This window comes from Calonectris borealis, chromosome 1 (genome assembly GCF_964195595.1).
Source record: "Calonectris borealis chromosome 1, bCalBor7.hap1.2, whole genome shotgun sequence".
Classification (NCBI taxonomy): Eukaryota; Metazoa; Chordata; class Aves; order Procellariiformes; family Procellariidae; genus Calonectris; species Calonectris borealis.
The window spans coordinates 198,954,219-199,076,114 of record NC_134312.1 but is presented as its reverse complement, the minus strand read 5'-3'; the positions used below and the strand labels follow the sequence as shown (position 1 = coordinate 199,076,114).

General features: G+C 42.4%; 1 protein-coding gene across 2 annotated transcripts; it reads right to left on the bottom strand.

The window, feature by feature from the left end:
• Positions 1-810: 810 nt before the first annotated feature.
• SPATA13 (spermatogenesis associated 13) lies at positions 811-78,352 on the bottom strand. 2 transcript variants are annotated; one of them, XM_075139913.1, is made up of 13 exons: positions 78,290-78,352; positions 46,984-48,780; positions 33,108-33,470; positions 29,814-29,958; positions 19,226-19,362; positions 18,633-18,812; positions 17,380-17,565; positions 14,535-14,714; positions 13,662-13,894; positions 11,109-11,238; positions 10,176-10,548; positions 6,129-6,203; positions 811-4,885 (listed from the first exon to the last, which is right to left on the bottom strand). In XM_075139913.1, the coding sequence occupies exons 2-13, from the start codon at positions 48,619-48,621 to the stop codon at positions 4,704-4,706; spliced, it is 3,822 nt and encodes a 1,273-aa protein (XP_074996014.1). In that variant the 5' UTR covers positions 48,622-48,780; positions 78,290-78,352; the 3' UTR covers positions 811-4,703. The 2 variants fall into 2 exon arrangements, with proteins under 2 accessions (XP_074996014.1, XP_074996015.1); XM_075139914.1 differs by lacking the exon at positions 78,290-78,352 and adding an exon at positions 50,644-50,678.
• Between the last annotated feature and the right edge of the window lie 43,544 nt (positions 78,353-121,896).

The window sequence follows — 121,896 nt, the reverse complement described above, 5'->3', positions numbered from 1 at the left end:
TGAGTTTCCCAGGCCTCCCAAGTGCTGCTGCTGCAGCAGGATGTGTGCTGAGCGCTCCAATATCAAAGTGAAAGGCACAGCCCGAGCACTTAGCGAGGTGGATCGGATGACTGAAAAACATACCCCTGAGCAAACACCAGTAGGACGCTGTGATCAACAGGCTTTCTAAGGAGCCTGCAGTTCAGCTGGCCATGGTGAGCTCGTTTGTGCATTTTATTTCATGCTTTGGCAGTCAGGCTAAATCCTGCACATTGTTCCATACTGTCAGCTTTTAAGTTCTTCGAGAGCTGATCTATCAGGTGAAGCTTTTCGTTCGCACAGAAATAGCACTGCTTGGGGTTTTTTTGTTTTTTCTTTTTTTTTGAGAGGCCAAACCCTTTCAAAAGGTTTTACTTTTGTTGCAAAGAAAATAAAATTTAATCCTCCTTACCTAAACTACAGTACTTAAATCACCATCCTCTGTTAGCAGGAGCTTTATTAATACAGAAGCTGCATTTGCGTTTACTTCCAAGGGGTACCGTGGGAGCTGTCTGCCAGGACAAGGTAAAGCACAGTGACTGCAGGTGCATGTGGCTGGGACAGTAACAAGGATGGGTTTTGCCTGAACAATGAAGACTTCAATCCCAGAATCAGGTTTAGTAGTTGTTAAAATGAGCTTGTGCTGGGAAGTACTATAGCTGTTACTGGAAAACCAAAAGAGGAGGGTGTGACATTTTTTGCTTTAGAATAATAAAATAAATGTGACACTTGATACATTTTTGCATCACAGAGGATATTTTGTAGACAATTAAAAAAACCACAATAATTTTAAAACTGCACAATAAAGTTTTATAAGACACAGCTGAGGAACTTCAGCTTTGTACATTATTTAATTCAAACACGTACAATAAGAGAAAAATAATGGGAATGTAAGTTTGTACTTATTTCCAGAAAATAGATTCATTTGACAAACAATGTTCCAAGAGTAAATAAATCTTGTAATGCAATTACTTCAGAACAAATGCACATCAAGCTACTGCAGTCCTATACATTGTACTTCAGCCGTCAACAGCCAATTCATCTGCTCTGTAGCCAGGACACTTCATTTACAACATGTGTAACAGCACACAGATGGTTAAGATGCACAAAGCAATGTACGTAAGACAAAATGTTACAAAACACTTGTCAAAATAAAATATATATGCAAGTCATCCCTAGTATTTACAACAGATAGTTTTAAATTAACGATCGTTCAGAAGGCATTTCCTACATACAAATGCCACACATATAGAAAAAAAGCAGAAAGGCAGTCAAAGAAAGGTACTGTGTTAGTTATGGCTAAAGACCTTTGGCTCCAAAACTCTGTTATAATTATTTTCAAAAGACAACTAAAATGTGGAACATTTGAGTAGTCGGTCTTTGAACTCCGTTATTACACTGACCACTAAAACTCAATGTGAAATTTACCATGGCAAGAGCCACTTGTAAAACGATCTTATTATCTTATACATCAAATGCTCTGAGTTAGATGCAATTATGGTTTGGCATTTTCCTAACTCAGTGGGAACACATTTGAGGACAATTATATTTTACTGCATCTCATGCATGAAGTCTGAGGTTATCTGCTCAGCAGGCCATCGGGAGGGCTCTGGCTGTGCTTTACCTAAACGAGGCACAAATGTGCTTAGTAGTCGCCCTAGAACTTTTTACAGTAACTTAAAGCATGCAAAAGCAAGAGGAAAAGAACAGATGTTGCGGTCACACCTTTCTGATCATATATAAGTTTTGTCATCAGAAGGAAGATCAGGGCACGAGTTGCTAGAACACAAACTTTTACATTTTAGTTCCAACTCTTTTTTCCCACAGACTCTGAAGTCAGGCTGAACCCCAAGTAAATATTTGTCTTAATTGTTGAATAATGTAATTGTGTGTTTTCATTTAACTATAATTTGTTTAAAAGATTATGGTGTAGTCTAAATTTGGCCTGTCTTCTTATATTCTATCTTACTCAGTTGCAAGGTCAGATTGCAAAGAAAGAGAGAGTATTACAGAACAACCATGTCTATATGTAGGGTACTATATGTAAAACTGTCCTGAGTAATCTGCACCATGAAACATTTGCTTTTCATATCTCTGAAATTCACTTCTTGAGAAAAAAACTGCTGCATCCAAAACCATATGCAAACATTTCTGTTCATTTTTAGGGCTAAGGCACCAGCACTACTACATGGGAAGAGCCTTCGCAGGCACTGACACGTCAGAAGATACATCCCAAAACCTCTTTTTTTTCCAGCACTCCACAGAACCGAGCCCTGGAAGGAAGTAGGTTTTAGCAAAGACACATATGCAAGTAAGTGTGGATCTCATAACGTCTTCAGGTCTAGCTGGGAAAGCTTCTGGGTGAGCACTGCAATCCAACTTCAGACATTTTTTTTGCATCCAGAACAAGTCTTTCAAAATGTGATTATGAAAAACATCATCTCCACTTCCACAGTATGTGCATCACTTTGGTTTGCAGGCGTGAATGTGGCAAGTACCCACAAAAATGGGTATGTAAGAAACACAAAAGGGTTACTCATTTAAGGGGAAGGGCAGGCATCCATGCCTGCATTTGGAAGTCTGCTCCTTGTGTTTAAATTGAGCATTTAGAATTATCTTTTAAAAAAATCTGAACAGAAATGGCTTGTTTTAAATATCAGAAGAAAAATACAACCCAGCCAGCTTTTTTCACTAACTCTCCCGTGCATTTTCTTTAAGCTGGATTGTTGAAAATGTCAGTGCATATTTCCAGTTCTTAACTGTTTCAGGTCATCTTTCATTGCTATGGGAAAGCACAAGCAATGAAGTTGCAGTGAACAATTCGGCTGAGCGTCACCAGACTTTGCATTATTGCTGAGCTATATACACAAGGCATTTGAAATGTACAGTTGTCAAAAGACGTCATTTAAAATCAAAACCACAAACCTAGGCTTTGCAGAAGCTGCCACAAAGTTATCAAATCACAAAATCTAGCAACTAGTGGGCTTCACAACACTGACGATAAATAAAAATATAGAGGTAACAATAGTAGTAGGAACAAATACACGTTTAAAATAAGGCTTTTTTACATTGTTGTTAAGATGCCTGGCCTCTAGCCCCTTGTTTGTTCTTCATATATTACAGATCCATGACAAAGCTGATTGTGTCCATTGTTAAAGAAGACCCTTAGATCTATCCTTATCATCAAATAATGCCCCTAATCAGCAGCATAGGATAAAGTATTGTGAAGACATTCATAGCAAATCGGTTCTGAAACATGGAGTCTTTCTTTCCTTCCATATTACCAGCAGTCTTGTCATCCTTAATGAGAGCTATCAAGCAGAAATGATCAGTGCTGCAAATATCAAGATCCTGTTTCTTCCTGGTCGCTTTTTAAAAGTTATTCTCCCAAATCAACTTCATGTCATAGGTAAGTCGTAGCAATGCAAATCACCTATTGCATATGCTGGCCAGAACTGACCTTAATCGAGAGGTTCTTCCCCTTCCAATACAGACTGATGACTCTGAGACAAAAATCCATCTCCAGTCCACACAATTTCTCTGTCCCTTCCAGTAAGGATTTCTCTTTATTTGTGAAGAAATAATTGGTCAAAACCCATTGTCAATTGACTGTGTATAAGAAGCATGGATCCAGACTGCTTCAATATCTTTACATTACCATTCATCCATTTTCTAAGTCAAGCTGTATGAATACAAAGTGTGAGAACTATGTAACATAGCCAGCAGTCAGCATGTACTGTCTCAACTCTGACTTTGTACATTCACATTATTTCCGTTAGAAAATAAAAAAATACTTTTTACACAGAGAAATAAGCATATTGGAAATATAAAGAAGCATCTCCCAGGCAAAGAAGCGCGCAAAAAGTGATATCAAAGCTCCATCCTGAAGAGCATACATGCATGCAGTGTATTGCTGTGGCTGAAAGTAATCAATCTGAGATGCCCTGGGCTCCTCTTGTTTCCACTTGTGTGCAATAAATGCACACTGATCCGTGCTGAGTACAGAGATCCCAGACATCTTTATAGTCCATTTCACACTCTGTTCATGTTTCTATATGACAGAATAAAATTTCCCTGTTCCAATCTGGAATATGGTAAGGCCTTGCGGGACGTTCTCCTGCCATTTGGCAATTTAATAGAAAAAGACAGGAAGGATTAAGGTCCACTAAATTCTGCAACAGCTGGTTAATCACATGGGATGTCTACACCTGATTTTAATGGGTGGTCTCTGCTCAGTGCTCCAAAAGGAAGGAGAAACTCGCCTAAGATTCCTTGTTGATATACCCCTAAGGAAAAATTCCTCCCTATCCTAAATTTGGCCATCAATATAAGGTTAAGAAAAATGAAATGTTACAATGACCTGCATGATTCCATCACTACTTCAGCATAACTAAGAAACAGAGATCAAATACTGCTGCTTCAGAGTAACAGCAAGTTGTCTTTGTCAGAAGGGAGACTGCTCTTCATCAGCAATGCTGACACTTGGCAACATTGACTTCAGAGCAGTCTTGAGGAACTTCATTCTTCTTCTAGACAAAGGCTGTATTTCTGGCTCAAGGGAGCCCAAGGTTTTCCCTCCAAAACTGGAGATTCACTGAGCTCAAACAAGCTTAACCATGCCTCCAAGGCCCTTCTCTGGAACAAGTCTCCTTCTGTGCTGATGTCCTTCCCAGGTCCTTGGCCTCTCACTTTTTAAAGGGGGTGAGTTTGTTGAAGGTATGCCAGAAGAGGGATGGCTTCCGCTTGGGTTCTGCCAGGGCAAAAACCTGCTGCTGCGGGATGCTGGTAGGCACAGTGATGTGGCGCTGATGAATAGGATGCAGGCTTTGGTGTGGAGGAGGCACAGGACACCCGTTATAGCTTACACCTGCAAAAGGAACCATTTAAGAAAGCATAATGAGTCAGCTAGCAGAGCAACCAACACTGGGAAAATTTAAGCACAGGACCATGGAACAAATTCAATGGTCAATAAAGCCAGTACGAATTTTGCCATGATCTTGAATGGAAGCACTTCTAAAGGTTATCTTTTCTGATGTCAGACTTTTTAACTGCTGCATTAATTTGGCTTAAGAAGAGAATAATACCAGTAAAAATAACATTACAGAATTACCAAAAATGAGCAGGAGTTTCACATAGCCTGGCTATATTGTTTCCACAAGTAAATTCTGGTATTTCAAAGGAATGACTTAACACAGTAGATACTCGTATTTTAGTCAACTCTCAGAATAAGGCTGGGTAAAATACTGCTACCAACAAAAATGTTATTTCTTCAATTTGGTAAATATTTTTCCAGGCTAATGTTCTCAGACTTTGACCTTTGTGCATTCAGAACGGATTCTCCTGATAACAATTTTCAGCCACTCCCCTGAAAATCCAGACAGGTTTTATAGGTATCTAGTGATTGATAAAGAAAAAATGCTTTAATAATATGAATCCCAGGGAGCAGAGGACTACCTAACATCAACTCCTTCACTCCTAAATTCAGACTTAATCTGGTCCCACTTGCTCAATTTATTCTCTCAACACACTTGACTTTAAGATGAAAAAGGACAAAATCACAACACATTTTCTGAGAGGGAAAAGGAATAAAAAAGCTGTTTCCAGAGAAACACGTTTCTAGTCCATCCTTCCTTCTAGTCTAGGACAGAAGGAAGCCATTTGGAGTGTGTTATCATAAATACAGCAACACGTGGCTTGCAAAAAGAACTTTAGGATAGTTTAAACAAAGCACAGAATTACTAAAGAAGAACAAGCTGTTTGAGTAAAAGCAAAGGAAGGAATCAGTAACCCACATTTCTAATTTAATCTCTGCATGCACTTTCTTACACCCTTAAATAAACAGCTTGCCTTACCTCTTGAGAATCTTCTCTAATAAAGAGAATACTGACTTGCCTGTCTGAAGGAGACTAGGCAGCTGATTTAGTAGTCAGTTTACAAAGGCATTGGAATTTGATATTAAAATACAGGTTAATGGAAATTATTTGAACTCCATGTAAACCATGAAAATTTTCTAAAAGATTGAAGAACTCAACCATAGCCAGATTATGCTATTTCCTAACATAAAGAACACTGGAACACAGTAAGAATGTAAAGCAATTCTAAACACTCACCTTTAATTTTTCCATGCCTTGACTTACGGGCATTCTGCATGGCTTGTTTCTTCTGGTTTTCTGAGATTTCCATTCCTATGTCAAAGTGTAAATTAGGGCACTGGTGTAAAAATACTGTATCTAATACTTGATTACATTAAATTAAAAGAAATAAGTAAACTATATTTTAAACAATTTTTAGTAAAACTTAATAGTAATATGCCTGAAGTTTTTAGAAGTATGTTTTACTTTGTCATATAAATTTAAAGATAGTTTTTCACTGGGATAACAATAAGAACATTCATTTGCCTGTAGATTACTGGGAAAAGCTGCTTTCCAGTTCCTGCAAATGGCAATCCCTGGGGAACTAACGACAGAAAAAGTTCTTTTTATAGGTAAGTCCAGATAAGAAGAGATTTTAAAAAAATGTAAATTAACACTTCTGAAAGCTACAAGCTACCAAGTAATAGATCACAAATGCAGAATCTGTTTCTTTTTTCACTCACTCAGAGCTAACTTGGGGTAACAAATTGAAGTCGCTGGTATCGCAGTAGTACAAAATTGGGTATCTTTCCCTCTACTCGGAGGAGACAATATCACATAATCTGCCAGACACCAAAGCAGGCTGTGATGTGGTTGTGGCTGCATCAGACTGGGGCTGGATCCCTCACTCCGGTTTCTCACGTACTTGTTTGCATACTTGTATGACTTACATGATGCTATAATATGTGGTCAACCCTATGCTATTTAGTATCTTGTGATAGGTGTACGACTGATCCGTGCTGAGTACAGAGATCCCAGACATCTGCTATGAAAGGTGACACCAGTGACTGGTGTCGTCTGGAGCCTACGTACAAGCACTCCAGTCTCCTCTCCCTGTGTGCAAGACAGTTGAGATACACGGATATGTTATGTTTGCACAAGGAGACAACAGGGCGCACATGCTGTCACTCATTTCGCTCATATGCACATAAAGAGCACAGAAGTTGCAATTCAAAGTCAGAATGAAGTGTCTGCTTTGGGTCCATTTTGCATCTTCCTGCACTTCTCTGTACTTTTAAAATTTCTTTTACTTTTTTAGCCTGAACTTATGAAGAAGTTATTATACATCAGCCTATTAACTTGCAATACAACAGCAGTTAGCCATAATTTTGGGGTAGCAGATGTTTATTTTATTCTGCGGGGTTTTTTTCCTTTATAGAAACAAGGAAACACGTTAAAAAAAATGAAAGCAATTTCATCAACAGAGATCAGACCACTTTCTTAGGGTTACTATTAGTGGTTTGGAGAAGGATTTTCTGGCTATGGCCTTTTCTTCCCATATATTCATAAAAGCTAAGAAAAGCTATATGGTTTGGGAGACAGTGACTCGCACCAAAGTGTCTTTGAAAATAGAAGTAAAATGCCATTTGCAGTTCTGAATTGGAAGAGTATGTATTTGTTCTCTGAGTGGTTAGATTAGAGGCTTTGTGTGAAGTCCAGCAAGATAGCTTACAAAATCAACAAGATAAATTTAAACCTGAGGTTGAGGATACTGGCGCCTTTCCACTGGTTTTGGCTAAAGGAAATGTTCAATTATGCCAAAAAAATGAAAAGAAGCAGTCTTCTGGGTAATGGAGAAAACATCCAAGCCACTGTGACTCGCAAGACCAGATGGACATTAGCTATTACAATCAACTATCTTTCCTCTGGTTCATGATACCTGTGCCAAAACAGGTACATCAGAATAATGAGTTGCGACATTTGAAAAGCAAGTTTCCAGAAAGCTGAATTTTACATGGATTTTACATTTGATAATGCGCCTATGTGCCATTATCAAAAATACAGTTTCTCGTTATACTGAATTTCCTTCACTATATTGCACAGTGACTGAAGAGCAGCAAGCACGATGGACCCTCCCTTGCAATCCTTGCGCTCAGCACCATGGGAAGTTGTGGCCCAGCCCTAAATAAGGGTTAGCGCTATTGCAACAAATCTCAAAGTTATCACTGCCACTGCTGCCACGGTTGAATGGTTACCCTTTTGAATATCGTATGTTGATTTTCGTGAGGTCCCAGTAGAATAAATAATGACATTTAGGGCTGTAGCTGCTACACCTTTGCAGTTTCCTCATGCTTGGGGATTTCTGCAGCAGTGTGGGGATTTCTGCAGCAGTGTCACTTAGAGGGAATGGTAATACCCCACTGCCTGCAAAGACAGACATGCTGCTGCCCAGGGCAAGCACTAGTGTGAACCTCAGAAGCATCCTGACATACAGCATTTAGCCCACTCAACATACCCTTTCAGTGCTCCATAAAGCAACCACTGCAGGAGGAAGAGTAGATGCAGATTTGAAGAGCTCAAGAATGCTCTTCAGAAAGGATGGGAATGGAAAATGTTCACATTTTATCTTCTTTTGCTCAGTCCTGCTCACAAAAGTGCAGGAGCTGTGATTTATTCCATATTGTCCTTCCATATGACTGTACTACTGTTCTCGTATGCTGGAGTGGAGGCTTTCTGTAACTGTTTTAAGAGGGATTGTATGGAAACTCATCATCAGGTCCTCTGCATTGCTTTATTACCTTCTGATCACCTTCACCCTTTTGCAATATCCACTTTATCTCAGAGTTCTGTTTAGGTGAATTAGGAAAGGCAGCCACCACCCTTCCCCGTAAGCACAAGATAATTGAACAAGCTCTACACAGAGCAACTCGTGAAAGATATCAGTGTTGTGCCCAACAGAGTCATAATGTCACACCGTGATGTTCAGCACAGGAGAAGAGTTGGTTTTGAACAGTTTGGAAAGTTTGAGGAAAGTTTGGCTGTGGCTGCGTCCTTGTTTACTCTAAACCTGAGACAACGGGGGTTAATTGCAACAGTTGGTGCAATGGGGAAGAGTTAAAACTGGTTTTAGAGTATGAATCGGTAAACTTGAAAGTATTTTCTTCAGCTTATGGACTATCTACAATATATATGGAGGAAGCCTTATTTTTGTCATATTTACAACAGTATCAAAGAAGAGAAAGCCACTGAGATCAAAAGGTTTACATTTGTAATCTAAGGGTTATTCCTGTCTTCATATTCTTCTGACCAGCTGTTTTAAGTGAACATGGAATATGAAATTTGGCATCTTGTTTAAGTTTTAATAATTTGTGAGTTATATCGTCCACTTCACTGCACTTCCAATTTTAACCTGCTGTCATCCAAAGCCTAAGCCTGAAGAGTGTTATAAAAAGGAGAAGTTCTCATGCAGTCAACACACACAGATGCACTAATATTTTCATTACTTCTTTAGGAATATTAAAAAGAGTTTTATTTTTCTTATTAGTATAGCTGTCTTCTTTGTGTATGTTTTGCCAGTGAAATTTTGCTGGAGCTTCTGTCACTGATTTTAAAGGAAGCATGAGACTATGCAAAAAAAAAAAAAAATTTAAATTACAATCCTAAACATACATTCACACAGAAGACACTGTCCTTAGAGTGTCCCACAGGCTGTGGATTTAAAGCTGATCCTGGATTTGCTACCTTTTTCCCTGCTCACTCAAGGTTAGGCTTCATTTCTCTGAAAACTGTCCAGTGGTGCGCTTGTTGGGTCTCTACCTAACGATACCATGCAGCTGAACAGGTCTCCTGGACACAGGAGGTGCCATTATATGACATGGACAGTATAAACCTACAATTATTGCTGCTTGGCTTTATAATAAAGTGTCCTTTATGAGCAAATGTTTTGGGCCAATGATTCATACAAAAGTGCTAGGATTTTGGATGGATTTTTATTATTGATTGGTCTTTGTGAATTGCATCTTGTCATATCTCATATCTCATTCTGCTCCATAATGCGCCAGAATCACATGGGTTATGCTGTGACACGGATGTCATAGCAAACTGACCTGGACCTTTGGCCCACAAGGACAGGGCAAACACACCTGCACAGGCTTCGCTTACACAGCTAAAGCTCATGTCAGGTAAGAAAGACACACCAGTCCCAGAAGGCAGAGTGCACATCTGCACAAAGTATAAAGAAGTGTAAAAGCAAGAACATTCCCCTTTGTTTTTACTACCTTTTAGAGAGGAAATCCTTCCACTCACCCATTTCCTTGTCTTCCTGAACTCTTCTCCTTTCACTTTCACACGCCTCCATCCATCTCTTTTTATCCTCCTGTTTTTTTGCACAGAACAAATGAATCTCTTCTGTTGCTCTGTTTATTATCTTAAAAGCATTCTTGACATTGACGTTAAAGTCTTTATCTCTGCCATCTTCAGTGTCCACAATTTCCATCTCATCCATGTCAATACGATCCTTATAATACAAGATGTCCCTTCTCAGTAAGTCCTTCTTACAGAACACAAGCTGATGGTCAAAAAGGAAGAAAGTCCTCTGCTGGCTTTTGCCTTGCTTTGATATTTTGGTCAGTTCTCCTGAGTGGATCAGTTCTGAGCTTCTGGCTAACACATCTGGTCCCTAAGAAGAGAGATATATATGTGTAGTAAGTAAATAATATTTTAAGATCTTCCTGTGTGCCTAACCAGTCTCATTTTATAATCAAGTCTTGACTTCATTCATTTTTCTTGTACTTTTATTATTAGATTTGAAAATGTCATAGAATGTAGATAATCTCATACAGGCAAACTCAATGAACATGGTTCTGCTCTACTTTTTTTCAGCTAAAATCAGGAGGAAACTCATTAAAGTAAGTGAAGCAGGTTCAAGTTCTCACAGAACTACCAAAAATCCAAAGGAGATTCTATAGGTGTAGAATTTTTAAAAAATCCACTTTGTCATCTCAATCCAATGCCATCTCAACGTGTCCATGTTAATACATGCTGCTCTTCCTGATTTATAAACAAGGTAATCAGTAACAGATTCACTGCAAATGAAGCAACTGGACTTTTAACTGAGCAATGACCAGTTGAAAAGTAGACACCAGAAACTACCCACTACGCAGAAAGACATATCCTGTAGAGGACATGAAGTACTGTACACAGTACCTTTGCTCAGGAAAGGGACAGGCTGACACTTACCTCCCAGTCTACGATAGAGACTTGCCAACGTGCAATCTTGTCTATGCTTTCTAGTCTTCGTTTTCGCTCATTGATCAGGCACGCTACATTCTTCATAGCCTCATATGCAGCTTTTATGTTGTTATAATCACTGTGAAATGTAGGCATGTTTCAAAGATCACTTATGCAATGGCGATATGATGCAATCACAAACTGTGACACAGTGCTTGAAGTATTAGCCGACATTACTAGTTTATCCCTGTACTCAGGGTACTGAAATAAGAGAAACCTGATTCTCAGCTATCCTGAACCTCACATAGTAGTCTGTACAATTCAGTGCTGCTGTACTGCTAGGCTTTGTCCAGGAACAAATTATTAAACTGGTGGAAGAAGGCAGAAGAGGTAGATTAATGAACTGAAATACTATCTCTACTGAAAACAATGGTAGAACTCCCATTGACCTCAGTGATACCTACATGTCACGAAAGGAATTTGTTTTTAAGCAAGATTTTAGTGGGATTTTGTTGGGAAGGGCAGTGCTTTAATCGTGTTTAACAACTGTATTTTCTCCTTCTTGTTCCCAATGGCTGGGTCAACGAATGCAAATGGAGAATGTTATGTGGGCAGAAAAAATACCGAAAGCAACCTCAAACAGGGCGAGCGAGGGACCCAAGAACATGGGCACCAAAGAGAGGAATTAAAGTAGACAATGCTGACAAAGTGGCCTGTTTTCATGCAACAAGTGTGTGATGGCCAAGACAGTCACCTTCCCCTGCCTGCTCCAGGTCAAATGCAAGCCTCCTGTCCTTCTTCCATTGCTCTGCTCCCCTCCTTCTTTCCCTGAGCTCCCCACATGCTTATGAATCTCCCCAACCTGTAGGCAGGTTTTCGTTCCCCTTTGAATAGCATCCATCACTCCTTCACCTTCCTCAAATGGAGTCTCTGAGAAGAGAGAAGGAAAGAGATGTATTTCTTGCCTTAAAGTCCCAGCAGAGCAGCTGCCTTCCCTCCTTTATCAGAACACCTCATGCAGAAAAGGCAGCCAGAGGTAGAAAACAGCACGAGCCAGAAATAAATCCTGCAAAGGGGTCAGCCTCGCTGTCCTTTTTATCTGCTTCTGTCTCAGTTCCTATTTTCATCGGCTGCTGCTGATGGATGCTCTTCCCTTCTAAATCTGCATGTTACTCTCCTCTCTCTATTTATATCTATGGAAACTCTTTTCTGCCATACTATATACAAAAAGTGAGATTAACAATACAGGATCCTACTAACTTCGGGGAGATGTCCCACAGGGTGACTGCATGATATCCATGCTGCTACTCTTGTCCTTCCTTATCTCAGTTCCTCCTTCTCCATTGGTGTGTATGTTATCCCACACTTGCTGCATAACCTGTAGCCTTCATGGCAGGCTGTGCACATCAGATCTTCAAACTTCTTATGAGAACAAAACAAAAAGCTACCAAAAAAAACCAGTTGGCTGGAGCTTTACCAGGGCTCCGTGTGAGTGCAGGCCTGCCTGTTTGTGAGCATCTCTGTACACTGGGCACCTTCTGTGCTTGTAGGCATCTCTGGATGCTGTGCCACAGAAGAGGAAACAGGTACTATGGGTGGAAGGTGGCAAGACCTTGCTGTCACTTCATCTGCAGGTTTAATAGCTCACAGAATAATCTTTCTAAAATTAGTAGCAGTGAAAGAGATACCTATGTTAGTAATTGTTATTGCAGGACTTCCCAGGTAGCCACAGAACTGAATGGAGGCATTTCACACCTAAATGTCAGTACTTCACATCGCTTATATTTTGCCCCTGGCAAAAATCCTGTGGTCTCCAAGGAGAGTTTTCTCAAGGTTAAAGAAGTGCAGACTTTGGCCAAGGAAGCATTGCCTCAAGCTGCATTTGGACTTTGAGCACAGGAGTCACAATGGAACATTTTTCTTGCAGTAAAAAGGTAAAAAGGCAGATATTTAAAGATAAAATCTTAATTTAGTCAAAGATTTAATCAGCTCAGGGGTATACTAGAAAGGCTAATAACCTGCAACTTCAATTCTTATTTATCCCAGCTGAAAATCTAACATCTGGACTTTACTGCAAACAAAGGCAATGTTTATTACTAATAAGTTTCTAAAAAACATTACCTCCAAACTTGCTCAGCTTGTATTTTTTTCTAAGGTCCTCTTTACCTTTTCTTGTGTCCACATTTATGCAGCTTCCCCCTTTCTTCTGTGAATTTCCTTCTCCTTCATTTCTTTGACACAGTTTCTTTTTCACTCTGATTTACACATCCCTCCCTGCATCCTATTTCAGCACCTTCTTCCTTTCCTTCTCCCTCTTTCACTTACTCCTCATTCTGTCTTGCATCCTGTCAGTCCCCTGTGCTGCATTTTCAGATACTGTTTTTCTTAGTATTTGTGATGGTTCCAAGATGCCCATCTAGTAAGGAGCTCCTGTCTTCCTGTCTGTAGTGATCAATGGGAGTTTTGTTCCTGATCTCTAAAGCCTCAGTGTTGTGTCACCCAGAAAGCTGGAGTAATTAGGTGTTATTACTATTATAAGATTTGTTTTTTTCATTCTCTCACCTGTGCTCCTGAGTGGTGTATTTAAGCAATTCTGCAAGCTGCAGAGGGTATTTGCAGATTTTCTGAACGGGCGTGAGAAGAAAACCATCAATGGCAATGTCAATCATCTGCTGAAGCAAGCGACAGGCCTCAAAGAAGTGACGGTATTTGCCTTGTTTCATTAGTTTGGCAAGTTCAATGCAGGCACTGGGATGATTGTTACAATACTCTGAATAAATAGCAAAGCCTTCTTGCTATTAAAAAAAAAAAAGTCAAAGCTTTAACTAAAGTATTTGTTTATAAAGGAGGAAAGAAGTTTTTGTATCATCTATTATATCTAATTAGATGAACTAATCCATTTTCTGTATTATTTCCAGGCTGATCAGCCTTGAAACTATGCAGAAATCTGCTTTGTAACTGTCAAAACTTCTTTGTAAGAACACAGAAATAGAAGCCTCCATTGAGTCAGGATAATCAAACCCACTTTAAGAAGTGCTTTTCTTTGGGGAAGACAGCTATAGGCTTAGCAAGTGTCTATCATGACACACCACAGCCTCTTTCCCCACCACGTTCTTTCCTTGTTTTCTTCAGGAAGTTTTTGCATGTCCGGTATGAGATCACTGCAAATAGTCCAGCTCATCTGTGATCATTACAGTTTTGAAAAGGAAACTTAAACTTGTGTACTATGTTACACGCTTGCTAAAGATGAGGAAAAATCTAAAACGTTTAAATAATTCTTTAATTGTAAATTATTTTAAATTCTAAAATGCTATCTATACATAGTTTAGTATTTGATAAGCACTTGTTACTAAAATCCCCTCCTAACATGGTAACTTAGCATTTTCTTATCATATTTTGTTAATTTCAAAAATAAAATCGACTTTTGCAACGTACATGTTGAAGAAAACATGAACCTATTTCACTTAGATGAGGTTCCTCTTTGTTGTACTGTTTCTCAAGATCCTTCAGAAACTTCCTTTGGAACTTGTAAATATCTTCAATATTTCCAAAAATGGTGCTTAACTGAGCTGTGGTGAACATTCCTGTATGTTTGCGACACTGCCGAATATAACCCTGGAAATGAAATAAAAAAACTCTTTAGGTTGAAGATGTGAAAACAGGTTCTAACCTAAACAAGCCCATTTGAGCTGGCAAAAGCCAGCATCTGAATCTGATTTGCATCTGAAATGTTTACACATTGATTCTTGCAGTCCAACTTCTGTCTCACAGTACCATAAATGAATCGGGGAACCAGAAACCTGCCGAGTGCATAAAGCCCATTCGCATCTCCTTGTTACAACTACCCGCCAAGCTGGAGGCGAGCCCGGTGTAAGGCCCCATGCATGCATGCTACTACTTTAGCTGCCGCGCTTTTTCGCAGCAATTTCTCTGTGCCATAACGGTTCCTCTCTATGCAGATAAGAATAAACCCTAAAACAATTAATATAAAGACAATTTCTACCAGGGCTAAAGTACTGGTTCCTTAACCAGTAGGTAAGTAGGGCACAGTCTAAGCCAGAGAAGCAAAATGAAGAACATACTATAACGCATTCAGAATGCTGCTGTTTGGTAAAATCCACACGGTATTGGCAGGAAGTAATAGTATTGGCAAAAATGCAATCACTTTTCCAGTTTTTTTCTCTTGTAAGAACATTACAGGGGTCCAGTTCACTTTATTTGTATCCAGCGTTAAGTACATACACAACTGAGTCCTCTAGTTTTAAAACATCCTCGGAGCAAATTCTGCTCTGCCATCAGTAACCGACATTAGATCACATCGGCATTTGCATAGCTAAGAAGCAAAGGTACGACCGGGGGCCTCTTAGGGCTGAAACACACAGCAGCAGCTGCCACGCACAGCCGGCACATCCTCGGGTACCTGTTCCACAAAGCTGAGGATGGTGAGGAGGATACAGTGCACGGGCTGAATATCCAGGAATAGCTGCTGTGCTCATACTCTCGTATCAGTTATGGCGCCAGGGTACAGATGAGTGCGAAGGTTAACTGGTATGATAGGGGTTACCTGCCAGGCTCCTCAGTTGGGCTGCTTTCAGACAGGTTTCCCCCAAATCGCTTTGGGAACAGACAGCTGTAAAAAGCCTTGCAATTGCTCCAGTGAGGTTTACCAGGAAGCAACCCTGAATACTGCTGGCACGGTTATGAATATTCCTGTCTCCTCCACAGCCTGAGAGCTGTGCAGTGGCTACGCTGCAAGCCAGCTACCACATTTACAACTGTTAGGAGGATAACTCCAACAAGGAAAACTAATTCCTGTGCAGGTCTTGTAATGTGGACTACAGACACTTCTTGAATGTAAAATGTTTTTCTGGGTATACTCCAGCTTCATGATCCTGACTGAACCAGCCCTAGTGATTCATTCTAGTGCAGAGCTTGCTAATTTGGATTAGTATCTGCAGTAGCTTTTCTGGCTTAGTCTTACTTGAGTGTATTTTCAGCCTTATGTCCTGCTTGCGCCACCCTACAGGTTCACTCTGAGGAAAGCAGCCCATCTCTACCCTACATGTTGAACATGGAGCATCACTTTTCTACTTGGAAAATGTGTGTTTGCTGTCTTGCACTAAACTCAGAGGCATGTCAGATTTTTAAAAAAGAGGTATAAAATATATGTATTAGAGAAAATTAATTATTAATATCAGTCAAAGAATTAATAGGTCAGTAAAATATGTAAGTCATGTCCTAGAACTCAGTTAACCATGGCAGCGACTCAGCTGTGTGTACAAATTCCTCCCTGATCTTTTAGGCACACAGTCAAATCTACTAGCTTAAGTAAATAGTGAATCTCAATGACAAAACTTACATTTCATGTTTTAAAATTAGCCAATTAGCAACCAATTTTTGCCTTTTTGTTTTCCCTTTCTCTTTCTTCAAAATGCATAAAAAAGGCCTGATCTACAAAAAAAAAATATCAAAAAATACTGCTGTCTTGTGTACTTTGTTGTCCATGAAAGAATCTAATGATGAGTGGTGGACTAAAGGATGACAACATGACAAATACAGAGGGAGACCTAGCAAACTAAGGGTACAAAGAATATTTTGGTAGGTTGCTTAGCACCCTTCCAAATGCTAACCACAAATACAAGCCAAATACAGGTCAAATGCGTCACAGTTCATGTCAGAAGAGGCAAACTTCAGTGAAAAGTATTAAGAAGCTTCTTGTCCAAGTGTGTGCCTCCAACAAAATTTAAACAAAAAGCAGAAACCCCCCCACATTTTATGGTTCAAACGAGCAAGGTAGTTCTAAAACACCTTTTCAGACTTCTTCACAGCTTCTAAGCATCCAGCAAAAATCTCTTTGTTGGAGAAAACAAAAAAAATCTCACCCAGCAAACATTCTCTTCGCAAGTGACTTTCAAAAAGTTTTGTCCCTGAACTGTAATTGATTTTATTAAAGTTACTGAAAGTTTTCTATCTAAACCAAGCGGTAAAAAGTTCTAAATAAACTGGACTTCCTTCTCTCATTATTATGGAAATAGTGGTCAGATAAGCAAAGCACTTTTTCCCTGTCAAAAGTGGAATGTTTTTTTTAAAAAATAGGAAGCGGTATCTTGTGGCAGTCGGCAGAGAGGAAAGCCGTAAGAGGACACAAGAAGGGTCTGACTGACAGCCTCAGAAGTGCAATTGAGAATATGTTGATATGAGAAACCACTCGGTTCTCAGCTTATATGGGATGTTTTGTTCACATTAGGTAAGCAGAATGCCCTCAGGTTAAAGCATGTACCTCACAGATGTCCTTGAGATGCTTGATATAAACCCGTTCTGTGTTCATAATTTCCTGTATAACGTTGGTTCTCATCTGATCCTTGTTTTCAGCTATTTTTTGACGATGCTTGCTAATATCTGCATCTTGTTCTTCATCCCGGATACTACTACAATTTTCTGGCACTTCTTCCTGATTAACTCGCAGCTGCAGCCAGAACAAACAAAGCAAACTAGAGTAAAGCAGCAAACTTTTACAAAATGTGATAAAACTGTTACAAACTTCTTACAATTAAGAGAGGACTTGCTACAGAAATGTTCCCATTCTTACCTTATAGAGAGGGTTCCACAACAGGAACAAACAGGATTTATCTCATTGTAACCCACTGCATATTCAAATAAAGTGTTGAGATTTCTGCTTGGTGAAATACATGGCTTTCTACTCAGTATCTGAGAGATACCTTGTTGTGTTGCCTGGGTATTTTTCAGGCTTAAGCTTATTTCCGACCTTTACTAATAGTTTATGTGTTGTTCTGGCGAAGCCAGCATATGGGTAAAAATCACAAAAGTAGACAACTCAAACACTTTTAAATAGTTTCCCTCTGCCCCAGTTCCCCACCTGTACGATATGGATAACAGCTTTTTCGACTTCTGTCTGATTGCCCATGTTGGCTGGAGATCTAGGAAGGGCAAAGGAACCATCTTTTGCACTTTGTGTAGTATTTCATACAGTGTGGCCCAAGCTTCATTACAGGCTCTCAAAAAGTACTTCGAATTAATTTCTAAAACATAGTTCAATTTTATACCATTTGAGAGTTATACTGTCATTAATCTGGCTGAGTTCTGCCTGGGGAGTTCAGACTGTGAACCAGATTCCTACACAATGTTGTGATAATAAATTAAGCCCTATTTTACCAAGAAATCCCTGCAGCATAGCTTTCCCCAGGCCCTCATGCGTCCTCTCCGTATACCCTGATTGCTTCTGGTTGAGCTTTCTGCTGCCCTCATTTCCACTTGAGAAATTCCTTTGGTTACAAAAGGGCCACATAAAGGAAGAAGCCAGAGTAAAAGGTGTCAGAGGAGCTATGGGATCTTGGGGTGTGATTCTCTATTGCTTTCTTCCTTGTGAAGTCGTTAGGAGTTACACCACTGATGTTCAGATACAAAGATGGTGAGGATCAGGCCCTTCACTTAAATGTAATGCCATGACCACTGCTGTTGCAGTCTCCTAGGAATCTCGCGTGACAATGGTGCAAAAGCAAGACAGTTACTCACCCTGACAAAGCTAGCTGGAAACCAGGCTTCCTTGTCCTCGTTTCTTCCCCACCACCAGTCTTTGTTGGAAGCTTCTAGAACTCTAATGACATCTCCAGCTTTGAAGCCCAGCTCTTGATCATCCATAGTCACATGGTCCCAGAGAGCTTCTGCATAGACAATGCTGCCATCGCTTATCAGCTGAGATGGGAAGAAAATGAGGTTGTGAAAGACAAAAGATAAACAATGAACTGTTCATAAATTACTAAAAGATCAAAATACCTCACTAGAGTGCCCATGATTACTCCTATTACAGGATAAAACTTAAATTTTGGATTTTCAGAAATCTATGTGTATATTTATTACTGAGAGCAATTACAGTCCTACTCCAGAGCAGTTACATAGGCTAACGAGTTGCACTCCCAGTGAAGTACTAGTCACTGTGCTCTTCCCTTGGCATCTGCTCATGGGCCCTGCCAGAGACAGGACACCATGGCTGCTGGATTCTTTGCTATGCCAGCTGCTGCCATGGCACTTTTCATTAATATGAAACCTCAGACCTGTGGAAAACACATCCCCCCGTCGTTACAGCAATGCAAAGCCCAGGACGTTACCTCATTAATTGCTAGCTGTTCCCCTCCGGGCTGCAGGTACCTGGGAGTGGCTTGGCAGAGCTCCTCGTAACTGTAATCTTCCTCACTGCCATTGTCGTCCACTAAGGCTGAAGATTCAGTCCCACCATCTGCAGCAACTAAAACAAAGGTGCAACAGCTGTTTGCTTCATCATTTTTATTGTTCCCCCCAAAAAACAATGCAAGAGGAATCGCTGAGAAGTTGCCTTTGTTGTCACGAATATAACAATAACAGAAGTGGAGAGCAGCAGAGCTCTCAGGAAAACCGCTTTTCCGCCATTAAATACTTTTTACTCTTCTTTGGAATTTTCTCATTTAGCAGCTGATGAAATCGAAAATTCTCCTTTTTGTGTGCAAAAAATAGAACTACAACTATTATTTATTTGTTTTTTACCCAGAGGAAATCTCAAATGACCTGAATCAGAAGGGAGGTCTCAATGCCGCTTCCCACGTGGCAGATGAGAGGGCTCCAATGGGCCCCCGGCAGTCAGAGGGGGCCGCTGCCAGCCCCAGGCTGGGTGCCGTCACATCGTCACATCCCCTGCAGGCATGTAACGACCCAACAGCTCCGTGCCCACCCACCCGTGAGAGGGGTGGGCAGCCCACGCCGCCGCCCCTGCCCTGAGCCGGCCGCCGCCACCTCTCCCACGTGCCGGGGGAGGCTCCGGCAGCACTGGGATACCTACGGGGAGGCCCGAGGGACAGGGAGCCTGGACGGAGCACGGTGTAACTGCCTGAGAAAAAACTTGTTCTAATTGCCCCAAATCACAAAAAATTCTTGGTTTGACAACTGTACATTTTCTGACCAAAGAGGCAGTTTTGTAAAGAAACAGAGGCCAGAACTAAGATGGGCTTCATCTTATTACACAGCCACATAAACCAAGAGAAACGTCATGTAAGTGCCTGTCACTACGCACATGTAAATCTGCAGTTACTGTATAAAACTGCAAAACCCATTTGGGGTGCATCACTGGGTGGTAAATCCTTTTGGCGATCACCTCCGTACTGGCAGATGAAGAGGACTGGGGACTGATCTCCGGACCAAGTAATACTGACTGCTCAGGGCCAGGCCCTTTCAGCGTAGGTTCGCCTCTGAAAGCCAGCTGTAACGTCCAAACCCATCGGGGATGAGCTAGTAACCAAGAAGCGCTCATGACCCGTGGCCCGGTGCCTGAGTGCACTCTCTGGTCCTTGTTAATTTATCCCTAAAGATTTATTCCTATGGCAGGCCCAAGCTGTGAATAACTAGAGAGTCTGAAGATCATACAATGCTCAAAAACCCAGTAAAAAATAAAAAGTAAAAAATAAAAGAAATAAAAATTCAGAATGGGCTGCTAGCACTGAACTCCTTTTCTAATGGTTACTGTGTCCCCGGTAAGTTGCCACGCAGCCTGCAGAGCACCTCTCTCACTCCCGCCTGCCTGGGAAGGGACCTTTAAGCGGAGTTATTGAACCTGCCACTTCCACCTGGCAGCAAGGCCGAGCAGCCGGGCCCTGACCCTGCCTCTTCTCTGCCCTGCTTCAGGCCTGGGTACCGCCTGCCCGCCGAGCTCTGGGCTCCGGATGGGTGAGAGTCGCAAAGAGATGACTCCTGGCTTTACTCCACGCACCTACACAACTAACAGGCACGCCGTCGCCTATCTGCTATTTACCTTATAGGGAGAAACACTTCAACCCCCTCCTTATGGGTGCTCATATCATCACTAGCATCTTTGGTCATTTGAGTGTTCATTTGCAAGAGAGATCAAAGCTGAATACTGCACAGATTCACTATAAAACTTGGAAGATTTTTCCTTCCTTTAGAAGTGGAAAAATATGGCATAGTCTTGATGTAACAGAACATGGCTATTCAACCGTTCTCTTCTACTCCCCAGCATTTTAAATACACACTCATATTAATGGTATAATCTGCCTAACCAGGGAGGATGCAGAATCCCTATTTAAAAAAACAAGATTTTTTTTCCCTACAGACTCATAAATCTGAGCACCGATAAACTTTTAAAATACATCTTGTGAAACTTCTGCAACTGCTTTATTAAAAAAATCTGCAAATAAATAATTCATTAAATCAAAAAAATTAATCCCAGTGATCCTTTATACATCTCCACTGTACTATCAGTACTGCCTGTTGGTTTGTTCCAGTAACAACGGCACATCAAAATAACCTAATTCATTTGGCTCCAGATGAAAAATGACTGCAATTTTGCGACTAATAACTGTTCATTATTCTGTACCAAATCAACAAGCTTACATTGTCTTCGTAGTTAGACTCAAACGAAAATCAGTCGCTTGCATTCTACATCTATTCCTCTATTGTTTACAGACAGAAATATCAGAGGTAGGGGTGAGCTTTCCCGATCGCACCAACGGGGTGCAAAAACTTAAAAGACAGCCTGGGAGTGATTCTGATCTCCTAGCAGCTTTGTCACCAGCGCAAGGCTGCAGGCTCCCGTGAATGACACGGTATAAGCGTGATCAGAATCAGGCCCCCCGACTGCCACAGTTTATCAGTTCAATCTAAAAACACTGCAAAAAACAGCGAGAGAGAGAGAGCATGTTCTACTCACACGTACCCATCTGAAGGCTCTCCAGACTCCAAAACCGTGCCATTCCCCCCCTGGCTACCATGCTGCCGACAGACTCGACCCCAGGGCAAGGGTTTGACCTCTGACAGGTGATGCTCGGTCCTAAAGGGCTGGCGGAGGATCACAAAAGGCTCTGAGCTACCGACGGCGCAGAGAAACAGCCTTCAGCTGCCTTCAGCTCCCAGCTGTGCCTCCGAGGCCGAGCCCGGCTGGGAACTGCCAGCGGCGCGCTCAGCCTGGCCGCTGCGAGCTCACAGCTTGCTGACATCATGGGGTGCCCTTAGGGAGGAAGTTCCAGAAAAGAAACAAAAACCTGGCTGCCTGGCCCCGGCCGCGCCGTGCCTGCAGCCGCCCGCACCACCCGGACCGCTCTCAAAGTGCCTGAACGTCTCGAACGCAGCAAGCCAAGGAGTACATTTGTTTTTCATTACAGCAGCTTAATGTGGTTTCAATCTATATTCAAATGATTGCAATTCAAAGGCAAAGACTATTTGGATGGGAGCTGGGAGTTCCTTGTATTACAACACTGTTCGGAGTATCAGTCTATCTTGGTTATATTATACCGGTTAAAATTCCAGTAGAAGTAAACAATGAAGGTATTTTTTGCACAGCTGTTAAAACTTCTCTTGCTTCAAAGGCAAATGCTGTAGCATTATTTAGGGCACAAGCAGCTGAAGTGTTAAGGCTGCAGCAGACTGCTCCCAGGAAAAGAGGGGAGGATGGAGACATTTTCTCACTCAAACTACAAACTTAATTCAGCTGCTCCAGAAAATAGGGAATGAAGCAGGAAAGCACCCAAACAGCCCAGCTTTCACTGGGACTGACCCAGCCAGAGCACAACCTCATTCATTCACCATGGGCCAGCATTTACCAGCCTTACAACTGCGTTGTTCTGCAGTGAAACTGGATCAGTTCAGGCACTGGCAGCAAAGGCAGAGTGCAAAGCCTACATCAGCAGAGTGCAAAGCCTGCTGCAACCTGCGCTTGTACACAGCACTACATTTACGGTTTGGAAAGCCATAATCTTTATGGCTCATTCTTTACCTCCAAACTGCGTTGCTCAGCTGAGCCTGTCCTTTAACTGGGGACTGCCTCCACCAGGGACGTGTTCACAAAACCCTGGAGGCATTTCTGCACACAGCAGCGTCTCAACACCCACTGAAATCACATGGCTTCCCCTAGCGTTGCCTCAGACGGAGAAGGAAAGGCCAAACATCGCCCTGCAATATTAATGCCATCTTCCTACAAAAATCCAGACTGTGCTGCACTGCACAGGAGACTGACAGGAATTCTCTTCTGAATCCCCAAACTTCCCTATTATTTCTTGCTGCAAGGACCCTTGTTGGATAGCATAGTAAGAACAAGCTGCTACATATTATAAGATGTTTATACACAGCCCCACAGATTTTTCTCAGCACAAATCATTAAAAAAAAACCAACCCAGCAAACAGAAGTGACACTGAAGTGCTGATGATCCTGGGACCTGCAAGTGAAGGCTTCACGCTTTTAATCAGGCAGAGCACAAGCTCTCTGCCATGTCAAACCCCTACCCACAGGGAAAAAACAGCTGAACTGCCAAAGAAAAACAAGATCAAACCCCACACAGCTCTTCTAGAAAGTACATTAAAAACGATCTCTGAAAAACAGTCATTTTGATTTGATTTTTGCAGAACGGAACGGACCGTGTGCTTTTGCCAGATGACTAACCCAGTGCCACCGAGGGATGCTGCCGGTGGGGGGGGTCTGTTCTCCCTCCTCTGCATGGACATGTTTAGCAACTGTGCAGCCACAAACTGAACCACCACAAAAGTACTCGTTTGGGGCGAGCTGGTGGCGGGTTCATTTCCTCGCAGGATCAGCCAGGGACAGGAGGAGGCACAGGCTGTCCTTTGTAGAGGCAGTCCACAGTGACACTGTCCAAATGCATGCCGAGCTGGCTTACCCACTGCGCAGGGCTCTCTGAAAAGCCTGTGGGTAGCACATACTAAAATACTAAAACTAAAAGCTAGTTTACCCACCTCAAGAAAATCCAGTTCTAGATACCCCTCTGGTATCATACGACCCTCCACCCTGGGGCAGACCAAAGGTCCCCCCCACCCACTGCTCTGACAGCAGCCAGTAGCAGATGCCCGGGGAAGAACATAAAAACAGATGAGGCATGTAATGGCATTTTTCTGATGTACTTTCCTAAATTCCAGCTATCTGCAGATCAGAGTCAAACCGCTCCTGGGGTAGAAGTGATATCTTTGTGTTTAATGAACTGAATTTTTCAAACCACTTCCTGAATTTCTGTAAACTTTTGGGATGTGAAATATCATGTGTAGCAATTAGCTTCATAGTTTAATTTTATAGAGTGTGAAAACTATCTTCTATTTTGAACTTGCTATCTGATGATTTCATTTGGTGCCCTTTAGTTCTTACATTATCGGAAACAATAACTATTATCTGTTCATTTTTCCTATGCCAAGCAGACTTTTATTCCCCTATTGTCCTTTTTTCCAAGTCGCAGAGCCCTAGCCGCATTAATCATTCCTCACACAGGGACACTGAGTAGGTTGTCTTGTCCTTTTGCCTCTCTTTGTATCGTCCCCTGTAAAAAATGCCTCTTGAGGTGGAAAGGAACAGGGAGATGGCCCCCACACGCCACACCAGTGGCACAATTGGGCTTTCTGTTTTGTTCTCTATTCCCTTCCTACAAATTCCTGCCCTTTTATTTACTGTTTTGACTGTTACTATGCACTGAACTGACTCTTTAATTATCTGTTTAGGATTGCAAGATCTCTTCCTGAATGGCAATATCCAGCTCAAAGTCCATTCTTCTGCAAGCATACCAGGCTCGTGTTCTTCCATGTGCACTACTTTGCCTTTATCAACACCAAATTCACCTGCTGCCAGTGCAGTACATTGTGTCTCAGTATTGCGAAATCCTTCTGCAACTCTGTTCAAGCAGCTTGTGCTTTTACTACCGTGAATAATTTAGCACACAAGCAAGAATTATAATTTCATTCTGTACCTCCCTTCCCACATTATTTGTGAAGACACTGAACATCTGACTCCACTCGTGAGCTCTCTCCTTAAGAAAACCGACCACTTTCCTCCTCTCCGTTACTTAGTGCTTACTCACTTGTTAAAGCATGGGAGGATTTTCGCTCTTATCCCAGGCCTCTATTACGAGACATTTGTAAGAGATCTTGTCAGAGGCCTTTTGGATAACCAAGTAGCCTATACCTACTGAATCCCCTTGGTCACATCCTCAGTGATTTTTTTCAGAAAACCTAATCCATTTGTGGGGCACAGCTTTCCTCTACATAGGGAACATGGGACTCTTCTTCATCACAAGGGTCTACCAGTCTGTTGATGTTACTCTCTGTTACAGTTTCTAAGTCCTAAATACATTCTTTACATATTCTACGTACTATTATGTCAGACTCACTGGTCTACTGCTCACTGCATCCCTCCTGGTACTTCTTTATAAATGGTTATCCCATCACTGCCTTCTTCCTTGTACTGAGGCAATTTTTGAGGAACGAATTCCATGCTGAGGCAGTAGTTCAGCAATGTCATTCTTAAACCCCTTTAGAAGTCTTGGTTCTGGCAATTTGTTAATATTCATTTAGTTACTCTAAAACTTTTACTGGCATTTTGAGATAGATCCTTATCTAATTTGAGCTCAGGTTTTATTTCTCAGTCACTTACAAGGCCTACAAACTGTCTGGTAGTCAACTGGGTTCTCCTATTTTTTAAAAAGGACGTAGTTTTTCGATCTTTAGCAAATTGTTTCTACGTTCCTGTAGCTTTACATCAAAATTGCTAGAGGTTTTTTTCTTCTATTTGGATACAATTCAACAACCTGAAGGATGCCTTTTTTCTTTTTTCTTTTGATATATTCTTTTCCCCTGTGTTTAATGACAGAACCCTTTTCTGGTGTTTCCAAATTCTGTTTTGACAGGTAACATGAATTTGCTGTAAGCATCTAATATGCTGTCCTTGAACACTCTCCATGCTGCCTGCAAGCATTCAACACCTTTTTCTGCTCCTTTAAATTCCTTTGTTACATTAATGACTTCTCACTTTTATTTACTTTCCCTCTTTTAAATTAAAACACACACTGTATTGGGTTTTTTTACTCTTCTCGCCCCTGCAAGGATATTGGTTCAGAGTCCGTTATGGACACAGAGGGCAAGATTCATTATCTGTCTGTATTTGGTCAATGAACAGTACCCTAAATTACCTGTTTCTTCCAGTCAAGGTCACTTAGCTTAGGTTAGAAGTCTATAGGATGAGGCACATCCCACCCTTGCAGAGTAGCTCCTATGTGTAATCCTGCACACACCTCAGGAACGGTTCAAGAATTGTTTCCCTTCCCTAATCAGGTCTCCTGATTAGCTGCACCGAGGAGTTATTTATGGTACACCTAAAAACGTAGCACTGTGCCCCATTACAACGCTTAACCCACACGACAGCAATTTAAGCCTCCTTTTATGACTGTGCGTGCTGCCCTTGAAACTTCTCTGGTTTCCTTGGTTTGTCACCTTTACTGTCACCGTCCTGGTGATCTCAGGTGGTTCATAATTTAATCCTGTCACTATAGTTTTTCCCGTTTAGGCATGGCATTCCAGTCTACGGATCCTGTGACACTTGATGATACAGCCAATTTGTTTATCTGATTTGGCTCTTTAATACATTAGAGACCCTCTTTCACTGACACAATCTTTTCTGTTATTCCTATATAGCTTGCACAATGGTGATATGCTGGTTATTCTCCACTGGTTATCTTCCTTTGACCAAGTTTCTGACATATGCCATCTAGCTTCTTTAAAAATATGTTTATTTCTCCATCTTACTTTTTAAACTTTCACTATTACTGGCAGGGTTGCCTGTTTTTCTAAATCCTCTTTAAACAACATTTGTTGAACTGTTCCTGGCTACTTCTTGCTGGAGCTTTGTCAGCTTCTGCCCCACCCTTCATTTGAGGATGCAGTGATCATTGACATCGCCTGTAAAGGATTTGCTGTCCTATATTGTGTATTATTCACCTTGCCAGCTTTCCCCTAATTCTTTGTTTAGAAACTACTCCATAATCTCGATTTGCATGTCAGCAGCCTGCTTTTGTTTTGGTTTAGAAAACAAAGGATCTTTTTATTTCGAATGATCCTCGGTTCATAAATAATCCACATCTCCCTCTTTTTAATACAACTTTCTGCATGAAGGTGCCTGGAGGTAAAAAGGCCTCTCGGTCTGACACTGAGTGTGGTACCATTGAGCTCCTGGTCTTTTAGCTTCTACCTGACAGCTTCAATTTTGCCTCCAGTGCTTGCCTCCTGTCCATCACGCTCTCCCTGGCACCCACCTGCCCCACAGCTATCGCCTCCGCTCCGGAGTCCCTAGGACTGCCTAGGTGCTTCACCTGATGCACCAGCTGCTCCCAACACACTGCTAGGTCCTGTTTGCATCATCAAGCCCAGCGATCTATGCGACTAACAATCCCATTACCCACCAGCGAAGTTTTTATCTTTTCCCATCAGTTAAGAGTCCCATCCTTCAAAGCATCACATAGCCATCATCCTCCGTAGGTACCTACATTTAGACTAAATTTAGGTGACTTAAACTTGAGCTGAATCCCAGCCTACTCAGAGCTGAGCTTATCTAAAGGAGCTCACAAATTAATTTACCCAAATTCAAGTCCCAGACCACAATACGCAAAAAAGATGGGTTAGTTTTTAAAATACTTACAAAAATTGCTCTACTGTGATAAATAAGTAACCTCTTTAATATAATTTAAAACTTGTAACCCTTTAAGCACAAGAGCAGCAATATAAGTCTCAAGGGAAGTTTCCCTTACATGTTGGCTGGTTGTTATTCTGTCTCCTACAGTATGATGATTTACTGTCTTGTAACAGCTGTTTTTCTAAATTTTTACATCTCCAGTTCTATCCCCCATTGTTATAAAACTAGACATGCAATGTATTAGGCTTTAGCAAGTAACTAAAATAAGATACCACCGGTTTTCAGTGCTTGGGTTTAGAATTTCTTTCTATAATAAAGGGCTTTTGTGCTATCGAATTTCACTGTACATGAGCAAACAAAAAACTCTCACATGTTCAAAGACAAGGAAATGCCTTGTGAATTTAAGAGAAAAAGGAAAGAGATCAGAATGTGTGACACTAGTCACTTTATTATTTTCTGCTGGAGCTACTTAACAGATCTTTGCAACTGCTATCATGCGAAGTCCATGACATTCCCCACTTGCCTTCAGGGCTTTCATTTCAGAAGCTTCTCCTGCTCAACTGCTATGTTTATTGTAATGAGTCATAAAAGTGACATCTAACATAATCAATATTGCTTTGGCTTCATTGTCTTGAAAAGTGGCAGAAACCTTGCTTTATGTATTTGTCATCCTGATGCTTATGTTTAGGAGACATAAGCTACCTTATTCGAAAGCTAAATACCTGGACAGATACTACTCTCAGACAGTTGTCTAGGTAACTAGTATTATTTCACGTGTTTCCAAACATGAAATAACTAAAATTAAAAAAGGAATCCCTACTCTGTGATGCGTAAAGAGTCTCTTTTTTCGAAACTAGCTCATGGCAAACCTGTTGTTCTGTGAGTGGTCCTTCTGCAATCAGGAACTGAGATACCATGTAATCTCAGCAAGGGTTACAGCATTAGATGTCGAATTTACTTCAATGTCTAATCTGGATCATTAAGTATATTCAGATACATACAGCAAGGACGCACTCCAGACATGGGTTTAAAGTAGTTCCCAATATTTTACTACAACATAAATTAAAAGGAGAATATTAATATAGTATATATAATGCATCTCATTGCTACAGCTAGAAATTCTCAACTCTGTTCCTCGGAGAGCAGCTTCTGAAGAAAACTGTCATGCTCTATTGAAGACTGGAAAATGCAGTTTTAAAATGTTCTTATATAAATTAATTTGTAGTTGAGGGATTTTTTGAGCAGAATTGGATATCATTGCAGCTAAAATTTAGGTTAGAACCATAAAAGCCAAGTACTGACTAGTAAACATATGTATAATTTTAATAAAGAAACATTGAAAATGCTATTTGTTAACTTTCCTACTTCAGTCATGGCAAGCCCTGATCCAGACACCTTTACTTATTCTCTCCACAGAGAGGCAGAAAATAGTGTTTTGTTCACTATTAACTGTGAAGAATATGAAGTGAAAATTTTGCTTTTATGTCTGACCCTTGCCAGTGAAACATGAATAACTGTTTAGATTATGCTCACGGTGGTCTAAAAGAACACAAATGGTATAAACCCAGGTTCTTCTGGTCCCACCTGCCAAGAAATGTTCCACTAACACTAGATACAACTTCCTATTAACTCAAGATAACATTGCATGCTAGTAGTAAACGATTACAGAAAAAATACACAGGGCACATCAGAGAGTCTGATAAAGGGTACTGCTTCAGAAAAGGCAATCTTTTCCAAGAATCTGTCCATCATGTCCCAGAACCCTGGTTGGGCTACACTCACCACTGAGTAAGCAACTGCAACCGCATACAGTTCTCTGAAACAAGCTGCTCAATTATTTAAGGCTTGCCTATCTAGGTAGTTAAGCTGAATGCATGGCAAACAGAAAACTAAAAATACATGTGTGGTGTGGCTATGGTTCAGGTATGAACTCAAGCATATTAGACCTTACTTCCGTCATATTCTATTATTATCTTCAGGCAAGTGTGTGAATAGAGAGTGGAAAACAGAGGAGTGTAACTGGTACAGAAGAAAAAACCACAGCAATGTCAAACAGTAGATGCGAAAAACAACTCTTACCTGTACACAGCAGGAAAAGCTACGAATGAGAAAGTCATAAACCACAACAACTTAGCTGGGTACTACTTTGTCACTGAGCTGGTTTGCACCCTTTTGTGTTCCACACTATAATCTGCTTCCTGACCAAGCTGGGGTATGAAGTTGAGATCTAGAAAGCTAAAAAGACTTGCCCATCTTACCATTAGATGTTCTCATCTGCCGCCTTCGTCCAACCCGGTCCAGGCCGATGGGGGTACTTTGTGAAAAGGTGAGCGGCCGGAACCTGGCTGAAACACCTTTGTAAGGGGGTACCTGGTGCGCGGGAACAGGCGGCCGTGTTACAGGCTACAGACAAAACAGGAAAATCCAGTATTAGCAAAGCTACCAGCAAGTCCAACTGAGCAAAACTCAGGTATGAAGTAAGGTCTCTTCACATAGTCCAGCTAATTACAGGGCCAGTAAAATCCCTATTTTGAAGTTACATTGCTTAAACACTGCATACCATATCCAACAGCATTGCAGAAAATATTTTATTACGTTACAGTTCTCTGTTACATTAAAAACTCCTTAGCCTTCTGTTATGATCAGACATGCTCTGTAATCTTCCTCTTGTAATACTCCGTGCCCAAACGCTCTGGGATCTAACTGCTTTGAGAACAACCTGTGCAATGCCGGCTGGCGTTGTAAACACACGTCTGAAGGGAAACCCAAAGTGAAAGGATGACCAGAAATGCTATGGTTGGAAGTTGTGTTCATTTCCTGGGAAGCTTGCTTTCTTCAAATAAATGTATTGCTTTTAGGTAAAATAAACATAGTTTACAAGACAAAAACAATTGTCTAAATGATCCTCTGCTCTGAAGATCCCAGGAGTCTCATTAAAAAGAGGTAATATTAAGTTTACTCGTAACTTTATCTAGAAGCCATTTTCTTTAGTTAAATCATTCATTTGCTTAATTATGATTAGAGAACCTACTCCTGTTTTATTTGCAAATTGAGTCTAATTTTATGTCGTCCCTGAACAATTCCATATTAGCCAGGGTGAATGACCTTGCATAAACATGCAACATTAAACAGCCAGACCTCAGCATATGAACTTCAGAGAAACTCATCTTTACATCTTCTCTTATCTTTCAGTTGTTACTGTTCACAGGCCCTTCTGTCAAGTAATCTGAAAGATCAAGGTTGGTTTTTTTATGATCTCTTGACACTCTATTATGAAACCAAGGATTTAGTATTGTTTGAAAATATTTTCTCCTGACACCTAAGCTGTCAGACCAAAACCAAACACAACAAAGAAGGAATTAGCATTACACTTTTCAAATATTCCCGTGGGTTTTCAAAGCTTTTAAGAAAAAAAAATCAGCAAGGTGAAGATCAGCCTTTGAAAGCCCCACATAAAATACTTCTAGCACATGTATTCCTGCTTCATTAGTCCTTTTTTACATTCCAGCTATCAATTTACTTTCTAATATGACTGCCAAAAACCTCTGTGTGTATTGAATATGATTTAACTACAACCTCATCTTTAAATGTCATTTCTTCAGTGCTTTAGCAATATACCAGGATCCTATCACTGAGTAACACCACAAAGATTAAGTCCGATATATTGCATCAAACAGCTAATAGAAGTGATGGCAATTACTATATGCAAATCACTGGCTGATAAAGCAACAAAGCTATTTATTTCTGGGCAACTAAAATTTTCTTGTAAAGCTTCAGTCCAGATCCCTTCCCTGGACAGAGAAGGATGTGCTGTTACTCAGTGGCAGGCCTGGGAAGGCCATCATTTGGGTTAAAAATGTGTCCCCTTTGGGAATGCTCCATAGTTTTGGTCCTGACCACAGTGATCCAGCAATGTGCTCGTTTAACCCCAGCCAGCCCTCATGGCAGCATTGGAGCATGGAAAGAGTCAACTCAAATAGCTGCCTTGATGCATGTTCCTTCGTTAATAAACTGATGCGAGCAAGGTTTGAAGAGAGAGCAATTTGTTTTCAGCAGTAAATGAAGGGCTTGGAGAGTGTTAAATCACTTCCATGGTACAGCAAGGATTATTTGGGTTGCCAATACTTACTATCCCTTGAAATCCATCTATTATTCTTGACTAAGATGGCCTAGAATTTATAACAATAATTTTCCTCTTTTTTTTTCCTCCAATCTAAGTAGTGATAAAATTAATTTTAAAATATCCCAATTATGTAGGGTTTGAAACTATGGTCTCTGCCTGGGTAAAAGTTTCACTGGCTTCAGTTGGAGTTTTGCTTCAAGATGCATTTTTTCGTCAGGGAATTATAAAGAAAAAATGTGCAATATACAATAACAATGTTTAAAATTGCTTTTCACGGGAGACTGAAAATCCTGCCATTGTTTCAGCATGTGATTTCAGTCGGGTGAGTACCGTACTCATGAATGAATCTGCATTGAACTTCCCAGCAGGAAATCAAGCAGCATGAGAAAGATTAAGATGATTCAAATTCCATTAATAACCACTGGAATCACATTTTTTGAGGATGTAAATACTATTCCTTTTTTCTGTTGCTTTATCAGCTTGACAATTGCTTTAGGTGGGAGTCCTCCAGCTTTCCTGGAAAGTGGAAAACACCTGATCAGTGCAGTATTACAAAAGCCCATGAGCCTGAAGCTCTGTAATCAACTACAAGATGGGGCCACCAGTACCATCAGAACAGTAAGTTCCTCTACACATTGTACCCGCTCAGGACTACCTCCAGGAAAAAAGGAGCTTTTTTATCTTTCAGAAGTTTTTTGTTTCTCAGTGTCTTACCTAAGCCAACAGAGATGGCAAATAAGTATATAGGTACTGCTCAAGTACTAACTCAACCACTCGCTATTTTCTTACAGGCTTCCTACGTTCCATCAGGTCAATTTAGTAGTACATAAACAGGATGGGGGTTTTTTTCATATTCACAGTTTTCTTAGACTCTTTCTTTATTTCATTAATTCCTTAATTTATTACCAAGTTTCTAAAGCTACTTCCTTATTAGTTCTAAGTATCGTTGCTATGCCAATACCAAGATTTTGAATACCACAGCTAATGCCACAGGTTTTGAACAGGCCCGCTTTTGGAGAATTTGAAATGATCAATAAATAATGTGTTACTATCATATTGTTTGTACTCCTCTGTTTCTCAGGCCCTACACCCTGTAAGGTGACTAAACACACAGCTCTATTACATACAGATCAGCTCTTATACACCAATACGAGACGTAACAACCATTCCAAGAAAGAAATAAGGTTAATTTCCAATATGAAAAAGATTATCCCAAAGTCAGTATCAGTTTTATTCCATGCTGTTTTGTTTTTTAACAACAAGACAAAGTAATTAGTGACCAGGAAAGCAGAATTGTAAGTACCCGATGTCAGCTTGCCAAAAGGGAAGGAAGAAAAGGAAGCATCCATTCTATTTTCTAGGCTGAAGATAGAGACAAGGAAGTGAAAGGGCCTTTCGCAGTTTGCAGAGAGCACATCTCTTATCTTACTTGTGTCAGCAGACCTTCTATCTCTTCTGCTGGATCGCTTCCATAGAAATTGACCCCACCTATTACGGAGATGGGTCTTCTTTTTCGCCCTCTGTGGTAGCCTACTGTATTGCTTTGGTTCACAGACCCGACGGAAGCCAGTCCTGGCTGATTTTCTCCATCCATGCTGTCTGTCTTCTGAGACTCCACCGCAACTGCATCTTCTGGTATAGAGAAACTTCTGATCGACATTTGGCCATAGTCTGAGAGAGGTCTGGGACGAGATCTTTTTCCAGAGCCCCATCTCCTGGGTGTGACCTTTTGTGTGTCTGTCTTTTCTTCGTCCTGGGATGGGGACCTCTTCCAGTGGTCATCAGAAACAACCTTTTTAAATGTGAACAAGTCAAATAAGCCACAGAATTTTCTGACACTTAATCATTTGTGAGTTTTTCATATGGCAGATCAACTTAACATTGCTAAAAAGAAAGCATTACCACAATAAATACAATAAATGCAACTGACAATTCAGGAAGAGAGTAACTTTGCAAAGGAAAGACATCGTGATGCTTGTGCTGAGTAACGTTAACAGCCAACCATCAGCACCTCTTAGGCAAACATGACTAATAACACTAAAATCTCACCTATTACCTCAGCAGTACAGACAGGCTTTATGATAAACACTGAATTCACTGAATGATGTCTTGGAAAGACAGCTCTGGCACTCACAGGACTTGTTCCTGTGCACTAGTAGGATGCTACATGTAACACCGGCAAAAATAATTCAACCAGCACACTGTGTTTCCGGACTTTCTACCAAGGCCTGTAGTGACAGGACAAGGGGCAATGGTTTCAAACTGTAAGAAGGCAGATTTTCATCAGATATAAGGAAGAAATTCTTTACAATGAAGGGGGTGAGACACTGGAACAGGTCTCTTGCCCAGAGAAGTTGTGGATTCCCCATCACTGGAAGCGTTCAAGGTCAGGCTGGACAGGGCTCTGAGTGACCTGATCTAGTGAAAGATGTCCCTGACCATGCCAGGGGGGTTGGACTAGATGATCCTCAAAGGTCCCTTCCAACCCAGACCATTCTATGACTCTATGATATTCCTCTGCTTTACCTCTCTTCAGTGATGAAAATAAACAGTAGGGCTGCAGCTTGACTGCTTGCCAATCCCACGTAACTGTAAGCCGATACCAAAACGGGCAGTCGCACCCGCTCCTACCACTCACTCCCACGCTCTCACTTGGGTCAGATCTAGAGATTGTGCAGACACGTGCGAATTGGGCGAGTGAGCTCATCCAGTTTGGAAGGGAGAAGCTCATTTTCTATAGGCTCAGAGAGGTTCTAGTCATAGGGAGTAGGACCAGAGATACATTATAACACAAATACAGGAAAAACTGATGGTTTTAGAGAGGAAGCTTGGAAAATGCGCATATTGTTCCTATTTAACAACACATCTGGCTCATGGAGGTTAATGCCTACAGGTAGCATAACTGCACTGGTACTGCAAGTTTGGAAATAAAATAACCTCAACTGAAGTGCTTGTTAGAGGGAACATTTTTCAGGATTTAAATGCATTTGGAGTAATACTGCCATAAACTTTTCTACCCCTGCAGTTTTTATTTTGAGAAAAAATACTGCACATAAAAATTTATATTCCCTTTTCCCTCAAATTTCCAAATTTTCAACGTTTCCTTGGCTTCTCCTGGGACCTCTATAAAGAACAGAAGAGAAACAGAGAGAGGAAGATGGGTGTTTCTGGGCTAGGTGGTAGTTTGCATGAACGCCTGACGAAGTGAATGGCAAACTCCAAAGCACTGCTGAGCAAGTGAACCCTGCCCCAAGTTCTCATACAAATTATGAACTAATTCTGACTTTTTTTTTGTAAAAAAATCAGCCTACTTCTTTATTAGGATATCTTTAGACTACCCAAGAGTGTTTCTGACGATGTTCAAAGCTAGTAAGTATTCCAAAAAAGAGCGGCATCATTTTGTCTGTCTCTGGCTACATTTTGTTCATCTGTTTCAGATCAGATGAAGGCATTTCAGGTACTGCATATTCAAAGCAAACATGCAGCCTAGAATCAGCCTTTTACAATGATGCCTGTGAAAGAGGACTTATCTTCTGTCACCTTCTTCTCCACTTACTATTTTCAACCAGGCCAGTACAACTCTGATGAGCCTTTTTTAGAAGGCCACCTGATACAGTGCGCAGCTTTTGCTTTTTATTTGAAAGACAGCTTAAGACAAATTTCACTCTATGAAACCACTTCAGCTAGTAGGCAGAGTTATTATTTCACATGATTATTGCAATTAAGATATGAAAAATGATCAGTGTCATACATTGCTCTACATTCAATTATTTCACTTACAGCATGAAATTTATTCTAAATAGAGCGCTTGCATAAATTCTGATTTCTATGGCGTTACACCTGTCACTCAAGCATGCTTCAGCTTCTCTGCAGATTTTAGCTCAGGACCAGTTTTAATAGTATAAGCGATTCAGTAGAGAGTGACTCCTTGACTGGAGCACCGACACAGCTTCAGCAAAGCTGTCCCTTAAACCAGCCCCTCCAAGGTCACAGCAGCAAAATCACAGGTTAAATAAGCTTCTTACCTCAGAATCAGACACAGGTAAAGGGTCTCCACATATGCAGTGACTGAGAAAGGAGCTCATGAGAGTCATTTTATGTTTTTGTTTTGCAGGCTTGTCCGTAAGAGCTACAAATGTGAGCACACTCTCTGCATAACCAGTCAGGCAAAGTTCATCCCATGATCCTGTACTTTCAGACTGAGGGAAGGACACGTCACATGTCATCTCCTAATCTGCTTTTTACACCCTTATCTTGAGCAATAACCTTTGCAAAGAGACGACTGCTCTCCTTCTGCAGCACTCCACCTACAGTAGTGATCCAAATGAGAGCAAGATTAATCTCTGCTGTGCAATAAACAATGCTGAAGGACGTGTATTTTTAGGCTCAGATCTATAAACTGCATTGAAGAATACTAATAAAACAGAAAACATAATCCTCTCATAGCAAAAACCAGAGGAAACCAAACTGATGATAACCTCACATTCCTCTAAGTGACCTACACAAGCAGGACCTGATCAAGTGACCACTTACTAGTAGGAATAAAATATCCAGCACACAACTCGTAGGCTCCAGTATTGCAGTCACTTAAGCGTAAGTGTGATTCTTGACACCAATGAAAAAATTCTGAGGAAACAATTTTGTTCCACTTGTCGTTGGCTTATACTGGTGCAGCACCACTGACCTCAAATGACCTTCTCTTGATTAATCCCTTATAAGTGAAATCAGGTTTATGTTCTACAATTATTATCAGTAACATCTACGTGAGTAGAGATATACACAGCACTTCATATAGGATGAAAATCAAAATGTCATGCACTGACTCATGCGTTGTAAGTGTTGGTCAAAAATTTCAAAGAGTTTCAAGATTTCTGAGAAGTAAAGGTCTAAACTGAATCCACATTGGATTATCTGAAATTCACACCTGCTAGTCTAGCAACAGCACAGGATCACCAATGCTGGCAATCAAGATTATTCATCTTGTCTTTTAAGCTACATCCTAGGTTAGGTTTCCTCTGCGACTGCAGACACAAACAGCTCCACTTATTTATACTGATGCAAATGAATTAATTTTATCTGGACAGCTAAATTCCTACAACAGCGTATTAGTTACATCGTTGTATTTCAATCGTTTTCCTTTTTCCTGACAGCAGTACATCTACAAATACAATAATTTAAAATAAACATTTACTTCGATCCAGGCTACACTTTTATTTGCTATTGTTCCCATGTAATATGTCACTCTGAGGGTGGGATTCAGCTCCAGATTCCCACATCTAAATTTTGACATCTGCAATGGAGGTGTCTTGTATGTTAGCTAGATGTTAAAGTTGTCATCGTAGCCTGCAGAAATCTGGGGTGAGATTTTGTTGCCTGAACATAGGCACCCGGGGCCATTTCAAATGTCCCAAGGGATCTAGAATATCTCCACGTACCATCATGCAAGTATGACAGAGGACCTACGGGAGGCGTGGGCCATCCAGAAGCAGCCCCTGGAGGCAAGGGGGAACCAGGGCACCTCCAGCAGCGCTGGATACTTATGTTCAGGCAATCCAGTTGAGTCCCCAAACAAGAGTGTCAGCCAAACCTACAAAGCACTACGGGCAGGAATCAGGTGCCAAACCTGATTGCAGGTAGATGTAGATGGCACTACAACCATGCTCCCCAACGCTGTGGGGAACCGTCCCCATCTCCCTCTCCAGCAAGGTGCAGCTTCCCTACAAGGTGCTTTCCAGCTGTGCGCAGCTGTCTTGGATACCTGCCCCTCATTGCACTTGACAGCTATTTTTAGGTAACTCGGCTCAGCTCTAGGTGCCACTTTCCGGTGTGCTGTTTAGGGTGTGCTCCCCAGGGTCCCCTGACCGCACCGACCAGGCTACAGCAGGAGCTCTCTCAGGCTGCTCCCAGGTAGACAACTACTGCGGAGTCTGAGCCCGGCCAGATCAAATCTCTCCTTTGCCTGGGCCCAGACTGATTTCCCAATCCAGCTTCAAGGACTTGATCATGATCTCACTCAATTCGACCTGGCACTGATACAACCCTGTTGCAATTAACAGCACATGGCTGCTGTTGGCATTCCCTGTTACTCATTAATACCAATGTAAGCAACATCAGCATCAGGTGTTTAACCACTGAAATCTTAGCTTAGCCTTTATAGCCAGATGAGAGCCAGGTTCTGCAACGATTACTCAGACTACAGTGTATATTTGATAAATTCAGCACTCAAAATTTTCTTCAGAGGAAGCAGTGCCCAAGGAACATGAGATCTGATCTGTACAGTACCCATAAAGTGTTGCTTATATGGATGCAACTTTTATCAGTGAAATGGCAAAAAATCGCCAGTACCTGAAATTGCATGGCAGGACTTTTGCTGGCACAGTTATACCAACCAGGAATAACCCTTCATCCTATACCTGACCACACTCTCCACTGCCAAAAAAGCCCAAACTATAAGTCTAACCCAACACAGCCCGCTGCTGGTCAGCTTGCTGCTGTTGGCACGCTTGTGAGGGCTGACATACAGCTGCCATCATGATGGCAGAGGAAAAACAATCCCTGGGTGATTTTTTGTTAATGTGTTATGCCAATAAACTCCCTAATGAAAATATAATCACCACTCTATAAACGTGTTGATGCCTGTGTACATTGCTGAGGCTCCCTGCTCACTAATCTGCATTTCTACCCCTACCATTACCTATTTGGATTTTTTAAATTTTATTTTTATGTTCTAAATGTACTGATACAATCAATGCTTCATAATGTATACATATAGACAAGCATGGCAGTTTAAGGGGGAACTTAAATCTCCCGAAAGTTTTTTCTCTACCTGGCAATCTGCTGGGAAGTCACAGGTAGGTGCCTCCTGGACAAGGACCTCCAGCCTTGGTGGTCTGCAGGGGAAAGAGCATCCCCCTCCCCTCCCTCTGCCAAAGCAGCAGCTGTGCCGCAGGGCCGCACAGACACGCTGCTGCTGCCGCTGCCCACGAACCCCCGGGGGAGCTCATGCTCAAGGGTATTTCATAGCTGTTTTTCACTACAGCAGCTGGCCCCCTTCTGCCTTGGTTTTTTTTATTTAGCTCCACAATAAGTTGCATTGCTTCTTGTTTTGGTATCTCTGTATTTTTGAGCTGCCTGGCTGAAACATAACCCTGCTAACTACAGCTGCCTTTTTCTAATCCAGAGAAAGGAGATAATAAAAATCTAATCATGTCTTTGCAAGAAATGCATATTCATTTCCCAATGCAATTTATAAAAAGGTGTGAGAAATTAAACATCATAATTCTGGCTGAGAATAAATTACAAAGAAAACCTGAGTAAGCTGAGAAGCATCAGAACACGATTACTACATATTTTCAGTGAAAACTTGTGATGGATAATCAGTCATGTTCTTTGCAAATGACAAGGCTTAAAAGCAGAAACTGGAATATTTATAGGGAAAAATCACAGCATTTGTGCTATTTCATGTAGATATCTCTGTGTTTTGATCACATGAGTACACATTTCTGTGTGCGTTTAGGAGTCTATATAAAAATGTACAAACTTCTTATGCTAGCATTGACAGCTATATGTCAGTATTATAATTGCTTATTATTATTAGCTAGTATTTCTGTATAACACATTAAATGCCAAATGCTAGGAACTCAGTAGAAATATTAGAATTGATTTTTCAATTCATATAAGCTAGCAAAACTATAAAGGACCAAGTGATCATGACCTAGTGGTCATAAATTATTTTATCACCTTCACTTAACAGAGTAAAAGTCCAGATAACGTGTCTCCACCCAGGTACATGATAAAAGGCAACCTCTGCACTTTTTCTTGTTGCTAAATAGCGGTGGGGGAGCATTAGTTGAAGTTCATTTCTCATCACTACTAACTGAGGTCAAAAGCTTGTTTTATGTTTCATGGACATGATCAATATTTTTATTTGCAAACTGTTGTGACAGACACAGAGATTATGAGACTGCAGATACAATACAGCCTCCCAGAGAAAATACATTTATTGCTTTCTTTCCAGATTTCATAAAAAGATCCTGAAGTGTTATGAGAGCCCAGTGATTCCCTCTTGATCCAACAGGTTGACAATTTCCAACAGTGATACCATCACAGCAATAGTTACCATGGAAATGATTGCTTTTACTGTAGAAGAAAGCACCCATTCAGTCCACATTTGCGTCTTCTACCGCAAACTAACCAGCATTATTAAACCAGTCCGATTCACTTACAGGAAGAAAATTTTCATCTATTCCTTTCTAATTAAATGCAAATTGCGCTATATCCTTTTTCTTTACAGGCCTGTGCCTCCTCTGCTACTAGCATCTTTTCTTTTTAATCAGCCTTTGAGAAGACCCCAAATAAATGCATTGATTATCTGTCCCTAGAATACACAGTGCTATTCGACCTGTAGTCTGCAAGACAGGAGAATACGATCTGTGAAACAACTGGAAAAAAACTGTTTAAGAACATATGCATTTACATCTATACAAAGAAGCAAAGCAGAAGAAATCAAAGTAATACAACCATATTAAAAATTTAGCATAACTTTTAGCTGCTTGGAAGTTATAAACATTATACCAAGATAATCTGCCTTTTCTTCCTTCCCCCTCTGTCCCCGCAAAATTGCATGGACCCACAGTTTAAAAATTTGAAGAACACTGCTTCAAAGGGGACCCCCTAAAGGAACACCACTGCACTGTACTAGTATGAGCTCCTAGAAGGGATGCAGGAAAAACTATGCATTGTCGTAAAGAAAAATTACATTACTGTGCCTTGTAATATGGTAAAATCAATCCCCATTAGCAACACAAACTACTGTGGTAACACTCATTTTGGAAGTTTTAGAAATTGGAAAAAATTTATATAATTCTACTCTTGGGATTTGTTGACACCAAAGCAATTGTGGTGTTTTAACTAACAAATACACCTATAAAACCACATTAAAAGATCAGGCTATATACATATATAACCACAAACAAAATTTGTATTTCATGCATTTCTAAGGCATTGTTAATGCAGGTTTGCTTCATTTAACCTGATCCTTGAAAGCCTGCTTATCGTAATCAACAAGCATAATGCTTTCCCTCTCAGCAACATGCCTTACCAAGATGAGTGAGTTCATCTTCGTAATACCCACATTTCACAGATAAGGAGCAGACTCAAAGCAGTTAAGTCATGTAAGTCACAGAGGAAGCATAGGGCTGAACGGGAAATGACAAGCAGATCTCATGACTCTCAAATCTGTTCTTCAGCCTCAAGGATTTCCTTCGTCCCCTCCTCTAACTCATTTCCAAAACCAAATCAGCTAACATTTCCGACTGGCATAGGGGAGTTTGCAGGGAAATGTATTTGCTTTGCAGAAATAATGTCATCAGTCATATAAAAATGCAAGCGTGCTAAAACCAGAAAACTGTTTCCGCTAGTTTTCCGGTGACTGATACTTGGGGATGGCTGGGTGATGCTCTAATGCTGTCCCTTCTCTACTTCAGTATCTGGACTGGAACAGCAAGCATCTAGTGTATAGTAAAGGAGTATTCACATCCTCCACCTCTTTTTAGAAGATGTATAGGCATTAATAATCCCTAAATAAATCTCCAAGTAATTTCTAAATCGACTCAGAACACTTCAGATCAAGTAACAGGACTAAAAAAATCCATTTTCCTTTTATTCAGCAAAACAAGCAACTTTTTCCAGGCTGTCTTTGTAACATCCGCTGGCGAACCTCAAAAGCCAGATGATAACTACAGGTTGAAAGTGGAACTTTATGCTAACAAAGCAAAACATAAAAAGCCATAAGCCTTCACGTCTCTTCAGTGTCTCTCCAGGCGGAGGTCCTCTGGTTCCCCCCTCTCTCCACCCTTCCAGAGCAAAGACTCATCGTCCCTGCCCAGGCCCCAGCCCAGCCACCGGCAGGTCCCAGCAGCAGTCACAAACCAGCTTGCATGGGGTGGAGCCCCTTGGGCAACTCCACGTCTGCAAACCATTACTTCCTAGAGCGTGGAGTACGGGCGAGGCTGCTGTGGTTGAGCTCAGAGCAGGAAGAGTGGAGGCTGCTGTGCTCGGTCTCCTCAGCGCTCGGCCGGTCTCCCACCCTGCCGCAGCGTCCCGCTACCAGGACCAGCACAGCAGCCTCCGGATGCCAGAAAGGGGAAACGCAGGTGGCTCAGAGGAAGCTTTGCAGCTGCCTGCGCTCAACTGGGACATCGCAACCTCCTAGCGTCGAGATGGATTTTCAATGCTGACAACTCAACATCATGCTCGATGTAAAAACCAAATTACGTGGCCAGAAGTGCCGTTCCACTCTCTGGGGTACTGTTACTCCTGATGCCAGGGTAAGAAGTGCCTGGGTATTACTGAGGTGTCTGAGGAGAGCTACAACAGACTCAAATATCAGATGCTCCAGAAAGGCAGAGGAGCACTTATGCACTTATGCCCCTTTCCCCCTAACTGCAGTGGAGTCCGTTTGAACTCCCCCTTTCAGCATCCACAGACCCTTTCGCAGGGATGACAATAACCCCTGGATTACTCTACCAGTTTTCAGGAATGGCCAGTTTTATTCAGCGCTGCAGTTACTCGGTCTAAAATTTAACCTGATCCAGAATTCAGATTACTGTCACCACTGTCTTGTTTTTCTTCTTCCTAGCAGAGGATACAGCAACAAATGATTACAGGCTGTACTGAATGGCAGACAGCTCTGCTGCAGCGAGTTGGAAGAGTTTTTGCTGCGACAGGAAGATACACGTGTCTTTTGAGGGCTCCCTTCTGCATCATTTCAGTGATCGGTTCTGCAGTTCGGGTTTGTAGCAATGCACAGTGGTTTCTGGTTTAGCTCTGGGCAAGCACTCTTGGAAGTCGCTTTTTGAGCAACTGTGAAGGGTGGAGACATTGTGTGAACGTATCCTGACTCGTGCAGAGCAGCTCAGAGGGTTTAGTGTAAATCCAATGTCACTCGGTCTAATTGAAACCTCAGCTTGCTGTCAGAGATGCTGTTGAGAGCCTGCTGCAGTGCTCTGCTGCTCTGTCCCCAGGCCCTGCGGCCAGCAAGACCAGAGTGCCACTGGAGTCTGGGTCCTCACTGCAAATTACAAGCCCCACAGGAGTAAACCTAGTTTAAAAAGTTCTCACCTTTATTTACTTTATCTAATCATCCTTCACAGTTTAGTACATTTTCAGTTATACATATTAAGCTGATTAAGCCACACTCTAAATCGCATGTGGATGAACCGGAGGTGAATAAATCCAAAAAGAAGAGTTCAGAGAGCTGAAACCAGCTCACTCCCAGCGGGTGTGCTCATGCCCAGCCCCACAGCGCTCAGGAGCTTGCGGTAGCTACCAGAGATGCCCATCCTCAGCTCCTGGCTGCTGCATGCTCCTTGTAGATACTGAACATGACCACATCCAGCCACACCACCCTTTGGTCCTTCACTGTGAGGACACGTTTTGAAGCAAGAAATCAGGAGGATGAGGACAGAGCTGAATCCTCTCTGTATTCTCACCCATACAGCCTCTTCTTCCTCTTCTCCTCCGTAAGCGGTCACCCAAGTTAAGCCATCTGTGCTTGAGAGCCCAGAGACCTGTACGGGAAAGACCAGCTCAACTCTGCCAGCGGCTGAGCGCTGGGGGACTGCACGATGTAGGTTAGTTGGGAACACTGACTTTCGCATGGCACTAACATAAATGAGTCAACAGACAGGTCTTAGAGCACTTAAAATACAGTCTGCAAACAAAATGTGACTCAACCCTAATTACAGCAGAGTTACCTCTTCACTATCATTTATCATTCACTTATAGTCATGCAGATAAGGTATTTAAGTAACAAAAAGTCTGGTGTGCTGTGAAGCCAGATGCCAGCAAGGCAACTTAAATAGCAGGTGCTCTAAGAGCTTGTGAAAGACTAGGTGAAATGCCAGATAACTTTATTTGTCTTTTTTGTAACAAATTCAGAACAGTGTTTTGTTTAGGCAGCCTTAGTGGCTGACATGTGCCAGTCCAAAGCAAAGGGTTTAAGTTTGTGTTATTTACAGTGACATGGGGCTCTTCTTCAGGAAAGTAAAGATTGTGCGAAACAGTCCACATACAAACTTGTACTTAATCATCTCCTGATGCTATTTGAAAGCAACATATTGAACGTAAGTGACAGTGGTGTAAAGCAGAGACTGGAAAAGCATGGGCTGCCACAGGCGAGCTTTGGTGACTCATGCCTTTGTAGCTTAAGAAGTGCTGAGGCATGGATCCAGGCTGCACTTAATTAGCTCTTCCCTGGGAAACAACCTCTGGCAGGACCAACAACTGAGAAGGCCAAACACGTCCCCTGCTCCAGTCCAAATCTTGCATTTCAGTGAAACCAACAACGTGACAGATCTCAAGGATCTCGAGACTGAATCACATCATAGGAAAAAAATCCCCAAAACATCGATTTGGGTAAATGGATAGACACCCTTGTGTGAATACTGCAAAATCAGCTTTACAGCATTGGGGAAACGCAAGGTAGCAATATTTACTTTCCACATTTGGGGAAATACAGAGATGGACCAAGTTCCACAGACTTCATTTGCCAACTAATCTACTAGATGAGTCGGTAAGGGAATAAAATAGATACGCTTCCAGCTACGGCAGCCAGTCCTGAAAGAAGAACACGTTTGAGCCTGACCCTTTAGTACCTTGTAAGCTTTGTACTGAAATGTGTCTCCAAGCCACAGAGATCTTAGTGGCTGTACTTGAATACATACTGGCTTTCACATGAAATCCATGCAGAAAAGAAGATGCATGAAACAGAGAAACAGTGCAGATTTGTCCGTCAACACAGTGTATTTAAGGTTCAGACAAAGTCTTAAAAATTTGGGATTTGCATGGCTCAGCTTTACATCTCAAACAATTGTTGAGAATGAACCAAGGGCTTGACTGTCACAGGAATAACTTGCTGGGTGGGTACAGTTTGGTAACATGGAGGTGTAAGGTAGACTTAAAAACGAATTGTAGTCAAAAGTTCAAACCCCAATGACTTCATTGTTTGAGTATGTGGCATTCATAAAAGTGCCTGCGGGCTGAATAAACTCCAATTAAAAAATAACCTGGCATAAGTATCTTTGGTACCAAGCTACCTCCACGCTGAGGGAAGCATGCTGTAAAGGAGGAGGAAATGAGCAATGAAACCCTCCAAAGAAATGGCAGGGAGAAACCATACCACTCTCCCTGTTCTGTAGTCACTATGAGTGCCACAGCTTTAGGGCTGTGTATGGGATGAGGAGCAGGCGTGGAAAAAAGAGAGGACAGAGTTTACACCCGTTGCATAGTAAGACAGAAGTAAACCCTGTCCTGCACAGCTCCTGCTTCCAATCCACAGCTACCACCTCCAAAAACTTTGCTTTTTTGGATCAGAAGAGAGCTCTGGATCAGCTGCACCATTTGGGTGGCAGCAGTTGTTTTGCCATACACAGAGGGCTCCAGGCAGTGCTCACAGCAGAGGGAGGGGGCTACAGCCCCTCGCTGCTGCCCTAGCAGCCAAGGAGTCCATCCCCTGGCCACCATTTCCTTCATCCTATGCAGGGCTCCATCCCACACCGCCTGCCCACTACACAAACCCAGAGCTGCCGCCAGTGCACGCCCTGTATTTTAGACAACTGAAGCGAGCACTAAAAGGCACTCACAATTAACTTAAAATATGTTATAATATAAAGAGAAAGTTTAAATTGCATGCTAGATAATAACAGAATGTGGTGTTAAAACTAAAACTGCAGTAACTTTTATCCACCCAATGCACACATTCATTTAAAAACGGTACTGGTTTGTTGGGAGCCAAGGGGAGGGACAAGAGGAATTTCTCTTGGGTCGTGATCACAGATCACCACTAGATGGTAGATGAGTAGCATTAATTCTGCTTCCGTATTATTCCCGAGAAATACAACTGACGTACATCCACACTAGGGCTCTTGCCTCTTCTGGCAGTATGAAAGCATCTCCTTGCATATGCTCTTAAGTGAGAGTTTTGGAAAAGATGGATGGCTGTGGCAACTCTGAGACTCCAGAAGAGGAATAACCTCAGAGCCCCAACATTTATACACATTGGGTTTATTTTTCCAATCTTACCATAGCTGCAAGCACTGCAGTAAACAAACTCACCTTTCCCCAGCAAAAGGACGATACTGATAAGCTCTGTAACCATTTACATTAGTTTGCAAAAACCATGCCAGGCTTTTAAAAGTAAGATGGCTTCACAGACATTGTAAGACTTTACAGCACCAAAGGCTGAAGTTTGTGCAGCTGCAACTGCCTTTGTGTATCTCATACTTAAGGTATAAGATACTTTCAGTCAAACTAAGGTGGCTTAAAAGATATGTCAGCTTTATTTTGTAAATGGTTTCCATATTCATGCAGATCCAGAGGGATTTTTGCCCCAGTATTTTTTTCCCAATGAGTAGCAAACCTTTCTCTGCTGCCTCACCCTGAGCAGCTCAAAACCACATTACTGTACCTTGCCAGGGCTGAGGTGAGCCACACGATCTCAAACGGGTGCAGGATACATATGACAGCTATTCACCAACACTGCCAAATCACTGCAACTGCTCCAGTGCCAACTCACACAGTGCTTTAGGTAAGGGCACAGGGTTATTACGTGAACTTACCTCAGAGGTGCTGCAGCACATCCACCCATCTACTGAGTATGAAATCATGCATTAGGTGCAGTGAAACGCTGGTCTCTTCACCAAAACATTAGCAGCAACACAGGCAGCCCAGCGTGTAAAGTACTGCTGTTCGCAATTTGCAGGCAAATAGTTTACCCTCAGCACGGCCATCCTTGCACAGTGAAAACATCAGATACAACTGAATGCTTAAACCTCTCTACTGTATGTTTCACGCCACACTGCTCTAGAAGCACTACCATGTTCTGCAAGGCTTCCACAGGCAAAGTGTTTTACACTGAATCAACACTACTTTAAAACACACAGACTCTTTAGAGACCTCTCTGCTTGGAAGGAAACACACCCAGACCCTGCTTAGGCTGGTAAAATCTGACAAGACCACATGACAAGGCGGTGTATTTGCAGGGTGCAATAAGCTGCCCTTGAAAACGTACATGAGTAGCTCTGCTGCCAAAACTTTCTTTGATATTAATGCACAAAGAAAAAATAATTTGATGTTAGCATCCGAAGAGAATATATTAAAGGAAATAATTGCTGTCAGCATATTTTAGCAATAACAAGCTGCAATAGCCATTAGTATTCAGGTTATTTTGCATTGTTTTGCATTAATAAAGACAAAACCTGATAGATATATATACAGTTTCTAAAGGATTTTGCTTTCTTTCTTACCTCTTCCTTTCTCTCTTCAGTACCAGAGGCTAAATTGAGGCTCAGCTGAGAGTGGCTGCTTATGCCACTGTCTTCATTTCCATCATCATAGTACACAGTTTGCACCGAGTCCTGGAAGCAAACAGGATTCCTGCCCAGCTTCAGCCCTGGTACCTCGACTCTCTCCTCACTCTCCGATGAGCTCAGTGACAACGTGCTGTGATGATTCGGGCACTGGAAATTCATATTGCACTTGACCTTTTCTGCAGTGGGACTTTGAGGCTTTGGAGTAGTTGGCCTGACGGGAACATGAGGGTTTTCAGCTTCGTATGTAAACTGCTGGGGAGCTTTTGGTTCATCCGAGTCCAAATAAAACACTTCATTGGGAAATGGACTAATGTCATTCAGCGTGGGTGATAAGCTATCAGAGTCTGGGATACCTGATGATGTCCTGAGGCTTTTGTCTTCAGCAACAGCTACATTCATTTCAGCCTCTTTATCCTGAGCAACTGTGGGGCTTTGCAGACAAGGTGTTCCCGGCAAGGAAGAGTCTGGACTAGATACTGGGGAGGTGCATCTCTTTCTGTCATGATCCGTGCTGCTGGAAACCCTGCGGGAGTAGTCATCGTGCAGTCTGCTGTTTGACCTTGTTCTCTGGGACTGCTCACTGGGAGAAGGAGCGGCACTCTTAGGGCCATCCTTCTTCCATGCAACGTCTGTAACGTTACTGACAAGTTTCAAAACTCGGTCAAAATCCTTTGCCCTGATAGGGCTCTTCCATCGCTTGGATCTCCTCTCGGAGTTCCCACCGGTTTTGTCTGAGTCAGCAGAAGCAACACTCACAGTCCTTGCTGGCATCTGTTTTTCATTCGCAACCTTGAGGTCGGTGAGGTTTGAGGTGGACTTCCGTTTGAATGAGCTTTTTTTCAGAAAGTTCAAGTTATCCGAACTTTTGCTTCTCCGATAAATGATCCTGTTGTTTTCAGAGTCTTTCACCAAAATTTCACAGATCTTTGGCTCTGTGATCACAGGTGAGGTTGGCCTAGTACAGTTGTGATAACTCTGAACTTTATCTGTGTCTAGCAAGTTTATGCGGCCAGCACCATAAGCCCGCCTGATGCTGCGTGAGCGATGAGTATTCCTCAGGAAAGACTCATCGCTCTCTTCTGCATCAGAGCAGTCAGAAGCTAAGCCATCCACTGCATTCTGGAAATCATGTAGAGGCCCCGAATAGGAATACCTGTTAGTCTGAACTCTCACCACTGCCCCGTTTGAACCATGTTTGCCTACGCCGTTCTCATTTACGATGTCTGAGCATTCCCTTGTTTGAATTCCTTGGAGAACTGAAGATTTCAACTTCTTGAAAGATCCCATTTTTCTGATGGAAGACAAAGCATTCCACGTGGACGAGTTGCCCATCAAAACCAGAGAACGAGGCCTGTCGGAGCTGGAATTAGCTCGTTTCCGAGGGGTGGTGAAAAAGCGCATGATTTTGGAAGGGCTGAGCTTATCCTCTTGAGTTTCCTCCTCATGACTGTTGCTTGTGCTGTATCCCCCATTATGACTGACACAGGTAGTCTGGTTTTGGGGCTCTTTATTATCCATAACTATACAAGCAACAGTGGTGCCATTTCCACAGCCATTTGGAAATGTTGTCATGCTCTCGATGCTGCATGCATGGAGATGGAGGCCGGGGTAGCTCAAAGCGACGCTGCTGTCTCCACCAGCTGACCTCGCTGCCTCTCCTTCATCTGCTGCACCTTGGTTTGTCTTGCTTTCACATCGACTAGATGAGCTGAGCTCCTCAGGCTGCACTGCCTGCATCAGGAAAACAAAAGCAACAGTTAGAGAAATTTCCTTATAAAGTCCCCAACTAAAAGAAGTTTGAGCCCCAGCGTAGGAGATAAAGGCATGCACAAAACACGGAGTTCTTTTTTGCCGAACAAAGGTGTGTCGCAGTGGTGAGAAGACATTCATAACTCCCTCAAAGTATAATTGCATTCACTAGCAATTTAAGAGACCAGAATAATTTCAATATGTACTTGTTTCTCTAATGCTTAATAAGCTAATAAATTCAGTATGACTACCACACCTACCTTACAACACTAAATATAATCCACATACACACTTAGAGAGAGAAACCCCCAACAACAGCAATCCAGTCTTTCTCCTCACAGCGCTCAGCACTGAGCCCCAAGACACACGAGAAGTTTTCATCCAAAAAACCGAGCACGTCCATCAAGTGTCACCTCAAACAATAGGCAAAGAAGAGGAAAACATACGTATTTCTTCCTACACTTGCTGCTGTTGGAAGGCTGCATGACACTCGACTGTCTCATCTGTCTCCTAGCAGGTAAACCTAAGAGTTACATCAAGTGCACAGCAAAGTATTTTTCCCTAGCCAAAGAAAACAAGATTCAGAAGTACCTAAAGCCAGAAGCCGGCCTATGCTGTCATGACAGCGCAATGAAAACTTGAATTTGGAAGTGACCCGAGTCTCTGTGACCGGGATGTGCTGTATACGGGATCTCTCCAAGCTGAGCGTGGGAGATCCAGCAGCCCAAACCACACTCTGGTGCTTGGGATAGCTGCGTGGGGACCACCAGCCATGCATCCACTACCCCAGCCCGAGGGTCTTTGCCGGGTGGGCAGGTGCTTGCACCACCATGCTACACAATGCCCAGAAACCACTGGGATGCCTAGTCCGAAGCTGGCACCATCTTAAAAACAAAGGTCATGGCACATTTCTCTCCGCAAGGGCCAGTGGCATCTTCACAAAGCTGCTACTGCCTGGGGGGATTCCCCCCGACCCCCCCCCCCCCCCGAAATGAGGACAGAAAACATAGAGCTGTGCTTGCGGGAGTGAGGGAGCCCCGGCCCCTTCTTTGTCTCCTTCCCACCCAAGTGGCCGCGGGGGCTCCGAGGGCCAGCGGGGATAGGGGGGTGGTCCCTGGCAAGCGGAGGGGGCCGGGCGAGGCGGGGGACCGGCGGCAGAGCCCCCCGGGCCTTCAGGGGATGCAAAACCCTGTCGGGGCTTTAATCACTGCGGCGAGCGGGCCCGGGGAGCAGCAGCAGGACCCGCACAGGCAAACCCCAACCACCTCGTGAAACGCGGGAGTTCTGGAGCTCATATCCGCTGGTTTTAAGGCTGCCCCCTCCAGAGTGCACTTTAAGAGGAGTTTTGCGAGCCTCCGAGCCTCCGTCCCTCTGGGGATAAAAGGATTTTCTTGTGTTTCAGCGAGACGCCTGAAATCTCCCTCGCCGCTGCTTTTAATCCCCCTCATTCACAGGGTCGCGGCGGGAGCCTGCCGGGCTGCGAGGCAGAGCCGAGCCGAGCCGAGCCTGGCCCCGCCGCCCGGCACCCGGGGCCGGACAAAAGCCCGCCGGGCACCGAAACCTCGGCCTGCACTTGTGCTCTCGTACCGCTCGCAAATTTCCACGCGGAAAAAAAAAAATATGTAACTATAATGAGAACAAGACGCTGCTCTCGGCAGAGAAGTTCCCAGAGAAAGCGGGTTTGGGAGAAACTGCACCTGAGCAGGCGGGAAGGGAGCGGGAGAGGAGCAGGAGAACAAACACAACGAGATGAAATTAAAAAATCGGCTCACAGCGCGGAGTCTACGACAACTTCCCCGCGATGCTGCCGCTGCCGGGACGCGACTCGCGGAGCAGCGCCCTTACCTGGGGGGAGCCGGGGGACCCCGCCGCCGCAGCCCGTCCCCGCCGCAGCCCGCTCCCGCATCGCTATGGCAGCGGCCGCCGCAGCGGGGCGGAGGGGGCGGGCGGGCGCGCAGCGCCGCGCACACGGGCAGCGCCGGCCGGGGGCGGTGGCCCGGCGGGGCGGGCCGGGGCGGGGCGGCCCGGGAACCCCCGGCTCCTCCGGCCGCCCCCGCGCCGAGCCTGCAGCGGACCTCGGCCTCGGTCCTCCCCCCGGGAAGGGTCTGCTCCGCGCCGCCCGACCCGACGGGGGGTCCCGCCGGGTCTCCAGCGCTGCCGCTTGCTGGAAGGAGCCTCCTTTCCATTCGCCGTGTGCGACGGCGATGCCCGAGCAGCAGGCAGCCGGCCATAGAAGGATGATCACGTTTGGTACCTTCACAATGTCGTGCCTGCTGTCCCAGCCTCACCACTCGCTTTGCCTTTCTGGCTGCGTGTGCGCCGCTCACCCTTGTTTTTTGTCACGGGCACAGGCCTTGCGCAGGCTTCTGCTAGGTAGCACGGCCGATTGGCCAGCACGTGTACCAGTTCTTACCCCTTCTCAAACATTAGTTTATTTTCCCAGCTATAATCTGCGGCTTAAATAGTCCACTTCCTTACACGATATAAATGATCCTCCTAATAAGCCCAAAGGAAGTGAAAAAAGCCTCAGATCATCTGTCACTCTTTTTCACCCCAGCAAAGTACATTTAGTAGCTAGTTGTATATTTTATAACAAAACAATCCACAACATAGAAATACATTTTCATTTAGCATTTAAATTGGACTGGGGCCCCATTGTGTTTGTGGTGCCAAACACAAATTTCTTACTGGAGAACAAATCAGCATATTTTTCTAAGCGTGGTTTCCTTTATTAAGCTTAAAGACATAAATGCTGGAAAAGAAGTTCTTGCCATCAGCAAGCTCTTTCAGATATCCATGCTTGGTTCCCAGGCTGTCTTTCAGTCCCAAATCTGGACAACTTTCTGGTTTGCCACTCAGAGCTAACAGCAAGAACAAGATTTTCTGCACAATCTGAACAGTGTTCATATATTACAAGGAAAATTCTGTGAGACAATGTCTTACAGCCCCACGTCATGACTCCTGACAAAGACCCTTAACAACAGGTAGTCCTTGCTCAAATAGTTTATTGTCTAAAAATATTTCTACACTTGGACTGGAGCTGTAGACATAACTAAAACTGTTTTAATGTACATCAGGTAAGAGGCAAAATGAAAACGGCACAACACAGAACAGACACCCTAAAGAAGTAATGAAGGCCATCAGCCCCACTGCCTCTCCTCTGAGACTGGTGTGACTGTACACGCTGTAATTACTTCTCTGGAGAGCAGTGTAGACATACTCTCAAAGGCAAGGTGTAGTTAGGGGATGAGGCAAACAAATGGGCTTAAGGGATGTAGGTCAAATGAGGTAGCAAATAACTCTGGGAGTGACCACAGGATTCTCCGGCAGTCAGCAGCAGCAGGCACAGCCTGCCACCAGCCCAAGTCTTGCTGGCCTCAGCTTTATGAAAGGAGTGAGTTTTGAAGAATGACTCAAATGAGAGGATAAAGTGGTTGCTTTACAGTGTTGGGCATGGGAAGCAAAGGGGAAATGGAGATTAGGACTGGAAACGCTGACACAGTATGGAGTCGGTCATATGGACCTTTGCTGGTGATCTATGTTAGCTTGGGACTACCGGGGGAAGCTCTCAAGTCAGTGCAGACAAGAATTATCTGCTTCAGACCGTGGGAAAAGGAAGTCTCCGAAGGGGACTGAAGGCGCTGAAATGGCCGAGAGAATGACTTTAGCAGCACCATTAAGGGAAATATTATTTCATTTATATGAGACAAGAAATGTATGAGAAGTTAACTATAAAAACACTTTCAACAGGTCTTGTAAACTTATCTCACAGCCTCCCTGGTATCTCTGGGAGTCTGTGCTCATCGCTTAAAAACTTCTAACAGCAGTATTTAAACCTGAATTTCAATGGATTTATGTTCCTATGTTCCTGCACGTTCCTTTCCATAAATATCCCAGCTATATCCATCACATTAATTTTGAATATCCTTTTTAATCCACAAGTCCCCTCACAGAAGGGAACCCCCAGTTCCTCCTGTGTCTTCTACCAACCGGACAAAAAGACAAAGCAGAAAAAACTATTGAGCTAAACTGAGCCACCAATTTGGGTCTCTCCTTTACCCAGCCAACAGTGTTTCTGAAACTTAAGAAATTCTGATAACTTTGAGATCTGAACCCTTCTTTTAAAGCTTTCTTTTGAAGCTCATCAGCAGGTTAAAAACTGCTTGAGGAGACAGAAATGACGTGAGAAGGTATTGACAGAACAACAACATGCTTGCAAGAACTTAATTTTCTTAGAAAGCCACGCTAAAAAGCTCACTTTGCATAATTAGGTAAGAATATCATTGTATGTTATATTTCCTAAATGTCATTACATTTAATAAAGGAAATACCTAGAAAATCGCAATCACAGAGATAACAGTATTTAGTCAATTAGACATTTGTCAAGTTTCTAAAAGTAAATACTGTAGTTTTAATCTTCCAGACTTGTTTGTCATAGATTTTCTACAGGTAGTATGCTAAAACCCTATTCGAACTCCTGCAGCTTCATTGAGTCAGTCTGTCCTTCCACATCCGTGTACTATTTAGCGAAGCACGGCTGCAGCACACTAAAGAGTGTGTCTGAGAACAGGATTAACTTCCTGTACTAGAGACCAATAATTGCCCAAATCTTTTCTTAATCTGAATTATTATTTTTTTAAAAGCTGGCAAGTGTGTGTTATATTCAGGTGCCTTCACACCAAAGTTTAGTAAAATGGTGCAAAGCAAAATTTGTCAACAGGACTGCCATGAGAAAGAAGGCAAATCACTCTTCTGACTATAAACTTGAACGCTTTCCAGTTTCTTACAATATTTGAAGAAAAACAAGCCATAGTGTTTCGTCAAAGTTACACACCAAAGTTTCAGTAAATTAGTCCTTCATATAGAAAGGTTTTCCTACAATCCTAAAAAAGCAAAATGTCATCCAAATTTCTGATGAAAAAAAGGTGCTTTTGAAGTGGCATTCCTGGCTGTTTTTCCAGATTTTTTGTTTCTTGAGAGGATTAATACTATTTGCCACTGAGAATGCTTGAAAAGGTGTAAATAAGAACAAATTCATAGCACTTTCTTAGGTTTTTCTGAAAAACTGAACTATATACTCTGTTATTTACAGGCTAATAATTTGACTCCAGGCGAGTAACAAAGGCTGCAGCGAACTGAGAGGCAGCACCAGCATTACATGTTATGGTTGACCAAGTACAGTAATTTATGCAGAGAAGAACTCCAGGAATAAATTCCAGATTGGTATATGCATGAGATTTTTAATAGTGATTTGACAATGGTCATCACACTTACCGCAACAAAAATTAAATGCTTGTTTTAGAAGCTCTAATTCTGTAATTTAAAAGAGGTTTAATGCGCATGTGACAAGGAAGGAGTAGGATTATTCCAAGTGTAATACAGGTGGGAAAGGATTACAAAAATGTGACACGGGAGAAAGAATATAAAGTTTTAATAATGAAGGAATAACTCAACTTTTAATAGGTAGTGATGCATGTCTTAGCTTTCTTGGAATAGCAAAAGGCACATTTATGTAATAAGAAACTCACTCACTTAAATCTGAAAAGTCTAAATGAGAATGATTCTTTCTACTTAGTTTAGGAATCCTCTCTTCCACTCCCCCAACTCTATTTCTTTCATGGTTCTTTTATAAATACTTTCTAAAAGTCTATTTTAAAGTGGTGATTTTTTTAAAAAGGTGCTCTTAAAAGAGAGTACAAAAAAAGTGCCAAAAGGAATAACTTTAGGAAAACATAAAAGCATTTGTCCTACTTCAACAGCTATTGGGCAAGATGGCAAAAGAAGTGACTCTCTAAGACATACTCTAAATTAATGAGTGATGAAATTTAATTACTAAGATGCAGGATTACTGAAATAAGAGATCCCTGTGCTTTAAATGACAGTGTCTTTTCCAGGCTGCAGTATATAGCTAATGGTCCAGTTCTGCAATTTGCACCTTCCTTTTACATCCCAGGCAAAGACTCTCCTGCAAGCAATTAACCTCCAAGGAATCTTTACACATTGACAGGTCCCACAGGGGGAATTAAGCTGAGTCATATATCTATTGAAGTTAAATGCAACTCCCCCACCGACTTCATTGGGAGGAGGATCAAGATCTCAATTTGTTCAGTTTAGAAATGAGAGAAAAGTAGTATGTTTGTGTATGCAAGCTCAGACTAACATAGGTTGCTAATTTTTTTAATCTGTTTTATATATAAACTGTGTGAAATTAATGTAGGATTTTTGCACTTGTGTTTATCTGCAACCAAATTAGTAATAATAAATTGTAAGGGATTTTCCAAATTCAAGACCTTTGTTGTCTTGGCACTGAAAAAATCCGTTCCAGAAAATGAATCATGTTGCTAAGGAAAACACTCAAAGGACAGCTTGGGTTAAACTGCTGTATTAACTTCTTAATTTGCCCAGTGAAAGTCATCATTGCCCTTACGTAGGAAGCTGGTATGCTACTTCCAAAAGGCCAGTTCCTGTTGCTGCTGATAAAGGCAATTACTGACCCAAGTGAGAAAAGTTTATCACAATTTGGTCTAAATCACAACACACAACAAACGGTTTTTCCCTCTAATCTTCTTTTAAGTGTGCTTTGCTGAGGCTGTTTTGCTGAGCTTGCTCAGCTCTGTTAAACACAGAGACCTAATTTAGGGAGAACACAATAGCCCGATGGAGTGACGCCATCAATGAAAAATGACCCTTGTGTACCAGGTTACCATTATCCCATCTCTGAGTTGCTCTTGCTCACCCACCTACACCACTACAGCTGCATGCAACTTAATGATGGCTTCAGCCTTTCAGGCTGCTAGAATGCTATTTATAACCCCACGGGGTCCGACTGTGATGCTATTCTTTCTCCTCATCCTCAAGAGGCATTATTCAGACAGCATGACATGAAGAGATGGCTAGTACTACAGAACAACAGTTTCCAATAAACAGATCATTGTGTTTAAACATAAAGAAGACTTCCTGTTACCAATTAGGAAGGCTGAATTCCACCTTTATTTTGTGTCTCACAAAGTAAGATGTAGGAAGGAAAAGGACCATGGAGATGTAAAGTAGACAGAAATAAGAAGAAAAAGAGATTAGTCAAAAATTATTTTTTCTATACCATATTTCTTTTTCTTTTTTCCTTGAAAAAAGTTGTATTAGATTTTCTGTTAGATGGATGTACATTAAAGTGAGATGGACTAGTTGGGAGGAAAGGGTGCGATCTCAGAAAAAGAGTTGGGATTGCCACACTCTGCAGCCATTTGCTTTCTCTTCCTTCTCTGCTCTACCTGCCATCCCTTCCTTTGTCACACCCCTCGCTGCAGGGTCTGATGGCCCTACAGCTATTCTGTATTTATTTTCCTTGCCGAAATAATAGCATGTAAAAGTGACTATTAAGAGTTCTTTATCAGCCTTCTTCCCCACCCACTTAATTACCCTGCCGTCCTGTCCTCTCTGTTCAGAACTGCGGCCTTCCAAAATTACCTGAGGATATCAAGGTGCCTTGTCATGCAACCAGGAGGCCAAAATAAGTCAATGGAAGAATAAATACATAGAGAAAGGGCCTTGAAGAGGTTGAGGGCTGAGGACCACCTGCAGCAGGTGTTTGTGCTGCTCAGGCCAGGGGCTGAGGAGCTGGCGCACTTCATTCATTTTTGCGTGTGAGCCGTAGCGAGGGGCAGTGCGTGGGTTTGTATGATTTTTGAGCGATGGTGCTTCTCCCTGGGCTCGAGGAGGAAGCACAAGCAGCACCCAAGCCTCGCTTAAATCATTCAGCTGTGCTGAAGGGAGCAGGGATACATCAACACCGCAGACAGACGGTGTCCATCAGATATTAGAAAAGATGGAAATGCTTTAAAAGTGAAGCAGGTGGTGGACTTCATTAGGAATGATGCCACATCAGTAGAAATTATGCGAAGTTATATAAGATCATCTTGCTTCTGATGCTTATTATAATAAAATAACAGGTCTCAGTAGAATAATTGGCCCAGAGTGATGCAACAGAAATACCCAACTGGTGATAGTGCAGCTGCGCACCTTAGTTAACTCCAGGGCAAAAAGCCCTGAACAATTACAGCTTTTGATACATTCATGAGGTCAGAACAGCGAATATCTCACTAAGATTAAAAAAAGGAGAAACAGGAACCTTTTGGGGGAAGCATAAGGGTTTGTTGTTGCTGTCAATCAGTGGAGGCTTCTAGGCGGTCTTGGTTCATGTGCTTCAAGAACCACACAGGGTTTTTTTTTCAATTAGTATCAATACTTTTCTTTGTTTAGTCTCTTTTTACAATGACAAACTTGCTGCCTTTGTTACAGTCTGAACTAAATTAACATTCACAGGCACATTTCTTGTGCCAGAAGATTGAATTACCATCTCCACCATGTTTCTCTTTCTTTTTCAGGAAAAAAAAATGTCTTGCTAATTCTACCTCTAGTTTGTCAATAACTTCTACTTCTTGTAATTTACTCTATTAAAAATCCTGTGGAATGGAAAAGCTAGAACAAAACAATTTGAACAAAGTGGATACCAATGAAGTGCTACAACAACATTTATATACTGGGCCTTTTCAATAAAACACGTGCTCTGAATTTAGTCTGCCTCAAAACTTCAAAGCAATGATAAGCCTTTAACTAATAGTCATCCCTCTCTTTCTCTGGTGTTGTAGTAACTAACTACCTTCTTCTTTATTAACACTAAAATCAAGAGTACTTTTTTAAAACATGGATCATCAAATTTAAGCAAACTGACTGTCTATTTTGGCAGGAAAAGAAGTTACCTGATTTTAAAGATGCAGAAGACACACAATGCTGCGCACTCAAAAACTTTTTTGTCTGGACATGCAATCAGACACATACAAATTTATAAATTTTGGGCTAGCTTACTGGACCTGTTAAAAACAGCCATACATACTAAATTAGATCTTTTATCAGCAGGACGGTCAAGGAAATCTCTTGCAGCCGGATGTTGTTTGTAATATTATAAATGTTTCTAGGAAGCAATACAAAAAATACATACTGACTGCCTCTATAAGATATTGCAATTGTACAAGTTAGTGAGATTTTAGTGGGAAATCAGAAGAAGATTGTTTAAGATCAGAACATTGGAATCGTGCAACTGTCTTCCTATTAGAACAGTGTGGAAGAAAACCTAACTTAATTAGCCTGAGATGGAGTTAGTTATGTATATGTAAGGTACCAAATGGCATAATTGTCTGAAATAGGGGGAACTGGAACCAGTGCCCCAAGAGACCTTTATGGCTCATACACCCATATTCCTATGAGTAGAGGTTAAACAATTCTCGATTTTACCAACCCTGGAAGTAATGGTAAATCATCTGAAAAAAATAAAACCCCCATCTAAGGCAGGAAAGATGTCTTTATGACTGAGGCTGGTGAAGAGGGATTCTGGATTTTGTTTCTCTCTGATCTTGGCTGTTCAACATACTTTTCTCGGCTTAAGTGCCATATGTGTAAAATAAGTGATGATAGGAGTAGTACCTTATAACCTATGGGCCTGCAAGGACAAATCCATCACTGCTTCTCTGACACTTTGATGCTTACGGTGATGAGAGCTATGAAAAGTGTACACACGAGAAAATAATCCGTTATCTACCCATGCAGAGGACAAACCCTGAAGTCCAGTTTTTTTGAAAGGAGTTCAGACTGAAGTGCCCGTTTCAAGACTGAATTGCCTATTTTGATGATGGTCCATTAATCTTCTAAACTAGAGTTTGCAGATCTGACTAATAATTTATGTCTTGTAAGAGCACAGGGTAGCTCTGAACCTGAAAGATTTCACATATCCTTACTACAAAAGTTAATTAACATTGGTGAGCTGTCTTTGCCTAAACATTGCAAACAGCAAAACGGACACTTCAGTTTGTCTCAGTCACACTGTCCTTTTTAAAAAGACCTTGTTAAACTTCAGATTAAGAAAATCTAATGAGAAAAACTTCAGCAGCCATTTCCTCAACACGCTGGGGTACGTAATTAAAATACTAAGCTGGAGATGTGAGCCATGTTTCCAGCTCCAGTATGAAAGGGAGGCAGTTTGCACCAATTCTGCCCCAGGGTTGTCTTTTGTCTAAGCAATACTGAATACCTGAGTCAGATGTCTTCCCACCTCTCACTTTTCATGACGTAACTCAACAAACTTTCTGTTTCTGTGCCAGGACTGGAACAGATGCTTTGCTCTCTCCTGTTACCACACGCTGACCCAGAGATGCTGTCGCTCCCCATAGACCACCTGCTGCTGTTGACATCATCTCCTTCATCTACCTGGTCTCTATGGATGAAGGTAGAAGCGATGGCTCGGGCCAACCTAAGAGCATGCCACCACCTAAAGGGAGAGATGCTGGACCTCTTTTTTGCTTTCTCCTGCCAAGCCGTGAGTTGAACCAGCTCCCCCGGCTGCACCCGAGCTGTTGCAGGGCAGGAGGTGGAAGTAAGTGTCCAAGGGCGGGAGGAAAGAGCAGGAAGGCGAGTGGAAACCCCTCCTTCCGCAAGCAACAGGACTCCTGAAATGGCTCCAGACTTGAAATTTGTCTCAGGAGCTGCCCAGGAGTGCTGTGAATTGGAAAGTGCTGGGGGGAACGTGGAAATGCCCTCAGCTTATGCCCCGTATGTTGTGTTTCAAAGCCGTAGGGTGCCAGGACGTGTGGGTGTGAGGTGGGTGTGCGGGTGGTGGTGCTGGGTGGGTGTCTGTAGCGGGTTCGCAAAAGAGACACAAAGAATTACAAATTCTGTGGCAACACTCCAAACAGGAAATATTTTTAAGCATGTTCGCTGGAAAAGCAGGAAAACACTTCTCCAGAAAACGGTTAATTGAATTTCTTATGAAGTGCTGTTGTGTCAAATTCAGAGATTAAAATCAATCATTAAGGTAAATAGAGATTTTAGTCTGCTTTACGTTCAATTTCTGATTCAGCTTCAATTCCAGCTTCACCAAAAAAATTATGCAATATAGTCCCAGTGCAAGGACATCGGGATTGCTCTATACCTCAGAAAATACCGTTTGTAAAATAACTCAGTAAAGATGCCATCTAACTCCTTTTTGATGCAGCGAAAATTTTGGCAGGCCAGTCTATGCTTGATTAGTTATTCAGTCTCATTGGTAGGACAAACACTGTGTAGAGGCTAACCTTTAGTATTATGCTGAAATCAGTTGGTTTAAAACCTGTCTTCACCAGTCTCTGCGGCAGCAGGGAACAGGGCCTCCCCGTCCAGCGCTTGCAGCCAAGCCATATGCAACATATGTTCAGCTGAGCCACTGGTGACACCCCCTGTCAGCATCTGGTAATTTTCCTAGCAGGGACAAGATTTACATGAAAGCTTTAACTCTGAAAGTCCTGAAGAGCCACAGACAAATACATTCCAGAATAATTGTTTTAACCAAAGAGTCAGAGGTGCACCTTTGTAACAAGCCAATTTCAGCTGACTGTAGTATCAGCTTTATACTTCACCATACCAGGCCAAGAGAAGATGCTTAATTTATCGGAAATCCTGGTATCGTTTAGCTGACAAACAGCTCCCGTTCAGTGTTCAGAGATACTGCTGAGTATCAGATACTGCTCAGAGTCACAGGCACTGCTGCCTGAGCAATGCTGAAATAACAGCCATCCTGCTCCATGCACAATAGTCTACGTCTTGATTTTCCAACACTTAAGCAAAGTGCATCATACAAACACTTGGAAATTATTCAAAATAGACTATTACATTTTTCATTGTCATGAAGTCTAAGAAAAGGGGGGACTGAAAGGGAGTTCAGGCTCTCTGGAAAAGGAAATCCTTCCTGAGATTTGCAACTTCTACTAAATGATTCAATATCCTAATGAAGCATAGTCTCTTTTCTCACCAGTCTTGCTTCTCTCGTTGCTCAGGGCACCAAAGCTACAACACTGTTACTAGCAGAAACCAACATGTAATTTTTAGCCAAATCTCATTTTGCTGGAACCTCTAAGCTTTTGAGAGCTTATTATTCCAGATTTAACCTGGTATTAAATGAGAGGAGAGTGAAATCCAGGCTTTACAGCAAGTATTAAACAGCTTTGCTAACACATAGTAATGAAAGGGAATTAGCATACAACCAACCCCAGCCTCATTTCCCCTAAACCAGGAGCTGTTTTCCCAGGGAGGATATTGAGTACTTGTGACTACTTTCTGCTGCAATATTCTTACATGGGATCATGTGGTGCCTTCATCCTACGCTGAAGGTTTGGAAAATACTTCACTGGCATCAGCAGTCCACTTTTGTTCCCATAAACTTCTACCTATTTCCCCACTTTCTTTTAAAGGGTAAACAACTCTTAACTTCTTCGTGTTGCTAGCTTAGCTAATTGTGCTTAAAGTTACACAGAAACCTCTCTAATTTACTAAAGACTCCTAAAAGCTCAGTTTTGTTTGGCTTTTTTGCTTACTCCCCAGAAAAGCACAGCAGCCAACTTGACGGCCATGACTCTGAGAAAACTGGCAGTCAGCAAGTTGCTTAATCCTCAGTTTACTTACGTACTGATTTCATACCCCGATTTCAGTTAGAGTACATTGCCAGAGCTGTGATCTTGCAAACATTTTACGTATGTGATTCTCTGCTACTGCACGCTTAAAATCACACTGATCTCAAGAGATAACCCACACGTAAATGTGTGCGCAACTGATAGTTAGCTTGTGGGAGTGAGGGCTAAGGCCAACAGTGTGATTGCTTATTTTGAAAAGATACGGTTATTAACATACAGGTGTATTTGAATTAAAGTAAGATTCCTCCAACAGTCCCTCGAACAGAACTGTGCCTTGCTCTCTGGCCAACCTTAGGTATAAATCTGAAAGCAAAATTCAGGTTTAGTTTTTAGTTCCTAATTACCACTATTTGCAGGTGATACCAAAATCAAAGAGCATCTCCTTGCTTGCCTAGCATGGCAGGGTGTTGAACAGGGAAGGCAGGGGCTGCCTTTTTTAAGTAATTTTCCTTGCTTGTAGATGGAATTAAACCCCATTACTTAAAGGTTTCAGGTCCTGTCTTTTTCCTTGCAAACAATGGAAGATTATGGTCTTCATCTGCATATAAAACAGCAAAAGTAAGTTTTTAGAAACAGTATGTTACAGCAATTTTTTTGTGCCAAATACATCTGAATTTACCACACAGATCAATGCCACGCTCTTCTCCCGAGACGAGTTTTAGAGTAAGAGTAATAATTATTACTGTAGTTTTCACAGACTACACCACGTCTTGGTCTCACTAAGATACATTTGCCCACTAAATATTTCTCCTGGCTTCCCAAAATGTAAGGAACGGATCGGCTTAGTGCCCTTTGGTAAAGCCCACAGCAGAGGACAGCGCTCCAGCCCAGTGCCCCTGGTGCCAGTGCACCGACGCAGGCAGCGCCCGTGGCTCGGCTCTAAGGCTGGGTGGGCTTCTGCCCAAAGGGGCTCCAGAAAGCTGGGGCAATGCCAGGGAATCTGGCCCCCGCTGCCACTGCCAGTGGGATCCCCTTGAAGTCGCAGTGCACAAAGCGCCCCGTTGTGCAGTGCGTGAGCGCAGCCATGAATAATGCCCAGATGGCTTTGCTAGGTGAACTGCACAGATTATCTGCAACTCTGAGAAACCACATACATTTTAACAGAGGGGCAAAGCACACTGCAGCCAGCACACAAAAGATTAAATATTAGTCTCAGTCATGGTTTTGCACTTAACTGGAATGACTAATAAAGCCATAATTGTAAAATGTAATTAATTACCACCATACATACCTAAATGTTTATGTCTTCCAGCAGCCATTAACTATGAGATCTGTTGTTCTGGATAAGATTTTATCTAAATGTATGAAAATCCATTGCACAAAATATTGCCCAGTTACAGTATGAACCTTGTTCCAGAAAACCTGTTTGGTTTTTGAAAGAGCTTGTTGTTGCCCGGATTCAGGGCTCAGTCCTGCGAGGTGCTGAGCACCCTGTAAGCCCTTAAATGCTGCTGGGAGGGAAAGGGACTCAGCACGATCCAGAAGCAGTCAGTACCTTGTGGGATTGAGTCTTAAGTTAATATATAACAAGGGGCTGCGCAGTGGTGTGTGAAATCAGCAAGTTAAACATACACTTAAAATAACTGTAACAACGGAGAAGCAAGCATATTTACAGGCGCGTTTCATTAAAATCTTTGTGCTGAATAGTCTCATATGCAGCATTCCTACATATTTACCGTATGAAAGCAAAAGTTTGGGGAGTGTTCTGGTGAAAGTAAAATAAAGCAGTCAAGGCAGAAATAACCTAAAGTTGCAACCAAAGACTTCTAGTTAAATATTGTGCAAACTGTGAGTTGGTTATTATCAGCTGGAATCCACCCCGAGCAAGCTGCACCTGACAGCGTGGACAAAATGGATGACCCAGAATGGCACACGCTAAAAACACATCCGCAAAAATGAAAATAACAGCGAACCTCAAAACTTTACCACCCAGCTCTAGTATTTGCAGGTGTCAGCAGCAGAACCAAATGCCCAAATCATACCTGGTCACACCTGGTCATTTACTGTAACAAATGAAAGAGGCAGGAATCAAAGGTATAATTATGTCTTTGAGAGCTGCAAAGCACCACAGGAAAGTCAGCGGGTGTGCAGAAGGCACTGCAGGTGGGAGCCGAGTTATCCCAGCGGCAGAACAGCACAGTGGGGAAAACCAGATACACGCCTGCCAGAAAGATGGGACCTGCGCTTCCCGGCTTTTGCTGCCTGGTGTACAGGGGGAGCAACTACACTCTCCTAGAGACCCACATTTATCCCAAGAGCCTGGCATCACGTACAGAAATGTACATACAATGCCCCTGGCTTTGTGCTCTCCAGTCAGAAGAACCTGTACAGCTCCCTCCTATATATCCCCATACAGAACACAAAGCAATATATAACAGAAGATCTGCTAGAATGTGATTCGATCTTCTCTTTTCCTCCCCAGAAGAAATAGCAACTTCCAACTGCATTTTTTTCTGAATTAGAGTAGCAAGATGTGGAGAATAACTGCAATCGTGAATGCAAGAGAACACTAATTCAAAGAGAAATTAATTTCTGTCTTACATTTCTTGGAGTTATTCTGGAGAATTTTTAATGGCAATATTACATTCATTTCTTAAAAGTAGAAATGCCAACAGATTTCCTTAATAATATATTTACATATCCAAGATAATTTTCAAAACCTAATTAATAATTTATAATGAAGTATGAGATGTCATATATGTCTCATACAATAATTTGAAATTCAGGTATTATTGAATTCCCAATTATTGGTTACATTCATTTTAGCTGAAAGCTAAAAAGCTCTGCCGGAATCTCAGTACCAAGAAAATTAACTATATAAGAGTATAAAGACAGAACTATAACTCCACAATGTTTGATTTATGCTCAAAGCCTTCAGTGAAAAGGAGGAAGCAAGCTCCTCACAGCCATACTCTTCTCATGCAAGGCTGGGCTTTTACCATTTTAAGCCTTCTGACTCAGATACAAGGTCCACTAAAGTTAAGGGGACTTTCCTCTGCTTCTGTAAAGCTTTAAGGAAAGATTATCATAAAGGCTAAGTCCAAGTAGTTTTCTTAGTCTCAAATCACTCACCAGGGTGCTCATCTAGGATGTTGGGGGGGCGGGGGGAGGAAGTGAAGAAAATAGCACATCTTGCTTTGTGGTTTGAAATTTTAGGAGAAACTGAAATGCAAATAATACTACATGGCACAAGTTGATCTCCAGGCGCTTCACAAGTGCAAAGAGAAGGATCGGGATTCAGATCACACAGGGAAAATAAAAATAATGAACAACAGAGACACAAATGTGATAAATGCCTTTTCTTGCAGTTCCGGGTATTCCTGCCCATGAAACTTTGCTTATGCTTAGGATATCAAATGCTGTTATAGAAGGCAGACTGAAGCTTAGAGAGCTGTATGACGCTTAACTTTCTGATAAGACTAGCAGCAAAGTCCAGTCCAGTTTTGGCAACTCAGTAACTGAAATATCTTGATGAGGGTCCTGCTTAGAGGACAATAGGTCATTATATTTGTACCTGAATTGTACCTGCAATCTCAGAATCTCCAAGTACTTTACAAACTTGAGTAAGTTAAACCTTTCGTGTGTATGAAGCCTGTTATAACATTTTCAAATTTTTTTCAGAAATTTCCTTTAAATTTTGAGCATTTCAGATTTTGATCTGATGATTTGAGATGCTGACATCAAAATGTGAAGTAGTCAAAATACAAAAGGAGTGTTCGGTTTTTGGTGAAGAATATTATGGAGAATAATCTCCAGAACAAAGAACAATCAACAGAGCGAACTTGTATAAAAAATTTATTTAATGCAAATCTTAAAAGTTGATTAGGACAGAAGCAACCAAAACAGCAAGAGGAACCTGCAGAAGGCCAGTCAGAATTATAAGGAAATCAGAACTATCCAGGCCTAATGACCTCATTTTTAGAAGTGCAATACTGCACTGCACTGTACTACTTCCATTCTATACTGTTGTACCCAGGTTTGTACATTTTAAACTACGAAAGCATATTTTTTTTCAAAATCAGTGGGATTAGGGGCTTATGTTACCTACACAAGTCAAAGCAGAAATAGGGCAAATACATCTCAGTGGAAAATAACGTCCTTGTCCCCAAACAATTTTTACTGTCTGAAGTTGTGACAAAGAGGTTTCAAATCACTACCAAGAGAAATATAAATATCTGACTTATTGAGATCTAAGCACAGAAACGGAACAATGTCCAATTGGGTGGAGTCTAGCAAACTGGTATGTTAGATGTGAGTATCTGCTATTCACAGAATAGCAGGTTGAGTTGAGGTTGGAAGGCACCTCTGGAGATCATCTAGTCTAACCCCCCCTGCTCAGAGTAGGGTCAGCTAGAGCAGGTTGCTCAGAGCCGAGTCCTGTCAGGTTTTAAATAGTTTTTTGGAGTCTCCAGGATGGAGACTACACAGCCTCTCTGGGCAGCCTGTTCCAGTGTTTGACCACTCTCACCATAAAAACCATTTCTTCTGCTGCTTAAATGAAATTTCCTGTCTTTCAGTTTGTGCCCATTGCCTCTTGTCTTTTTACTGGCTACCACTGAGAAGAGTCTGCCTCCATCCTCTTTATTCTCTTTATCCCTTCACTTGCATCAGATATTTATACACATTAATAAGATCCTCCTGAGCATTCTCTTCTCCAGGATGAACAGTACCAGCTCTCTCAGCCTCTCGTCATATGTCAGATGTTCTAGTTGGTGTATCAGGTACTCCTCCCAGTTTTGTATCCTCTGCAAACTGCTGAGGGTGCACTCTGTCCCACCATCCAGGTCATTAATGAAGATGTTAAACAGTATTGGCCCCAGTACTGATGTCTGAGGTACATCACTAGTGACTGGCTTCCAGATGGACATCATACCATTGATCACAAATCTTAGAACCCAGCAGTTCAGCCAGTTTCAAATCCACCTGACTATCCACTTATCTAGTCCATACCTCATCAGTTTGTCTATAAGCATGTTATCAGAGACAGTGTCAAAAGTCTTGCTAAAATCTACTGCTCTCCCCTTGTCCAGTGAGCTGGTCATTTTGTTGTAGAAGGCTATCAAGTTGATCAGGCATGATTTCCCTTTCATAAATCCATGTTGACTACTCTCAATCACTTTCTTGTCCTTCATATGTTTGGAAATGGCCTCCAGGAATATTTGATCCATCTCCTTCCTGGGGACTGAGCTGAGGCTGATGAGCCTGTACTTCCCCAGATCTTCCTTGTTGCCCTTCTTGAAGACAGGAGTGACATTTACTTTCTTCCAGTCTTCAGAAACTTCCCCCAGTCACCACAGCCTTTCAAAGATCATCATGACTGGCCTTGCAATGACATCAGCTGGCTCCCTCAGCCCTCATAGGTGCATCCCATCAACTCCCATGGACTTGTGCATTCAGCCTTATTTAAATGTTCCCTGAACTGATCCTTACTGAGGATAAGTCTTCCTTTCTCCGTGTGTTCCCACTCAGGGCCTGGGATTGCTGAAGGCTGGTATTACTGGCAAAGACTGAGGTGAAGAAAGCACTGAGTACCTCAGCCTTCTCCATGTTGTTTGTCTCCAGGTCCCCTGCCACATTCAGCAGTAGGCCCACATTTTCTCTAGTCTTCCTTTTACTGATGATACACTTGTTGAAGCCTTCTTTGTTGTCCTTTAGGTCCCTCACCAGATTCAATTCCCAGTGGGCTTTGCCTTTCCTAACCCCATCCCTGCATGCTTGGACAGTGTCTCTGCATTCCTCCCAGGTCACCTGCCCCTGCTTCTACCTCTTGGTGGTGGGTTGACCTTGGCTGGCTGCCAGATGCAGCAAAAGCAACCAAAGCAAAGAAGGCTTGGACACTAAATACACTGCTAGGAGTAATATGTTCATACTGGTGATCTGAGTGTGGGCTGCCAAATGCCCACCCAGCCACTCTCTCACTACCTCTCCTTAACAGGACAGGGGGAGAAAATAAGATGGAAAAGCTCGTAGGTCAAGATAAAGACAGGGAGATCACTTACCAATTACTGTAATGGGCAAAACAGGCTCCACTTGGGGAAAATTAATTCAATTTATTCCAATTAAAATAGGTTTGGATAGTGAGAAACAAAGACAAATTAAAAGAACACCTTCCCGCCATCCCTCCCTTTCTTCCAGACTCAGCTTCATTCCTTCATTCCCCACTCTTCTACCCTACCCTGCCCAAGTGACACAGGTGAATGGGGGATTGTGGTCACTTCTGCTCAGTCCATTGCAGTTCGTCTCTGCTGCTTCTTCCTTCTCACACTTTTCCCCTGCTCCAGCATGGGTTCTTTCCATGGCCTGCAGTCCTTCAAGAACTGTTCCAGCATGGGTCCTCTTCATGGGCTTCAGTTCTTCAGGATCAACCTGCTCCAGCATGGTTCCTCCATGGGCTGCAGTTCCTCTAGGGAGAACCTGCTCCTATGTGGGCTCTCAAAGGGATGCAGTTCCTTCAGAAAATATCCACTTGCTCCAGGGTGGTCCTCACCATGGCCTGCAGTGTGGATACCTGCTCCACCATAGTGTCTCCACGGGCTGCAGGGGAATGTCTGCTCTGACACCTGGAGCACCGCCTCCCCTTCCTTCTTCTCTGACCTTGGTGCTCACAGGGCTGTTTCTCACACTTTTTTCCTCATTCCTCACTGTCTGTGCAGTGTTTTGCCCCTCTCTTAAATACGTTTTCCCAGGGGCATCACCAGCTTCCCTGATGGGCTCAGCTGTGTCCTGCAGTGGGTCCATTGTGGAGCCGGCTGGAACTATCTGTGTCTGGCATGGGGCAGCCCCAGCCTCTCCTCACAGAGCCCACCCTGCAGCCCGCCACTGCCAAAACCCTGCCATGTAAACCAAATACACTCTTGTATGCTTCCATTTGATGTTTGAGTTCTGTCAGGAGCTCCTTGTTCATTCATGCAGGCCTCCTGCCATCTTTGCTTGATTTCCTGCTTGTTGGACTGGACCATTCTTGAGCTTGGAGGAAGAGGTGATTCTTGAAAGTCATCCAGCTCTCTTCTCTCCAGGATGTTCTCCCATGGGATTCTTCCAAGTAGATTCCTGAAGAGGCCTAAGTCTGCTCTCTTGAAGCCCAGGACTGTGATCCTGCTATTTGTCCTGTTTCCTCCTCTCAGGATCTTGTACTCTGTCACTATTGGTGACTGCAGCCCAAGCTGCTCCCAGCCTTCACATCCTCAACCAGATCTTTCTTGTTTGTAAGTGTAGGGACGTCCAGCAGAGTGCCTTTCCTCATTGGCTCTCAGTCACCAGTGTTAGGAAGTTATCCTCAATGCACTCCAGAAACCTCCTGGATTGCTTGTGCCCTGCTGTGTTGTCCTTCTGGCAGATATGGGAATGGTTTAAGTTCCCCATGACAAGCAGGATTTCAATCATGTGATGGTAAAATTCAAGGTGGCTGCAGAACTTCTGCCCTTGATTGCTACTAGTTGGAAATCTGTTACATTTTCAGAGGACCATTCCCCCTCTGGAAACTACTATTACTTTTAACAACCACTGCCAGCAGTCTCAACCAAAGCAAAGAAGGCTTGGACACTAAACACACTGCTAGGAGTAACATGTTCATACTGGTGATCTGACTGTGGGCATGTTAATAAAACAACACAAGGAATACTTGCTCATGTTTCCCATGCTGTATATGTCCTGTAAATAAAAGAGTTGGCTTTCAGGGATGTTCATCCACTACTTTTTGTTAGCTTGAAATTGAATTGAAAATCTAGACAAACGGAATAACAGTTCACTTACCATCAGTTCATGCCAAATCTTTTACTATGGTCAGAACACGGAAAAACAGAGAAAGAAATTGAAAAAAGAAGAAAAAAGTAGGCACGTCTGCATGTTGCTGTATCAATTACATGAGGGCATCTCAATCTTAACAACTCTACACAATGCAAAGCAGGCCCTGCAAGAGGGCAATCCTCCCTGCAAATATTTAGGTTAGCAGTTGCAAAGTAATCCAAGCACAGCACCATTCATAAGACCAATTCATCACCAGGTCATACAAGGCAACTAGGTCTGGACACTAGATGAACACGAGAGCAGATTAACACCACCACCTGAAAAGATGTTGTAAGTGATCCTAGTTTATTTTTAACATTTTAAAGCCTTTGAGAAGATTAATTCCTCAGCCCAAGAGCTGAGTACCTCAATGCTGCTAAGGTAAACCAATGTACTAATTGAGTCCTGAGCACAGGAATATTCTCTGTAGGGCTTGGAAATGATACTGCTGTGATACTGCTATTGTCAGTACACAAAAAACACCCCTGTCCTTTGCCCTGAAAGCCTGATTTCTTTGCAACAAGATGAAAAAGTTCCTACAATTTTCTCTCTCCCTCTTTCTCTTTCTCATGCCGTCACGCAGAAAACATGCAACAGATTACATCCATAAAAGCAAAACCTGTTTATGTGTATTCTTCAGTAATAAGAGCCTGTTTCATAAGGAAGACTATGTAAAACCTTCATCAAGAACATTCTCTCTTCAGTACTGTCAGTGGTGGGTAAGGAAGCTTCTAACACTGAAGTTAAAGTGCAGCTGATAAAATACAGGAAATATATCTATTTTACAAGATACCAGGTGAAATGTCAATATTTAAAACAAAACCAGATACACTGGAAATAAACAGTGAAAGATCCAGGACAAGATTTTGAGCCAGATTTCTGAATCTCATTCTCAAGAGAAATTGTTACGTAGGACCTGCTGCACTAGATTGGACCAAAAAGCCATCTAACCAACTCTCTTGTCTCCAAGTGACTTAAGGAGGAACAAGAAACAAGACAAATACAGAAAGATTTTCCCTCTATTTTACTTTCCCGTCTTCTGGCAATCTAAATCAGAGGCTGCGTGCAGAACACTCCTTTTTCTAGTTCTGTTGGGGCAATCTTCCGTGAATTTTCCTGCTTCCTTTCTCTTTTCACTAATTCTTTGACTTCCACATCCTCATATTTCACTGAATTCCCATAATTAATTTGTACCCTGGGTGAAATGGTTTGATGTTAATCTCCTGCCCAGGTGATGCTGTGCCTGTTTGAAAACCTAGTCCTGCCGGAGGATACTGAGAGCTGGGTGCCTCCAGCCCCGCAGACACAGGTGTTGAAAGAGGGGTGAAGTAACAAACAGGAAGGATGGGTTTCCAGGAGAGAATGAGAAAGGGGAGCGCATTTGGCAAGAGGACGTATAGGCAGATACGCAAGTTAGGTTTCTGGACTATTGCCCAAATATTTAAATGATGGTCGTACTTGCTTCTTGTACCATTAAGAAGGGATTCCTAGTTTTTAACAATCTCAATGACTGTAATACATAAATCATAAACAAATAATTAATTCCTTAAAAGCATGCTGTTCTTGATCTTTTTTTTTCTAGCTTCTCCATATGCTACTCATATTTTGTGCTGTCGATCAGGTTTTAAGTAATATTTAACTCACTCAACTTTTTTACAAGCTGGAAAGTCAGAGCCTTACTGATGAATGCCACAAGTTCCCCAAAATCCATCATTCCTCTCTGAGAGGCCAGTGCACCGGGAAGTATTGTGTTCCGCATTAACCTTTTCTCTACAAGTGTGTAACAGCAAAGGTATTTAGCCAGCTTGGCTATTTTCTTTCTGGATAGCTAAGCTGTTCCATCAGTAACATAAAAATGTTTTAACAACACAGCAACAAACCACCCAGCATGCCAAGGAACCACAGAGCCCTTGGTTCATTTTTGGGAGGTTACTTTTAATTACAAGGTCCTGATTAACACACTGGAACAAGGCAATAGCTTACTTCAAACAGTTCCAAATCATTGTACTTAAAAATGCTGACCCTTGTCATAAACAAGGACAATAAGAGACAACAACAAAAAGAAAATTGTTTCAGATCTGAGTGAATTTGAAGTCCTATTACAGGACTTTGCAGAAACCCAGTAATCTATAAAAGCCAGCTTTCAAACATTAATTTCGTAGTATCATAAACAGCCAAATTCTTCCCATTAGTCATCAAACTCCCAAACTGATGGTATCAGACAGGAACTTATTTTTAAACAAGGTTTCTGTACAAGATTTGTCTTTAAAACTTTTGCATTGATTTTATTTTTCTAGTTGGTGCAAGCTATTATTATTATTATGATTATTATTGTTGTTGTTGTTATTATTATTATTAAGGTTTGAATCTGGTTTATTTAATCTGCTAACTGGCTGAACCATTATACTCACGCGGTTTGCCCAGAGGCAGCGTTATCTACTTCTTAGAAAAACCATTCTGGTTGTAATTCAGTCTCTGCAACAGTATTAATGCAGGGACAGATCCTGGCTTCATCTGAAGCTCTTAGCTTCAGTTCTTCCATATGCATGTAGAACATGAAATTACCGTAATTAAGAGCTAGTAGAAAATGCAAGAGAATAAGGAAGTACACTCCTCATCATGGAAATGCTAAGCATGTTGAAAATGAATCCAGGATCTTTTGCAGAGAAGTTTCTTTCATTAGAAAGAAGGAAACATCTGACAAAGTACGTGGGTTAAGCTCAGCAGCTGCTGCAGTGTATCTATCCTGCCTCAAGTGGGTAGCTGGGTGAGCTGTTGAACATCTGAATTTTGAACATTACAACAGACTCTTATTTTCTACTGCCCCAAGTGCATAAAAGCCTTCTTTATTTCCTTAGCATAGGAAATGGAGGACATATGAAAGAAGAGAACTTCAGAATAGGTAAGCAGTGCTGGGAAGTTTAATCTAGAGCTATAGCATACAAGTAAAATAGAAACCACTGGGATGATTAATTTATGAAAATCTCTACTCCTTAATTTAATCAGGAAAACAAATGAAGAAAGCTGATGAAGAAAAGAATGAATTACTTACTTATTAAATCCCACAGGATGCAGCTGATGCCTAGTAGGCAAATCAAGGTCACTTTTAGCTAGAATTCAATGGCCTAGTCCAATAGCATCGTTTGGGTGAAGGAAAGAAATGAGTTGGCTTTATATGAAACAGCTGGTTCTTGCACACCAAATTAACTCTTACTTGATGCTACCTGTGCACACAGCAGTTGGAAAGATGGCCTCCAAAAAGTAATGCTGGTTGCCAGGAGCATACGTCAGGTGAGCCATGTGTAGAAGCAAAGCCAGGTTACAGTGTAGTTAAACTGCTCTTGAATTTGTTTAACATAATTAATCAAATTCAGTAAGTTTTCAGGGAGCATAAAACATTTGCATAACACAAAGAAATATGAAAAAATATAGAAATGTCAAATATGACGTTCTGACCATCTATGAAAAAATCCAGGATGAGATCAAAGACTCTTGCCTTGAAGGTAGCAGCAGTGGTCCCACAGACTCCATTACAACCACGCTGTCAAACTGATGCTGGGATGCGGAGGAAAGATGTAACACAGAAACAGAGATCTCGGACACAAGGGATACTGTCTGAGAGTTAATCTCTCTCACCTACTCCTGCTCAGAGCCAACAGGCAGCTTGGAGGAAGCCGTAGGTATTAGCAGGGACTGAATTTCCTCCTGGTTGGATCCAGGATAAATGAGCCGCTGGCACTGTAGATACCAGCCTTTCCCTGCAGTTTTTGTGTGCTGGGTACCCCTCATCTCTTCACCTGAACCTCAGACTCAATTACTTCAGCAAATTGTACTAGAAAAGCTATGCAGATCTGTTAGAAAGCATAAAATAAGCAGATAACACCAAATACACTTGTCAAATACATGAAGCCAAGGTATTTGTGATGAAATTTCATTGATTTATGAGTTTCTATAAAGACCGTTAGAACATAGATTTGCAAGAGACTGTGTAAGGACCAACTCCTTGCAAGATCAAAGCCATAATACATCAAATATCTGTCAAGCATGTGAGTGAATTTGTGCATTCTCACTGTTCAACTCACTTTCTACTTCCCAAATGCAAATTCCTGCGCATACTTATGAGATTGGGATAGTCTCCAGTTCTCTGGTGGTATACTCTCCAGTTCTCTGGTGACTTCTTTAATGCTGTGCAAAAAATGGTTCTCTGTTTAATGATACTTTGACATGAATGTGTCTCTAAGGGAAGGAAAAAATACTTCGTTTAATCTGTTTTTTATTAGTAACTCTTTGCATTCTGGGTCTAATTTAACTAATGACCTAATAATTATTTCTCTGTAAATAATAGTTATTTCTCTCTAAATCACACACTATGTCACGGTGCCTTGATAAAGCAGGTTTGAGAACTTGAAAATGTGGCAATACCTTCCAGGAGAGGATAAAATCTCAGCTCTTCTGTCATATCACTTGTGATTTTTGGACAGTTTCCATTTGCAGCCTTCCCATTTAGCTTTCAATAGTCATGTCCTTTCCCTTCCTGGGATTTCATTGTCTTCTACAACTTTTCATTTATCTTGCCAAACTTGGCTTTCACATATCCCACTCTGCTAGAAAGTTATCTCTTGCTGCCATCCTCATAACACTGCAGCGTGGTCTGCTTAGAAAACAAAACATATTCTGGATTCCCACTTGTAATAGAGCAATGGAAATACTTCTCATTGCCTTCAAACCTAAGACTGTTAGACCTGATGACTAATCAAACCAAGCTCTTCAGTACAGTTGTGTCTCCATTTATGGTCACCCTACTTAGATTCAAAGTATTCTCCCAAAACATATTCAAAATTTATTCCAATTCAAAATCAAAAGTTGCTGTGGAACCTGTGGTGAGAGCAATACTGAGAAACTTTACTGGGTTCAAAGATTAAGTGTCCTGAACAGAGATCTTAGACAAAGCTGAATTTTTGGAAACTTTTTGGTGTTTTTCATTAGCAAGAGGTATAACATTCTTCTTCCCTTCCAGTTTCCCACCAGGGAGACAAAGAAGGGAAAGAGATAGGGGAATTTTAAATGATGTAACATCTCAGACATATAATTCTTTCTAATGATGTAGGTGTTTTCCTTGTTAATTTGGCACTATGTGCCAGCAGTATAAGTACATACAGATTTAGGAGACTTTGTTTGTTCAACAGACTGGCTGTTGAAATTTGCATTCCAATATCGCTTGGAGCTGGCTTAAAATTGTGTGCAAGTAACTCTTCTTATCACAATAATGCATATTATTATCTGTTAACATGGCTTCATGTAATGACAATTTGGGAGCAAAAGTAGGCCATGTTTTGTGTTCCTATTGAACCACTGTTGTATTTGACTGATATGAATTTGAGGTTCAGTCCTGTAAACCGTTTTCCTTCTCTTTAAAATAATCCAATTAGTACGAGTGGAACAACTCCTCCAGGACCACATACTTACATGGAGTGTTAATACGTTGAGAACAACAGCAAAACCTAATTCTCAAAAGACCAAATAATAAAAAGGACTGCCTCTCTCCCAGAAACAGTATTAACCAAAATTAGACATTTCATGTGCATTAGAAGGATGATTAATGAGTTTTTCAAATACCGACTGATACCTTGTGACTGAAGAATAGAAAATGTGATGCTTATATTTAAAAAAGAGGGGGAGGGTTGTCTGGCAATGAACTGACTCTTTGGTCTGACTCTGAACTGGATAAGATTTTACAGTCACATCTGAAGGCAAGATTGGCTGAGAGAAAGCTGGGGAGCTTTGCCCCAAGTGAAGGGGAATCATGTATCATAAAGAAGTAGATGAGGCAGGAGCGGTAGGTGTGCGCGGTGAAAAGAGGAAGGTTACACAATTTCAGGGATCAACCAGGGATCCAGGAGGAGACAAAAGTGATGTGACAGTCTTTATGAATGTAGCAGGAAGAGCAAACACCACTGAGGCCTGAGGAAATCACTCACTGTACATGTAATTATGCAGCCCTTTGCCTCTGCAGGGGCGTTGGGCTGCCGTCCCCTGAGTGATGGTGACCCCTTCTCTTTGCCTTGTACTTGAAGAGCTCTGTTCTGTAAGGAGCTATGGACCAGGAGTCAGTAACAGAAAACCCAGTTACTGTAGAGTAACCTTTTTTTATAGAGTGACTTCTTTATATATAGAAAAAAGCGTTGCAAAGATCACGTATTCTGAGTAGTCACAGACGGTTTACCTGCCTGCTTCTTCCTGATACGGACCATTCCCTACTGTGGGAGCCCAGCGTCTTTCACTGTTTTTTTTTCTCTGTGGACTTTTTTCCCTAGGTAACACCTAGTCATTCATCACCACCAGATACCTCTTCTCCAGAGAAAGACTTTTAGTTGTCCTCTGCACTACAGCTTCTCGGTCTGGCATTTTCATCTGAGTTGAGATCCCCAAAGCTAACAGATTTCCCCGTTTCTTTTCTTTTTTAGTTTTTTTCTTGGGGGGGGGCAAAATTGCTATTTTTTTTTTCCTCGTGGTCAGTTCAGATGATGGCCCAAAGAATCAATTTGTCCTGCCTTTTTCCCCAGAGTTCATGGGCAAAGGTTGCAAATACACCCCAAAAGCGAAAAAAATGTCTGCTGTTCCAGCCCCCACTTTGCCCAGCACAGAGCCACTCAACTGGGCACTCCTAATTCCCTGAGATCTACAGTCACACCTCTCCTTACACACACATGGCTTAACATGTAGGAGATACTAAAACTCTGCCTTTGGGGAATTCATACAAGGAAGGCTTACAACCAATATACCGTAATACCTTTCACATTCTCATTACCTACCTAGTACATCTACCTAGTGTTCATTGTTAAAATCATATATGTATGTTTGCACTTATGTGTATATAGTTATCCATGACAGCATTCTTAGACTATTACAGTGCAAGACCTAAACATGCATGACATGAGACAGGTTCACTCTTTGACTCCACGCTTGTCTCAGTATTTTGCAATTCAACAATATTCTAGGGGAGAACTGTCTTTCAATTTTCTGCAGGAAGAAAAAAATCTATATTTTTTTAATAAGTAGTGCCAGCTACTAAAGCTCTACACAGAGTGATAAACCTGTCACCTCTAGAAATAAAATATCTGAATCAGCACATTAGAACTCGTGTGATTTTTCTTTTTGCTTCACTTTACTAATTGGTCAGTTGGCCAGGTATTTTGCTTAAATCCAAATCAGACCAAGAAGACATAAAATAACATTTCAGTGGTTCAGGTTGTACAATTTGGGCTACTAGTTTTACATGGTGGAGATTTACATTGTCTTGGCTAAGCTTTGAATATATTGCCTTATAAAACTGGAGGCCTCTCTGTGAGCAGACTATCTGCCTCAACAACGCAAAGTACAGACTGATTTCCTTGAAGATGGGGTTGCTTTTGCAAGTTGCAGAAAAGGGTCTTCAGCCTGCCCCTCCTAAATGGATTCATTACACAACTGCCCTTCAAAAGCTGTCCACGCAGCATATGAAGGTAACTGCTGCTGCCCTATACTGCCACAGGAGCTCACCGACAGCTGTAATTCTCATCTAGCTGGGAAGCTTGTTAAAATCCTCTAATCAAAAACCTCGATGGCCTTATTCAAGTCCATCTCGCAGACCTTGACCTTTTCCCCTCATCTGGGACACATATAGGTGTGACAATCTTCTGTATCGCGGCAGACAGGAAGAGCTTTACTTTGTCTCCTAGATACTTCATCTTCCCACAAATATTTACATCTTTGACTCTTATTTTTGCTTTGAATAGACTACAATGACACTATTTCATGAAATATAAAACTTCTGGATCACCTATCTAAGAAGAAAAATTAACTGAAACAGTTTTCATACAGTTTTTCACAGTTGTTTTTTTCTTCTGTGTATAAAGAGAGTGAATAAAACCAAAGCAGCCCCAGACACTTTAAGCTCAGAGGGCGAGCCAGCAATTATGCGGCTCACCTGAGGTCTCTCTGGCCTTGGCAGCACTGCGAGCGTTTTATTTTCACACAGATAAACCATTCATGAACAATTTCTCCAATGCATTAAGTGTAAACAAACTTTCCTTTTGCATAGGTAAGTATTTCTTCCTACCCCTGTGACTTCCTCTCCTAAGACAAATATCTTTATGTGTGGAACCATGGAAAGAAAACAAATCTGAGGCTTCCCATTAATTACTGCGTTTCCCAGGACTTCTGCAGTGTCTGGAGCCAGGGTCCCCTGCCACTCATTTTATTTTGTGGAGTCTTTCCATTTTATGACTCTTGGAGCAACTGGTCGTGTTTATTGATCTTTCCACACAGCTGTTCTTTTCCTACAGGAGCACTGAGGTGGATTTTCTGTAGCCTGGTACGTGAGGCCCTGTGCGTCTCTGCTAAAGTAAGTTTGCTGATGCCAGAAACAGGAGTCGAGGAGGCAGCAGCTTTTTAAGACTCAAGAGTCTGTGGGTGTAAAGGAAGCAGAAAGTGCTACACACTGGCTTTGCTTTCACTGTAAAAAAATGTGCTTGTGTGATGAATTCCAAAATCCCGTGAGCAAACTAGCCCAAACGAGACTAGCTGTGATACATGAGGATGGAGCGGGGGAATTGCGGGAGACCTGTGCTGGAAAAGGAGGGGTGAGACGTGGGCAGCTGCGCCGGAGAAGGGCGGTGGAGCATCCACACAGAACAACTCCAGCTACAGACGGGCAGCTCTCGGCACATCTCCTCATGTCCCAGGCAGCGCTGAATTCCCCTCAGCAACTTCTACCGTTCCTCACGCATCTTAACTAATTTACCAGATCAGACATGAACAGGAATGACCTCATGTAGATACAAGACCTGTCTCATGCAATAACACAAAACACAAGCGCTCATGACCCCAAAATGACCCCAACCTGGGGATAGCATCACTCGATCGTGGATTATGTCTCACAGTTTTCCGAGGGCCGTAGCCACACGGGACTCCAGAGCTGAACACCCCTGTCACTGCGGCCAAGCTTCCGGCTGGGAGGGTGCGCCCGCCCGCCCGCGGAGCCACCTCTCCGGCCAGGGTGCCTGACGAGCCGCAGACAGGCAGGCAGCCACCCCCGGGACGCTGCAGCGGCCGTCACGGAGAGACGCTCGGAGGCTTGTGGATGTCACGGACCGGGATGCTGGTGGGGACTCGTAACTTAGGGCGGGAAGGGGAAAAGAGCAGGAAAGGAAACTCAGAGAAAATATCTGTCTTACCTCTCCGCGGACTCCTCAGAAAGCGCAGCAGCCGCTTGCACGCACAAATCTTTCCCAAAGACCAGATAAGGATCTCAGCTCAGCACAAAGAAAAGCAGGGGTGCTCTAGTTTCCCCCTGAAACGCCCCAACCCCCCCCTGAGCAGCCCCGGTTACGCTCCGTGAGGAGCCCCAGCCCTCCACGGCTCCTCCGAGCGCCCGGGGGTCTCCGAAGGAGCCGCTGCCCCCCGCAGCCGCTCCTGAGCCTCCCCTGCGCTCGGGGGGGGAACAGCTGGAAGAGCGTCAGCACAACACGCTCCATAAATTTTCCCTCAGCCTTCTGCAGACGTAGGTCCTTGAGAAAAATGCCTAAATCCCGTCGTTTGTTGACATAGTAACCACATTTAAGTTTTTGCCCCCCCTCAGAAGCCATCTGCATAAAACAATTCATTATGAGAAAGATTTATCCAGCCCGCAGCGGGCTGGTTTATGTGGTTTTATTTGTCTAAGGAAGAAATAAAGAGAGTGAATGTTTATACACTAGAGACTTCACACTCAGACCCAGGGGTTGTTTCATTACAGCAGTTAATATTACGGACTTCCACAACTCTTTGAAGGAAGTGTATTTCCAAGTAAAAGGAAAAAATCCATTATTCAGATAAACAGCCCATTTCTAATGCGTAAGTGAAATAAAGCTTTAGGAACTTTTAAGGAGGTCCCAAAATGTTTTGTATTTTTCTCTAATTTATTCACATATTTATCTCAGTCCTCCAAAGATGCTTGAAACATCTTAAAAGTTCCCAGTGAAGTTTATAAAGCCACAACATACTGGGAGAAATAGCAGAGGCTCAGAAACAAGTAAAGCCTGTGGAAGACTCTGCTTCCCCAGTCCTATGGAGATGAGCCCTTTAGCCTCTGGCAGTGGAAAGGAGAGAGAGAAAAGAGAATTGTGCCGCAGGGATCAGATGGGTTTTAATGGGTTTTAATGCATCCCCTCATCCAAACTGCAGCCACCGTACACAGATCTGCATTCAGATTTCTAGCCCTTTTACTGGTAATTTGGGCTGTGGGAGCAGACTGGCAGCATGTGCAAAACCATGCTGCCCTGCAGGGCTTTTTTGACCCCAGTTGCAAATGGATGGGGGTGGGGGATAAAGTAACAAAACCCGAACCTTGATACTTGGAGTTGCAAAGAGCTTTACAAGCAACATTTTGGTGTTTTAACTCAATGTTGCCTTATAAAAACTGCCTTATTTACAGATCTCTTTAAAGGCATAATTCTATATAATTTACTAAGGAAAACTTGTCTTTGAGCAGGGTTAAATACGTGTTTAAGCTTGGAATGAGCAGAGCAGCATAAAGAGTGAGAGATCTAGCATTTTGGAAGATATAACCTCTTTTCCTCCAACCTTGAGATTCATTACAAATGACCATAACCTTCCCCCCAGCACCCAGGCATCCTCATCTTCCTCACAACATACCCCCTCCCCCCCCAAAAAAAAAAAAAACCAACAGAGAAATTCTTCATCCACATCTTTTTGCTGGAGTGTAGCTGAGAATCATTAGTCATTTCCTGAACTGTCATTTAAATGGGAAATTTCTTGGGAAGAGAAGAGAGAAAGAAAAAAGAAGGTCTAAATGTACATTCACAGTCGGGATTTTTGAAGTCTTATCCTTTTGGGGAGGTTTCATTAAACTTTTTAAAGGATCAATTCTGAAATATAGTTCCAGCATCATTATGTATTTCTCAAACTATCATCAGCTAATATCCTGCCCCGATACTAAATATAAAATGTTATTTAAAATATTGTAAATATTTTAAGAATTTGGTAGGTATAAAGCTTATAAAACTATGGCACAAAACCATGCTGCTGTGCAATTTACACTTACTGGGTATACGAAGACAAAATATTTTCAGTATACAATGTTTGGTTAAGCTTTTAAAATATTTTAAAGCTACTCCAAAAGGGTGGACCGCTAGCCCCCTGCCCTGGCTCTCCGCATAATTCACTGGAGCCCATGGAACAACTGAAACATGTTTGTAGCTCTGGTGGCACCGAGTGGTGTGTGGGAGCTCCACTTCTGGCCAGGTCTTCTTTGGACTTGCTGTTGAGCTCAGTTTGACACTGCACCTCATCGGCTGGCAGCTGTGAGCTACAGGCTCAAGGTGAACGTCACCCTCATCTTTTCCTTCCATCCCCTGCCACAATCTGTGTTTGCCTTGCACCATGCCTTTGCTGGGGCCACTGGGGCAGCAGTTTCAGCAAGCTGATCCACTCGAAAACCAACCCCCCAAAAGCCATAATTTTCCATTTCATCAGCTCGTCAAGCTAACCTAGCTACAGTTGTGCAATTGCTGGATGCAGAGTCAGAGAGTGCAGGCAGATGGGTGGGCAGTGCAGTGGGACTGCAGCCCCCAGTTACACTAGATTATACATAATATTAAACTTCCTTCTAAGTCTTTTTGTGCCTGGGCTCTCTCAGTCAAATGGGATAATACTCTTCCCTTACTCTACAGATTGTAAGCCACCGAAATGCTATTGCACTGCAGCTATGCAGGTACCTGAGGAATATCAGTTGGCTGAGCTCAGAAAGTCTGTTTCAGAAGGTGACTGAAGTACCTGTGGTCCTCCACACATGGTATATAAAATCAGTCATCACAAACTCAAAAATTCAACGTCGAATAATATATTATCATCTAGTAAAAAACGATAAAATATACAAGAAGTAAACCAGATTTATTGCTGTACACTGTACCTACCAAACAAATACTTGGCTGTTAGCAAGAATCTAAATACTAAAGCCTCTCTGCTCTTTGGAAATTGAGTCCAATTTCCATTAAATAAGCTATTAACTGGGAGGGGAGGAGGGAGGGGAAACCAACCAACCAACCAAAAAACTGAACCAACAACAGTGGTATACATCCTATAAGTTATTTTTAGCAGGACTCTAGAAATACCTTTCCTGGTAAATATACACAACATGGTTTGTGCTAAGATTGGTTAGCTTGTTTTTCTGAATCTGTTTTTGACCAAATAGTGATGATACCCTACTTGGACTGTTTCCTCAGAAATTATATCATAATTAGACTGTTTTATAGTACATACATCATAGATGATAACTTAGAATTGTAGCAATCGGGCAACACCATCCACAGGACTTCATGACATAACAGCAAGTTGCACAAGCACACTGACTAGGACTGCCATTGAAGACGAACCACTATACTGATGAGATGGCAGAAAAGTCCTGTGTCTTTTTGTAATGGTGTTTTAGAAAGCAAAGGGGTGAAGGAACACAAGAAATGGGTTCTGGCCCAGAGCTGCAAGCACAAAGCATTAGCAGCTGCTTAGTGCTGTGTTTGCAAATGCTCTGGTTCCTGTAGAAACACCTAATCGTTCCTGAATTCTGGCCAGCATTTATGGCTAAGTGCAGACAGTAAAAGACTGTTCTCGATTACCTGCTTCTTATCTGTATTGCCCACTTTGTGTGACAATGGATTTTCAGCTAGATTTTTAAAGCTTAATTATTCAAGCCACGTATTCGGCATCTATTTACATTGCTATGATGTGTGCCAGGGACCTATTTGGTGGGGGCCGCACGGTGGGGTGCGGAAGTCTGGGTACTGCCTTACCATCGGGAACAAAACAAAGCAGGGAGAACACAGGGAACTACAGAGACCTTAATGCACATCATGAACTTTCTGTAGGCGTCCTTGAACTATCCTATAGAATGTAATACTGAGTTACATCCAGCAATGGGATTCTCAAATATAATTTCAAAAGTATCTGAAAGGATTGGCAGATTGTCAGAGCTGGGGCTGAAGACTCCTTTCCATTTCAGGGCTGACCTCCTCGGCACTCTGACCGTAATTCGGGTTTTACAGAACCATTTCCTTCGGATCCTACTCAGTCCAGCAGGATGAAGTCCAAAAGGCCTTCTCCATAAAAGGCCATAAAATACTGAGGCAGACTTAAAAGGCAAAACGCAGAATAAAAGCACACAGCAAACAAAACAAGAAGGTTTGTGGTCCACTCTTACAAAAGCTAAAGATAAAATTCCTGTTCACTTCGAAGGGATGCCCCTTACACAAACCAGATCAATGAACCGAGCTCGTTTTGTTTCACTTGCTCAAGCTTTCTAAAATTTGTACATATAGCCCTGTTCAGTATGGTGCTCTGGAAAGTACCTTGGCATCACATTATTGAACTTTATTGAATCTGGGCCCTAAATACCACAGTGGTGGATCTATCAGCAATAGCAAGTAGATATGCCATGCCTGAAGAGGCAGGGGCTGTATGTTCAAACTGGAGCACAAGTGCAATGTCTTTGCTCTTGGCCATGAAGCTGTGCCACTCTAACAGCAGCTGCCGTTGAAAGGGCTGTCCTCTTCCCATCTCTTTATGCCGGAGCTGGCATTTGTCTGACACCACCATCAGCTGATTTATCTGAGTCAAGACAAGCATCAGGGCTGCTCCGAGGGAAACGGCAGGAGGGCATCTAAGCGGGAAGGGGAGAGGAGCTGCCTGGCACTTTTTGGCAGTAGTTATCTTTTAGCCCAGCTTAAATATACTGCCTGGCTGTACCCTTCGGCCACAGCCAGAGATGTTGTCCAGGCCACAGATGAACAGGGTTAAGAGGTTATTTCTTTATCCCTCCCACACTTCCCTGAAAATTACCATCTCCTCAGATTTGCTGACAGAGTGGCACGTTTTGTCCCCCTTCTTTGCAGTCTCAAAATGAGCTGGAAAAAATTTCCTATGAAGATTACTGAGGCTAATCCAGATCATTTTCACAGGACTGTGCCAGGGAGTGACAAAATGAGCAATTGTATCACTGCATCAGAGGGTGAGGTTTCACAAGGTGCATGCGTTAATGGCTTGTTACCTCTGGAACGAGGCAGCAAGTCTCCTCTCCCCCTTCTGGGCAGTGGTCTTCACCTCCACCTGATGCCAGCTCTGCTGTGCCTCTAACAATTTGGTGAGCCAATTCAGCTCACTCAACTGACAGAAATTTTTTTTTTTTTCCTGTTTAATTTTCTACAGCCTGTGAGATGAACCGGCTCATACAGGAGTGACAGAACATTCACAACATGCAGTCACTAACCAGGACCACGCTTGGGTTGGGGTGCTTCCTGATGGGAAAGAAGGGGAAGAAGTAGTCAGTGAACATTAACATCTTAACACGGGTCAGCTGCAGCCTCACGTTAACAATAGCTGTTATTGCTATTTCCTAGCTGAGCCTGAGATCTGTCCCAGCACATACTTTACAAGCTGTGGTTTGCACAACGCTGGAGACCTTTCATCTTCTCTCAAGGAAAAGTTCTTTCTTGACATAGACAGGAACAACTCCCATGAAAAGTGTTAATTTGTTTAAAACTACTGTGCAGCTCCTTTGCCCTCCAGGGCCCTGAGAGCTTTGAGCCACCAATGAGTCAATTCAGAGGATGCAATGCTTGTACCTGGACATGCTATCAGAGGACTCTGGCAGGAGAAAAATTATGAAAAAACAGCAGAAGATGAAATTCTGCCTTCTGATTTACCAAGTCACCTTGTGATTCTTGACTGCTTTGCTTGCAAGCCTGCCCCAGCTCCCACCCCAGCCCTGGTACGCCGACATCATCTTCCCCGGTGGCGCTCACCCGCTGATGAAACACACCTGCGCAGGGGAGGACGGAAACTCGGGAGTGTCAAATACCAGTCTGAAGTGCCAGCATACCATAGCAGGCTGGTGCAGTCACCCCTGGCTTTGCTTCAGAAGCATTTTGGGAATGACAGTTCTTTTTCTCTTATATTTTTGTAGCAAATGCTTGTAGGCTGACATTCTGCCTCCTCCCTTTCTGGCTTTTGCACTGCGCAGGTTGCTGTAGCCAGTCATGCTTCAAAGAGAGCTGAACACTTGTGGGAGTGATTTCAAATTATTTTCTAAATGTCCTGGTTACATGGAGGAATAATCTTTTGAGGTAGGTAGTTTGCCTTCTAAAAAGAAAAGTCCTTTCAAAGGTCTTCAAATACTAGCGTTCAAGTCTCTTGCCCAGCTGGCCCAGCAAGTTGAACAACCAGTTTGCATGCCGCCTTGTCTGACAGTTTTGAATTTCCTCCTCTAACCATGAATCTTCTGGATGAAAAGTATTCAGAGAGGCAGGACTTGCAAGCTGGATACTTTCCCAAGCTCAGCCTTCTTGTGACACAGCATCAGTCAATCAATCAATCAGAACCGGAACGTTGTTCTTTAAACATGTGATATATCTGCATGTAGTCCAAGCTGTGATACCAACTCCACCAGTAGCCTCTGGAAAGAATTGTGCCAGAATCTGCTAGGTTTACTCATGTTGGAGAGTCACCCAAAAAAAGACTAACATGACTGCTGCTGCTGCTGCTCAGGGGGAAGTTGTGATTTCACAGGACCACTGAACGAGGTTAGAATCTGGCTGCCACAGAAAGGTCTTTGCTATCCTCCTCTCCCATTCCCCTTCCCTCCCACCCCAATTTCCAGCTGCACATTCCTCCCTTTCCCTATTAACTTGTTTTCATTATTTAATTCTCTGCCATTTTAGTGAGTTGAATCAGCTTATTCCATAATCAGAGCAGTGCCAGAGCTGGCAACAAGGTGAGCAGCAGGGGTAAATGGTGAAGAAAAGTGGGAGGAAGAAAGGGTGAAGAAGGTGGATTTAGTTCTTTTGGTGATACAAAATGCAGCCTAATAGAGGGCCAGAATGCAGGGCAGGGCACGAAAGGTCCAAAAGCTACGGATACAATGAAGGTAGCAAATCATGCTGTCTGTGTCTGTACAGGATGCTATAGTCTGTGACACTCCCAGTGAATGGCTGTTTTCCCATCCTGGTTATATAGAGGTTCAAGCCAACATGGGAGCAAAGAGTCAACCATTGCTCGCTCTCACGTTCTAGGCAGTTTGGGCATGAGCCCACAGGTCCCCAGTGCTCTCCAGTCATGCTGCACTGACCATTAAAGCAATCACAGGAGGAAAGGGTGGTGTGTGGCTGTGGAAAGCATATCTAATATGTCCGTTTAAGTCCCCGTTAAATAAACCCTCTCCTCTACATGGCAACCTTGCTCTTCGGCAAAGCACATGGACAAGCCTGGCTCCCCAGGCCCCAGGCACGCCAGTCAGGAGAGCAAACCCTCGCAGAGCCTGCAGCTCTGGTGAGCTGTATGGACCCCAGCTGTATGGTGGCTGCTGTCACGCTCCCCAGGGCTTTCCACATGACCTGCCTTATTTGGGATTTCCCATTAGCTGGGCTATCCCATACTGGAGGGCCGATTAGCTCATCTGCCAGCTACAGTGGTCCCATCCCAAAAGAATGACTGAGAAAAACAATTCCTGAGCACAGAGTGTTGGCCGTTTCTGAGCTGCCGTGTGGGAACGGAGAGAAAGCCTTTGAGCAGCCAGCTCAAAAGACCTAGTGGTATCAGCGCTGAGGTCCTGATAAGATGACTTCATATTTTCCTGCCCCAAGGCTTTCTGAGCAATATGTATATAAAAGCTGAAGCTGAGCATATTTTAAAACTCATCAGTCCTATATGTAATCAGTGCCTTACTAGATTTCCAGCAATGCAAAGGGACTAATAGTTAATTTGGAAGGTACTTGGAAGTAGCTTTTTCATTTTATGCTCACCAGTGTTTTTCCACATTGCTCCATGTAACTAAATTAAGTGTTCTGATAACAGTGCTAAGAGCAGTGGAAAAGCCAACATATTAAATAAACTTGGCCACTTCTCATGTTTTACATGCCATCTCTTGCTCACAGCCTGTGGGTTTAAATGCCTGGCAGCTGGAGCCGGGGCACTGAACGAAGAGCCCTCGGTGCTGGAATTCGCTCTTCCTTGCTTCGGCTGAATCTGAGTTTGTCGACCTTTGCTCTTATCTGTTCGCCAGGGCAAGAAACAGAGCTTTTTGCGTGATACTTCATAGGCTGATCTGCAGCCCAGATCATTGGATGCCTATTGGGACCAAAGGATAGGAGTGGTTTAGACCTACCCTGAGAAGTCTTTGAACCTCAGGGCTGCAGGAAAACTTCACGACAACAGCGATGTACTGCAGCCAGCCACTCCATCCGCAACACTGCCAGGATGCCAAGAAAATCAGAAGAGATTTTCTTTTTCTGGATTGCCAGGACCGTATTATTCTGAACGTATCTTGCTTGCTGGTGGCTATTTTGGAGTTTACTGCACAGGCTCTGTCACATTTTCTTTTCCACCCTCGGCTGTCAGTTGGGGGTGAGGAGCTGGCCTCCCAAGTTGTCTGCCCCTGGAGCCTAGCAAGGCAAGGCAACGTTGGTGGCCAGATAGCCCAGAGCAGGGCCACAACTCATCCGCTGGCATTGAGGGCAGGAGCAGGTGTGAGGAACAAAGTGGTCTCTTGTTCAGAACAGAAACCTGTTTATTCTGACTCTGGTGACACACTGTGGGTGTTGTATTTACCATTCGTACCTGTACTGACATCCTGCTGTGTGAGTGCACAAAGCAAGTCCAAAATCAAATTAAATCGACTGTGTTATTTAGAAGACATTTACTCCTACGTGGAGGTACTTGATTGCTTTGTTGATGAGAGCCGTGGAAATGTTAGTCTATTAAGGAAGGTGAAGCAGAACCACTTATAGATCATAAAAGTTTAGTAGAGGGGATGAGCCCTGCAGAGTTTGGTATCATCACCAACGTGAAGACAGCGCTGCTGTCCTGCTGGTCCTCTGGAAACTCGTCCTCCGTAGCTCTGTAAGGTCAGCAAAGCCAGCACATCCTTCCACTTGTGATCTGTGGAGCGTATCCCATCAGGGGTTTATCTTCTGCCGGCACTGCCTGCCTCTCTGCTTATCCCTGCTCACAAAAAACACAGCTCAGCTCCGCCTTTGCAAAGCTCACCCCAGGTTTTTGCCTGAATCGAGCCACAGGGGCCCTTGTGACATTTTCACCCTCTTTTGCTAAGTAGCAGTCACGGCTCCTAGAGTCGGTCACATCAGGCCACAGGTTTAGTTGTCGGTGAGTCAAGTACAGTGGCTGTTGGATTATAATCAAGCTGGTGCTACAACCAGCAGCCAAATGTCAGTTGACACAGACTTCAGCCTCCTCAAAGCATCATTTTCTCCATTTGTAGAAGGGCAGATTTCTGAACAAAGAGCTCAGCACAGGTTTTTTATAAAGGCACAAGAAACTGCACAGAAAACAATGTTTTTGTAGGGAAGCATGTTACAGACAGGGGGAGAAAAAGCATCTTTGTTTTAAAAGAAATTTTTTTAAAACCCTAAACTTAGTGCCATTTACTTTGGCTTTCTCGGCACACCCCGGAGTGTTTACCAGTGGGGATGAGAATTTACACTGCTCAGGCCCCTCGGAGAAGTGACGGCGATGTAGATCAAACCACCCATAGTTTGCTTACGGCAATGGTTTCCCCAGAGACTTGTGTTTTGGTTTTAAGTAAACGAATAGCAATACAAGTAGGAGGGTGATGACTCAGGTAAAAGTACACAGATCTGTTATGTATAGCAAACATTATATATGCTTACGATTCTTCTGGGACTTTAAAAATGCCAGTTTAAAAGGACTGAATTATCACCCTCTGAGACTCCAGGTTCTCAATTAAACAATTAGAATAAAGTTAATGTATTCATTTTTAAAATAGAAGTACCCCTGCTTCTTTTGAACTAGGCCAAATGGCACATTTCAAAATAAAATTATACTTTGGACAAAAACAGCCTGAATTTCTTGTTGATATTTGCTGATTTCAGAAAACATGACGCTTGGTTCTACCTAGAAAAGGAAAGGGTGCGGGGTTCGCCGGCTAACCTCTTCCCCGTTTGTACAAAACGCAAACCTCTGAGCTGGACTGGACCTCTAGGCCTTTCCACGGGATGAAGGATTCCTGACAATGCCTCCCTTTCAAACCCATGCAAAACATTCCTCGGGCACAGAGTAACCCATTCTTGAAATGTGCTTCCTCCCCACCTACCCTTACTCACCGGGCAGTGTACTTGGTCAAAACAGGGGACGTACAGCAACTCAAAGGAAGGGCAGTCATGGAGCTATTTCCTTTTGCAAATAATTTAGTATAAGACTCTTCCCCACTTTTTTACATCAGTGCATATATATATGTTTCAGTTCTGGTTATGTACGCCAACAAATACAGTCATCCAAATGACAGCAACACAGTGACATACATTGGAATACAGTTTTGCAAGCACAGCTACCTCTCTGGAAACTGGGCTTCAGCAGCAGTTCCCTAGGGAATAACAGGAAAAGCAGGCTGAAACCTTGTTCTTTCTGCCTACCCTAACCTTCTCCATGCTTTCCTCAGTGTATTTCCTCTGTAGTGCTGCAAGCAGACAGCGGGACGCTGCAAGGAGCAGAAGTTACAGCTTCTTCCCTACCCCCATGCAGTGCATTTGCAGACGGAGCAAGGGAGCGGTTGGGTCCGCTGTGGACAGCTGAGGACAGCTGTGTTTGCTCTCTTTCCCTTCCTTACATGTGCATGCATATAATCACCTTTAGGCAAAAAGTATCCTCAAAATCTTCATGAACACACACTGAACTAAGCTGAAGAGAAAGAAAACAATATGAAAGACAAATAAGGCTTGCCACGGCCAGATGCATATGCCAATGCTGCCCTCAGCTACAGGGAGACATCAACTCCCAAACACAGGTTTCCTTCCCCAAACACTTGGAAAGAGCCCCTGGACAAATGAGGGCAAGCCTGGGTCAGTGAAAGGAGGATATAGGTCTTTTCATGTGTAATGAGGCAGAACCTAAAAATCTACTGAAGATAAAGGAAAAGCAGCCAAGTCAATGAGGAGTGTCAGATGCAGCCCTGAATTTGCTAGACACTATGATGGGGACAAGGCACGTTCAGGACCCAAACATAACAGGGACTCCGTTAGCTGAATCCCAGTTTTCCTTTGCAATCCAGCAAAATTCCAAACACAGGGCACTGAGCCACTTTCAGCATAGAGCCAGGAGAAACACCTCACTTGTCTTTGGGTCTGTGGTTTCTAGTTTGTGCTACGGTCCTGGAGATAGAAGAGCTGCTCAAGACTGCCTTAGCCATGAGGGGAGGCTTTGGGCTTCCTCATGAACTCTCAGATCCCACCCGTTCCCACCTGGATGTCATTCGTGCGCCCAGTGCGGGGCTCTGGGAGGGGAGTCAGAGGGGCAGGGGCAAGTGGGTGGGGATTAACATCTCTTTGGCATTTCTGGTAAATCCAGGCCTGCCTAATTATGCTTACAGGGATTAAAGATGCAAAACCTGTATCTAGATGGTGATGTGCTGAAAGACCATGGCTGACTCAAAAGAGGGCTTTGAGCTGGAAACTGCCTGGGAAATCAGAATCAAAATCCACAGTTGCCTTGCTGCTTTCTCCACAGTCGGGAGCTAGGCAGAAACTAGTCTCAGCATTAGTAAAATAAGTGTAGATTAGTTAATTAGTGCCTCACTGGCAATTTCCATATTATTTTCTATTCCACAAGATATGAATAGAGCTGAAGCAAACATGCCACTACAGCACCTTCTCTCTTCATATAGTTATGTTACTTTGTTGGGCAAAATGTTCATACTTTCAAAAATGGCAGAGAGAGATGTAATAAGGCAAGAAAGGCAGAAGATGCAACGTGACTGCTGAGGAAGGTAAGTGACACTGATGCTACATTCACAGGAAAGCCTTTCGTCACTAACACAGACTCATTGGAAAGGCACAAGCAATGTCACAGGCAACCATCAGGTTGGTCTCATGCCCCTCGAGCCTGCACTCCTCATTGACCTGTATTTCCAGAATGGCCTTCTCTAAGAATCAAGAAATGGAAAATAGGGGGTAGGATAAACGGGAAACAGACCCCTACTGACTACTTGAGAAATGGGCTACATGGTATTTTCCCCTCAAAATTCATCTGTCTGCCCTGACGTAGTCAGGCAATCAGAAATTTCCAAAACAGCTATGACTGCCTGACCTGGGTCTTTCTTACCAGGTAGCATGGTCAGTACTGCCCCCAGATGAGTATTCATACTAATGGAAATGCTTCTTTGGCATCACATTTTAAATCCAAACACTACATGTTTTAAATGGAAATGGTGGGTGACAACAGTCCTTTCATCTTCGCTTCACAGGATCTTTTAATCCTCACTAACAAAAAAACTTGCTTTCCATTTTGTCATATTTCTGAAAGACTCAATGGAGACAGGAGTCAGAATTCATTAAAAAGCTGAGCACGAAGCCAGCTCTTCACAAATAATAAGCAACAACAATAAATAATGAATGGATTTAGCACTTGTGAGAAGTATCAGACTTAACTGTGCCAGAGAGTCAAATTCTCTATTTATCTCATCTAGAAAGCAAAGACAATACCATCTAGAAAGCAAAGTACACCCCTGCTGCCCAGGAGTGGCAGCCAGGCTTGGAAAGGCCACCTCTAAGCTCAGTGACGCTGAGATGACATGCTGATACAGTCACTGGCCTGTCACTCTGATGAGTGGACATCTTTCTGCAGGGACCAATGACACTTCCACCTCATCTGCTGAAGTGCAATTGTTCATTGCATACTGCAGGCCTACATCCCAGGGACGTGACGCTCATCATGTGTCATCTCAAGCCAATGCCCCAAGAAACCCATGCAACATCCAGCAGCAACTGGAAAAAAATTAAAGGGAAGGACTGAAAGGCATTCCCTTGTCTTTTCCTTTGCCCCGGAGCCAGGCAAAGGTATGAAAAAGGTTATTGCTCAGAGTGCTGGCTTTAGCCGAAGCAGTGGCTTGAGCCAGCCAGTCCTGTAACACTGCATTATTTTAATTATCCAGCTCTTTGTGGCTTGTTTTAGATTTTACAGTCTTATTACTCCCACTGATGTAGGAAATCCTGAGGAAAGGGCACACAAACTCTCTGTAATACAGTCTGTCTGATTCTCAGCCCCTGGAGCTGCAAATTTTGGGGAACACCCGCAAAGTCTCAGGCAGAGCAAGCTGCACTCTGGCCCTAGAAGTGAACTGGGAGCTGGCGGGGGAGGCTGAGAGCCCCAGCTGAGCACACCAGCGTCACGTCAAACCAGGCAGAAAGCAACCACATGAGGAACAGCCCTTCCAGGGCCTGGGTAAATACAAGCCAAGCATCTCTTCTCAGTAGCCAAGAGCCAAAAATACTTGCATTCCTCACATCTACTGGCAAACTATGATCTGACATAATATTGACACCTAATAATGTACCGTGGCTATTTGTGACCCTCCATAATGTCTTTGGCTCTCAGTAACCACTTCAGTCTGGAACTGCTGCATCTGTGAGATGTGAAGATATATGAGAAAACACAGATATACCTTCTTCCTCTTAAAAGACTTCATGTTACATCCCACATTTCCAGAGGGAAAGTGGCTACAAAGAAACACAACATCAAAGTCCTACAGGGATTGTAGGAAGCTAACATATGGAGAGCTGGCTTTCTTACTCTGAATTGAAGATAACTTAAGTAATCAATTAAAGATCTTTTGGTTAGACATAGTAACCCAGCTATTAAAAGTAATAAAGGTCTTCTTGCCTCTGTTCAGGGTGGATGATATTCTAAATGTCTAATTTCAAGTTCAGTGAAGTTATCTGATTATACACAGAGCAGCAGTAGACTTCTGGGCAAATCATTACAACCGCCTGCAAGGTACAGCATGGAACGAGAACAAACTGTTTTTTCAGACATCTGCAGCTCGGGGAGCTTTTCATCTGGTCTTGATTACAGAGGAACAGATTCCCCACTTGCATGCTTGCCATCAGGTAATTGACAATAACAAGCGCTTCGCACCCCTGTGCTCTAGCCCTGCTCAGACCGAGCTGGGAGGGAGGAGAGATTAGCATCCTGCAAACTTCTTCCCTTTAGGAACCATGCATAAATAGCAATACGGTTGGAAGTTCATTCCAGGAGATGGTCTATTCCACATGCAGCAGTATTTCAAATGCAGACAGCTCTGCAGTTCAGGTCTTCCAAACTGTCTCTGAGATGGCAGTGTGACATGGACAATGTAATTACTATAATTACAAAAGAAAACAAAATGGCAAATAAATCTTCTAAAACTTGTATCTTACTGCTGCTTAGCCTCACCAAGGTTATTTGTCTTTTTCTGTTTCTCAAGTGAGTGGAAAAAAAAAATGATGGCCAGAACGCATCGGTGTAAGGTCCCTGCTAAAGCTGTGAAGGTGGGAGCGTGGGAGGCTGGTCACACAGCAGCACAGAGCCTGCAGACTGTGTCTCCAAGCTGCAGTCCATTAACCACGGCACCCTACCCAGGAGCAGATCCCAAAGCGTGGCAGAGCTCGGCCCTTCTCTGCTGCTTGGTGCCTCTTAGGCAAGAGGCAGCAGGTTGCTGGACCACAGATCATCTGCATCTGGCATGCAGGACCACAGGACAGGAGAGTCTGTGGTGGAGCTACAAATGCATAGATGCAGCAGAGTAGGAAACCAGAGACAATTACGTGAGCCTCACACTTAGCACATTAGATTCACCAAATCCTCTGAGGTGGTTTATAGTCCTGTAATTCCACAATAAAAGGCACAATAGGAAAAATGTGTTACGCAAACTGACTGATGAAGAACACACCAAGAGACCAGGACTGCAAAGGTGCACACAGGAGGAGGAGGGGGATAATACAGATGTGGAAGGGAAACCCACCTCCCTGTACACCAATGCAAAGAGCAAGTACAGTCTGGCCATCTATGAAAAACACAAACCATGGCACAAAAGTTGAGGGAAAGTGTTAAATGTCCTGCTGTGAGGGTCTCTGTTGGACTGCTGATTTGGGTGCTAAATTCTGGCCCTTGAGGCCTGTCAGTGAATCTTTAATTCTGAACTTAACTGACATTTATTGACTCATCTTGTGGTTATGTAAAGCAGACTTCAAAGCTTACAGTGAACTGTCAAAGGCTTAGAGAAAAAACATGAAATCCAGTGTTGACAAATCCACTGTTCTAAAAAAAACCACACTAAGTGCACATTTGGCCATAGGAAAAGTTGAATTTGTTCTTTTAAGAAAATATGTACATTCAGTGTATTCAGTTTGAATTCTTCAGGCTAACTTTATGCACTTACAATCTTTTTTGAGACCCTGGAGAGATTCCCTAGGGATTAGATGGTGCAGAACAGGCAGCCCAGGTCTCTCTTTGGGTCTCTAGGAATCTAAATTATATGAACCCTGTATGATACACAGCTGAGCTAGGTTTACCCCTGGGATATTTGATGGGCTCAGAGGGCCAAGGAGCTCTAAAGCAACCATGATGCTCTCCTGATCCAGGGTTAACCAGGGGCTATTTCAGCCCTGGCGAATCTCGGTTCTCCATCATCTGCAGCGATGGAAGACTGGGCAGTGATGCCCCATTATACCTGCGGCACAGCCATTTACTCCCCTACTCCTTGCCTACCAACTACATTTATTCAGGATTGACCATCAGTTTCATTCCTTGTGTCTTTAGAACAGTTTTCTGGTTTCTTGAGGCATTGTGATTCTGACATATCAGGGGTTAAGTACTGAGCTTGAATTTCAAGTGTTTCTTTCACAGGGATTCATTTAAAATACAGTGCATTGACATGTGTTTTTAAATTCCCTCCTTGGGTAAGATTTAAATGTTAGTTTGGAAATGGTGTGTACCTCCAGGCAGCTCAAAGTAATTGCTATTTTGTCTTGAAGCAAAACATCCTATCACCTTAAGTCATATGTGCATTGAACAAGGAGTCATTTAATGATACCTCAGTACTGGGTGAACTAGATATCCCTGTCTGAAGCCTACCTGGCTGGAGACAAAAGATGTAAGGGGAGAAATCCCACATGCTGCCAGCACTACAGCACCTAAATGTGGGGAGCAACATCTAAGCCTAAAGAGACGTCTCCCTGTCCTTTCACACAGCAGACAGGCTATTATCAAAACACAGTGGAAGGAAAAAACCTGATACCAGGTATCTGATGGAGTCACAGGTACTAAACAGGAGCATAATGCAGCACCTGGCAGAGGCAGCTGTAGGACCAACCAAGGCAACAGGGAAAAGGAATGGACCCATCCAAAGATACCACCATATGGCCAAGAACTATGCAGGGAGAGGGGCCCACTGGGGGGGCACTGGGAGCTGGGGTGATGCCCTCCAGCCAAGCTCACACCCTGCTGGGAAGCTTTGCCTTCAAAGCTCAAGGCAGGAGGGACAGCCTGCAAAGAAATCTCTGGACATCCAGGGAGCTCTGAACATCTTTCATTGACCAGCTAGTCCCTTTCTGCCTCTCCTGTCTCATCCCACCATCACAGCCTCCCTCTCTTTACACTTCCTAGAGCTTCTCTTTCCTCTGTACTTCCCTCTCCATGTTATTCCTTCTTTCACTCACCTTTCTAGCTGTTTCATCCCCCATAAGTAAGGCAACATGGATGTTTTTTGCTGCAAACTCATTGTGAGCTCTACCCTTTAGTACTGCCTCTCTTTCTCATGGCGTGAGCTTCATTTCAGATATCAATATCTGAGGTCCCCTGTCACTAGTGAGAAAAAGACATTTCTAGGAGGAAATTCATTTTTATGACGTCTAGCAGACATCTATCTGCCTTTGGCCAGATGAGTCCTATCTTTAATGTTTATTCCTTTTCTAAACCCATGAGGCTGAGCAGGGCTGTCTGCCATTCTCAGTTTGTGCAGTGCCTAGCACAACAACAATCCTTCAACTTTACTGTTTTGTCAGTCTCACGATAGACATGATTAATAACACATTTCTGTCACACAGCAGTTACGACCACTTTACGGTCCTAACAGTACTTGCATTTCTTTATTGCCAAATATTAAAGTAAAAACTGGAGAGGACAGCAATGAAGAATTAGTCTGCATAGGGTTCTTTCTAGCTCTTGTTACTAATTAGATGTGTTTCCTTCAAATAACAAGCATAGTCAGACTTCTGAGGGTAAGCCATGCTGGCCTGGTTTATTTAAATTGATTAGAAAAGTAACACTGCCATTAACTTCAATGGGAGGTAAAACTAAACAGCTTTGAAAATCCCACATGTAGCAAGGATAGACACAGCACATTTGTTGGTTTATTACTGAATTCAAAAAAAGGGGAAAAGCTTATTTATGGTGGTGCAGGATCAGCGCAGGTGATGTATTGTGCTGAGCGCAGGATGTGGAACAGATGACGTGGAACAGATGATGTGGAACAGATGACGTGGAACAGATGATGATGTGGAACAGATGATGTGGCAGAGTAACAGCACCTGTGGCCAGGTTACTGGTGGGCAGAAAAGGCAGAGACCTCTCTCTCAGTAAAGCAGACTAGGAATGGGGCAAGGCTGGGCCAGACACGACTGAGAGAAAAGCTTTGCTGTGTAGTTGCTGGGCAGATGTCCCAAGAAATGTGTTTGTATTAATTAATTAGATATACGCTATAATAGTTTTGTATCCAGGTAGTTTTTTATGTCAGATATTTATGTAACTTAAATTGGATACTCTTTCTTTCTTTTCACTAGGATTTTCAAATTGCTAAGGTATTAGATATCAACCAGAAGCCTTTGTGTCATTTGCATGACATTTACTGTATGATTTTCCTCAGCTGAGGGAAGTTTGTTGCATGTTGGAGCAGTATAGTGAAGTACAGCAGTAAACAGTGAAATGTTTGTAATATTCTAGATGGACGAAATCAATGATTGTATTAAATTAATGAAGGTTGGACAATTGCAGGCAGCCATAAAAACTCAATTGATATTCTGTGAGCATTGCAATTTTTCTTACAGATGTGTGACATCAGGTTTGAATCAAATTTGTCACTGATTATCAGATTCGTAATTCAATTTTTTTTTAATTAGTTTCATGAATTAGTACTGAATTCATCCAACATACCACTGAAATGAGAAGATTCACAAATTTGGAAGCAAAATAGTCTGGGTTTTTTTAACTAGAAAGCAACTGAGAGCTATATTTCATTGTATTTATTACAGATACTCTCTACTAATTCCATGAACAAGCTTACAGAATTGAATAATCTCCGCAGGGAAGCTATCACCAATGCATCAGATGATATATTTCAGAATGACCCTCTTTTGTGAAGAAACCTGCTACAAAAGTCCCTCCTGCAAAGCTTTTGTGAAAAGCTATGCAAAAAATGCAATTATGTAGGCACTCTCCCTTCACCATGAGGTTCACCAGATTCATTTTAGAATATACATCCTGCTAAGGGTTTCAGACTCCAGGCACAACCTCAGCCAGACTTGCGATTGTCTCTCTGCTCTGTGTATTTGTGTGCTTCCCATTGGATCTGTATCAGAATTTTGCTTCAAGGAAGTTCTAAGTAGTTTTAAGGATATTTAAATTTTTTCTTCAAATTAATATAACAAACTGCCAAAAAAAAGTCTTCAGAAAGGCTGAGAGGCAAGATTTAATCTTGTTTGAATTATTTTATGCCAAGGGAAATTTTCAGTGTTTCTCATTCTCCAAATAATATTCTTTGAATAACTTCTAAGGATTTATCTAAGGATCTTTAAAGTGGGATCAATCCTGCACAGCAAACTGAATTATAAAAAGATTTCTCCATCCCTACCCTTCTTTTCAGCTTTGCTATATGTGCAAGCACTCCATGTGACAAATTAGTTCAGGAACTAGCAAAGCAACCATTTCAGAGGTTCCTCCCCAAAACTGTCACTATTTGTTCTGAAAATAATGCACTTTCATGTGTCAGAATTGTATTAGCATCCATTCACAGATAATGGGGTTACAAATGGGATTAGTAAATACATCAGTGCTGTAAATACGTCGGTGTTGTTTTGATAAGATGCCAGTCATGGGACATACAATATTTATTTTCTATGCACTGAGCACACTGGTATTTTCTGTGCACAGTTCCTTGTTGATTAAACCCAGAACATAAAGGGATTCACATTATAGGTTGCACAATGTGAAGTTATAATAAAGACAATTTAGAGTAAAGAAAACCCTTAAGCCTGAGTTCACTCACAGTCAATCAGATATGTAAGACAACAAACAACTGGACAATATTGAAGCTTTATGAGAAAATATCAAATTCACAAAATTCTAGTCTGTTTTGGGTTCGATGTAGGTGGCATTTGGCAACATAAGTCAGAGCAGCCAGTACTTTGCCAGTACCTGGCCAAAACCAATTTACAGAGTAAAATGGTTATCACAAGCAATTACTGGCTTCTTAAACCCTTGGAACAAGAGTTCCAGCCACAAATTTGAAGATCTAACATCTTTCCATGTAATTAAAGACTTATGCATATTCTTTCAGTGCAAGCTGTAATTAATATCCCAAATTAAGCAGTGTTTAGATATGTATTACATGCAAGTGAGCTAGCTGATAATCCGATTAGTTAAGCAGTGGTTTTCCTCTGTGGTTTACAGATCCCTGAGGATCAAGGGACTACTTCCAAAGAATTTGGAAAGGACAGCTGTGGGAGCGTCTCATATTACACCAAACCAACACCATCCCAAGGCAATCACTGCAACAGGCTGCCTGACTGTCCCCGCCACCAGCTCCGCTGCCTTTCTGGTGCCAGAAGCAGGCAAGCAACCGGGGAGCTGTAGGGCAGGTCAGTTCAGCTCACTTTCCCAACCGGAAAGCAAATTCACTTTCTGATGGAAACGACTCCTAGATCCGACTCAAAAAAACCAACAGGAAACGGAGCAAGAGGGAAAGAAAGGTGCGAAGAGGTTAGACTGTTTTAAGAAAGTCTGTGGTTGCCGAAGATTAGATGTAATGAATGTGAAATTGCACCCACACTACTGTCAACAGACATATATGTTTCCTGCAGAAGGCTCCATACTGTCAGTGGAAAACCTTGAGGTTCCCCAAGAGAAAAAAGCTTGAAAACCCATTATACCGAGCCTTCTCTTCTCTCAGAAAGTCTGTAGTATTAAAAAAAAAATAAGAAAATGAAGAGAACTAGCATAACTAATATGTTACTACTACAGTAATTTTAGTCCAAAGCTGCAAAAATGCAAAATACGCCTTTGACTGCCACAAAAGTCATTAGGTCTCAGCATCTCCTGATGGTGTACCCTTACTTTGCAAGATCAGATGCTCAATTCTCAGCAGCAATATCCTCCAAAGTCATCTAGCGCTGCAGAAACTGAAAGCACATCAGAGCCTCGGTAACCTGAAAGAGCAATCATTCTGCCAAGTCAGTCTTATCCCAGATCAGCAAACAGCACATATCACATTGTGTACCCCGCAAAGAACACGTGATGATGTCATGGGCCCAAGTATAACCTCCCCACCCTTCACAAAATTTATTGTAAGCATTCAAAGAGGGAATATAGAACAAAAGGCAAATAAACCAGTTCCAAGACTTTGCAAGGCCTTGGTTTAAGTATTAGAAGTCTGCATCTGGCAGCATAGTGGATACATAAAATTTCAAATTATTATCTCATCATGACATCTCTGAAAGACCACTTGTCCTAACACATTGCAAATTGTGACTACTTGAAACAGGAGTCTGAAAATACACATGTTTGAGACACAAACTTCACTTCTGTACTCTTAAATCTTGGGCATTTGTGCACATGCATCAGCAAGATGGGTGGAAATGCTCACCCACGTACACAGAGGATTTTGGGGGAGTATAGGCCCCCTTTGGATAGGGTGTAGTTTCTCAGTCAATAATAGCTTTTCACTTCTGGAAAATTTCAAGCTCTTGGGTGTCCTCTTGTACCCACAGGAAAACAACAGTGCTTTGGGTGAAAACTAAAATCCTTGTTTGCCACTCAAGTGACCTCCAGGCTAGGGTGAGGTTGAGGGGGGTTGATCTGCATCCTGTTTTTCATATAGACAAAGAGGTTTAGAATGGAGTTGATCATCCTTTGCTTTGATTTCTCTGTTTCATGCTGAATTTGGGTTGCTGTAATGCTATATGAGAGAAATGTTCTGCATGGCTGAATAAGAGATGTGTTTGTTACCAACCTTGCCACAGATTTAAATCTGCACAGGGAGAAAGGATCAAACATGGGAAAGTCAGGGTTACAGTGCAAAGGCACTGATGAGAAGGCCAGCGGGCCTCTCTTTTCCTCCCACACATGACAAATCTCTCACTTTGTTCCCCGAACACTGGCTGAGCCCTCCACTTTTTGCTCTTTAACATGTTCCTATTAGGGCTGCTCCCTTAACTCTGAAGTTTTCATTTGTTCTTTCACTTCAAACCATGTTCTTCTTATACAATATGGCAGTGTCTTATCCCATGGAAGTCCTGGAAGCGCTAATCCAACACTGTTGAAAACATACGGGTCTTAATTGTCATTTACAGGAAGAGTTTTTTGCACCATAACTTATTCCAGCTTCCAGACTGCCTTTCATTGCCATTCGAACTGCTTAAAGACCCTTTATATCACTAAAGTAATGTAAAAAGCCTTTTCTATAAACAATTAGGATCTCCTCTGTTTCCTTGCTGTCTCGCCATCCGTTTCTAAATGACATCGCTTGCAAACTCACTTTCTGGAGAAGATTGGGCTATATTCTCATCGAACATAAGGAGTATAAAATTATGGTCCCTCTGCATCACAGAATACAGGCTGTTACATGACAGCCTGTTTTCAGGTTAATATAAGCAAGAGTGATTACAACATGACATAGTAGAGAATATATACAGGGCATGTGTAGGATTTTTTTCTTGGTTTAGAGCTATTTGTGTCACACTGACGATCCAGTAGTTGTAACAGTATTTCACTTAACGTTTTCCATTTCTTATAACCTGTTATAACAAACTTATGCATGTAGGTAAGTACTTTTTTGTTCATCCTTGCCATCTTGCTTTTTAAAAAATCTGACCTTTTAGGTTTGTCGGTAGATATCTGTAGAGATAACACATTTCTGAGGGGCAGAGTGGTTGTCCTGCACTGGATTATACCAGTTTATTTGAAATACTTTTAAAATAATGATTGGAGAGTTACTCTGCCCTCTTCCTGTCCCAGCTAAAAGCTTACATTCTGAAAACACCACTGTGAACCGCATAAATATAGCAGACATGCTGGTATATGCTAAAAATTTGATATGACTTATGCGGGTAGGCCTTATGTTTTTCTGGAACTGATACCTTGCTGCTGCCATTCCTTGAGGGTCATAGGATTAATACAACAATAAAAATAGTTTTTACTGTATTCACAAAAAGTCAGTTACTCATGAAAAGAAGGTTTATATAGGGAACAATTATTAAATCCCGTACTTCTGATACTGTAAATATAATATTATTTTGTGCCTGTGGACAATCCGTGAGCTGCTATAATTCAGGCTGCAGCTCCTCTTTTCCTTGGGTGTCTTCCCTCTCCCTTCTCCCTTTCCCCTTCTATATGTTGAGCTGAGCTCGGTGAGCTCTTCAGTGGCATTATGATGTCATAATGATGTAAACCACTGCTACCCTTGTTCTCTCCCATCCTTGTTGTGACATACCTGGATTTATGACAGCCATGTCTTGACCTACAAAACCAAGTCTGCTGGGAATCCTTCAAACAGCCTATGGCAACACTCCAGTCATTGCATTGCTGTGCAGAAGTTGGCTTTAAGGGCAGGAAAGTCAATATTAAAAACTTGTTATTGCTGTGAAGCTGGACCTTGGCAGAAGTGAAAGTCCTTACAAAACCGCATTCTCCATCAGGTGAGAATTCTCTTAGAGCAAAAACAAAATACCTCGGTGATGCACAGCTTATACACCAAGCAGCCCAATATCCCTGCTCCCTGTACCCTCTGTAAAAAATCCTCTGTCCCTATGGGCCATAAATGTTTAAGGGCTATTTTTTTACACATGCATTTCGAAGCAGTGACAGGAAGTTTGGTACTGAAGTATCATATTGTTTACTTCCAGAAATTATTTGCTAATCCTTTTTTATCTTGTATATTTAAAATAAAGAGCTTTTTAAAATCTAATTTCCACAAAAAAAACCCATATGGTGAATTGGTCTGAGCAGGGGGAGGAGAAAATAGCCCAGGTTTTTCAGTGAATTCGTTTCTCATTACCTGTATTATGTAACAAACTTTTCTACATTAGTCTACAGAGTCTTCTGGTGGGTGAATCCATCCAGCCCCCAAGCACTAGAGCCAGATGAGCACTTCCCTGCTCATCTGTGAGAAAAGGGAAGAAAGATAGTGGAGAGTAGGATGGGAGAGATACTTTGCTGCTCCAATGCATCATAAAAATAGCAGCAGCTGTCTCAGGAAAATCAAATAAATCAATAAATAAAAATCCAAACCCACCAAGCACAAGCTTGAAAAGAATGGGAAGACAAGCCAGTGTGTATTAGGGGTGTGAATTATGAGCCTCTGAGGAGTGATTTGGATTAAAAAAGCTTACTACAATATTTACCAGGAAAAGTTACTGGTTTTGTACACAGAGCTTATGTGTGACCTTGGAGCACAGCAGCGCTCCGGACTGCAAGGAAAGGCCTGAGACCAGACTATACAGACATTACCCAGAAACATAAGCACAGAAAGAGCTATAAAATAATCAGATGTAGTGGGGAGTTCCAGTCTTTTAAAAAGCTGCCCGGAAATGCATTTGTGGGATACTCAGGTGAACTTATCCCAAAGTATCCTCTTCAACATCCTCTGAAGACAGACAGATTCAAATGAAACATGACCCAAGCAGAAATGCACTGCATTTAAATGTGAAAAATCAACAATTATTTCCTTCCTTCCAGTGTGTTAGATTGAAAGATTTTCTCTGCTATCCTTGGAAAGGAGCCTGCAAAATTCTCCAAAAAGAATGTTCTTGATAATAATCCATATTTAATGAAACTGCACGGTGGTTATATAACCAATGCTGATTTCATTAAGAACCTAATTTAGACTTCATAAAGTACATAGTGCCTATGTTGGAAAAGCTTGAACATGTTTTACTAGGTCTGAACAGATAGTGTTATTGGCAAGAGATAAATGCTTCAGACAATTTGGTGCTAATATTTCAAGTCTCTGCAGAAAAAAAAAGCAAATGTACCAAGAGAAATACTGAACAAAATTAATCTTGGCTGCAATTTTACCCCTTCTGATAGTGCTGAACAGTAGAATCATTCAATATTTTAATTACTTGATTCTGTACATTTGTTTCAGACAGTAAATCAGTTGATATAGATCACTAGTGGACTCATCTTGTAAAAAGACAAGCAGTACCAGATAAGCAACCAAGATAAGCACTTTATTGCACGCAACTAATGTTCTACTGAGGTGGGCTAAATCCTCACCAGCCAAGGAGGTAGCTGACTAGGACTTTAGAAAAAAAGTATAAAAGGAAACATCAGTACAGAACTGCAAATATTTCACAATACATTACATAGAAAAGTTATTGTTGGCTGTGAGCCAGCGCTCGGGAGAGGATGTGTGGAGTCTGTTCTGTCGCTACAGTTTGGAAACGAACTTTGCTTGTTCCAGATGGCTGGCTGGCTTGCAGAGCTGGTTTTAGAGGCTTGCTGGTCAGATGAATATCTGAGATAGAGCCAGAATTTCTCATTTATGGGGCTAGCTGTAAATAATGTAAATAAGACTCACACAATGTGTAGCCAGATTTGTGGCCAAATGAGATGTAGCTCGGTCTAGGAAAGACCTATAATGAACACAGGGCCAGGTGATGGGATCAGCCTAGCTTAATTTGTGCCAGTTAGTTAGTCTTCCATCTAGAAGTGTCTGTTTTGGCTTTTCAGCACATAAACACTCCCAGTTTTAAGTGCCTTGATTTAGTGGGCCCCTGTAAGAGGTACAAATCTAAATCAGGTCTCATACCATAGCAAAACCAACCAAGTTAGAGAGATTCCAATATGTGTCCCTCTCACCTGGCGAAAACATAGCTGAGATTTAGTGTGGAGACAACTAAGCAGGGCTTGACATGGATTTGGACATATATGTGGATTTTAGCTAAGTGGAGGATAACGCACAGAAAATGATCTGTCTACATTCACAATCAAAACCATGTTGTAATGGCATTAGGGAAGAGCCATAGCAGGCAGTGCTGCAGCCTGTTATGTGCAGGCTGCGGAGAGGGCACTCTGGCTTTTATCGGTATGGAGGTTATATAGATTACACGTACACAGCGTAAGTCACACTTGACAGTAAGTCAAAGCTAAGTGGAACAACAACAGAGGCGCTGCTGGCAGGCAGGGAAGCATAAGCAGACCCAGTGAAGTTTCGTTGCATTACAGATATGCAGCCACAATCAGTAAGTCAGCCTGCAATTCTGGAGTTTGTTTGCAGAAGCTAAGCTCTCCCAAAGCTGCATTATACCTAATTCCTGTCGCCATCTCCACCCCAGGGGAGTTGGGAAGTTCTGTTGCAGCTGAGTGGCCACCTCCAGCTCTACTAATGGCAATGCAATGTACCTGGCATTACAAAGGTAATGCCCCAGCATATCCTCTTGAAACACAGAATACCAAGAGGGCATGACAAAAAGCTCAGCATTGTTTAGGTAGTGAGAAAGACTGAGAAATGACTTGACCACATTGTGTAACGCTTTTAATGGAAGAAAATACCACAGAGCAGCGAAGAAGAGAATAAAAGCAACCTGTCCACCTCCTTAATGCGTAAGGATGAGAACAAACAATTTTATTTTACGGGTTTTGCTCCTGGAATGCCAAGACATTGTCAGCATCCTCTGGAAATGGGATCCTGTCTGTGCTGTAAGGCTTTGTCTACGCTTTTGGTTTTTATCCAAATACAGACATTCGTACATAAATGTATGAGTCACTAGCTTAAACAGATATCCATCCGTATGCTCTCATGATGGTGTCATTTTTCACTTTCTTTAAAGGCAGTATTTTTATTATTAAATAAAAAAAGACTTTGTGAAAAATAATTTGGTTTTATCAAGAATAAGCAATAAAAGTTAAATGCTAATTTCCACACAGCTATTAATCCTGTAGGCATATGTATTATTTTGTCTAACTACACAAATTTGCCATAGTCAAAAGTAATGCCTCTCCCAAAAATATATTTAAAAGCAGCTTCCAGGCAACACCTGGAAAATCACTATGCATATGAACTTCTGTCAGATCCTCTCTGTGAAGCAAAGATTTTTCCAGACTATTTTACTTCTGGGTTACTCATATATACTGGGGTATGGGGACAGGAAGACTTTGCATATGTTTAATAAGAAAACATTGTTGATTCAGACTAGTGCCTTGTCAGTCAGAGAATAACAAATTGCTCCCGGGATGCACTGAGTTTTTGTTGAATTTTTAATGAACGACAAAATAATTTGCAATTGTCCCAAGCAGACTTAGGATGAAAATTATATCGAATTGGAAAAGCCACAAAAAAGAGCCTCAAAAGAATTGGAGAAAATGCCTTACAGTAAGAGACTTAAAGGGATCAAATTAGTTAGTTTATAAAAAAGTAGTTATACAGGAACTAGGGGAGTCTTTAATTTAGCAGCAGAAGCATAAGAATCAATGTCTCAAAGCTGAGACTAGGCAAATGCAGAAATAAGGCCTATTTTGATGTCTCAAATGGGACTTGGGCAAAGTTTAATCATGTAAGGCCAAAAAGCAAAGCTTCTGCATCTTCTTTAGCATTTCCACACTAAGCTTCCTGCTCAGCCTGAAAGTTCTCCAGATACCAGTGGTGCCTCATCTGTGGCTGCTGGATGCCTCGGAAATGTGAGACTTAGCTGTGGGGCTAATCCAATGACCCACTGTTGCTGAAAAGGAAGGTCTTCACCCTCTTCCCAGGTGCATGGTGGTCCTTTCCACCCCTTCCATTTCTCAGACGTGTCTACCAGACAATTTAATTCATTTATGCAGCAGGGAGTTATCTGGGGTGTCTTATCTCACCTCATGGATTAGTGAGTTTACGGGTTCACAGGCTGCCCAATGACTGCCAGGTTTGGTATAAAATCAGAAGTGGAAGCAGGTGATCTTCTGCCTCTCAGTGGTGTTCATCTGTTAGATGAGGTAACCTGTCTCCTGAAACCATTAATTGTCCACGACAGCTAATTGCATCCCTTGGCCAAGCAGAATTCACGTACACATCTTGTATCTTCTATACAAGCCTCATAACCATGAGGCTACAGAAGAGGGGGATAGGAGGATCCTCCTAATGCCTCTGGGCTGCTGTGCTAGGACCTCAGGAGCCATGGGACCTGGAGGAGAGCAGGTCTGAGGGTGTCTTGTTGCCAGATGCCAGAAACTTGGGTCCCTCGCTTGGGATGGGCTATGACTTACTTTGGATGCTCAAGGTATAAAACCACAAATAATCCTGAGGGTAGAGAAAGGAACCCAAAACCCCTTTCTGAGCTAAGCGCTGTAGCTACTGGGCTGCCAAGTCATGCTCCTTCTCATTCGCTTTTCTTCTGGCCCCAGGTCTCGGGTGCACACAGAGGCTGCAGTATCAAGGTTTACTATCAGAAAGAAATCTCAGGCCTGTAAAACTAAGGAGCTGCTTGCCTCAGCTTAACACTAGTAACAGTGCAGTTGCACTGACTGTAAAGCTGCTTGGACATGCTGAAGCCAGCTTAAAATGTGCTCACGCAGGTACTGGTAGCAGCCCTCCTGCCAGCACAGTGCTCAGGGCATACTCATTTATCTTGCTGAGACACACTCTCTGCTGTACTCCTGAGACGTGCTCCTTGCACACAGTAGATGTTCCATGCTTTCCTCCAAGGCCCCTCTGTGCCAGCCTTGCACCTTTCCAAGTATCAAGCTCTTAATCTCTGTTGGGAGAATAGACAGACACAGTGGGCAGGAGGTGGACTTGTTATGCCAGAAGATGGTGCTTCTTATTTCTCTGATTTCTATACACCCACAAATATGGATGAAGGTGTGACTGCTGAAAAAATGGAAGTTGCGCTTCCAGTTTTCAGGGTTCTTTCTTGTTTCTAAATTTCTTGAAAATCAATAGCATTCTGCATTTCACTGCCTAGCACGTTCCCTCAAACGCTAGATTAATCAGGCGCTGCATGCAAGAGTTACATGCGTTACAAAGGCAGGTAGATGAAACCCAACACGGCTCTGCAGCTTCCCTGCGTTTGGCTGGAGAGTTTCTCTCTGCTACACCGAGCGGGAGGAGAAGAGGCTTTGTTCATCAGGCTGGATCTGTAAAGGCTGTCCAGGCTTCCGGAAGAATCCTACAGTCCTTGCCCCTGCTCCGCTCCAGTGCTATGATGCTAACAGGATCAGAGGGCTCCTGGGCCCAAATCCACAATCTTGGAATCTGAATTCTTGCTGCATTACCCTGTTCTTTCTCTCCTGTCACCAGAGATTATTGTTCTGCTCACACTCCTACAGAGCTGATCTCAACTGCGATACATACTTCTCGTTGTCACTCCCCCTTTTTAACACAAAACCTCAAAGGCAGCAATGCTTTGTATTGAACAGGATCTTTTTTTCACACTGGGATACTTTTTAAAACCAAAGTTATCTGCCAGGATGCAATACATTGGGAGATACAATTTTACTGTGAGGGAAACAAAAACTTGGACCTAAGAATATTGGCAGGATTGATTTAGCCTTACTTTTTATTTTCATACTTCCTATTAATCTCCTTCTTCCCTTTAATCTTTTGTTAAATCTGTTAACAAAGCACTGAAGGCTGTTGGTACGGAAGCCGCCTTCTTGAAAATCATGCCTATCTTAGGGTTTTTATCGGAGGCAAAGATAATGAAAACAACACATGAAAATGCTGAGGGAGAATATTTTCAAAGTGGGAGGGAAGCATATTTCCTTGGTATTTTCCAAAGTGTTCCAACATATGAGACTATTTATGACAATGTAAACAAAAAAGCCAATCTTCCTTGTGAAGAATGCGGAATCATCCTTGATTAATTAAACTCCTACTGTGAGTTCATAAATGTCAGGATGTTGAATCGCTGTATGTTAATGGAGACTGACTGTTTTTATTATTTTTTCCAAGGGAGTAAAGTAAGGTTTCTGCAATTCACAGCAGCAGCAAATTACAAACATGGTGGAGAGAAATCACATTCAGTATGAAGCAAGATGTTAGTAACTACCTCTGAACTCAGCGGATATGATAAGCCTATGTAAGCCCTGCATTTCCAGGACACACAGCTATGGAGACTCCTAGACTCAGAGTTGGGTGCTAATGCCTCCTGGTGTGGCTGTGTTGGGAAGGGCTACGGTCCCTTTCCACACCACAAAGCCGTGGCTGTCCACAAGATGCCCTGCAAGAGTTGTCTCGGCCGCGGGTCTCTGCCAGTCCAGCCCATTGACCAAGCATGAGGCCCTCTTGATCCAAAGCCAGTGCACCCAGGCAAAAGGACAGGTTTCCTCAAAAGAGTGCGGGTGAGAGGGCAGGCAGGTTTACAGGACAAACACACACAAACAAAACTCTGACTGAGGGGTCCGGTTTATGCATGTGCTGGGATACCATAAGGGTTTGCCTTAGAGGTCTGCCAGCCCCGAAAAGTTCTCATGTTCCTAAGGAGCAGAAAGACAATACCAAGACACAATGATTTCTTTTACCTTTTCAGCCGTAGGGAAGACATTTGCAATTTCAGCTGGCACCTCTTCCAGCAGGGAACGCTGCTGGAAGTGAGGGAAGCTCAGTTCTCAGGAAATAAGTAGAAGAAATTTTAACTATCCTTATTGCCTATTCCCTGAAACACAGGTCTAGCTGTAGCTAGGAAGGAACTAGTGTTGGCAGAACCCCTTGAGGAATGCGTTAGGGCCATGATAACAAACGTGTCTGAGGAAGCGTGTGTGAACCAAGCCTCTTCCCTGCTCTGGCAGAACCAGCCCCGGTGGCACGTCGCCATCAGTGCGCCGGCGGCGTGGAAGACAGCGGGCTCGCTACACCTCAGGACTCCAAGCAATCGCTGCAGGACTCCAAGCGATTATACTGGAATGGAGAAAAGCCAAAGCCTGGCTCCTCCTTCCTCCTGTGCAGCTTAACAGCACTTCAATAAGAGTGAGGGAAGTTGCCCTTGTTGAACCAGTGCGGCAAGTGCCGTTCATTGAGCACACTGGTAGCATCGTGCAGGTGTCAGCGTCGTGAGGGCCTCTGTGTCGATCAACAGTGTTTCCAGGGACACTTGCTCAGAAGATGGCTCCCCTGGTCCCCTTCCCTCCTGTTATGTCCCAAGTGCACACAGCTGTAACAGGGGCCAACGGCTGTGGTTTTGCATTAGCCCTTCCGTGACGTCAGATTCAATTATCAGAGCTGCAAGAGCTCCTCTAGAAATAACCGTATCTACTGCGCTTAATAGGGTGAGACAAAGGAGATTATTCACTTAATTCACCCAATTCACCGGAGCTGCTTTTTGGACACGTTAATTTTACCTGGAGTGCTTCACCAGTCCAGTTCACTGTAAGGCCAGAGAGACCTGTGCTAGCTCAGTGGTTAGACAACCCCGCAGCAGAAACGAGCAGCCAGGGAGGCAGGAAGGGACCGCTTCTTTCATCAGACAGGGGCAGGTTTTGGTAGTTCAAAGTGCTCTTGGAACAACAGCGCAAAGCCCAAAGAGTCAGCACCGTAGAGATACTGTACATTTAAATTCCTCTGTGGTACTAGTGCTGTGAGAACAACACGGCATGTGAATGCTACACATCTGAGTACTGCTCCCTCCAATACAAGAATAAAACTAAAGCTTAGCTGATACCAGGCAAATCTTTACAACATCATTTCTGATGCTGATTCCTTATGAAACATTGCACTGACTCATTTTATAAACAGAATTGATTGACTCTGTGTAGCTTTCACACACATTATTAGGGTACTTTTTGCAACACTATATCATTATAACCGCAAAGCAGAACTGGTAGATAGCCTGCAAAATTCCTGCAAAAGTAAAAACAAAACTCCTAAAAATATCGAAAAGTTATGTAAGTGCAAACCTCCTAAAAAATAACAGAAAAGTTACATAAATAGAACTGAATGACCTCCTTAGAAATTCACTGTCAATCTAAAAAAGTGAGAACTTAAACAAAGAAGTGTATACTTAGAAATACGGTAGGTGAGCAGTATCATTTCTCTTTCAAGGGAAGATGATTAAGGCTGCATGAAGGATGAAGTATGAAAAATGCATTGGAATGCCTGTTAAAAGAGGCTGTCAGAAAGTGTGGTGTGTCTTGGATTATGTTCACTCAAGGACTGTCAAGGGCAAGAACTTTAATGGCATAAAAGCACTGAGAAAAAAAGCAGAAGTTCTGGGCTTTGAGAGCAAAATACTCCTCCAGGGTGTCTATCAGCAACAGGCAGCGCTCAGAAGGTTTGAATGGCCTCTCCAAAATACGACTGCATAAGGAGTACCATAGCTGAATCTCTGAATATTCTTCCAAAATACATTTTAAAAACTTCATTTACACTCCTGATGTTTTTCTATTGTTGATTACTATCCTTATATGAAAATTCAAATAAATTAGGATCATTAAAATGCACCTGCTCCCTGCTGGATGCAACCTTCATGGTAAAACCGAGTGAAAAACACAGCTCAAAACAATACTCCTACAGCTCTGACATTATGGCACTTTTTGAGTGGAAGTGAGATAGTTATGTTTTCTCTGCATTACTACTATAACATGACAAAAGAAACTCTCATCTGTATTATAATCATATTTTAGTGCCCCAGCTGGCACTATGAAAAGGTTACTTACAAGTTTAATAACAGGTGAGGGAAGTATCATTACCTGTAAGTCCTTGAATAGCCTTTCATCCCTGTTTCTAAATTGAAAACAAACCTCTGAATTTATGAGTCATTAAAACTAATTAAATTAACTAACTTCATTAAAACAAATTTTCTTCCACGTAGTTTGCTCCCCAAAATCTTGTTTTCTCTTCTTTTTTAACATTTTCAAAGTCGATGTTTTTCCATGGAAACGTATTTAAAAAAAAAAAAAAAAGGCTGACTATATCTTAAGATTATAACTGAGTTCATTTCCTGGTGAAAGTAACTGTCTCACATTTGTGGAATATTAATTATGAAGAGTCAGGAACCCAAAATGTGGGGTCTGTTGCTCTACAGTATATAGCCAATGTATGTTAATGGCCATTATTTTACTTTTCCACTTAAGCAAGCTATAATAACAGTACTCAAGACAAGTCTGTCATCTTGGGGACATGTTTTCAGTTGTCTGCAGAAAGAGCAGATAGACATTCACCTCTTGTCCTGCAGCTTGCTAGACTTTTTCCATTAAAACTTTCCAGAGTTCCTGCCAAAAGCAATTGTGTGGTTGAAGGTGAACAGAGTTTATCCGCTTTTACTTGGGAAATAGAAATTTTACCACTTTTCACAGCCTGGGAAACAAAACGTGAGTTTATCTACCTTTTTACGTACTGCTAAGATACCAGTGTCCCAGTATATCCTCACCAACACTATCAATGGTGAAAAGGTCAAGTGGACCATGCACTCTTTAGGAATTGTCTTTGTGAATATTGTGTTTTCTAACCTGCCTTATACCACATCAGTAATTAAACTGGCACTGGATCACTTGTAATATCTGGAATATTCAATCAGGAAACAGTCTAAGGTGGACAGAGTAATAGCTTATCAAATTTCAAGTTCCTTTTGTAGTCATAGAGGATGTACTTTTTCATCTCTTTAGTCAACACTAAGCCTGTTATTTTGTCTGCAGCATTGCTTAGCATTTCCTTACAATCCAGGTATCCCTGTGGGAAACTCATTTAGATCCTGTCCTGCTCTTCCGACTCATGCAGAATGAACGTATAATACACCAAAGCCTCAAGCAATTGCATGAAAGGTCAAAGTTTTCCAAAAAACCCAAAAACCTTTCCCAGAAAAGGAAAGAAATTCCATATTTCTATTATAAATGATCCTTGACTCTCTAGGTTTAGTTTTGAGACAGGCTGAGGAGCTGCTTCATAATGGGGTCTTCTGTGAGTCACCCTGATGGATGGGTTATACATATTTACTGCAGTACTGGTATCCTCTTCAGCGTATGATGGCATGGCCTATTATTCTGTCCTGTCTTAACAGGCATATAAGCATATCCTTGCAAGAGTAAATCTATGGCATGCAATGGAATTATTCACATGTTTAGAGTTAGCTGCATGCCAAAGTGATTTGCTCCATCAGGGTCATGTATTTTTCCTCTCTTTGCATGGGAACACAGTGGGTAATTTTGCATGTGGTGGGATTTCAACCATCCTGTTTTAAGCGCCAGGTCCTTTTCTAGGTTCTTTCAAACTACAAAGGGCCAGTTATAAAGATGCTTTATCAAAGTTACTAATACTTAAAGACCGGGATCTTGAATAGCGAATATCCTTACCCCAGTGCATTCACTCAATAAGAAAAGTCAACCAGAACATCCAGAAGAAATGACAGTGGACATGAGATGTTAGTGGAATGAAGAATTTAGGACTGTGAGACAGACAACAGGAAAATCAAAATATTTCCTCAGTTTGAAAGTTTTGGTGTCTGGTGTAAACCCTTTTCCATCTACTCTCGGCAATCTTTAACAGATGTGCTGCAAACTCATCTTTTTTTACCTCCTGTGCCTGCTATTGATGTCCAGCTTCCAACAATTACAGTGCAGCAATGCCTAAGAAGATATCGCTGTTCTCCAGAAAAATTAAGAAGAGTAATTGTCACAGCATCTGAAGCTGTGGACACAAGCCCTCTTCTTGTGTGCTGCCCCTCCCAGCCCATGCCCAGCTGGTCGCTGGCATCCTGCTGGAAGTTACTGCACTCAGCTGTTAGCAGATATCCTTATGGGATCACTCCCTGACCTGTCTCCATCAGAATGAACTGAATTACTTAAACTATTTAATCCAGCTCATTTTACTGGAAATGGGCTAGGGACTGTTCACACAAGCAACAACAAGCAGGTGGAGGTGGAATTCTCTTTAGCCAGAAGAGATGTTCTAGGAACAGCACTTGTCTGCAATCTAAAGTAATAAATCTGAAATAATACTTGTAAATGTTTTTATCTTTAGTGGCCAGCATTGTCTCTATCCAGGAATTTTTATTATCCCTATCACCACAATATCTGAGTCCCTCCTAGCTATTTACACCCAAAGCACTGATAGCCTTTCTTGTGCCAGCTTTCCTAGCCTGTAGGCAGGCACCCTGCCCGTCCGCTGTGCCTGCCCCTCATGCTGCTGTGAGCAAGACCCGCATGGCCAACAGTAAATACCTCTGCAGCAATGTTCTGCAAATTAAGCAGGATGGGAGCTCCAGGATACAAGTTGCATTTGTATTAGTGGGAGCAAAATGTGATTGATTCACCTAATTACAACATCCCTCGCCTTGTTTGCTGGTTTACAATGTATCAGCCAGGAACTAGTAACACTGGGTGCATCTTGTAATACTGGCTCTCTTCTCCAAGCTATTCTCTATCTATTCTCTGTTGTTCAGAGATTCAGTGGTTTCAGATGGGAATTATATAAGTCCATCAGCAATTAAGGGAGGAAAGAAGTGCCTTGATGAGGAATCCAATCCCACCACTAATGAGTGCTTCTTCTGAAAGGCTTCTCAGGCAGAGCTGCCTTTGGGAGGGTGATTAGTGTCCTTTGATGGGCTAAGATCTTGAAACCACATGTTCTAGGAGGTAAGTTTCTCCCCATGTTCTGACACAATTTTGATGATTTTTATTTTTTTTAAGAGAAAGACAATTTTAAGATATATGGCCTCTATTACCTAGTCTTATGGCTTCAAACATACATAAAAATTACCTGGAATTTCTTGCAAATGGTGCTTCACATCTTTTAACTTAAGGTTTCATAAGAATCAGGTCAGTAAATAATTTTTGGATGAAAAGCGTGTGTCATTCAAATTTAGTAATCCAGAATTGTGTTTTCCTGGGGCTAATGTTAACATACTCTGTTCTTGAATATGCTCCTCTCATTTCACTGTGTTGTTTTCAGTGCATTATAAAAGCACTTTTGCACTCCAGATTAAATTTAGAGGAAACTAACACTGCTCTTCAGTGTGAAATTCGTGTGTTTGGTTGTTTAGGACTGTCTGTACTATGAAAGGAAACTCCCATGTATGATGTGTATCAGTAAACTCACGCCTTGTGAACTGGGTATGTGCTAACAGCCCCAGGTATTAAGGAGCTTGTCTTCTGTAAAAAAAATGGAGTTCTGAGCTTTCAAAGAATAGGGAGTTTCCTGCACCAAGTTAGATTTCCTCTATTGTATTTTCTGTGACAGTCCTGTTAACAGAGTAGCAATGTCAATGTCTTTGCCACCATTGACTGATTATTAAGGAGGAGAACGAAAGGAAAAAACCTCCATATATGAAATATGTCAGTCATGTCAAAGACACCGCCAAGATATATGCAAATGCTATCCTTTCTGTAGGAAGTACTGCAAATTGTATAAAATAAAACAAAATTATAGTTAAGATATCCTTCTCAGCCCAAAATAATTTATTTAAAATCATCATTCTTTTTTATCCTATGATAGGCCATGCTAAATTACCATCTCTTCCTTTATATTACCACTTCCCAGAAATATCCTTGCCAGTTGTAGTATCCATTTCTCCCTTATTTTAATTTCCTTCTTAGATATTCATGCAGCCATAGTCCCATAACCTTTTCACTAGGAAGACTCCTCTACTCCCGTTGATATCAAAAGGGAACAACACTGACACACTAAGTTTCACTAGCTCCTTCTTTAAAAGTTCCCTGTATCATTTTAGTTTACTATCGCCTTTTGGTTTGTATTTTTACAGGCACTGCCAGAAATGTACCACACTAAAGCTGACAGACTATCAATGCACTGTATTGCAAGCAAATCTTCTTCATCACTTTATCCACATGATCTGATGTTACTTTGAGAAAAGGAATAAAGAAAAAAAATAGCAATGAACAGTATGAAAGTACTAATTAATAAAAGCAAATGACCTCAGTAAAAATTACCTTAGCTCTCAGCATTAACTCTTCATGGGTTTGGATCGAAATTCTCTTCAGAGCAGCACAAATCATCTTTCTTAGTGTCACAGCTCGTTTTCCAGCTCATCACATTATTAGTTTTGAAAGGATATATGACCTCCTCATAATACTTCTGCCTGTATTGGCCTTTTAACAGAGCAATAAGCCCATTCACTAACCAAGAGGAGTAAAACAAGGCTGATGGCTCGCTCTCTTTTCAGAGAATAATTCAAAAAGGTTGTTTTTCTCTAAGCAGCTGTTAGAGATCTTCCAAAGTACCTGGAAAGGACCTTACTTCCTCGGGGGCTACAGCCTCATTCCAAAGCGTGTATCAGCATCAGACTGGATTTTGAGACTGCTTGGCCACAAATAGAGCAGGTATTGCAGACCAATATTTCTCAGACACTAAGCAACTGAGATGGTCCAAATATTGAGCCAGGTCTTTCACTGCTCTCAAGAACCTAATTTTGCTCTTTATTAACTCAGAAGAGCAATTCTAAGCTCTGCTTCTGCAAGTGTCTTTCTTACATTTTTATTTTGCACATACTTTATAAAAAACCCCTAATCTTAATGGTATTGTTGCAGTATCTGACATGAGTGCTGTATTTTCCAAACTGGTAAGGATTTAATGCATTACAGGAAGGTAATTAATAAATCCTGTGACTCTACAAGTATACCACACGCTTCTTCCTGTAATAAGAAGCTTGAATTCATTTTTTATATTTATTGAGGAGCATTACTGAATATGACTTTTTACGACATTTCCAGGAAAGGTGGAACAGAACAAAAAAAAAAGGTCCATTCTCTGTAAACAGACATTAGTTCATAAATAGTTTCAGCAAAGAGAACAGTTTGTCCATTCTTCTTCTGAGAAGTGGGTCGGAATTGTTACTGCTAACCTAATCCCTACGGCTCAGTCCAACTGCCTTGCATCACAAAACGTATCTGAAAATTCGGACTGTACTAAGCTGCCTGATTGCTCTCTATGTTTGAGCTGGAAAATCAACAGAGGAAGCCACAGTCACAGAACTAGCTGGGACTGCTGGACCTCATGAAGCCCACGTGCAGGAAGGGATGAGGACAAAGAGCAGGACAAATTCAGGAATCTCCAGAAAGCTCAGAAAAAATAAAGGCACATTTGAAAAATGTACCTAAGTACTAAGTACATCATTTCAACTACCCAAGACAGGCAGAGCTATGAAAACTGTCACAGACATCTGACCCCACCGTGGACACAGAACTTCATGGATCTTGTGCTCTTTGCAGCTTCGCCTTATACAGTAGTGGCCTCTAAGGCTACATTTGTTCTAGTACAGCAAACAGTGGCAGAGTTTGGTCTCTTGCCATGAAGGCAAGTGGCATGGTTTGACCATACCCACGTTACTAAGCTTTCCTAGCTTCCCACAAGGGGCTTCATCCACGCTGCCTGGGTGCAGAGCAAGTGCTGGCTGGTCTGCGCCTGGCTCACGCTGGCGAGCATCCGAACAAGCTGGCAGTGAGGACAACTGTGACCCTGTGTGTGAGCCCATGACCTCTCCCTGCTTAAGTCTAATATAGACATAGCCTGTGTGTAAGTTTACTCTGAGGTACTTTACTTCTGTGTATACTTTCATTTACTTCACTGGAATTACCGAGGCAAATAAACTCATACAGAGACATAAAAGTTTTTATGTGCGCCTTATAAACTCATGGTAGATTATAAGCAGTTAGCTTCCAGTGCCTCACAGTGTGTGGAAGACATCGTGCACTTTGGTTTTTGTCAGTCCTCTTGCAGCTTGCCAGAGTTTTCAAATCTAACATTTTTTATTTGTCATTTAAACTTGGGAGTGAATTAAAAGGAGTTAGGAGGAGGAAAAAATTCTTTGCTGAAGAAAACGTAAATGGAAAAAATCATATAAAAAGAAAGAGATAAAGGATATCTAAATAGAGATGTAAGAGGAGAGAAAAAACATCTGGGAGGCTGACTGTTCAGTGACTTCAATCCACATTAAATTGTCAGGCAATCAATCACACTGTATAAAATTCGTGAGGTTGGTAATTCCTTTCTATATAACCACCCAACAGCATAATTCATTAGTACAGTGTCAGTACCCTCCTCAACTATTATCTGATTCACTCTATAGTCTACATGAAATGTAAAATCTGAGTTCAACTTGCACAAACCCTGCAAGAAGCCATTCTACCATTTTTACATACGCATAAACAGGCTAAAGCTGTGTTTTCTTGTTATGTTCTGTTTCTACAGCTCTTGTAGCAAATTAGTTTACTGTGACCATTACTCTAATATTTGTACTATGGTTGCGCTTAAAAATTCCTATCCAGATTGGGCTCAGTGGTGTTAGTAAACAAACAGAAGGCAAGAGAGTCCCTGAACCGTAAAAAGTTTACAAGCCAAGGAGATGTGCCAGGCAAAGGGAAGAAGAGAGGAAGCACAATACTCGTATTAAAATGAGTACTCAACTTAAAAGAACAAGAAACAACTTCCCTGAAGGTCACAAACAAAATCAATTCCAACGTCTAGATCCTAGTCTCCTGCTAAAATCAAAAGCTACTTATGCAGCCATGGAATTAGTCCAAACAATGATATTGAAGCGAATATTATGGACTTGTGCAGAAAGCACATTTCAGACTGTGCTTCGTAGGAAACCAAACTTTGAGTTATGATCAGGAATTAGGGAAAAGAATATAATACCTGAGCGGCAAAAATCATGCATGTGCCGTACAACTTCTCCCCACCGTTGAGTGCTGGCATGTAAATGCTGGTCACGGAGCATCAGCCGTGCTTCCCTGCACCATACCTCTTCTGCAGAGACAGCATCTCACCTCCCTGCTGGGCTGCGAGCTGCGGCACAGGAGAGGTAGCACTGTAACCCACTGTAAACCAGAATATTCTCCATATTCCCCCAGTCCCTCCATACACAGGCACACTGAATCCTCAGCACTGAAGCACTGGGCAAGCGCTGGATCCGGGGATGGTGAAGCAGGGAGCCTGGGCCATGCACTGCCTCCCGCCGCGGCGCTGTGCACCTGAGGGTGGGAAGCACAGAGGCCGCAGCACCGCTGTCAGACTCCCTCCTGGATCCCAGGTAATAACAGAGGGGAAGGGAGTGACAGAAGACAACAAAAAGAAGCGCTGCCAGATGGTTTATGGTACAAACCTCCCCCTTCTTTCATCTCCCAGACCTACAGTGCTGCTGGGAACGGAGGGGGCAGGCAAGAAGATGAGGCTGTGGGTGGGAGACTCACCCAGAAGAGGCTGGAAACCACTGATGCAATGAATTCTTCTTAGTAACAAAGCATAAAAGAAAGATTATCTTCAGAAATCACTAAGCAAATAAATTTTGAATAGGGAAGAAATACAATAAATTCACAGACAATTCAACAGTAAGGGGGAAAAGTTTGTCAGACTTTTTTCTCATCAATCATTTGTCTGGTTTTGTTCAGTACAGGCACTTCTGCAAATAGCATTTACTAATTATCTTTGGTCAGCAAGATCAATCACACAGCCTCTGTCTTTTTCTAAGACTGGCCCTGCAAATTCTCTTAATCTGCAAGTAATTTGAGAAATCTTAATCTTCTGTTATTAAAACAAGTGCAATATCCCTGTACTATTCTTTTCAGACTATGAGGGTTGATGCTTCCTGTCAGAGGAATAATTTCAATTCAAAATTTGCAGATCTTGCTGTTGTTTCTACATTTCATTTTGTGACAGAAGCGAGCATGCCCATTTGAAAGCTTTCCTTTGAAAAACTCAGGTTACAGAGAAGGCAAGGTGTCTGCATTAAATTACACTTTCTTCTCCTTTTAAGGTAGGTCTTCATACCCCCTAAAGTGAGAAACAGGCTACTTTCCCACTTAGACAGGGATGGTTGTGTGGTTGTGCATGCACAAACATGTACGGTGTTACATCTCGGTTTTGTGTATTTTCCAAAAAGAGGATCTACAGCAGCACAGGCTCCCTCTCACTGCGCTCTCCATCAGCCGTGTGCTGGCCTCAGCGTAAAGGAGCCACAGCTGCTCCTGCCTCCAGCCTTCTTCAGGCTGAAGCCTGAAGTCCTGCCTGCAATAACAGAGCACGTAAACAGAGGAAGAAATTATTAAGCAGATCTTTCCCCTGAAAAATGCATTTTGCAAAAAAAGCTGATGTGCTTCAGTGAAAGCCCCAAATAGAAAGATTTTTAAATCCTGATCAGCAGTTCTGGTGCAAGGAAGCCAGTTGCCTGGTGGCAGGTCAGTCTGGTGCGCAGCCCTGCTGGTGAGTGAGGTCAGAGGAGACATCACACGCCACTCACCAAGCAAGCGACCTCATGGAGCTCCTCACCTCAGCCATTCTTACCTGTATCCCAAGAGCTGTGGGAAGCTCTTATGCTCATTCCCTGCCATTGGAGCCATCATTTCTGGCAAGCTGTTCAAAACCCTTGTTGAGGCAGATGTCCCAGGCTGTCACACGCTGCGTTTCCTCACGGTTTGTCATCCGAGCAGCTGTGGAGTGTTTTGTTTGTGGGTTAAAATTAGGAGCCGTACACTCGAGTGCCAGGGCTTTTTAAACACTGTATTTGTGTTTCCAGGGTGGTAAACAAGGAATACCCTCTTGAATCTCTCAGCTTACTGCAACTGGTGGGAGTGACACGCAGCAAAAGCCTGGGCTAGCATATGGCAAATACAGAAATCTCTTTAGATTTGAAGAGACCAAAATGTTTACTGCTCTTTTTTGTGAATAAATAACAGAATTAAGAGATCGATAAATGATTTCTGAAGGAGGCATGCAATGGTCCTGAAAGTGCCATGGTTAAGCGTGTTTCAGTGTCATTTTTCTTCTAGTCAAATGGTTTATTTATTAGAAGGCACCACAGCTACACTGGTCACTCATTTACCAGCATCATGCACTGATCAAGTTCCTTTATTGAGGTGTGCTTCATCCTTTCAGCACCGCCAATAAACACTAGTACGTTCTTACTGTACCTGTCCATAGAAATCATCCCAGTTAAGTCCTCACTTTTCATAAGCACTACTTGGGAGATGACTGTATGACTATGTCAAAACAAGCTCCTTTAGTTTTAATCAACTTCCCAGGCACAGGCTGGCAGGACGCTCCATGTCTATTTTGCGTATTTCTACAAATGCCAAAAATTCTTCAATATAGACATTGTGGGCAGCACTCTGAAATAATAAAGGGCATGGGTAAGATTCTGGCAAACCTTAGGCTGTAGCGGGATGTTTGACATTTCACTGAGTGCTCAACTTTCTGACAGCCTCTAAGCCACGAACCAGTGCCAGCCGGGAGACCGTTCTGGGAAGCATCCATGCTACCTTTCTCTGGTCCTCCTCTCCTCCCTGTGATCCCCTCTGGGCTAGAAGAGTGCTAGGCTAGGTGAATCTTTGCTAATCCGTGGTGGACCTTCAGTGCACACGTGTGAGTGAGACAGAAGCTGGAAGGGTTCTCCTGCGTCCTCTTACAATTCCTTGTCCCCACTCCCACCGTCCACAGCTGCCTGTGCCAAATTTCATTCTACCAGGCATCAAGGTACTCGGCATGGATGGCAGTCTACACTCTGCGCCCTTAGGCAGCCAGTACTTTCACAAATCCCAGCCCAAATTATTTCTATGGCACATGCACAAATGTTGCAACAGAGCAGAGAAATAAATCTATTTTTTCTTCTCTCAGAGAGCCTCAGAGCCACTTGGACATCCTTCCTCACTTAGGACTCTGCTTCAGGCTTCGGTGAACAGTCCCTTCTAACAAATTTGTTCATGTATGCCTGGCATACTTAAAATTATCCTGAAGTGGCAGAATTCCTTATTTTATGGACAATCCTCCGGGTTCTTCTGGGATCAAAAAATGGATTCTTTTTCAAAAAATGTAACGTAGAAGAGGAACGCGTGCGGCAGTGTCAGAAAAGCATTAACTCCAAAGGGCGTCTGTCAGCTCAGCACTCGATGCCACTTGCCACAGCATTCTTGGGGCAAAGGCCTTTCAGACAGGCTCTGTACAAAACGCTGTCCTGCTTCACTGAGACACAGAGGCTGGCAGGAACGCACCTAAAATGGACTACCTTGGATCCTGGCAGCCATAGGACTGTGCCGGTTCAGAGCTCAGTGCAGGCTACAAAGCCCACCCTAAGCAGGGTGGCAGCTTCCCGCTGATACTTTGCTGGCACAGCAACCCGAGCAGCAGCAAGCAAGCTCACTCCTTTATGTTGCTTTGAGGTCAGGGCCATTTACACAAGTTATAGTCACAGCAGCCACTGCAATGTATACGTACATTTAGGAGTTGGCACCATCCAAAGTCAGTGGGTGGTATTCATCCCTTCCATACGCCTCTGTGGCAAACCACCCCTGAGCATGAGGGTTACAGTAACAAGTCATCCCTCTTAAGATGTAGTTGTCTCTTCAAAAAACATTTTGGCTTTCTGAGTCATCCTTTCCTCAGATGATTCTGACTCAGAGCAGGGGAAGTGTGAAATGTATCTGCTAAAATGCATTTTTTTTCGTGAGGATAAGATGGAGAGTCCAGCCCCACAAAAACAGACTGATTTTTTTTTCTTGAACTATTGATAAATATTCAGCGGAAGGATCTGACTGAAGTAATGGAAACTGAAGTAATCAGCTTTTCTGTATAAACTGAGCTGCTAGCATCACATTGGAAGGGGTTTCAGTAATCAAGTGATAGCTCGCAGCTAAATATGACTTGATTAGATACACAATCTGGTCCAGATGAAGCTGGGAGCTCTCCCACTGTTTTATTCATGCAATTCCTACATGCAGACATTGGGTCACTGATTCTGTATTCTGATGCAAAACGGCACAATAAAGACACAGCTTGTAAAGAGTCAGCTACAGAGGACAGGTGTTAATCTTGATATTAAAGGCTGATTTTCTGCAATGATTTGAAAGGCATAACATATGCATATGGGATACCTCAGATGAGTGAGTCTCTAAGCACTGTGACAATTTTCCAGGGAAACAATTCCAGAAGGGATCTGACTCACCCACCCTGCTTGGCACTATGGAAATATTTTTTAGATTTAGAGATGCAGCACAGCCCAGTTGTTAGGAAATGGTCCAGGGAGTCACTCTCATTGCTTCACACGAGGACATACCACAGTCTAGCCCTGAAGTTAGGTTGGCTTGAATAAAAAAGTCTCAGGGTCAAAGTCTGCCAGCCACCTTGCTCGCACCACCCACTTACAGGGAAATATACAGATCAGGGTGGATTAAGGTGGCAGAATTGGACCATAAATTAACTTCTGATGTACTAAAATGTTCTAATGTAAACAAAAGTCTTCCAGGGACTCTGGCAAGGGCAAAGTAGAGGCTATTTCTAAATGCAATAGTCAGTAGTAGAGATACATAATTTGGCATTCCTGAAAACTGATGCTTGAGTTTGTCCCCAAAACTTGCACAGCTAGAAGTTCAGGCCTGGTTCGAAGGAAAAGAACTTTTTCATCACCCAATGTAGGGTTGTTTAAGATCCTTTTCCTAGTCTCCCACATGATATATTCCTTCATATCATGTGCAGATCCTACTTGGATGGAGACAATAAAACCAAACAAACCATGAAATCTTGTTGAGTTCAAAAACATCTTTCCAGTATTATCCTGAACTTTGTGAGACATTACCACAGAACTGCTGCTCTGACACTGCAGGTATATATATCTGGAGTAAAAGACCAAAAACCTGTCTGCCATATCTCTTAAGTACCAAACACAGATTAGACATTTCCTTGGAAATCAGAATATGTGAGTCAAATTCTGTCTTTGGATGCAATGCTGCAATCAAAGAAGTCATGGCAAAATAAAGAAGTAAGCAAGTTTTTCAATCAAGTTTAAAGTGTGCATTATTTATTAGAAAAATTAAAATAGTAATTCAG

What these genes read in the sequence shown, in the direction of transcription:
- SPATA13 (XM_075139913.1), bottom strand. Translation starts at nt 48,621, where the DNA reads ATGACAACATTTCCAAATGGCTGTGGAAATGGCACCACTGTTGCTTGT. An exon ending in GTTCATGTTTTCTTCAACAT is followed by an intron (nt 13,895 to 14,534) that starts GTACGTTGCAAA and finishes TTTTTTTAATAG; the next exon opens with CAAGAAGGCTTTGCTATTTA. An exon ending in TACACCACTCAGGAGCACAG is followed by an intron (nt 11,239 to 13,661) that starts GTGAGAGAATGA and finishes TACATTTCACAG; the next exon opens with TGATTATAACAACATAAAAG.